Below are 144,179 nucleotides of genomic sequence, written 5' to 3' on the forward strand. Positions count from 1 at the left end.
TTGTTTTCTTCTCTTCATTTTGGCCTACATAAGACCATCTACTAGAGTTTCCACCAGGACCTCTTCCATCTTGTTTTCTTTCAAATTTTGTGTTCAATCGATATTCCACCCTTAAGGAACATGGTTATGCCTCTTAAATACTTGTCACTCTAACCAGTCTAAACTCCTCCTAAATACTTGACCTTAACCCATTAAGGTAACATGCAACTTTCTCCTTGTCAACTTTTGCATGACTTGTTCTAATGAGGGCCTAATAGAACTCCTTTGTATGCTCTTGAATAGATCTCTCTGTTGCTTTAACCCTTACATTTTCTTCAAAAAATCAAGTTCATAATTGACTAGAATAAATTATCTTTTCAGTTTCTCCACCATCCAATCTAATCTGGTGATTTTATATTTTCCTCTTCTATTTCACTCCAATTGAATCTCCTACTACCAAGATTTTTACATGATCCCTTAGTTTTGCATTCACAATTTTCTTCCTCTTGGGATCTTTGATATCTTCATACCCAAAATATTCTTCTAATACATTGATCAATTCAACCAGTTCCTCGATATTAAGATTTCCCCAAAATGTGAAGAATTTAATCTTAGGTCTTTTTCCAATCCTAAAAATGGCCCTGAAAATTTTATCCTTCTTAGAAGCTCTATATGCTTATGCTCCTTAATGTTTAACATGGTCTTGTTCTTCAATTTGTCATCACTTTTCTCTCTTTCTAAAATATTCATTCCTTTACAGATCTCCTCTTGCAATGTTTACACTTTTTTTTGGAGGGCTCTAAAACCCTCTTTTATCTCAACTCTAACTCTTCCACCATGGTTTCTTCATGGAGGTATTTTCACACTTTTACTCGAACTCACAACCACGTTTCTGGTGCAAACTCCCGCACCTTTGACAATTTCTCTACACACTAAGGAAATTCTACTCCAATACCATTTGATAAAGGATAAATCATCTTATTAACACCAACACACACAACATAATAGAGAAATAAAAGAAAATTGCAAGAATAGGCTCCAACAACTTTCAAAACTCAAAAGAAATTTTGATGAAAATTCATTTTATTTTTTTCTATTTTAGGTGGTGTAACTTCTAGAGACCATAACTCGTCACTAGTTGATTTGATTGACTATTATGACCCTATTCCAAAAATGTCATGAGTTGGCCTACAACACCTAACTTGTGTAATCTCTAATCAACCAAGGCTTGACCCCTTTTCAAAGTCTCCAAAGCCTTCATAATTGAGTTCAATTTTTTTGTACCATGCTCCCAATACTTTAAAAAAACAACATCTTCACAAGTATACTTGATCTTGCAATGAAACTTTACTGGCATGTTGATGTCTAAAATGAAAGCCCTAGGGAAGAAATCAAAACAATATGAGCTCGAATGTACTTCCCGAAATAACAACTCTACATAGAGATAGTTGTTATTGAAAAAGACAAAACAAAAATATTTTTGGGTGATCCATGATTTTCCTTACAACCAAGATGCTCCTACATCACTTTGTCTTTCTAGCTATTCATCAAGCTTTTTAGTATTCAATTTGAATCTACAGAGGGAGATTCTTTTGTTTGTTCAGGGAGTGTTTCTCTCTCTATGATTTCTTCAGCTACTATGATCAGAGATGCCTTGCACTATATCTTTGTGAGGCTACTATGCTCTGGGATAGTATGATTCGGACTCTACTTCTACACCCACCCCCATCTACTCAGCTCATTACTACCTTTTTTACACCTTTATCCCCCTTGCGTGGTGTGAAAAGGCCCTCTAGCTCTATTTGGCTTGATGAGCCTTCTAGACATGTCAGATCTCGTTTTGCTTATATGCACCAGCGACATTTTTCTAGGAATGGTCCAAGACAGTATAATATTTCTATGCATTGGCACATGTTTCATGTTGTGACTGATTTCTTTTTACCCATGAAAGCATCATACTGCTTTTTGTTGCTTCTCTTCGGACACCTTTGCGTGCTCCTGCTGGTTTCTGTCCTACTTTGTTGTAATCTTTCAGTCCCATAGACCTCTTTCTGGTCTTTTGTTGGACATTAATATTTTTATCTTATCTTATCTAGTTTTCAATTTATTTACTTCAACTAAGTCATTCCTTAAAACTTTATTCACTTTCTCAAGGTCTTGCTCATTATTCTTTCTTTCATCTAGATCAAGTTTCGTTTATCCAATCTAAGTGTTTAATTTGTGACATTTGTCTATTTTTATCTTTAGAGCCTTTTCAAAAAAAAATTGCATTTCATTCAATTTTTTAGTTAACCTAAGAGCTATGATCTCCATCTTGTTCTGTAATTCTTCTTCTTTTTTGATTACTTTCTCAAGTTTCTCTAATTAAGATTTTTCAACTTGTATAACAATGCTACCATCACATTTCATCTAATTAATAAGTTCCTTTGTCTCAAATTCTTGATTTGTTCACTAATCTTTGAGTGTCTTGATAAAACCATCAACTTCCTTAATATTTTCCTTCAACTCAATGTTTTCTATTTTTTGCTTGTCAACATTTTCAAGTGAGATCAAGAGTTCCTTTTGAATGCTCCTAGATCCCATTAGGATTCTCCTCAAGTTGTTATAATTCTTTTGAGGCACAAAGCTCTGATACTAATTGTTACAATTGAAGAATATTGAGAAGGGAGGCACAGGTGAGTTTGTATTATATCTCTTTTGATAACTTCAAACTAATTGTGCAAATACCATATTAAGCATGTCAAATGTAAACTAATACATAACACAAAAGTAATAAAAAAAACTCATAATACTATTTTTTTAAAGAAAACATGGTTAAGGGGAAAACCTAGGCAAGGATGGTACCCACTAAGATCTCATTATCATACTAATAAGTGCCCTAATAAATCCATAACTACGAAGTCAAAATTTAAAAATGCACACGCATTCTAAAACTCACTTGAAGTTCATTGTTCATATACAAAATAGATCTAACACCAATAATTGAATTATAAAACAAAATTAGACTTATTATCTTTTACTAAACTGACTGGTAGAATCCATTATTCTTAAATAGTTCTAATGAAGATCTGGAAAAAAAAAAAAAAAAAAACCTTTGAGCCAAATATAATTGTAAACCACACAATTCACATGCATGCATCATATCAATTAATCATTTATTCTATGTTACCTTTGCAATAAAAACTTGATCCCTGTAATATCCTCCCCTGATTTGAACTTTGACTTGCAGAAATTTAACTTAAGGAATATTGTCAAACACTTTGTATGCAAACTCATAAAGCTGATTTCCTCAATAAATTGCTTTCCAATGAGTAGATTTACGAACAACTATGAAGTGACATTAAAATGCATAATACACATCATAACATTTTCACAAACACTTGGCACACATTCAATAGTATATGAAAAATCTGGAAACTCTTTCAATCTACTAATAAAGGGTGATTTTTAAATGTAGATGTGCACTTACAGCTGCCTTAAAGGCTGCAACAACTATTCAGACTTGTATTCAACAATTATTATGCAAAATATCAAAATTTGACAGAAGAAACCTGGAATTAGTGGCCGTAGTATTTTGCAGATGTAGTCGGCCAGCCCTCCAAACTTCTAATCATAAAAAACAAGTAAACTTGATACCAACACTGTTCATGCCGTACTGTAGCAAAATACTGTTCATGCCGACTGTAACAAATACTGTTCATGCGGCACTATAGCAATAACTAACTTCAGATCTGCACCTCAAACCCTTGTAAATTTCTTTATGCAAACGCCCCAAATGAAACCCAGAGTGATTCCTGAAGTGAAAACACCCTTGATCCTCCTGACTGTGTCTTCCAACAATGAAGAGAATGCTAGCAAAGAGGGATTCTGTCCTCCAAGCTCGATAATCAGATATCCAGCAACATAACATTAATCTTCATCCAAGCATACAAAAAAAAGCTCTTCCATTTCTTTTATAGTGTTCTCACAAGAGCTCAATTCTTCGTTTTCTCAATGTGGGATAAAATAGAACTCCCTTTATGTACCTTATGTCTCCAATGTGTTATAAAAATAAAGGGAACTCTTTTAATTTAAATATTTCCCACAAAATATAGTCTATGCATTAATAAAGTTAAGTATTTAAATTTAACTTTATAAAATGGCTTTATCAATGCATAACAAATCTTATCAATGATAAATAAGTCTTCTTGTCGATTTTAAACAATTACCATCGACATACCACTGTGACTGAATGTCCAACCATGTCCAAGATGACTTACTATAAATAGTAAGTATGCCCAAAGTTGCCTTAGAACTCCTCAGAAAGACCTGCAACTGAAACTGTCTAGGCCAAATGGCCTCTAAGCCCCTTTAATGTCCTAGTTAGCCTACGGGACTGTGGGGAAATAGGCTAACGACAACATCATGCTATGAATGCTAGAAAGGGGACATTACAATCCCATATATGATCTCTAGCCTAAAACATAAGTCTTGTCAGCTTCCAAAATGAAATGTGTAGAATCCTTGACCAAATTAATAAAGAGATGCTAGCTAATCAAGAGTAAGTAATTTTGATATTAGCTCTACCAAAATATATCATTTACTGAGACTGATTTATAATCCAATAATCATACTAGTAACTCGTTACTGAATATTGCTATTCTTCACAAAACTATCAAATTGGTACTAACAAATGAATATCTTCATTATGCAATCACTTCAAGCCTTGCAAAAATCAGATTAAATAGAATCATATGTCTAATTTTATATAGTTCAATTGTATGATCTAACTCCTCATATTATGTTTCTACTAAACTAGTCTATGTGACTAACTAAACACTGCTTCTGGTAAATTGAAAGTTATCTAAGGACCAAAAACTTGAGATAGAGCATCTTATCTCTAAATTGGTCAAGATAAAAGAATAGTAGTTTCCACCAATGACAACATCTCATGCCTTATTGATCACTCTTGCCAACATATACATAGCACAAATACATTATATAGTCATTATTAAATCAAGAGAATTGTTCAGATTGGGAATTAAGGTTGTGGTAATGTTTGTAAGAGAATTAGGGCTACAATTAAAATTATTGCTATAATTATAATTAGGGTTTTTTTTTAACTCTGAACACTCCAATATCATTCATGCCAAACTAACACTAACACTAACTAATGTCAAAATCACTATTTTCTATTATTATATTATATTGACTATATTGTAATGACAAGTTCTTGCATACATGGAACTTGTTATTTCTCAAGTCATGAGTTCTATACAAGATAAAACTATGAGAAATGAAAAGTTGAATGTGATGAACAAAATTTGAAAGCACCACCTCACTTTATATAACTATATGATATTATATGGGAGAATAAAAGTTCATGTAGCTTAATTAATGTAAGAAAAGTATTTTTATAACTAATTACAAGTAAAAATGAGGAATCAAAATATATGTTTACAAAAATTAAGTGCAAAAAGATACTATATTTATCTTAAAGAATAATGATGAACAATATTGTCATATATAATACAATATTTGTTTATCAAAATAGGAAAAAATTGAGATAGTACTTGGCAATATCTTGGGTCTCAAAATAGATTTCAATGCTTTATGTCCATTTTATCAGTAGACATATTATGATCAATTTGCAAGATTAGGACTATTATTTATTTAATGATGTAAAAAATCCCTTATTAAGTCTCTAAGGAGACTCACTTTTGAGCTCCATTTTTACAACAAGGCAATGGCAAAAATTTTATGCAAATTCCCCTCTTAAAAGAATAATGAAATTAACCCCAAGGTTCCTATACATTATTTCTCAACCATCTGAATAACTCAATTGAAGATTGATGTGTTTGTTCACAAGAAGGCCTTTGTTGGTTCATAAGGTTTGTATGGTTGTAAGAAATAATAGTGATAACAATCATTTTTGTATTTTAATCATTTATGATGATATGTAAATTTATTAGTACAATTTAATCCATCTCTTAGAATGAATTCCTAATTTAACCAATATCAACCAAGTCACATAGTGATTAGGTTAATGAGAGCATGAGTAAATTGCAAAAAATTAAATCTTCTTAAATTGTCTTGCAAATTGAACTGCTAGGAACATGAGAGAAAACCCATGTAGCAAGGCACAATGCAACCAAAACTTTGCAGATGCAATTATTGAGAAAAAAATGTATAGATATATGATTCATCAAAATTCATCAAATCACAAGACTACCACATACATACCCACACATAAGACAAATTTATCTTTATAGTACCAGCTAAAAATATTCTCAATTGTTCATTGCAACAAGAAAATTACAGCTTTAGAAAAGTCTAGAAAATATAATATTTGTAAACATTAATCATAGAAAAAAAATTGGCTCTCTAAATCCATATACCAATAACAAATAATTTATATATTCTCAAAGATAGCAGAAATTGCTAAAAATAGGGAATACTGAGATCGAGTCAGGGGTGAATAATTGTTCCAATACTTTTTTCCCAATTAAGGATTTCAACAATAAACTATAAACGTGCATAAATAACAAAATTGAATAGAAATAAAGAACATCCCACAAAGAAACTCATAACACCATATTTTGTTAACTAGGGAAACCCTAGCCAAAGAAAACCCTTGCAGGAATGGTACCCACAAAATGATCCACAAATCAAAAGTACCTTGCAAAAGGTTTCAGTCCTATTAGGGGTCTATTACATGCATATAATGTATATGTCCTTGTTAGAGGACATGACCTTGTAAGAGGTCTCAACCCTGTTATGAGATGTAATATATAATGAGCTTACAAATCTTACAACAACATCTACCTATCACAAGTAGTATAGAGAAAGTACCAAAACTAATTATCTTCAATATCTCATTAGTCTTGCATTCCTTGCATCTAACCATGCCCTTATAAAACCTTTGTTATGCTCTGATCATCAAAACATAACTATTATACCATAAATAAAGTTTTCATAACATATTCAAAGCATAGTACAATCATGTATATCTTTACATACTAAAAAGGTTCTTCCTTTATACATTTTTCCTTAATTCTTTGTCTAGTTAGCTTGAATACCAAGGTCACACGTTACTAAATTTTGTTATCACAATATGCTAAGTAAGGGTTAACATCTAGGATTTTGTCCCTATATTCCTAAGTCTCCGAATTGACAAGTCAATTCAATTCCTTATAAAAATTATCTTATCTTTCCTGTGCACTCTACCTTTGTGATAAAAAATTATTTCTTGATTATTCAATCATAACTCATCCCAACTATCATAGTAACATAAGAAAACATAAATGTACCACATACATTCACTATTCTTACATATTCCAAAATTGTTGCCTTCCATTTTCTTTCAGTGAAGCTTGCTGATGCAAACTATATGACTCGTAACTAGTATCCAAAATATACTTAGTCAATTTATTCATATCATAAATACTCAATCTATATCTTTACCATGAGCAACCTTGACTAATGATATTGTTGGAATTAATGATAACATCCAACTATTTACCTTAGCCAACTTGCCAACAAAAGTGTCACACCATGAGTGAAGTGTTAATTGTATAATCTTTATTATAAAAATTGTCAACCTTAATTACATTATACAATCATTCTTTAATAACGCTTCAACTTCTAAACTAAGAAACTTGTATCTAGGGTTTATGCTATGCAAAAAATTGAAAATACAATTAATTGTATGTTCAACAAATGATAAACTAGTTAATAACTACTATGCATGGATTTTTATCCATCTTTATTGTGCATGTAGACATTTCATCTCAAGAAGTCTCAAAAAATTGGAGAGAATGAAGTGCAGGAAACATTGGTCTTCAACTTAGCTTTGATCTTCACTTCATCTTTATGGTTGAATTTGTGTCCATGGAAGTCTCTCATGATATGCAATTGATAGATGCTCCCAAGACATGCAATCTTATCCAAAAATTTGTATAGGAGCCCTCCAAATTTATAATTGACATAAAGAAAATGCAAAAATACATTGTCAACTGAAATCATTGGATCCTAACTCCAACTCTAAGATTCTGGGTGCAAAATTCATTAAATGTTTAACATTTTTTGGATTTGTTTAGTTTTCATAGTTGTTGAATGCTTGAAACTTGTGAAATTTTGAACTACAAAATTTGCTATGTTAGAAAAATTGGATTTTTGACTTCTATATTTCTAATCTCTTCAAGAGGATGCTTTGGTGGTTAGCATAGAATCTATCAATAATCTCAACAACTTCTAGGGCATTTGACATTGATAGATACTTGAGCCTCCTTTGTTGTTTCTTATGAAACTTCTTTATATGCAATTCAAACTCTTTGAGCTCGTCAATATCCTCCATAACCTCCTTGTTCTTAAAAAGTCATTGGAGATTCTCCTTAATGTTCACAACTTTAAATGTCCCCTTGAATTGCTAGATCATTGTCTCTGTTGAGTATAAATGAGTTTTCTAATCATCTTGGTATACTTCAAGACTAACTTCGTTAAAAAATTTACCTCCTACAATTATCCATTTCACTATCTCTTTTCTCACCTTTTCAATGTTGATGGACATCTGGAAAAGCTCAACTATTTTGATTTGTATGGCCGTAAGCCACCCATCAAACTTATGAGCTCAGTGCTTTGTATAAGTCAAATATCCTCTAGAAGCTTTGCTACCTTATTTTCCTTAGGTTGGATCTAGTCGGCTCCCAAGTATATGCTTGATTGATTATATTGTTCACTCCTACTATAGTGTCGAACATTTATTTATTCTATATAATTGAATGATGAAACTACAAAATTGTCCTAACACACTCTTCCCTTAAGGCTGTGAAATTGGTCTTCCTTTGTACACAAGTATTAACAAAAAGATATTTGGTTTAGCTCCATTTTCTATTGCAACCTATAATGTGGCCTTTACGTTATTAGGATCAATGGGATCCACCGTCTTTGCTACAAAATCTCTCTAGGCATCATTATACTTTCTTAACTCTTGTATTTAGGTTTCATCTTGGTCTACACATGTTAAAAGATGTTTTAAACCCATTGTTGTCAATGCCTTCTTGCCTTCTTGGGTTGGTTGCCCCAAGTCTATTTCTCCAATCATATAATTGACATACATACTTTCTTCAATGTTTGTTTGCACTGAAGGATTTTTTACTTGAGTTGTCCATTCACTAGCAGCATCCTATGTGACATAGGATATTATCTTTGTTTCTTTGTTGGACTCTCCCTATTGGAAGGACTTTCCTACCATAATCATGTCTACATCCTTGTCGACTATATGTCCTCTTCCTCAACTAGAGTGTCGTAGATGCCCAAACGAGCTTTGTGAATGTGGTCAGAGGCTCATAGGATATTAGTGAGTCCTTACTAGAAAAGGAATCTTCTCTTTGCTCTTTTTTTTCTGTAATCTCCATGTGTTCCTCTTCCTTTTGCTTGAGGGAAATTCTCATCTTGCCTTGGTAGAGATGGAAGAGCTTTGTCCATTGGAATCTCTTTAGAGCATGTTTCTCTTATGGTTGTTGTTGATTAGCTAATGCATCTTTCTTATTCTTATTCTTAAGTCTCACCCCTTCTAGTGCATATTTTGTAAAAACTATAACCATCATAGTAACCATTAGTGACTACACCTAAGACACCATAGTAAGAGTAATAAATTCTTAAGGATGATCCTCAAGTATCTGTTGGAAGTCGTCACCCCCAGGCTGTTATACTACTTGTTCATTACCTATCTCTCATTCTTCAAGAGCTTTACCTTTTTTTGTTTGTCTCTCTTCGGTGATGTCCTTCTCAAGTTCTTCTCCTTTTGTATTGATACCTTGAGAATTATCTACTGATATTTGTTCTTGGGTTATATGCAATGTTGACATTTCTTATGAAAGATTATCTCCCATTTTTTCTTGCACCAACTATCAAGTATCTTAAGTAGTCATCTCAGTGGTTCAAACAAAGTATGGGTTATGGATTACAGTCAATGGAAGAAGAAAATTAAAATCTGCAATGTCAAATACATTGAAACCTAGTTCCTTTCCAACCTCATTTTATCTCTTCATTGACTCATCCACCTCGATGGTCTCTCCTAACCTTTAAGGGGGAGTCATGGCCTTTTCCTTCTTCGTTTTAATGGCCTTTGTGATAGAAGTTCATAGGGCCCTCCTAACCAAATGGGACTACTAATTTAGCTTCTTCCTCATCTTCTTCTAGTAAAGTACCCTTGTGTGGAAAATGTGTCATACTAGATCTCTTATGTTTGTACACCTTGCATTTCTTCATCTCCTCAAGCTTGTGTACTTTAGTACCAATACCCGAGGTAGATGCAAATCCAAAAGTAAGAGTCCATATACACTTTACTATAGTAGATTTCTTTGGAGCTGCAAGAGCTTCCACTTCTTCTTGGTACACCTCTTTTTATGCGAGAGTCTTATGCTTCTTTCCATTTTCCTTCTTGTCATTGGTGCTAACCTCATAAGATACCAACCTCCTATACCAGTAACTATCTCTGTTCTCAAAGGAGTAGTAGGATTCCATTTATGGATGTTTATCTTTCTCCTATTAGCCTTTTCAATCTTTGATAGTGCTACTAGTTAGGGCCTCTTTGGCATTGGATTGAACTTGAAAGGTTTGGTGATCCGCCTGAGGGTAAGATATGAGACATGCCTTTCTCTATCATCTATTCCATAATTTTGAAACAAAAAAACCTTTGAATTATCCATTGCCTATTTGAAAACCTCATAATTTTTATACAAGGGATCAAGGACATTATCTAATTCCCTATCCTAGGAACATGCAAGAATGTCAATCTGCACAGAATGTTCTACCAACTCCTAATTCATGTGGCAACAGTCCCTAATGGAGACTTCATAATCATCCACATAATTTGTTCAAATAGCCTCTAGATGAGGCTCATGCATGTATCTCTTCCCTTAGATCTTTCTGAAAAATTCAAAAAGACCATGCATGGGGTAGATGAGTTTAAAGTCCTCCAACAAATATTAATCATATTCAACATTGAAAGTCCTCCGAGCCTTAATATCTATAATAGTGCATGCATCGATGGAGATGGGAAATTCCAAGAAATGTTTCTTCTTCTCCTTTATGCTATTGTATGCACTCTCAAACTATTGCCCAATCTCATGAAACACCAACTTGTCAGAAGGGTACCTTAGATACTTCTTAGGATATATAGTATATCTCAAGACCTTAATATACATAAAGTTGTGGAACTAAATATAATATGCTCTAATCTGAGGAACTTGCACAATAGCTTCCACTAATATCATTTTGTCATAGTCATCAATAATGTTACAGATAACTATAAAGATAAAAGCATCATTCACGATTCTAAACTTAGGGCTCCCTTCCTCTAATTTCTTCTTAACAAGTTGTGGGTATAATTAGAAGTTAGGAAAATAAAATGTTCATCATTGGAGTCCTTCCACCAAGTGGTAGTGCCTTTATTCCATAAGAGAGAAAAATCAATTGTTAAGTAGCCTATAGAGAAGCATTAATGGAAAAAAATGAGACACCCTTATAATTCATTTCTTGAGTCCATAGCCTGTCCCCCCACCATGAGAACCATATCTCTAAGGAGACATGTAGAGGTATCAATGTTGACCAAAATGTGTGCAAAGATAGCTAGATCCATAGCCATAGTCTCATCCACCTTAAAGAAATATTTTATAGAGTTGTCAATGGCCTCAAAGAAAGAGTTCTCTCAAAAAAGAAGAGGAAGATTTGGGAGACAAACTTACACTAGACACACACTAAGTGGTTCAACAAAAGGGTTGAAGGAGATTGTATAGAGTTTGGCTAAGAGAGGGTGAATCTCCTAAACCACAATCTTTCCTAACACAAAATCTCATTTTTAGATGTAAACAAAGCAATAAAAATTAAAAATTAAAAACTTTGCACAGGGGAAAAGCTCAATGTTACCAAGGACAAGTTGCAAAGAATCTAGCACTGAATGATGAAGATCCACAATAGAAGGCCAAAAACTAGAGAATCTACAACAAACCCACACCATTAGTATAAACTCATATTTTCCATCAAATCCTAATCACACACCATCATAAGAGATATCTTGGCACAAGCAAGAGGTCAACATTTATCTTTGAAGGAATAGAAATAGAAAATTTGGCTATACGAACAAAGCTTTATCCACCAAAAGTTGAGAAAGGTTATTTTCCTTTTTTATTTGTGAGGGGCTCCCCATTTACAACCATGGCATAACTGATATTAGACCTCTAAAAATGATGTCCAGTGAGCACGACTCTAGTAGGAGCCCTTGCAACAATAGCAATAAGAATATATGCGTCATACATAGAGACATGTAGAGTATCCAATACACCCAAAGAAGCAAATCAAGGTGAGAGAAACCCTTAGTACAATTATCTGCCCACAAGAAACCCTAGAACTAGATGTGGAACAATTGACTAGGGTAGAAGATGAAATAACCTAGACAGCGAAGGAGGCACCCAAATTTGTTGCACAGTGAGAAAGAGTAAGAATTCACTTCATTTTGAATGTTGCATTTTATTTCTAGTTATATGTTTTAGACACACCGAATGTGGACATGTTTTTCGTAGTTTCCTTTTACATTGAGATCTATATAAATATGAAGTGTAGAAGAAAAGAAATTAGGTGAAGCATTATTGAGAAAATTCATTATTTTATCACAATTATTTTCGAGTTGAAGACACCTACAAGGCCATAGACTCTCCATATTGTACATAAAAATTTCTAATAAATTGATTTTTACTTTCTTGTGGTGGATTTTTTTCTTGAAATGGTTTTCCCATGTATATCTAATGTTGTGATTTTATTTGTTTGAATATGATTTTGGATACATTTATCTAATTTGCAATATTTTGAGGATTTGTAAGAATGTTTTGCATCATCTCTCTTATTAGATTTAGTATTTGTTTATCTAATATGCAATATTTTGAAGTCTTCTAAGAAATTTTTGCATTATCTCTCCTATTAGACTTAACATTTGGGAGCATTATTCAACACTTTGGCTTCCTTTCAATTGATATCAAGGATTAGTCATCTTTATTGTTATTGTTGGTTTGACGGGTTTTTTTCTTCTTATACTTTGTATGGGAATTTTGCAAAGGAAGATATCATAACCTTGTTGCAAGATTAATATGGAAAACACATCTAGTAGAATAGATATGGCTAAATTTAATGGTAGCAATTATTAGTTACGAAAACTCAAAATAGAGGACATGCATGTAGATAGAGATCTATGGGTTGTGGTGTTTTTGGCAAAACACCAAACTACTACACATATGTATGGGACATTATGGATCAAAAAGCCAAGGGTTTGATAAGACTCTATCAAGCTAATTTAGTTAAATATGGCAAACGTTTCTAGTATAATAGATATGGATAAATTTAATGGCAGCAATTGTGAGTTTAGGAAACTCAAAATAGAGGACATGCATGTAGATACAAATCTATCGCTTGTGGTGTTTTTGAAAAAATATTAAACTACAAGAAGTATGGGACACAATGGATCAAAAAGCCAAGGGTTTGATAAGACTCTATCTTTTTTATTCAGTGCTCCTGGATGCCCATGAGGAGAATGTTGCATCTACACTTCAAAAATCTTGGTGATATGTATGAAGGGATAACCATGGTAAATAAGCTATTACTAAGAAAGAAAAATTATTCTTTAAAGATGGAGAAAGGGGGGCATGTACACTTTGAAAATCTTGGTGATATGTATGAAGGGATAACCATGGTAAATAAGCTATTACTAAGAAAGAAAAATTATTCTTTGAAGATGGAAAAAGGGGAGCATGTTGTAGACCACATGAATGCATTCAAAATGTTAATTGCTCAAAAGAATTTTGTCAATGAAAAGATTGTTAATCACAATAAATATATGCTTAACTTCATTGTCGGAATCCTTGCATAACCCTGAGATGGTCATTGCAAGCACAACAACCACTTCAATATTTGAGGATGTTTTTGGTGTGATTCTATTTTAGAAGAGATGTGAAGGAAATATTTAGAGATGGACAACAAGGCCCTAGTTTTTTATTAAATGAAAGCAAGTTTTGTAGGACCATAAAACCCTTTACAAAGAAAATATTCAAGGGATTGGCTACCCAAACAGTAGATATTCAACAAAGAACATATAGGTGGGACAAAACAAAGGAACAAAAAGGTAGGTCCCAAATGAACTCAACCAACTAAAAGGGATGTATGGAAGAACATGCAGAGCTAACAACAAAGGACTCACATATTTTTAGTAGATTTTCCTTTATAGGAACAAAGGGTTATGTCAAAATTGGCATGAGGGATTTTGATTTTTTCCTTCTAACCATGATCCACCCCTCTTCCATCTTAGCATCAAATTTTTGCCAAGATAAAGAATCCAACGAGGATGAGCACCCACTTTGAGACAAGAGAGAATTCAAGTAATGGATAGCTTGATCAACAGTAGGATTAACAAAATCCAAAGGGCAAGGAGTTGAATATGGATAACAAGAACAAGGATTCCAAAAAAAATCATTTTAATAGTTGTAGTAGATGAACAAATAGCATATCCTGCAATAGAAACAGAGGAAAGGGATGGCACCCGTATTGCTAGACTAATAGAAACAACAATCATGTCCCCACTAGGAGAGGATCAACCACTATCAACACCACAAGCAGTGGAAGTGGCCTTAAAAAGAATAGAGCCAGCAAGTATGCCTCGCCAGTCAAATCCAATAGTGGCTAAGACAACACTAGGTTGATGAGTAGAGCTAGCAAAAGAAAAATTTAACGCACCATCCTTACCACTCACCATGACTTCTTGTGTCACATTCAATCCAAGAACCCTTTTAGACCCAACAAATCCATCAAGAATTATGACACCCTCATTCATCTCCACCTCTTGAGATAGGTTTTTAAAAATATTGTCATGTTGCCTAGAGACCCCCTTCCACCAAGAGGGAACTTTCTTAGCCATAATTCTTTCATAGTTACATTTTTTTGCACTATGACTAGTTCTCAAACATTTTCTACATTTGAATGGAAGACCTTCATAATCTAGGGCTAAAGTCAAGACCCCTTTTGGGTACAAAGTTTAATCTCCATAGGAAGGCCTCTAGAAGCATCAATATCAATAAGGCTACGAGCATAGGTCAAATAAAATATATTAGAGGAGACTGAATCCACTAAAAAATCTCCTAACCCATCACTCGTAGACGTAAGAACTGAATCCACCCACAAATGAAGATTGAGATTGGGAAGACAAAACCCAATTAGGCATTTTACAAAAATATTTAGAAGGGTTAAAATCATTATGCAAAGGTTTAACCATCAACGACAATCGATTTTTCCAAGTAAAAAAGTGTTTGTAGAGGACAATCCTCCTATCCTCTGAATTGTCAAATCTCAGAATGAAAAAATCTTTGGCTTGACGAAAAATCTAAACATCATTTGAAATTAAGAGATTCCCAATGCTTAGTAATCCAATCGTGAAGCCCCCATAGAGTGGACCAAAAACTCCTAAATTGGAAAATTATCACATCCTCTGAGAGAGTCTAAGTATATTGTTCAAAATATTATATAGTTTCTTCATCTGGATCCATAGCAATGGAGTGACAAATAGGAAAGGGGAGGGTCTTTGCCTATTTTTTGGTGGACCCCCAACCATTGTCATTCGATAAAGTATGGACATAAGAAAACCCACCATTTTCCCCCACCTCAGTAGATTTCAAACCCTTTCGTAGATCAACACACGCCAAACCACCCTTGGTCACAAATGGCACCACAACTCCATTAGAAGGAGAGGCACGGGCTAGGCCAGAACTGCGAGGACTACCTGCAACCTGCAGTCACAAAGTATTGTAACTATGCACCATGCCAAGAGAAACATTGCTATTACAAGTTGATCTCAAACTGAGAGCGCCAACAACCACTAACTGGATCACATCAAGATCTAAGGAAGATGAACAGAGAGACAACCCAACAGAATAGACAAGTACAACCATCAACAACATTACCTCCCACGTCAAGACCCATTTGACTCAAGCTAAGGAGACCCTAATTTATAATGATAGAATAATGAAAAAATGCAAGAAGGACAAGAATTGTGAATCCAAGTCTCAAAGGTGACCAAGGTGCACTAGTAAAAAGCCCAACGCAAAAGTTGCAAAAGTCGGAACTGTGGCAAACTTAGTCATCTTCAAAATGAGTATGAGAATAAGAAAAAGAAAGGTAGAAAGGATTTCCCAAATTTTGGATCTACTAAATCCTTTAATGAAGTAGATGATGTTGTCATAGCCTTGGCAACACATACATTAGAAGATGGGTGGATAATGGATTTAGGTGCCTCTGTTTGCATAATCTCTCAAAGAGGGTTTTTCCAAAGTATAAAGAGTCTGATGGCAGGAAGGTGTATTTGGGTAATAATTCATACCTAAAGGTTATTACTCATGGAAAAGTCAAGATCCAATTCCTTAATGGAAGAATGACGGGGGTATTGCATATCCTTGATTTGGCACAAAACCTTTTTTCAATTCACAAGTTCGGTAATATGGGTGCACAGATTATTTTATCAATTAATAGATGCAAGATGACAAGAGGCTCTATGGTGCTTGTTAAGGGTCTTTTGACTAACACCTTTCCTAAGCTAGACGCATACATGGTAATGTACAATAGGGCTACTGTGAATTTAGAAAATAAGGTTTAGACTCTTCATACTCATCGTCACATGAAGTAGAGAAGAAGATTATTTCTGTTAACATGAATGCTGATGATACTACTTTGGGGGAGTATCCTAAGCATTGGAGAGTATTGACATGTTGTATTCATGACTATGTTTTTCATTGATGTCAACATTGTATGGTTTCTGTAAAGACTAGTTGAGTAGTAGAAAGAGGTCTCAATGGTACAGACAATGTTTTGATTATCTGTTAATGCACAATTGTGGACATGTTCTACATTGTGTCTTGATGACGTGGTCAAGTGCGCAAACTCTAAGTCGAAGACGTACAGAAGTTGTACTTGATTTACAGAGAGCAGTTACAGAGTATTGGGAAAGCAATTCCTGATGTTTGTTCACTATCTTACATCTAAGATACAATAAGAAGATGCACAATTAGGAAATGATAGAGGACTCTTTGTTGGTGATGTCAGCAAGTGCACAAGCCCTAGTATCACACGTGTGAAGTTTTGTATAGACTGTGACCCGACAGTGCTATTGTAATTGTAATTAATTAATTTTCTTATTATAATTAATTAAGAAAGCCTAAAGGCTAACTCAAAGAATTATTTTAAAGATATGGTATAAAGGAAAGATGTTTTCCTTGTTCGTAAAGTGTGGTGATCATTGTATGAAGTGCAAAGTGCGAAAAGGATTGGAGTGTTTAGTGAATGTGTGTAAGTGATCCAAGGGATTGTTGGATGCGAATTTTGTAATTTGGTTACAAGATTAGAAGGAGTAGAGGTCTGGTTGACAAGACAGAAGAAGAGGAAGGAAGTACATTTCATTTCTATTATTCTGCAAGGAATAATATAGAGATCATTTGGATAGTAGGTTCATTGGTCTTTCCCTTGAAGTTGTTTGGGCAGTGGGTCCAATTGTCTTCCACAACTCCTAACAGGTTTGGAATCTCCTAACAGGGATTCAAAGTCTCCTAACAGAAACTCATGTATACTGAATGTATTTATAGACTCCTAACAGGGTCCAACCTCTAACAAGGAATACTTATATTAGTGCATTATCTTGTGGGTACCATCCCCACCGAAGTTTTCCCTCTGATCAAGGGTTTTCGTAATTAATATATTTGGTGTTATTGTGTATGAGTATCTTGTGGTTTGTGATTATATTGTTCATATGGTTAGAGTTTAATAGGGTTGATAGTTGTTATATTAGTTGGATAATTGGTGGTGAATTTTGTTCAACGAAATTTGACAAGTTTTGTAAGGACCATGGGATTGAAAGAAACAAGACAACTTCATACACCACAAAACAAAATAGAGTTGCAATGAGGATGAACATAATGCTAATGGAGAGGGCTAATAATATATAAGGTGGTACTAGACTTAAAAAGGAGTTACAGGATAAAGTAATAGCCATTGCATGTTATTTAATCAATAGATCTACTTTAGCACATGTTGAGAAGATGCCCAATATGGAAATGTGGTCTACTAAGAAGCCCTCTTTGAGAAACCTAAGAATCTATGGTTGTGAGGCATATGCACATATTGAGAATCAGAAAAAGATCAAAATTTGAAAGAAAAGTGATTAAATGTATCTTCATAGGCTATGACGTTGATGTGAAAGGTCACAAGCTTTGGGATCTAGTTGTAATGGAGGTTCTTTGCAATAGAAATGTGATCTTTTGTGAGTTGAAACATTCCACTACTCATTTGCAACTAGAGGTAAGATAAGATAAGATAAATTTATTAATGTCCAACAAAAGACCACAACGTGGGTCTATGGGATTGGAAGCTTACAACAAGGAAAAACTAGACAAACGGAGCACCAAACGGTGTCCAAAAAAGAACAAGCACAACAAAAGAAGAAGAAAGCAGGAAACATCATGGAAAAGATTAGCTATCCGTCTTCATAGGGAAAAAGTCCAACTGTGACTGATCTGTGCGGCTACCAGAAGCCCTGTGATGAAGCTGAGTGCCACGAGAGGAGTGTTGCTGGCAAAAAGGTCCCCTGCGGGGTCTCATCGATCTGGAACAGCCCGTGTTAGGGAAACTGTACGGTCGCTTCACACCCCGAGCTGGAGTTAAGGGCAAGAAGAAGGTCGTAATAAGTTGTGTCTGGGTCTGACTCCTGGGAAATGAAAGCTGTAAAGTATGGTCATGAAGTTGTAAGGACCCACGAAGATAGAGTGCAATGCAACACTGATCGGTGTACTTGAAAAAATCCGAGAGGGATCTACAATCTCTAAACAAATAGTAAAATCTCCCTCTAATCTCGTAGTATATGGGGCATCTGAAAAGAAAATGAATCTCAGATTCTACCTCTGCTAAGGTGCAAAGTGTACACACCTGATCCTCTCTAGCACTATGGTGATCGACCCGAATCCAGAGTTTGTGTGAGCCCACCCTAAAGGAGCCAAGGGAGATACGCAGGGCGTGAGTCCAGTATCTATGTAAGTACTCCGAGCATACAATAATCCCATCTCGGATAACTGAGAAGTGCTCAGCGTAGAAAGCCGTCCTTGGACAAAGTCCCCCTTGAGGATCCACCCAGGTCTGTGTGATATACTTCCTGTAAATGTCAAGTTTGACATGCCCATTCAACTCCTGCCGAGAAGGGAGTAGATGAGCAGGGGCATCCAATGAGAACTGGTAGGGAGGAAGATGATCAATGTCGATCCCCACTGAACTCAGTAGGATAGTAGCCTGAGCATACCAACTGCGAGCTCTAGTGGCAGGATCGACGTCAACAATAGCAATTAAGGAGCAGTAGGCTAAATAAGGGTATCTGTGTTGGCCTTCCTCCGAGTCAGCAAAGCCATGAAGACGATGGAGAAACCAGATCAAGTCAAAAATGGCTGCAAGTCTAAATGGGTGAGCACCGAACTCAGCCAAAATAATACTGTGGGGGGTAGAACTGTGACATCTGATAATCTGATGGAGGAGCATAATCTGGGTACGCTCGATCATGGCCCAATTCGAGTCTAAAAGAGAAGGACCCCAAACCACCAAACCATAGAGCACTGTGGGTCTTACTAAGGAATCCAGGAGGGATAGCTTAGACGATGTATCCTGAAAGTGGTGTTTGAAGCACTATCTCTCGAGCATGGCAAGGGAACCCAACCCTTTACTGATCCGAGGCTGAATAGCTAATCTCAAGTTGAAACGAGATCCAAAAAACTTAACCCCAAGGTATGTGTAAGATGATGTAATCTCAACTTCCCGACCCTGGAAGTGAAAATGGAGATGTGAAGTTTTCAGACTGTTGAAGACCATAACCCAAGTCTTCTCAAGGTTCACAACCAGCTATCTCATATCACAAAAAGATGCAAGTCTATCTAAAAGCCTTTGAAGACCCTCAGGAGAGGAAGCAAGAAGAACCACATCATCAGCAAAGAGAAGGATGGATATCAATACCTGGTGTAGATGACAACCATCACTTGGAAGCGAGGAGTCACTAAGAAAAGCTTCGAGTTCATCAATGTAGATCCCGAACAAGGTGGGCAAGAGAGGGCAGCCCTGCTTCACCCCAATGGTGCTCTAGCTAGGATCAGAGAGGCCCTCTGTGGTCTTGAGTCTACCAATCACAGTCTCATATAACCTCATAATAGTCGTCAATAAGATCTCAAAAATACCAATATCTCTCAGTCTCTGAAAAAGGGCTGCTCTGGGGATGGAATCAAAAGCCTTACGAAAAATCCACAAAACAACGGTAGACTTTCTTCGAGTGATGTTGAGCCTCCTCGATAATAGCTCGTAGTGTAAAGATATGATCTATGGTCTGGTAGTCTATCCTGAATCTTGCTTGACCCTTAGCCCTGCAATTCCTCCTATCAAGCTCACTGGATAAAATAGTATTCAAAGTTGTAGCATAAAGTTTGGCAAATGTATGCCCAATCATGATGGTCCTATAGTTTCCGGGATCAAAGGTTAGCCCGGACTTATGGATCGGGTAAATAATGTGTCTCGACCAAGAGTTTGGAAAACCAAAACAAACCACTCTATTAAAGAGCGTAGAGAGATAAGGGCCCAAGATCGTGGTACCGAGTTTGAAGAGCTCTGCCTAAAAACCCTCCTCATCAGCCGCCCTACTGCATCTCATAAGTCTGATGGCCTCGTAAATGCTGGAGGTGGAGAATAAGTGACAATGGGGAGCGGGCTAGGAAGGGGGGCGAGCTGACCTAAGATGTCATACAACATGGAGATATGGGAAGCAAGGAGATGAAGGTCGGGGGTGGACTGGGGTTGGCTACGCCTGGGGAACATGATGCGCCAAAACAACTTGGGATACTAAATAAGCATGTCTCGGAGGGATCTGCCTTGTGAAGCAATAAATAATCGCTTCTTATGGCGAAGAAAGTGTTTGTAATAGAGCCGTAAATTGGTGAAAGCGAGGGAATGAGTATCAAAAGCTAAGCGCAAGGAGCGATGGAAATTTTTACAGTCATCATCAAACCACTGATTCATGGGACAAGTATTTTGTCAAGACGATCAGTGAGTGGTGGAAATGGAGCGGTGAGGGATAGAGAGGAGAGCCAACTCCCAAATCGCGGTAGCTAGTGAGTGAAACATGGTGGGCACCTGACTGTGATCCGTGAAGCTAGCTAGGTAGAGGAATCTTCTCAAATGGAAAATGAAGAAGTCTTGATCACTATCCTCGAAACAAAAATGAGTGTGGGGGCGGAACCGGGCAGGTTGAGTAGAGATGGGTGATAAAGGGTGGGAAGAAACACGAATCGAAAGGCTAAGAAGGGCATGATCAGCCAAGGGAAGACGGGAGATAGTAAAATTTTGGATGGAGGGGAGGAAGGAAGCAACAACGAGGATGTAATCCACCACACTCGCACCCCCACTATGAGGCCAACACGTAAAAAGCTCAGAACCCGGGAAACAAGAGAGGCCATTCAGAATCACCAAGTTGGAGGACTCACAGAGCTGGAGAAGGTGGCGACCATAACAAGTTAGAGGTCCACTGTGATCCTCGGATAAACGTTGAAGCCCCATACTAGTAAGATCCCTCTCAATAGTACAAATCAAATCGGACCCACGATCATATTGGGGGGTCTGGAGATCTTTAGTCCGTGCATTAAAATCTCCTAAGATGATGATGTTGCCCATAGCCCCAAACTTGGAGATGCTCTCGAATAGGTCTGAAAAAGGGTTCCCATCCTCAACACTATGAATGGCGTAAGGTGAGGTAGTCGGCGGGAAGTAACAAACAGCAATGAAGATATCTTTCTAATGGTGACTGGTATCTCCAACTCGGATCCACATAAATCTAGCATAAGTGTCAGAAAGAACCAATGTGGTATTATTGAACAGATCATCTCTAATCAAACAAGCAACTCCATCGAAACCACGCACACCACCCGAAGCTCGGACCTCCTCTCTGCAAACTGAAAGCCACTGATACCATGTGTAACCTGGAAGGGACCGAGCAGGACTCTCATGAGTCTCAGTAACAGCTAACAAATCAGCATCCCCAACTGCGTCATGAAGTAAGCCTGGCAAAGACCATAGGGAACCATTGCCATTCCAACAGTTGACAAGCAAAGAGCCAATGGAAGGTTTAGACTTGCCAAACTATTGGTGCTCAGACTGTCATTTGGCTTGGGTATGTCTCTCATCCCAACCCTTGGGAGGTGAGTCATGAATAATTGCCTTTAGATTCCTTATAACTGCTCATTTCCCGTTACTCCTTGCTTCTACCACAAGACTCCTAGAGTGCTTTAGTTCAGCTACCTGTGATTTTGTGAGGTCCTCGTCAAGAAATATCTTTGTGGGAAGAAGGAAGAGCTTCTTCTTTTCCTTGAGAGCTTGTAGTTGATCAGCCAATGAGAGAAACCTAAGAAAAAGGGTGCCATCATGTCCAAACCATGCTCTATCTAATGTAATATCTGAAACACCCAGTTGCTCGTTGAGAAATGAGTAGCTTGTGGGGAGAGGATCAATGGAGGACGAAGGAAGACCTCTAACCCAAAGGTTGAGTTCCCTGAAGCGCCTAACTCGGTCTTCTGCCAACTTCTCTTGGACAATTTTTTCAACCACTGGTAGAGGCGTAGTGTTGGAGTTTTTGCAAGTAGAGGCCCAAGTTTTAATTTGTTGCTCTGTTTCAGTCAAAAGAGATGATTGTTTTTTAACAAGCTCGGTCTGCTTATCCTTGAGGTTTCCAATGTCTCCGAAGTCTTCAATAATGGAGCTGATATCTTTTGTAATGCCTACCGTTTGTGTGGTAAAAGTTTCAGAAAGGTCCTAGATGCGTGAAGAATTAGCTACAACCTACTGGATCAAGTCATTTAATGATTGAGATAGGGAGTGAATAGTATCCTGGAGAGTTTGATTCACTGATTCAAACTTTTGGAGCTGCACTAAGAGACCTTGGGAAACTGCTGAGAGAGAAAGAGTTGTGACATTCAGAGCTGCATTATCCTTCTCTAATAATGCCAAGCGGTCAACTATCTGGTCCATGATTCAAAACAATATTAAACAATATATGAATAAACAATACTAAGTCGTAATTGAATAAAACAAAACAGAAACGGTACCGAACATTCTGTCAGACAAATCATGTACAAACTGTCTTGTGGGTCATAATCTGTCTTGTGGTGTAGGTACGGACTGATTACGACTTCTCCATACTTAACTTGCACGTTCACTGCAGGGGGATGATTACTTTATGTCAAAACGTATCCAATCTTGCACATGTCGTGAGACCCTGTCACTAGATTGAGACTTACCTGTCGTAACCTCCTTGCCTAACGTGAAGTTTAGACGCCCAAATACTGATGAAGACTAACTTCCGTGAGCTATGAAGTGACTTGCAACTTCTCAAAAGCAATCACAGATGGTTCCTGTGAATCCTAAAGTAACCTACGGCTCCAAAATTTCATACCAATCACTGGTCCAGACAAGGAGCTGAATGCAACCACAAGAAGTGCTAAAATCCACTTGTAATAACTTTTGAGCGACTATTATTGTTGTATCTCAAGTTTATTGCGATGGCGTATCTAAATTCCCACGCGACTTATCAGGGCACTGGAGAATTTCACTGTGGTACAATAATTTGATCAGTGTTCCAAAGACATTCAGAGCTCCTTGTTTAAGGTCCTTGCTACTTGCTCACAATCTTTCTCGTTGTAGATGAAACCCAGATGGAGAGGGAAGTCGTTGCAGATGAAACCATCGCCAGATGAAACCACCGCCAGTTGTATCTCAAGTTCATTACGATGGCGTATCTGAATTCCCACACGACTTATCAGGGCACGAGAGAATTTCACTATGGTACAACAATTTGATCAGCGTTCAAAAACTTGTACATGCTTGGCCTTGACATACGCAGTATCATCAACAGGTACAGAGCCTTCATTGCTGAGCTTTTATAGAGTCATCTTTGCACGCATGCTCTCGATCATTGTATCGGCTAGTCTCGATTCAATTTTTGCAAATACCATCTACTCCAATGAGAAGTAGACTACACACTCATATGGAACCTGATGACAAGGAGAACTCACACAACTCAATTTTTTGAAGAGCAAGCACTTCAATCTCAATGATTGAGGATGTCTAGTTATACTAGACAACAACTTGATAGATATTGTTCTTCACCACAAAGATTTGGATATTCTTTATTGAAATCTATTTGCATACTTTCTTTGATTGCTAATACTGGTCAACCTAGGACTATTAGAAAAGCTATGAGTACACATGATCCAGATTCCTAGATGAATGCCATAAATGAAGAGATGGTAGCATTGAAGAAGAATGCTTCATGGGATATAGTTACTCTTCCTCTAGCACATAAACTTGTTGGATGTAAATGGGTGTTAAAGAAGAAATTAAGTCTAGATGCTAGTATTGAGAAGCATAAGGCATAGTTGGCTGCAAAAGGGTATTTATATGTGTTTCGTATAGTGAGTAAAATTTTGACTGTGGGTTCTTCCACATCGGACTTTCAATGTAAATTTGGTGTCCATGTGTATATTCTTTTATTATGTGTTTTAATAATGATCAATTAGGTTGATAAAAAAATTAGGAATTGTGACAAAATTGTTATATATTTGTTTATGTTGATTCACACCCCTTCTCCCATTAGCATCCTAATGTGTTCAACATTTGGTATCTGACCAAGGTTCTTCTAGAAGAAACTTAACCATTTGATGCAAACCCAAGATGGTCAGTTAACATGTTACCAAGTTACCTAAGTTTATGGAACAAAGCATACTTTTTGGGAGGAAAGAATGGAATCATATTTGGACTCCATGCCATATGGTGTTCTTGATGCTATAAAGAAATATTATGTTCACCCTAAATTGGTGTTCGTATTACACCAAAGGAAGTCGAAGCACATTAGAATAATGTGAAAGCAATGAATACTTCCATCAATAAATTGGGGAACTTTCAATTGTTGAGAGTTGCAGGTTACAAAACTACAATTGATGTTTAGGAAAATCTTGGAAGCATTTATAGGGACAAAAGATCAAATAGATTTTTTGAATCTACAGCACAACTTTAAGACTTTAAAAATGTAAAAACATCGAGGGTTACATGTATCAACTAAATGAAGCAATCAACTCTATCATAATCTCTAGTTGAAATCTTGAAGAAATGATCTATTGCTAAAAGTAACAAGGACAGGGACTAAGACTTGCAAAACTCTTTTAATTGTTATTCAACAAAGTTATGATATGGAGAATCGTAGTTCTGGAGCAGCTCTATGGTGTTGATACTACATTCAAGTTGACTAAATTCGAGGAAAACCAATGTGAGAAAAAAAATACTATTTTCAAAGCAATTGATAATGTTGAAGACAAGATTAATCTGAAAGAACCAAATTTTGTCTAAAGATTAAAGAAAGCCTATAGCAAGTATAAAGGTAAGTTAACCTTTAAATGTTTTACTTGTGGAAGAGTGGGATAGTATATTGTTAAATATCCCTTTAGGGAAGATAGGAAAAAATCTAATGATGGTGAAAGGAAATAAAGTTACAAGAGATGCAATAGGAATATTAAGGCGGATACTAACACTAAGGGAAAGAAAAAAATTACACAATAGAGACTCATTCATGAGAATATGAAGAAGGAAATGATTCAATTGATGAAGTACTATTCTTAGCTATCAAGGAAGATGGCATTGGTAGAGGAAGATAATAATTGTTCAAATCATATAACAAGTGAAAGAAGAGTATTTGTGAATCTTTAAAGGTATAATGGAAGATCAATATATTTTTATTGGAGAATGCTCTACTCCTATTAGCAATAAAGGATCTATTACTATTGATGGAAAGCATAAGGCTAGTGGCATTTACTATGTTGAAGATTTCAAAGAATCACTTGAGTGTGAGTCAATTGTACACTAAAGGATTTAAGTTAGATTTCTTAAAGGAAAATGTGAGATCATAAAAAGGTTTTGGAAAACCTATTATAGACGGCGTTAAATGGTAATGTCTACTAATTGAAGAACGATGTTGGCACTTACTCCTTCAAACTAAAAGAGGAATATTGCTTGTGGCATAAAAGGCTGGGAAACATTAACTTCAACAACATGATGAAGATCAATTCCTCTAAAGTTGTAAGAGATCAGCTAAAGATTACTAGGCATATTAACATTGTATGCAAAGAATGTCGAATGGGAAAGCAAGCCATGAACATAATCAAGAAGAAAGAAAATTCGACCATAAGCCCCTAGGAGCTAATACACAAATTTATGCAAACCTACAAGAATAAGGGCACTCAATGGTGAAAGGTGTTGCATGTTACTTATTGAGGATTGCTCTACGATGACATTGGTGTTTTTCTTAATAGAGACTTTGAAGCTCTAGGTGGATTTTAGATTTTTAAGGATCAATGGATGCTAGAATTAAATGTTTGAGGTGTGATAGAGGAGGTTTACATCACGTGATTTTGAAAGTTTATGTAAAAAAGTGTGGAATCAGGAGACAATCATATGTTTTTAGTACTCCATAGTAGAATAGAGTAGTTGAAAGAGAATAAACTTCAATGGGATGACTAGAACAATGTTGAAAAATGTTAATTTGCCTAATGTATACTAGAGAGATGTTTGGCACATTGTTGGTTACTCACTTAACTAGGTACAAATCTTAATGGATAATACAGAGACTCCCTATGAATTGTGGTTTGAAAAAGAACCAAGTATCAAATATTTCAAAAAAATGGAAGAAAATGCTATATCAGAAGAGATTAAAGCAATCTTGAAACAATTGATGCAAGATAAGATAAAGGCATCTTCCTAGGATGTTCTATTACAAGCAAGATACAATAATGCTATAATATGTGATTAAACAAAGTGGTAAGAAGTGCACATGTCAAGGTTAATGAAGTAGGGGATCAGACTCTTCTGCAACCAAAGGTTGAATTAGAAATTCAATTCCTCCTCCAAAAGAAAGAAAAGATAATAAACAATCAAAGGAATAAGAGAAAGAGTCAAAACAAACTCCAAGACTATATATGTTCAAAGAGATCATTCAAAAGAACATATTATTGGAGACAAGATAAATGTGTTCAAACAAGAAAAAGACTTGTTATGACAGGTGAGTAATCAAACTATTGTCTACTATCTAAAATAGAACTAAAGATGAGAAAAGCATTTGTATCAATTATCTTTGTATTCATTTTTCTCAAAGCTTTTGAAATTAACAAATAAGTTCAATTGAATTTGTCTTTGTGTATTTCTATGATCTATGTTTTAGTTTTTGCATTTTTTCAAGCAAAAGATTAAAATTGCTACAAATAAAATATATAAGGGTTTGAGTGGAATGTTTTGTATCTCAAAGAGGAATTATAGGTAGACCACATATTGAGGGGATCATTGCAAGTTGGTGTTATTGTGAACAATACAATAAACAATCATGTTGCATAAGTATGTTGTATACTTTTAAATGTTAACTCTATAACCCTGCATAGGCATTTGCCAAATATATTGGCTCTAAATTTGAAAAGAATCACATATCAAGAGAAAATATCTATTTAACTTTTAGGCTTTCTTTTAATATAGATAGGTCATGTATTGTCAAGACAAATAAATGAGTTAATCCAACAATTTGAGCCACAATTTTCTTTTTATTGAAAGACTTAGAGCTAAAGAAGTGAATTGTGTGATTTACAATGCCTCATTGTGACGTGAATTGTGGTTTAGGTAAACCTAAAGAGCAAGGTAAATAATCCGTACATTATTCCAATTTGTTGGTCATTCCTAAAGCAATTAAGCATGTGAAGTTGGCAAATCGATTTTGGTAATCAATTGGAGGAACTAGCAAGGTAACACCTCTTACATTCCTTATACTGGCAATATGGATATAGACGGTAGAAATGAGGCAAAAGCTTATAACAAGGATCTCCATTTTACAACAAAATGTTTTATGCTGCAAATATAAAATACATTAAAGACTTGCAAATCACGATGCCCCACCATCCAACATAGTCACTCCATGCACCAACTATAGAAACTCCTTAAAGTAGTGTTTATCTATAAACACCAACAATTTCTCACTAAATAAATCCAACAACACTCAAAGTACTCAAATTCCAACTCTACTAATGCACTACTCACTAATATTCAGCAACCTCCAAGGAATTAAGGTGTCATTTCCTCGTCTCTGTGAAAAATCATTTTAAGTTCATTACTTTGCAATTAGCATCCATTGAAATCATTTATGTTTGTGTTGTATTTAAATCTATTCTTAGTTCCAATCTCTCCCAATATTATTTACCTATTATTTATGCTCTAAGGTGTTCTCTAATGCAGTTTTGACCAGGTCGTTAATTATAATTACATTGTCTAACAAGTAATTTCTCGTGATTGATCAAAACATATAATCATATTGGAATAATAGGCTTCAATAACGCTAAATCTCTAGGGAGCTAATAAATTTTTTGCAGTCTTCATTATTGCCCTTTTGTCACTTTTAGCCAAGATAATTGGTTGTCATCTTATCATTACATCTCAGTATTCTTGATGAAAAACAATTCCCCAAGATCTACCATGCACTAAAAATAATCTTATCATTAACTCCCTTGGTACACTTCCCAGTCAAATGCAAGATTTATCTTTGTAAGTTTTGGTACAATAGCTTCCTTCCTTACAAGCTATTTTTTCTACTTCAATTCTAAGAATATATTGTTAGACATAATGATGTTTTTAACTCAAGTATGCTCCAACCGAAAGACTCAAAAAACTTCAAAGTTCAATTTATTCTTATTCTATCACCCCCAACTTGATGCCATCTTTAAAATAAGTAACAAGTTTAAAAGGAACATTATATCTTTTCTCTTTCTTTTTCTTTTTTGGCATGTAATGCACACAAATAGTAGGCCTTCTTACAACTAATTATAACTTAGATTCTATGCAAAAATTGGCATATACCACCCACAAGCTAAAACACCTCATAAAATCTAACATATACTATAATATAATTATCCTCAAAGATGAAGAGAATATAAATGCAAAACATAAGAAAGATCGTACCTTTTAAGATGCAACTTGTTAAAACTAATCTTTCCTTAGTTTTTAGTGCCCTGGTTTTTAGCCCCCATAACCATAGGAAAAATATATTTACTTTTTCAATAAAACTTCAAACTTGTCTTTTTGTGTTTTTTGTATGTGAATTTTTATGACAATTCTAAATTTAGTCCATAACAAGGTTGGCTAGAATTATGCTTTGAAACATGAATTTTGGATTTAATTTCCCAAATCAATGAGTCCACAAATGAGGTGCCTCATCTCTATATTCAACACATCATCACCCAAGATTCACTTGAAACACACTAAAGCAATACCACAAGTCAATGCATCCATGGCTAGAATACAATTAATTCTCTACATTTTGCCAGAATTTTTAGGTTGGGGCAACAAATTTAAGAGAAATTGCATGATTTCTTTACATTCTTAAAATTCTCTGATAAATATCCATTTAGACAAATAATGATTTCACAGCCTAATCCATTGTATTTGCATAGATGAGAAATAAAAATTATATTGGCTCTTATTCAATGTACACCTATAATACTTCTAAGGTGGCTCACAAAGTGATGATTTTATGCAAAGTTGTACACTTTTTTCAAATATTGGAGGCCTTAGATCCAGAAAGAATATGAAGTTGTGCAGCACAGCCTCGTTTCTCATTGATCCAAATAGAAGCTAGCAGAGTTAAGAAACAGACTACTATATTACTGAGTTTACGATATTACTTTCATTCTTAGTTGAAGAACAATTCTGCTTTTGACTTGTGTATGTTACATTGTTACCCATTATTTTCTCACATTCTAGTAATCACTTGCTGCAACCAGCAATGAGCGTCATTGTGACAATTTGATTATCAAATACTAGACTACTTCTATTCTTACCTCCTAATCATCTTAAGATCTGTGCATCCTACATATTTGAATTCTAGAACTTATTTCAGAAAAGCTGTATTGTTAATTACCACATTTGCAAGTTATCTATTACCAAAGGATTTCAAAGTTCCTAAAAATATGGAATTACTGTGTGGATGAATCAAATTGCAGTTCCTGGTATCATATATTTTACACAAAAAAAGATGATGTTCACGTATGTCCTCCATCCATGAGTCTTTTTCTTGAAAAACAAACACAATTTTTTAACCAGATTTAGCCATAATTATAAATATAACTCAATTGCAGACTAGATCATAAAATGGCCAAAGAAACGAAATTTACTCAATAAATATTGAACTTGGGCAGATATATAACAGAAACCTTACAAGATTAAAAAAGGCTGATAGTGAAGAAATAGCTCCAAAATTGAATGAACAGTCATGGAAGGCATCTACAAGAATCGTAAGCATTCCACCAAACATCATAATTAACATTACATGTAACAGAAGCAGCAATAGACTGCAGTTAACAAACCTTACATTTATACAACCTTTCTATCATTCGCTTTCCCATCATCACTATTTTGCTTTGGAGAAATAGTTTCTGAAGAACTATCACCCAACCCTGAACTTTCTGCAGCTGCAAATTTGAACAAATTCATATAAGCATGAAACATTAGATTATGTCCGCCAAAAAAGTACAAATCATTAATAAAATCTATAATGCAGAAGTAAATTTTAATAATGCCAAGTATCATGCCACCATAACAATCTGGTTATAAAAGAAGCTGTACTGCCAAAGAAACTGTATACTTGAAACTTTCAATTTCTCCTCTGGATCTAGTGTTTTTATTTCATCTTCAGTAACTTTTAAATAGTCTTCAGTTGAGTATGCCTTTCTCCCAGGAGGCCCATCTGGATAATAAAATCAGGAAGTTATATAAATTCCCAGCTAAGGAGTAAATCAATACACCCAGCATGCACATCAGTAACCTAAAATTATTGACATATAAACATGAACTATTGATGGACTGGTATATACAAAAACATACACTTATCCAATAGGCAAGTTTATCATATTGCCTGAAAGAGTTCTTAAGATGTGCCAAACTCAGATTACAGATAGATAAACAGTTGCTGTTATTTGTTATTTGTTCTTTGAGGTATCAGTGTGAAACTGGACGAGCCTTACACTTGTCCATTATTGATGGACTGCAATATATGAAAAACATATGCTTATCCAATAGACAAGTTTATCATACTGCCTAAAAGATTTCTTGTGCTAAAATGAGATTACTGAATGATAAACAGTTCCCATTATTTGTCATTGTTTCTTTAAGGTCTCAGTGTGAAACTGGACAAACCTTGCACCAATGTAAATAAACTTCCAAGTTTTGAATAATGTGTTATAAACAGAAATGTCTAGCTAACTTTCCTACAGACACAGCCTGAAGAAACATCTCTCTTAATACCCACCAACGGCTAGTTCATTCTCATTCAAGTTTATTTGAAAGGAGAGGTAAACCAAGCTGACAAGAAGAAAAAACCTTTTGAAAATGCTTTATGATCTATCATCACCTCTGAAATATTCAAGGGCAGTAGGACCAGCAGTATGACGCTATGAGTCAAGTATGCCAATAAAGGATTTGGCAATTTTGACAATTTCTTTTAAAATGCTCCCCATTCAAATTTTGGTATATTTCCTGAAGTACAGCACAGCCTGAGTGATCTGTTCCCCGAGATTTGGGCCCAAATTCAAATGAGTGGCACATTGCAGTGTTTTATCAAGATATTATTAGAACCCGTGTCAGTCTCCTCTGCTTTTTGAATCCCAAAATGTTGTATGGTATAAAAGTGGCCTGTCTCTCCTCATTTGGACATTATCCACAAGGAAGAATTCAAGAACTAAGATCAAGATCTCATATGTGCTCTCACGAGTTGAGAGTGAATTCAAGATCTACCATTTTCCAAGCATCCAAGGCATCTTTGAAGGCAATCGTATCCGTTGTAGTGAGCTTCTCTCCCATGATGGCCAAGTAGAGGAGTTCTCAATCAAGCAAAAGATTCTTTGACCATCTACACACATTCTTCCTTTCATTATTAAAAGCAAGAGTCTATCAAGCATAATAACATTGACAGATCTATGAGAAGTACTCACAGATCTGTGCATTTGTGAAAACATCCTTAATTCTTCTCTACATTCCAAGTGTCAACAACTATAATTCAAGCGACATACAAGCATCTTCATATATATATGTGATCTCGATATCATTTATGTAAGGTATATACATTTGCAAGATAGATCTAACATTTACCTTTATATTTACATATTTTTGTTTTACGTGATTTCATTTCAATTTCAAGGTTGATTCCTATACTGAGGTTTGACTAGGGCAAACCCCTTCCCACAACATTTTCCCCATTTTTCTATGTGCAGAAACAGGTAGCAAATTAATTGTTGCAGATTTGGATATTACATGATCCAATAGACTATCCATGAAAGTTTCAGAAAAAAGTATAGGATATAGAGCAGGCAATCTGCACCCAAGAATAGCATGTCCAAGGCAATCTATACCCTGCAAATCAGCTTCAAAATGAGACTGCAGATCATTACTGTTATTAACTTATTTGATTATTGTTTCAAGTTATTGCAGGTTCCCATCTATTTCTGTAAGCTCAAACTTGTCATTCCTGCCTATTTAACCTTTTATCTTGCACTATCCTATCATATCCCCTCAAATCCAACTCACCCTAATCATTATCACCAAGGATCATTGCACTCACTTAGCACATAAGTCCTAATTGAGCCTATTGGGTCATCTTCCGTCCAATTGTGCATTATGAAAAGGTGGACTACTCATATCTATTTCATTGCACCCCTTTTTCCTTGCTGCACACAGATAACCAACAATCATCAAATTTTGTTAACTTGCTCGGCAAGGGTTTTGAAACAAGAGCTTTCCGTATACCCTAGACATAATGACAAATCTTAGATTTGCTTCAACATTGTTTCGAGCAAGAAATACTTGCTAACACCCAAAAAAAGAATTATATAATGGCAATGAGAACTAGCTTATGGGCAACCTTACTCCAAGGACCAATACCATGCAAGACTTTGGATGACTACTGAATCTTTGTCCAGAAAAAAGACTTCAAGTTACAAATAATCTTTTGGTAAGTTAATAGATTTCTAAGGGGCAGGACCCTGTCTATCGATTCTAAAAATATTACATCTTGTCACAAATGCTTGTCCAAAGAGCCCTAATGGCCCCCAAAATATAATATGAGATCCAACACCCACCCAAATCTAGGATACCGATCCATCTGGAAGGGGCTAGGCTTCTGCATCCAATGCAGACAGATTTTGGATGCATCTAGAAGCCCTACAGAAGCTGGACAGAAGCCATCCACACTGCAACTGGCTTCCAAATGCATCCAGGAGCCTAAGGCTGGCTTCCGGCCAGCTTCCGCAGGGGGACGCATCTGGGAGTATCCATGGGCCCAGCAGCCAAAAAGGCAAAAAAATATTAAAAAACACTTAAGTTGCCCATTCAACACATGTTCTAATTGCATTTTTTAGGTTTTTCTTTGCTATGAAACCCTAAAACGACCCTAAAGGTGAATATTGAAGCATTCACAATTCATTTTGGAACTTTGTTTACACCTATAGCCACTTCTCATTTGGTATCTAGTTTGCATTGTCATTGTGAAGCCAAGTTCAACATTTTCAACGAGGATTGATCAAAGGGGCAGAGATAGCTTTCTTGAGGGAGTTTAAATCATTCAAGGTAAGTGATCAATCCCATTCTTGAGTATTTTGATGAATTTTTTCAAGTTTTTTTCAATTTTTTTATTTTTTTAAAGATATGTAGAAGCAAGTTTGGGTATCTATTTTAGTAGTTTTTTCTCACTTCTTTCCACGTGTATTCATGATGTTCATAATTGTTAGGACCTAATTAAAATTTATTTATTTTCCTATAGAATAGGTTGCAAAAAACTAGGCAAGAATGGATACCGGCGGTAATGCTAGTCAAAGTTCAGTGGGGGACCAAGGAGGAGAAGGGACTGATAATTTCAAAACTGATATAGGTTCTCCTTTGTGGAGACATACAACATGGAAATCACTGGTTTCAAGGGGTGGCTCATACTATTGGAAGTGCAATTATTGTGAAAGTAACAAAGGAAAACCTTTCAATGGCTCATATTCCCGAGTGAAGCTTCATTTTATGGCCCCTGCTGGCAAAGGATTTGGCATGTGCAACGGCAAAAATGGTACTGGGATGACTAGTCCAGAAATACTTTCATTTGTAAGAGAACAAGAAGTTGTTGATGCATTGATCAATAGATCAAAAAAAAGCTACTATCAAGGTCCATCCTAAAAGAGTAATCTGCATGCAACCACTAAACCAATTGCATCCTCCCAACACCCATTCTTGCAAGTACCTATGCCAGGAGAGGATAAGGAAGAAGTGAGAATTTCAGCCCGCAAAAGAGGCCCATTGCACACCGCATTTTAAACGGAGGCAAGAGACCGCGCTAATGAAGCTATTGCATGTTGCCTCTATGCGAATGGGCTTCCTTTCAACTTGGTGAGACAGCCATATTGGAAGGAAATGGTGGCAGCAATCAAAGAATCACCAATTGACTACACAAGCTCGAGGTATGAAAAGGTGTGTACAACTCTATTGCAATAAGAGAAGACACATATAGAGAAAGACCAACCAATCAAAAAATCTTGGAAAACTTCAGGTCTAACTATTGTGTCAGATGGTTGGAAGGATACAAGAAACCAACCACTAATTAATGTGATTGTAGTTTCCCCCAAAGGGGCAATGTTTTTGAAGGCTATTGATTGTGAGGGGTGAGTGAAGGATTCTAAATTCATTTCTAGAATTCGCATCGAGGCCATTGAGATGGTGGGTAATGAAAATGTGATACAAGTGGTCACAGACAATGCCAAAAATTGCAGGGGTGTGGATGCTTTAGTTGAGAGTCAGTATGAGCATCTTTTTTGGACCCCATGCACTGTTCACTCCCTTAACTTGATCATGTAGAGGATTGGCACTCAAATAGATTGGGTGAATAAAATATACCAAGAGGGGAGGACATACAGATGTTTGTGACCAACCACCACATGTCACAATCCATTTTTAGAACATACTCCAAATTGGAGTTGCTTAAGGTAAATTGATTTTTTTAAATTACTAAGTTTTATGGATTTGTAATTTAGTTTAAAAAAATTATTTATTATTATATTGTCAATTGACATTGTTAACTTGCTTAGGTTGCTAAGACCCGTTTTGCATCTCATACAATTGTAATGAGACGACTCCTCAAGTTAAAAGTTGCATTGAGCCAAATGGTCATCGGTAATGAACGAGGCATATGGAAGATCTCAAATTCAGAAGAGCACAAAGGATCAAGGATCTGATCTTGAATGAGAGTTGGTGGGCTCATGTGGTATATGTATTAGATTTCACTGAGCCCATCATGGATATGCTTCATTTTGCTGATATAGATACACCTTGCTTGGGGGATGTGTATGATGGCATGGACACCATGGTTGAGAAGGTAAAACATTCTATACCAGCACATGAGAGTGATCCCACACAATGCGAAGCCTTATGCAAACAAGTGCAAGCAATTATCCACCATCGCTAGAATAAGATGACTACCCCATTGCACCTCCTTGCATATGCCTTATCTCCTACGTACTATAGTGAGGAGGTAGTTGGTATGCCAAGTAGAGTTGCACCATTTGTGGATGAAGAGGTTACTAAGGGGTGCCACAAAGCTCTTACAAGACTCTTCCCACTGGAAGCAATGCATGAAAAAGTGAGGGAAGAATTTGGGTTGTTTGCTTCGGGTTAAGGAATTCTCCATTTGTACTAAAGGACCAAAATAGAATGGGAGCTATCACATGGTGGTACATGTATAGTCAACCTTTCAAGCATCTTCAACCTCATGCAATCAAGGTCCTATCACAAGTAAGTTTTTTATTTTTTTTTGTAAATTTGTTTTAAACTTTAATGTTTACACTTGCATTCTAAAATTTAGTGTTTCACACATTCTTTAAAATTAATTTGCTTTTCATTTGTATGTTTTGTGACAACTATCTAGGTTGCTAGTTCTTCTGCTGCTGAAAGGAATTGGAGTACATAGTCCTTTATCCATTCAATGAAGTGCAACCAGTTGGGCTCCAAGAAAGTTGAGGACTTGGTCTTTGTCCACACTGACTTGCATCTTTTGTCACATAAGAATGATCATTACAAGGAAGGGGCAACAAAGCTTTGGGATGTAGCCTCTGAGTGTGCAGATTTGGATGCAACACTTCATGATCTTATTACAGTCGAAGACGGTGATGATGATAGAGTGGCACGTGGTGCATCTAGCATAAGTGGAACCATGTTTGGTTCAAATGATCTTTCAGTAGTTGGAGATGATGATGAGAATGTGGATTTTCTTGCGAATCCCTATGATTCAGAGTCAGACTCTGATGCAAGTTGATTGAATCTTCAACCATTAACTATGTTTTTATTTTGTTCGAATCTTGAACATAACCTATTTGAACTTATTGTCTAAGAAAAAACTCTAACGTTTGACAAGCACATATTGATATATCATATGAATTTTGATAAAGGGTTAAGTATCATAGATTCATAGTCATATTATCAAATGATTTGTTTTTGTATATTTCTATCATTTCTTTGCATATATATACATATACATATACATATATATATATATATATATATATATATATATATATATAATTTATTTTTTTTATAAATATATATACATTTCCTCCCGTATCCACATCGAAAAGTTTTTCCAAAGAATTATCAATGGCTTCAAATCATAAATGAAGCCAACACTACAAAGGAAGATCCAACAATCTTACCAAGATCGAAACTGTAAAAAAAGTTGTAATAGTTTTATCGAATGAAGGGTGCTAGGGTTTCAACTTTAGCAAATGCTCATCGCAATCCCAATGGCAGTCCCACAAAAGAGTGCACAGATCCTTGACTTTGTCAAAAAACACAAGAAGAATCCCCATGCATATAGGAAAATCTAAATATCACTAGTCAGAGTGGGATGGCAAGTTGTTGAATTCCATTGTTGTAAGTTGGCCAAACTCAGTCAATAACCTCTAATCTCCCAATCAATCCATGCTTGGCAGAAGAAAAAAAATGCCACATTTCATTCACCACTCACAATTCCTCCCCTAGCTCTATCTTTTGGACATTCTTAGCTGGTTGGGCCACAAAAATCGGAGACTGCGATTCTGGACTATGTTTGCCATAATTCTTCATAAGATCTGCAAGTTGTCGTCAAAAAATTTCCTTGAAAACCCCAATCAAAGTTGCAAGAGGTACTATCTTCTTTGAAGAGATTTCCAATTCTTAACTTGTTGTGCAAGAACCTAGTCCCTTCAACCCAAGGGTGTGTTGATACCCCAAAGTGGTTGTCCATCAATGAGGACCAGACTTGCAATTGTCAAGTTGGTGCTGACCTCCATCCAAGCCCTCCCCCTTCATAAATTTTTCCTACAAGGCATCCACAGTAAAGCCATCCAAGCTCGATTTAGGGAGAAAGCACAAGCCAGGAGCAGCAGAGAATGGATTAGTCTACCTGCACTACAATCCAGAATCTTTCATAGACTTCCAAGAAGAGATGAAGGACGCCTTAGCCACAGGAACTTCTTGCAGGGGTGACATCACACGGTAGTCGATAAGGTTACAAATTAAATTCTTAATACACAATTTGAATGCAATGAACAAATCTCATTTATTCCATTCATGAAGTGTGCACAACAAACACAATGAGGTTTCATTAATACAAAATAAGAGGAGATTAAGATGAAAGCTCACTCTCTAACATTAGAGAGATTATCCTAAGAAATACATTGACACTTTGCTCTCCAAAAAATTAAAGAATAACCACACCTAATTAAATGAATTGGCTACAAGCTTAGCATAAGGTATAAACAATGCTTAAATACGCCAACATGCAGTTTTGTTGAAAAAGTGACAAAAAGGGAAAGTTAAAAACTTGGGAACAAAGAGAAATCCTTTTGACTATTTTTTGCTTGTGATGACTAGCATCATGAGCTCCAATCAGCTAAGAGCATACAATTATCTTTGCAATATATGAGGCCAACCCAAGCACCACGCTTTGTTTGGACTATGGGATGAAAACTCCCTACCACCCTCATTCAACGTCCCCACTCAAGTACAAGCAATATGATTAGAAATCCAAGTGGATTACAAAAATTCAAAAACAACTTCATTGATGCCATTTTGATTTAACCCATCCTTATGGCCTACAATAATTCTAACTCATGTTTTATAGTGTGCCAAACTTTGGGTGGTATCTCCGTCAAATATCACAAATTTCCCTAGTGGGTGTAGATTGGACAGGGTGCCTAAAGCTTGCACCAAACCTTATGAATTGATCATCAGCGACTTGGTTGGGATACAAGACATCGATAGTCCAAACTGCAAAGGTCCACCTACAACACGTGGTACTGCTCATTGCCAAAAGTGTCAGCCTATGTCCAATGAAGGGCGGAGCCCTAGGATTCAACCATTAAATTTTGACGTCATTCAGCTCAACCATCAAAAGATGATATGTCACACAAAAGTGGACCCATTTCAGCTTCCTTGATGTTCTTTAGCCTTCGCAGATTCATAATAATATGTATACATCTGTATCATCAAATTTAATTAAATATGCATAATCATAGCTTAGGTGTAGCTAGCAGATGACTGCACATATTAATGAGCTTTGCCATTTCAATCCTAGCTCAGGTGTAGCTAGCAAATGAGAATACACATATTAATGAACTTTGTCTTTACATATTATGTATACATCAGTATCATCAAAATTAATTAAATATGTATAGTCATAGCTCAGGTGTAGCTAGTGATGAGAATGCAAATATTAATGAATTTTTCCATTCCGATCCTAAAATCTCACCTATGCATCTTTCTTCAATTCAGTTTAATCTCTAATTACTACTGCTTTCACACAAATAATAGATATAGAGTATTTTAATTTAATCAATTCTGTCAAATATCTCTTGGGATTTAGAACATTAAATCCACTTAGGCCATTTTTAACAATAAAATTGTATACACGGAAGAGTTGGATATGCAAATAAACCCAAGAATCTACACCTAGGTCAACAATAAATAATACTGTTAAATGTTTCACTGAAAAGTACTTGGGAGAGACACGTGTTCTTTTCCAAATGCAAGAAAGTTTTACTTGAATCATTGTGAAATTGATTTCATAGAACTTGGTTACAATTGTAGGATGTTTATATCAAACCTGTGTAATCAAATTTTCAATTTCAATCAGAAGGAATTTATAGGTGTAATATTGAGGGAAAAAAAAGATGAAGCGCATAGCATACATATGTTTCCAATATCTATTTTATCAAATTATGAACTAGAATATCATGGTCTTTACCATATCATCAGAAGTAATTAAATCAAAGTCATTAAAAAGATTTCATATTCATGAGAAAGAGAAGGCAAGAAGTGATTAAATTTACTATTTGTTATAAGTAAGAAATAAATATCCATTAGATTGTTTATCTTTTTTGGAAAAAGGTAATCTTTCAAGGTGAGAATTCATTAAAGTGATAAAGAGGTCGAGTAAAAATGTTCTTATAAAATACTGCAAATAGATACAAGCCGATTGTATTTACTCTGTTCCATTTTCTCACGTTCCATCTCTTGAGAAGCAGACATGGAGGGGTCAATACTAGGAGAGCGTAGCTCATCGAGTCCAATTTCTTGCTCTAGTGTGTTCTTGAATTCCCTTGATACTTCCTGAAAGAAAAATCCTCTAATGTAGTACTCATAAACATGCAGCACATAAAAATAAAGAACAGGGATAATAGAAATAAAAAGCACTCCTAACATGACCAATATCTTCTCTTTTTCCTAAAGAGTATTCAAAATTTCAAATAAAATTGACAGTTTTTGTTTCTTTCTAATTTTGCTGAAGCAATTAACTACAGAGCTATATTAGAATTGTGCATACAAATAAAGTTGCAATGCATTCACCAATAGCAAGTACTTACAAACCTGAAGCTCTCTTATTGTAGGTTGAAAAGCACGGAGAGATTTCCCCAATGTTCGAGCAACCTGCAAAATTCAGAACCACAATGAATAATATTAACAAAGAGGATATTATAACAAGCAATGTGATAACCGACATCTTTTCTTGCAGACGTTATTCACAGTGTTGTAATTCATTCTTTATTTTGGGGCTTCAGAAATTGCAGATGATCACATATGTCTCTGAATTGTTCTTGTTTTGGAAACTTCTAAGGCTTTGTTCTTGATCCTATGATATCATCCTTTGGGAGAGTTTTTAACTTTTTTCTTAAGTGCATAATTTTTTCTGTACTTTGCAGTGATGTGATCAGATTGATCTTTCTATGAAAAGTTGTAGTTTGAGCTTGTGACCAAATTTGCACTAGATTCAAAGTCTAGCTTGTTGATTTTATCCAAAACCTATAATTGCACTGAGCATTAAATGTCAGATCATATATTGCTAGGAAAATTCTTGATTGAGTAATTTAAGGGGCTATCTGTCTTTTTGCTGGTTGTTATCGTATCTTGTAATCCATGGAAAACTATGTGAGATTATTGTGGGAAGGAAAAGCATACAGTAGATGAATGCTTGCTGAAAAAACTTGATGATTTAAAACTCCTTAAACTGTACTTGAGGGAGTGTGTTGGTGCAAATAAGGTACCTAACTAGTTCACCTAATAGGTCCTATTTACATGTTAACTTGAGTCCTATGAGTCTTTCTAAAAATCTAAGTTGTCATAAGATATTATCTTTCACCATTTACTTCTTGTCTCCTGGGTATTTAATATTTGTTGTCTCATGTCAGAATCAAGATACCTATCATGATCTTGTATAATCCTATGTCTTGCCTTGGATATACCTTGTACAGTTCTGAACTTAGTTCTCTTTTACGCTTCATAACTTTTAATATATGTGTGTGTGATTTGTATATATTTTTGTACAGACATACCCAGCCCCTCCAAAATCTTGCCATACTGGCATATTGAATTCATGTACCCATGCGGACCATACCCATATCTGATTACAATTCAGCAACTTAGTTTAGAAGGAAATGAATATTGTTGACCCATTGGCAAAAGGCAAAATTGTAGTGAAGCCATATGTAATGTCCCATTCTCTGCACTAGGCCTTTCTAACGCCTTGTTGGTCTATCTTTCCATCCGGATAGGCCAATGGCATTAATCCAGAGGATGCCAGCCAGTCACAGGAATTTGTTTGGCTTTGTTTGGGGAAATATTTAAGTTGAAAAGATTTTCTATAGTTAAGTCACTTTATTTTATAAAGTAGATTTATAAAGTTACTTTATGACTTAAAGTCTTTTTTATAACAAAAGTAACTTAAGTGACTAAAAGACGAAGATGGCTTTATTCCCACATTGCCTAATTGTTTATACTTCCCCTCATATTGAGATTATAAAAGCAATGAGCTTCCTTGGGATTGACACCATGAAAAATAATATTATCCAAATTGACATTCGTTGCTTAAATGTGACAGGTTGCTCTTGAGGACAAAACCCCTTGAGGCAGTTTGAGGAGTTGGACATAGCCCTGGCAACTCATTGGAGACTATATTCATAACCAAGCGTGCAGTTTGTAGGAAGATCCATCATGGCCAAGAATCTGCACCCAGAAGTAGCCTAACGAGCATACACAAGGGGAAGTTCTCTGATTTTACCTAAAGGCTGCAAGATAAGGGATAGCAGTCATTACAAAGAACGACAAAATAGAAAGGCTATGTCATCAATGTGAGCCTTAGACACAGTATTTCCGAGTCAATAATGTGGTAGTTGGAGGTGCTGGGCATCCCATATGTATAATGGGCACCCCGGAATTCCCCAAAAAACTAAACCAACTGCTAAAAGGAATTATGTCAAACAGATTGCATTCAACTTCTTATTTCTCCGTTTAATTTTTAAAGTTTAAACCCCTTATAACTTTGGAAATCAAACGTTTATTTGTTTGTTGTGTTTTGTGCATGGAATAGGAATCATACAACATAAACAAGAAAGAAACTACAATAATATGCAAAGTGGACAATGAAATGTTGCCGATAAAATGTTATTTTCAGAATTTAATTAAATCAAATAGATGGCAGATTATCAACTCACTAATTACTCCAATATCATTGGCATAATACTCCAGCCCATGCTTTCGAACTTGCTGCTACAGTTACGTGAATAGTACCATGTGAATAGTGTCGCGTGAATAGTGCCGCATGAACAGTGTTGCTACAGTACTTTGTCTTTCAAACAGTCCACTACCTTCATAAAATCATTCCCTCAAAGCGGCATAAGTGTCAGACAAGTAGTGAAAAATATATGAGCAAAATATCAAATCCACCTGTAGTTGGAAATGCAACCAAACTGCTTGATAGCGAAGCTAATAGCAATGGATTCCAAAAGCCAAACCCCAAGGGAATGACGTCTAGAATGCCACAAGAGAGAATAGACGTTCTCTAATGCCAAGAATGGATCTGGAACTCACACCAATTTCTTCTCATATTCAACATGCTAAACAAGGGCCACAAGCTCTCCTTTTTATTTCTATTTCATAGGGACGACCCACTTTTCACATGCAATGTGGGATAAAGTGTTCTAAAATAAAATAACACCTTATGTCTCCCTTTTCCAACACACAACCCAACATGAAAAATATCAAAGTAACACTTTATTATTTTCGCATTTAATTTAAATGTTACTTTAATAAACTTCAAGCATTGAAATAAAATAGTAATTGGGCTCGAAATAATATGAGTGATAGCTCGTCAGAAAGCTCTCATCGAGGAGCATCAAAACCAATCACTAATTTTGACATCGCCCATGCCCTACTAACTTACTAAAAATAGTAAGTTTGCCCAATAACCATGTAAATCAACTTCGTTCTGGCCCAAACTAGAAATGACTAGGCCAAAACATCTCAGGATCCCACTGACCTCTTCGTTAGCCTCCAAGACCACACAAAAATAGGCTAAAGGTCGCACAACTGGATAACTGCTAAAGTGGGGAAATTACAGTTCGCCCCCCTTGAAATTGCTTGTCCTCAAGCAATCTCAATTCTGTTTACTGTAACACCTGCTCACTCTCCCAAGTAGCATCCTCTTCTGGCAAGTCTCTCCATCTGACTAAATATTCTTTAACCACCCTGTTTTGCAGAGTCCTCTCCCTAGTATCTGGAATAGCCTCAGGAATTAATACGAGCTTCCCCTCCTCATCCAATGGTGGCAAATTTGTAGAAGGCACAACTCTCTGACCAATGGCTTTCTTAAGCCTCGACACATGAAACACATTATGCACCCAACTGCCCTCTGGAAGCTCAATCTCGTAGGCAACCTCGCCCACCTTGCGAATTACTCTGTAAGGACCATAAAATCTAGGCTTCAACTTCTTTGCTCTGCCCTTCTTGAGTGATGATTGTGTGTATGGTTGTAGCCTAAGTAAACCATATCCCCAACCTCAAAGCTGCGCTCTATTCGATGCTGATCAGCATACAATTTCTGTTAATTCTGAGCCTGCTATATATTCTCCCTGAGCACCCTCAAAATATCGTGACTATCCTGCAAGAAGTCTTGGACTTTGGGCACTCTAATATCCCCCGAAATCAGATCCATGAAGCTAGGTGCTTCATAACCATACAGTGTCATGGATGGAGTCATCTTAATAGACATATGATAAGAGTTGTTATAACAGTACTCTCCCATATGTAGCCATTTGACCCAAGCTCTCTGTTGTGCAGTCACATAGTTCCTCAAATATCCTTCCACCCATTTATTCACAATCTCTGTCTACCCATCTGTTTGCTGATGATAACTAGTGCTAGGTGTAAGATCTGTGCCACACAACCCAAACAATTCCTGCCAAAAAGCACTCATAAATTTACTATCCCGATCACTGACAATGAAACTAGGTAGCCCATGTAACTTGAATATCTCTCTGAAGAAAAGATCGGCCACCTGTGTTGCTGTGTAGGTGGATGGAATAGCAAAGAAGTGAGCAAACTTCGTCAACCAGTCAACTACCACATAGATGCAATCTCTTCCCTGTACTCGTGGTAACCTGGTGATGAAGTCCATAGAAATACTTTCTCATTTCCTTTCTGAAATGGGCAAAGGTTGTAACAACCCTGTAGGATATGTGTGCTCTCCCTTATTCTGCTGACAAACTGCACACTCCCTGACATGCTTCTGAACATCATCCTTGAGCCCTTTCCATGTGAACCACTCATGGATCTACTTATAGGTCTTGAAGACCCCTGGATATCTAGTTGTAGGTGCATCATGAAATGCCTTCAGTATTACTTCCCTAAAATATGATGAAGGAATCAAATATATCCTACCCTAGAACTTGATCAATCCATCCATCACCACATAACGATCATCCTGTACGGTCCCTGCAATCACTCCAAAAACCCAAGTGTCCCTCGCATACTCTATTGCAATCTTATTTCTCCAATCTCTTGTAATCTCAGCTAGAGCACAAATATGAGGTCTCCTAGATAAAGCATCTGCCACCACATTCTTCTTACCTTTGACAAACTCAATGTCAAAGTCATAAGCCTACAACTTCGTAATCCACTTTTGTTGTCTATCATTCAAGTCACGCTGGCTCATGAAGTATTTAATGCTATTGTGATCAGTCTTGATAACAAACTTTCCCCCAACTAGGTAAGACCAAAACTTGGCCAGTGCATGCAAAATGGCAAACATCTCCCAGTCAGAGATGGAATAGCTCCTCTCCACTCCACGGAGCTTCCTACTCTCCAAAGCAATGGGATGCTTCTCCTGCATCAAGACTACCCCAATCCCACATCAAAATGAAGCTCAAATGGCTTCGTGAAGTCCGATAGAGCTAATACTTGACATGATGACATCACCTTCTTGAAATGATCGAAGCATCTTTGAGCTACCCCTATCCATACGAAGGCACCTTTCTTGGTAAGGTATGTCAAGAGTGCAGCAGTCTGTGAAAATCCCTTGACAAATCTCCTATAAAACTTGCAAAGACCAAAGAACCCCTTAAGTTGTGTGAAGTTTGTAGGAGTAGCACAATCAACAATAGCTTTAATCTTTTCAAGATCTACCCGAACTCATCTACGCTTGTGATATGCCCAAGGTATAGTAACTCAGTCAACCCAAACTCGCACTTAGATTCCTTGGCATATAGTGACTCTTTCTCCAAAATGGACAACACCATCTCAAGATGTTGTAAATGCTCCTCCCAAGTCTTACTGAAGACCAAAATGTCATCAAAGAAAATCAAGAAAAATCTCCTAAGTTGCCCCCTAAATACCTGATTCATGCAACTCTAGAACGTAGCAAGGGCATTGGTTAGCCCAAATAGCATAACCAAAACTCGAAGTGGCCATAGTAACACCGAAAGGTTGTATTATCAATATCCTCCATCCTCATCCTGATCTAATGATACCCTGATTGTAAATCAATCTTCGTAAAGAAGCATGCACCATGTAGCTCATCAATCAACTCATCTATTGAAATGTCCCTTTTCTGATTTTTCATGATATTTCCAACCTCTAATCAGATCTTTAAAATCAAACAGCTAATATCCCAAAGATCCACCAAATTCCTCAAGAAACCCCAAATCGGGTATGTTGAAAATAGTGCTAAAAGCTTCACAACTTCACAAATTATTAATGAATCTGAAAATGGAAATTTTTACAGAACTTTCAGCAGCATAACAGCCTACAAATTGACATTTCCAGATCCGTATAGCCTTTACACAACAGCTCGAAAATGTAGGACCAAAACTATGCTCATCGGGCTCCCGAAATAGCACAAAATATGCTCGGAAACACCACAAGAACACTAATAATCTATCTCAGAAGTTTAATCACGTCCCAATATATATATTCAGATCTATTTTAACAGCTTAAAGTATAAAATACAGCAGCAACCAAAACTGATACGAAATACTCAACCGGAAACACCAAACTCTTACAAAAATACACCCGGAAACTCACAAATCTGCACTGTTCAGCACAAAGGCAAACTCTGTATGAGCATGCACATGGAATGGCTTCAAACTCCCATCCTTAGCCTTCCTGGAAACCTGCAAACTCCCGTTCTTGGGTCTCCCTGGAAACCTGCAAACTCCCGTTCTTGGGTCTCCTTCTCCACAGGTTTGGCAGCCTCTGAAGAATAACAAAGAATGAGCAAAAATCAAGTTCTGGAATCCCCCCCAAAATGCCTCCAAACCTCTTTAAAAAGGGCATAACTGTAACTCACGTCCAAGAGAGGTTAATGAAACATATTTTAATAATAATTATCATTTATTAGTCCAACGGTTTCCAAAGATTAACTCCCTTTTTCCGAAACTTCACTTTCTTGGGCCTGCCTGTCTTAACAAAGATTATTATTTTTTAATTATTTGAAAAGGGGACATGACAAGTCCTCCCCTCCCAAACATTGCTTGTCCTCAAGCAATGGCTGAACAATAAACCAATCAATCCTCCTGGATCCCAAATGTAGTCATGAACTATACTACTACCAATTAACACAGACTCTTGCAAGATCCTCTGCAATATGACCAAGAGGAATCCATAATCAAACTAGAAATTATAGCTCAACCAAACTCCAAAATCACCATTACCACAGTCAAAAAGCCATGAGACACAAACTCTTAGAATATCAAAACCCAAGTAAAGTGGACTACCAACATAGTAAATACCATCAATGCATTCCACTGGCCTATATGGAATGTACAATCCAACTCTGCAACAATGGTGAATGCTCTCAAATGAAACTATACCAAGTATGGAGAATCCACACACTGTACAACTCCTGCAGTCAACACAACTCTGTAGATCATTGGCCACTGTCTCATAACCATAACTCCCATGCACCCCTGATGGTGAAAAGCCATCACAAGATAAACAAGAAATGGAACCCAAACCAAATTTTCCTGCCATCAACTCCTCAACATAAGGATCAATTGTTAACTGATGTACATACCCTGCAATATAATGTTGATTAAAAAACCCAACCTCAGTCAACAGCTCACCATGAACAAGTGATACAACCCACTGCAACTGATCACTAGCTAAGTCAGGAGATGTCATAGCCAAAGGAGTAGAATCAATAACAACACCTGCTGAAGCATCACTCTGAAACTCCTGCTCTAAGTCATGTATTATCAAGCTTTCAACTGTAGAACCTATTGCCATGTCATGCCCATCACAACTCTCATCTTGAGGCATCAAATTGTCCCATAACTGATGATAAGTACTAGGAACCAAAGTACATCTCTGTATCATTATCTCATCAACATGGTCATCAAAGGTAAATTGATGAGCATACCTCATAGTGTAATGCCGATAGAATGCGCCAATCTCAGTCAGTGGCTTACACCGTAATCCAGATGAAACTAACTGCAATTGATCATTAACCATGTTGGAACTAACTACTACCTCCAAAGATATCACCAAGGGAGTAGTATTACTAGCAGGAACCATGCCAACTGCCGACTCACCAACATCACACATGATCTTTGATACATCTCTAGTCTCTGTGCCTTCAGTACTAGATGCCACCACCATGTCAGGCATACAACAATCTGCTACAATACCCAACTCAACTAAACCTAACTCTAGTGGGAATGAACCTGATATTCCAATGTTAGTATCAAGAATGGATGCATCCCCATCTCCACTGTCTTTGACAATCTCGGCCATGGACATCCTCAGATCACCAAACACCACTGCTTGTGACTGTATAGAATCAGGTGAAGACTGTAGTCGCTCTAACTCCATGGTCACCTTAGCCAAATGAAATTGTGACTCCTTGAAAGCCAACTGAGTACTCTCAAGAATCTCAGAAGTCACCACAAGCTGCTCAGTAAGCTCACTCACCTCATCTTCCTTGGCCAACAATGCATCATATGCTGTACTGCCCCACTTCATAAGATAATCTCTGTCAACTACCAACTGCATATAATCCTGTCTCAGAATCTGGATAGCCTCCCATAAAGAGTGGATCTCTATCAAGGAAAGATAACTACCTTCCTGCTCATCACTAGTAGGAGAACCACATCCATAAACTGCTAACAACTGACGAGCAGCATCAAAATGCTGGCAAGCGATAACAATGTCTCGATCACTAACTCTTAACTAATTAGGCACATGATGGCACTGGCTTGACTGTCTCCTACAATCCTCCTCTGATGCACTGTCTAAAGGAGTATCCTCAAAGTCACTAGTCTCTAGAGTATTACAATCCATACCCTGTGAATTAAATCTAAAGCTCATATCAACATACGAAGTATCAAAAACATTAGCACTACTGTCCAACTCCTCTGTACCCAAGGAAACTAAGTCTTCAAAACTGCCCACTACATCCTCCTGGATGTCATCAATGCCAATATGATCCTGGGACTCATCTGTACACACTGCCAAATATGAAATATCATCAACACATTCCAGCAAGTATGGTCGACTAGATATATGAACAAAGCCCAACACCGGTGTATAAAAACTAATACAAACATCGGATAAGCTCCTGGCACAAGAAAAGACAACACCGTGCAATCTGCTAATCAAATCCATGGTAGCACCCAAACAATCACTGCTACCAAAAAGTGTTAATGATTTATAGTCAATTGAACCCCAAATGCCAATATAAGAATCTCGAGTCCATATCTGTAAACTAGAATTAGCTGGTAACTCAAGCAAAATCCTGACTTGAGTAATATGACCAATACCAACTAACTCAACATACCTGTCATGATGAGATAATGTAGTGACAATACTGTCTTCACACACCTTCAGCTGGCGGGATAAATCATGTGAAGTACTACTAGCCTCAACCTCATGTGACGAAGCATCTAACTGTGCCTGGTACTCTCTTTCATAAAAGTCATGAATGCTCAATGTCTGCTCATCTACACCAGGTATCTCACCATCATGCACAACAACACCCTCATAATCATCATCCTTGAGGTCAAATCTATCTATCACTCTTTGACTAAAATCATCAAATGTAGTTACCTGATCATGACCTTGAGTAGTCATTCCATGATACCACCAATCATAGGCTGCATCTTCCAAGTGTAGACTTGCAATTTGAACAAAATCACTCTCCTTCATGGGGTTAAGTGTGAAGAAGGTCTGTAATTTTTGTAGCCATGCTCTAGCTGAAATTTTATTTGTTCCATCAAAAGTAGGTGCTATAAACTTGCTTATTTTATTTTTGAGCTCTCTTCCACTTATGTCATGCTCCCTTCTATATTCTTTCTTGGGCATCAAAGTGTTCATCATATCCACATATTCTCTAAAAGGAACTGAACTACGAAAGTCATCATCTAAGCCATTATAAGTAGCTCTTAATGTAATCAAGTTACCTGTAACCTCTTCCATAGGATTAATGGTTGGATTTGGTACCGGTGGCTCATCTGCAGGCAAGAAAATAGTTTTGGTTGATTTAGATGGTGTGGATTTCAGATTTCTTGGCTCCTCTAAAGTGCTCCCTTTCTCATTAATAGATGCAACTCCTTGTAGTTTTTCTGTCAATATTCGCAAAGCCTCTCTAGTTTCTGCCAAACTATCCACTGTTTGCTTCTGAGTGTTTTGGATGTCTTGGAAGAATTTCTTTGCCATCTCATCTGGATCAGCCATACTTTTCCCTTCCTTGGATTTTGTACTTTTACTTTCAACTGGAGGTTTGATCAAAATTTCTTTATTCTTTTCTCGCTGCAAATATCTTTTTTCTCTTTCACTTAGTTGCATGCAACCATAAATTTTGACATGCAGCTGATTAGAAGCAACATGCAACCACCAAATTCACCAAGAACTAACATGAAAATGATTAGAAGTAGAATGTAACCATAAATTTTAACATTCATCTGATTAGAAGAAACATGCAACCATAAATTATGACATGCAAAATCTGGGTAGTTGTCAAAACTGACATGCAAGATCTGGGTAGTTGTCAAAACTGACCTGCAACTTCTACAAACCCTCAGGCTGGCAAGATCATGGCTCTGATACCACTGAAATGTCCCTTTTCTGATTTTTCATGATATTTCCAACCTCTAATCAGATCTTTAAAATCAAACAGCTAATATCCCAAAGATCCACCAAATTCCTCAAGAAACCCCAAATCGGGTATGTTGAAAATAGTGCTAAAAGCTTCACAACTTCACAAATTATTAATGAATCTGAAAATGGAAATTTTTACAGAACTTTCAGCAGCATAACAGCCTACAAATTGACATTTCTAGATCCGTATAGCCTTTACACAACAGCTCGAAAATGTAGGACCAAAACTATGCTCATCGGGCTCCCGAAATAGCACAAAATATGCCCGGAAACACCACAAGAACACTAATAATCTATCTCAGAAGTTTAATCACGTCCCAATATATATATTCAAATCTATTTTAACAGCTTAAAGTATAAAATACAGCAGCAACCAAAACTGATACGAAATACTCAACCGGAAACACCAAACTCTTACAAAAATACACCCGGAAACTCACAAATCTGCACTGTTCAGCACAAAGGCAAACTCTATATGAGCATGCACATGGAATGGCTTCAAACTCCCATCCTTAGCCTTCCTGGAAACCTGCAAACTCCCGTTCTTGGGTCTCCCTGGAAACCTGCAAACTCCCGTTCTTGGGTCTCTTTCTCCACAGGTTTGGCAGCCTCTGAAGAATAACAAAGAATGAGCAAAAATCAAGTTCTGGAATCCCCCCCAAAATGCCTCCAAACCTCTTTAAAAAGGGCATAACTGTAACTCACGTCCAAGAGAGGTTAATGAAACATATTTTAATAATAATTATCATTTATTAGTCCAACGGTTTCCAAAGATTAACTCCCTTTTTCCGAAACTTCACTTTCTTGGGCCTGCCTGTCTTAGCAAAGATTATTATTTTTTAATTATTTGAAAAGGGGACATGACATCTATCCACATGATGCGATATCTATTCTTAATGGTCTTCTTATTTAATGCCCTGTAATCGATGCACATGTGCATTGTCCCATCCTTCTTCTTTACCAATACTACAGTTGAAACAAAGGGGCTCTTACTAGGCCTGATATGCCCCATCTCCAACAAATCCTTAATCGCCTTCTCTATCTCATCCTTGTGTTTCTTAGGATGACGATAGGGAGTAATCATAACTAGTTTGGCTCCCTCCTCGAGCTCAATAACATGCTCTATCCCTCTATCAGGAGGAACCCCATGCAGAATCTCGCCAAAAACTTTAGCATGCCTATCAAGAATCTCCTAGATATCTAGTGGATGACTCTTCACCTGTGGCTCCTGTGAGGCTGGCATAATGAAACATTCAGTCGCCCACTCTACATCATCATGCCAAAATAGTCTCTACATTCTCCTCAAGGAGATTACTCTGCAGCTCCCATCTAAAAGTCCTCTAAGTACAACAGTTTTGCCCTCATGCTGGAACCTCATCTCCAATTTTGCTAGGTTGAGTGTGAACTCAACCAGCAAGGCCATCCATGTCATGTCGAGGATGACAACATAATCTCCCATGTCTACTACATAGAACTCATTGTCCAAATCATAGCCATCTCCAAACCTTATATGAAGGTTAGATATCTTCCGAGTGCATAATAATTTGTCACCGTTCGCCACCATGACTCTAAACCTAACATGCTCTTCGGTTTGTAAACCTCTCTTGGCTACCAATTATGCATTGACGAAATTATGTGTAGCCCCAATGTCAATGAGTGAGATCACTTTTTGCCCCTAGATAGTACCCCTGACCTTAAATGTGATTGCCTTTTGAGCCCCCATTAATCGTGCCAATGACTTCTCATCCTCAGTAATGTTGCTCTCCTCTGTAGTGCTACCCTTGTCTAAATCAAAGTGTTGATCCTCCCTCTTTGACTATGACTCCTTTGCTGAGAAATACTCTATTTGATTTGCCTTAGCCTTGAGAGCACACTTATAAGTCCCAAAACTCCCTGTAGTGAAAACATAGCTTCTTCCTCCTCAACTCATTCAAGGTGTCATTATCCAACTTATTATCCCTTTTTGACTAAGCATCCCAGTGAAAATGTTTTTTGTTCTTCTCCTTATCCTTCTTCATATGTGAATCACTAGGCTGAAATCTACTCCTAAAAGAAGAAGGTGCTAAGTCATGAGCCTTCTTAGTAGCCTCCTATAATGTACCTGGGTCATGCCCCTTGACCCAACCCCTCAAGGGATCTGAGAGTCTATCTATAAACAACACCACTAACTTCCTCTCTAATATATCTGTGACTAGCACAACTAACCTTTGAAATTCACTGATATACATCTCAACTAATCCCCACTGCTTGAGTTGTGCCAACTCCTTAAACTGTAACTTGGGATCCCTGGTATCCAATCTCTCTATGAGCCTCTTAGTGAACTCCTCGTTAGATGTGATCTAATTATGCCCCAAAGTTACCATGTCATGGTGCCACCACTCATGTGTTGGGCCATCCAAATGAATAGCCACATACTTTATAGCCTCCTCCTTAAGCATAGGATTCAACTGCAAGTATGTATCTACCTTCTGCACCCAAGCTTATGCAGTCATCTTCCCTGAGGCATCATAATAAGGTAGAGAAAGTTTTCCAACTTTCTTTCTCAACTCAAAGTTTTGATTCCTCCCTCCTGCTCTACGCATGTGTCTCATCCTCAAGTCCATATAATTTCTAAGGGAAATGTCCGCTTGAAACTCCGGTCCACTAGCCTCCCAGTTCCTCCTGAACTAATCCTGGAACTCGGTAATCTGCGGTTCATTTACTGGTTGAACCAGATCTCTGGGAGGGAAGGTGGGTAGAAGAGGTCTCGAGCTCACTGTTCGAGCTGGGCGTGCAACGTGTCTAAAGTTATCAGCCTCATTCTCATTGTTGCCATGTCTATTATTACCATTAATGTTATTCTCAAAACCGTTGTTGACTCAACCTCCATTCTTTTCATTGCCCCTATTGTTATCGTTTCCCCCATTGTTATTGTTTCCATTGTTGGCGTCACCTGGATTAATATTGATGCCCATCAGTTTAGCCATACGCTGCAACATCATGTCCATTCGCTTATTCTGCTCTTGTTGCATATGCCGCCCCTACTCTAATGTATCCAGTAACTGTTTGAACATTACCTCCCCCTGATCTGGACCAGTATTCTCGCCTTTGCCTAATCCTATATTCTTGTCATCTCGGTCACCCATATTGCTATCTTGATCAAATGTATCTCCTTTGTGTCTATATAATTGGATTGTACGTCCACCTGCACGGATGAACCAGATTGTTCGCTCTGCAAGTCTGAAATCCTATTTTGTCTTGCTTTCGTATTGCGAAAATTATAAGGCCCCTATCACATGCTCAAACATAAATGCTTAGCTTGTTTTTTAATTTCTGACTTTAGTGTTTTGACATTTTGTCAAGCACTTTTCCCTCTATCTGGCTGTTCCAAATTCTCTATAAGACCTCCACAAGATGGCAGGACTTATAGCTCTGATACCACCGTAATGGGCACCCCTGAATTCCCCAATAAACTAAACCAACTACTAAAAGGAATTATGTCAAAAAGTTTGCATTCAACTTCTTATTTCTCCATTTAATGTTTAAACCCCTTATAACTTTGGAAATCAAACGTTTATTGTTTGTTGTATTTTGTGCATGGAATAGGAATCATACAACATAAACAAGAAAGAAACTACAATAATATGCAAAGTGGACAATGAACTACTACCGATAAAATGTTATTTTCAGAATTTAATTAAATCAAATAGATGGCAGATTATCAACTCACTAATTACTCCAATATCATTGGCATAATACTCTAGCCCATGCTTTCGAACTTGTTGCTACAGTGACTACCGTGTGAATAGTGTCGCATGAATGTGTTTCGTGAATAGTGTCGCATGAACAGTGTTGCTACAGTACTTTGTCTTTCAAACAGTCCACTATCTTCATAAAATAATTCCCTCAAAGCAGCATAAGTGTCGGACAAGTAGTGAAGAAGATGAGCAAAATATCAAATCTGCCTGTAGCTAGAAATGCAACCAAACTACCTGATAGCGAAGCTGATAGCAATGGATTCCAAAGGCCAAACCCCAAGGGAATGACGTCTAAAATGTCACAAGAGAGAATAGACATCCTCGAATGCCAAGAACAGATCTGCAACTCACACACCAATTTCTTCTCATATTCAACATGCCGAACAAGGGCCACAAGCTCTCCTTTTTATTTCTACTTCATAGGGTCGACCCACCTTTCACAAGCAATGTGGGATATGTCTCCCTTTTCCAACACACAACCCAACATGAATAATATTAAAGTAAAACTTTATTATTTTCACATTTAATTTAATTGTTACTTTAATAAACTTCACGCATTAAAATAAAATAGTAATTGAGCTCAAAATAATATGAGTGATAGCACATCGGAAAGCTCTCATCAAGGAGCATCAAACCCAATCACTAATTCCGACATTGCCCATGCCCTGCTGACTTACTAAAAATAGGAAGTTTGACCAATCACCATGTAAATCAACTCCGTTCTGGCCCGAATTGGAAATGACTAGGCCAAAACATCTCAAGATACCACTAACCTCTTCGTTAGCCTCCGGGACCACACAAAAATAGGCTAATGGTCACATAACTGGACAACTGCTAAAGTGGGGACATTACAATATCCTCACCGCAAGGAGAGGTAAAGTTGTTAAGTCTGCCACGTGGGGGAACTCTGATATACAGAGGGTGCATTCTTGGTGTTGCGGGTGTGATTGGCAACAGTAGCAACCTGGTAAAATTGGCAGCAGACAGGAACGCTATTGCGCTATGGCCATGTGAACAAACACCCCATCCACGGCAGCATCAGGGCATCAGGAGTCTGGTCTGAACATTGGCAGCAAACAGGAACACTCTTCCATGCTATGGCCGAGTGAACAGTCATCCCATTTACGACAGCATTAGGTGCCATTGTTATTTTGTTCTGCATTTTGGTTTATAAAACTTTAAGATTGTTGTTCAGATCATGAATCTATGTGTGTGACATTTCTGAATTATTTGTTATCATAAAACATTTATGGGATGAAAACTCGAAGGAATCGAATATTTGGTTGAATGCATTTTTGGAGTATATCGTAATATCTGAGTTCCTTTTGAGTATTTGCATTTGTTATATGGTGATCTCTGCCATATTGCAAAAGAGTTAAAAAGCTGGGATAGAACTGCAGTCACCACTCTCGCTATATACATTAAGTTTGATTAGTTCAGGCTATTGTTGTCCGAGTTTGGTTTCTTACAGCGTATGGTTCACTTGGACCAACTTTCAATGTGGTAACAAAAAGAGTTCACTCAAGACTTGATGGATTCTATGTTGATATAACTTTCTGTGGTTTATGTCCTAAGTCCTAACATTGATTCTAGTGTGGTCTAAGTTCCTGCTGCCACACTTGTTAAAGAAAGAGTATCAGATTATTGATAGAGAATTTTTCTATTTTTTATTTTTTATATTACCTTGGTAAATGGTAACTGTAATATCTCTTGAATCTCCTTTATGCTGATGAGAATTCTCCTTGCAGATTTATGTAAGAGATGTGGGCTAATGAACTATAAGTATGAATGCTTGCATTGAATGGAAATGCACATGTATGTGTGTTAGTGACTGCTGCAACTTGTAATAACACTAATAATTTCTGTGCGCTTCAAGTGTTTGGGCAGATCTCAATATTTATATGAAGTGGTGAGGCATGCCTTATGTAGAGACATGTCTCTACATGTCTCTATGTAGGCACATGTCTCATGTAGGCACATGTCTCTATGTCAGACATGTCCTGCCAACATAGCTCTTAATAACAAAAACATTGCTTGTTTAAGATGCTGTTTCATGACATTGTTTATTGTGCCAATTAAGTATTATCAATGTTTATTGTGCCAATTCATCAAAGGCATTACAAACCTTGTATGAAGGTTGGCGATTAAATATAAAGTCTCCGTATATGGAGATAGATATTACTGATTTCTGATATACATATTACACTGCTGTTAATGTATATCAATACATTTAGATCAATAATAGAGACAATATGATTGATGATCATCAATTGTTATTATGGTTAATGTTTATTAGATGATATTCATCCATATGTTATATATATAATCTAAAAAACATTAATCAGTAATAACAATATTTATTGAATAAACACAATGATTTCAATAATCAATTTATGATTTATCTCATTGGTCAAACTTATTTGACTGAAGCTACAATATTAACAACACTTTCTAATCGTTACCCTATTGAGATGGAGTTCCATATAAATTCTAACCCAGTCAAGAAGCCTGAATTTAAAGGATTGTATAAGATTGATGTGAGGCCTAACCCCGACCCGTCATAGCATGGATATTTTACTTACATTTTGATATTCGAGACCTTGATATTTTGATAGGCTTAGATGGACAGTGGATTTGCCTTATCTATGGATTTTGATACTTTAGTAGTGTTTTACATTGTTATATGCACTAAGAAACTGTTATTGGGTAAGAAATGTTCGAACATATATGGATGCAGCTTTATGACATGATATTATCAGATTTTGATGCAATGCAAATGTTAACTTGATCTTGATGATTTCTGATTTATAGATAGATGTTAAATTGATGTTTTATGACATGCAAATGAATAGTTAGGATATGCAAATAGATGTTAATTTGATAATGATGACTTATGACATGCATATTTTGATATCTTAACATTTCAAATGGAATAATTGAAAGACTAGGAAAAGAAATCTAATTTGAATTATGTTAATGTGGATATTATTGTTATGTGCACTTATGTAATATATGTTTTATTGACCCCTTGGACTATTGATGCTCGAGTTTGCTGTGCAGGGAGAGGAACATGGATATCTAACAAGGAAACAAGGTATAGAGACATGTTTAAATGACTCTGCCAAGGTGAATCTTTGTAAGATTCGTAAACCTCGTTGTGATGTGTTTATTTTGTAAACATGTGATGTGTGTATAGTATGCATTTCATGAGTAGGTTTTGAACGTGTCGTGTGATGTATAGTGCATTTTGTGTGTGTGTCACTTGACACTTGTATTTGTTATGTGAAATGACATGTTCTCTGATGATGGATCATGTGGCCACCTTATTCCGACTAAAATGCCTTAATTGAGAAATTTGATTACTGCCAAAATTAGTAATGAGAGCAAGGTTATCACCATGGGAAAATTTGAAATTAAATTACCTAGCATTGGGAGGGCCATAAAGTAACTCTAAGGTGAATTTGTGACAAAAATAAACCCTACCCATGTTAGTACCTTAAGTTAGGGGGCTAATACTGACCTCTAGGGTGCCTAGTTGACCTAGGAGACCCCAAAAAAATTGCATTCTTTATTGAATCCGAAAATGAGAAGGATATATAGGGGTATGGCTAAATTGGAAACTCACTTGACCACTCTATATCTTTAAAGACAACTAGGGTTTGGAGAAAAAAGGAGCTCTACTACAACTATCCATTGCCATTTTCTTGGAGTGAGGTTGGTACCTTTGATCCATGGTGTTCATCATTTTGTATGTAGATTAGATGTGGTGTTCTTCATTTCATAGTGAATTTTTGATGTATTGTAGTTGTGTTTGTGGAAAAAGATCTTGCTGTAGTGTTGCATGTGAGAAGTTTTGTGTGAATCCTTCCTTGAATCTTGCTTGTCTTCATGTTATGTGTTTTGTGTAATGGGTGTGAAGCATCACTCACCCTTAGGAGGGAAGAGATGCTTAGGTGAAGGGGTTAGTTGGGCTCACACATGTAGTTGAGGGACTCTCCCATGTGTGGAGATGATTGTATATGTTCAATGGAACGTGTTCATCTTGCTTACTTGCATTTTGGGAGGTATAAGGAGATGTGGGTTTGAGGAACTCTCCCATGTGTGGAGATGACTGTATCTATTCAATGGAATGTGTTCATCTTGCTTACTTGCATTTTGGGAGGTATAAGGAGGTGTGTGTGGAGGGGAAGCTATTGTAAGCCCCGAAAGGGCATGTTAATAATGAGAAGAGGTGTATATTATGAATCACAGCTTGAAAATCCTCCTCATGGTGAGAGCCCACTTTCACCCTATATTTGATTCAATTGTTGAATCTTTGTGCAAAGCCTTGGGATGGGATGTGTTGTAATGTATTGTGTTAAAACTTGTCATATTGTTGTGAGTATGCATGGCATGTGAATGTGTAGTATGCAACTGTTTATGTCTTGTTTCCCCAAGCTCGGTGGGTGGCCTCCTTGAGGCCTAGGTTGGGAGGTGAGCCTCCATGGTTCCCATTTTGTCTCTCTTTTGCAAGTATTCACTTGATGAGCTTGGAAGTTTGATGTTCATGAAGTTTATTCTTTGCATAGGAGAAGACTCAATACTATTGTGTAGGAAATGGAGAGATAAAACTCCACTTGTTATGTGAAGAAATTGTATTGTAAGAGTGTAGTTAGTGTTTTTCAATTCATTGGTCCATAGAATAGAGTTTTGAATAATGTATGTATTCAAATGGTCCTTTCCATTGTGTATAGCTCGATATGGTCATTCCATCACCCTATTGTTTGCTTGATATTGTGTTGAATGCAAATTTTGGAAGGAACTTGAGGGAGAGATTTCATTGTGTTGATGTTGCCTTATCAAACATAATTTTAGAATGTGATGAAGAAAAGCGTTTGTATTATGTTATACCTTAGAAGAATGAATAGAACATTATTATCATTTGATATTCTTACCTCCTCAAAATTTCATAAGAATAATTTCATTGCATTGATGTTCAGTAATGGCTCTCATTTAGTTGTATAGTGGTAATCGATAGCTGAAAGATTTGTAGATAGTTTAATTATGAAATTTTATACCAATAATGCACATGAAATATTGATGTTGTGATATTAGTTTCAAGAAATTTGTTTAAGTTCATGCTGGTGTATCTTGCAATTAGCCTTTGATAGTAATATGATAATCGTTATCTAAAATTAGATTTGTTAAGCAAGATAATAATTGATGTATGATACAATGTTAACGACCATCAAACTCAAAACTATACAGCTTTGGAGATCATATGAAAATAACTAGACAGTGAGTAAAACTCGAACAAGACCTGTAGATGCACATTTCCATGTTCTAGAAAATGTATGGGATTCAAAAAAAAAAAACTCTCCCAATGATGCAGACAATAAAATAATATTACGAGAATATAATAATATATTTTCCTACCAATGACATATCAAAAGAAACCAAATTCATATCACATTTATTTTGCTCTATGCAAGTTAGCCAACAAAACCTAGTACCCTGACAGTCTACCCATGAACCTACCCAATATCCCAATGCCCAAACAAATAAATTAAATTAAAAAAAAATCATTTCCAAAGTTTAGTGGGTGGCCATCATCATTAATGGGACAAGATTGTCAAGAAGCAACAAGTAAATCATCACAAGTCAAAAAGGCATTAAATATTCTGACCTGGCCATAAAAAAAGAGACGATAGCCCATTGCCCACCCTTTCCTCGTGACCCCCACCACTCTAGGCGTCATGCAATTTGGGAAGCTGACTTGTTAAAAAGAGGGGCATTAAATGCAGGTTGACATGGCCATTATCTCCCTAGGCGCCTAACCTTGACGAGAGTGAAACCAATATATAAAAAAAGAAGCCATAATCATTCCTATCGCCTAGAAAGATTAGAGGAAGCTTTGGGTAACGTGGCAAGCAAGTTGGAGAGTTATTTTTATAATGTTGCATTTTGTACCCATGATGGGACTGATGTTAGTCCACTTAAATGTGGTTGGTGGGAAGGAAAATCATGAGAAATTTGCTTGGTAGAGCATGGTGACCTTTTTGTAAATAAGGGTAGACTAGGAATATTTTATTTGGAATGGTTTTGAGAATGTCAAGTGCACGTGGACTTAGGCTATCTGAGTTTTTATGAGGGTAGGATAACATGGTTAGGGAAGTGTGTAGATGTTATAGTTATGATAGATTGAACATGAGCAGTGAATGTATATATTAAATTTTAGTTATGTTGAGTATATTTGTCTATAATTTATTAATAATATTGTGGGTAATAGTTAGTATTATTATTATGATTGTGGTATATTTGAATAAATTGTAAATATTGTTATAGACTAATTGTTAAGGGTTGCTTAGGAAGATGGTTATTTAGGATAGACTTAAGTTTTGTGGTATTAATTGAGCACTATTGTATTATAGTAGTCTTAACATAATAATAATAATGATGTAGCATTCAAGTTAAAAGTTGTATATTAGGTATGGAAATTGAGGTGTTTTAAAAAGAATATATATAATTATAATAATAATTAAATAATCATGATAATAATAATAATATTAATATGAATAAAAAAAATTTAAAATAATAATAATAATAATACTAATATTGATGTAATGATAATTCAATATTAATGAAAATAAATGATTAATTGATAAACCAATTTCCTTTGCATCCTAGAATCTTTCTACTCAACCGCGACACAAAATGAGTTTGTACTTGTACATCAGAATGTTCCATTTTGGGTGTAGTAGATTTGAGCTCACAACCTTTACACCCCAAACGTAGTTTTGCTTTCAGTATCTAGCAAATCAAGTATCCTCCATCGGGGAAACTCAAAATCCAGTCCCGAGTAAACAAAACTTCATACCTTTATATCCTTTATCCTCTCCGGGTTTAGGGATTGATTAAGTTTTACCTTCAATTTGTGTAAAAAACAAAAAATTAGTTGTGTTTTTACCTCGTAGAATTATGGGCATGACAATTGATGTCTCCCACCTCAAGGATCAAACATGTTTTGATGGTCCGGCTTAGTAATAGATCTAATTATATGATTGTGAAGTAAAACATTGCAATTGAAGCTACACAATAAAATGATGTTGTAAGGTAGGAACCAAGAAAAAATCAGAATAGATTCCTATGGAAGAGATAAAGAGAATGTGGAACTAAACATGCAAAAATCCACGACGATCTTGCCCTGCAAGAAGTTATGCCCTTAAAACATCAAGTGAGAGGTCTTCAAAATTATTTAGGCAGGGGTCCAATCTTAGGTCAAGGATAATTTGGCTTAAGCTTGGTGACAAAGATTCCTATTTTTTCTTCAATTTCTTGTAAGGTGATCTTGTAAAGAAAAAGTTGGAGCTTTGAAGTGTTGTGGGGTGTTAGTTTATGAATGTGATTATTACAGAAGTAACTGGTAAATACTTGTTATTAACAAAGACCGAAAGGTCAATTTATATAAAAGAATAAAGCGATGTTTCCTTAGGAAACTATAAAAAAGAATAGAAATATTCTATTCTAACAAATAAAGCTAAAAAAGTGAAAGCTAACTAAATATTTACAACAGATAACCATTAACTAATAATAGACGACTTATTTATTATTGTAATACCCTCCCTTAATGGTTAATCTATCTAGAACACCAAGTTGTCCTCTAAATTTGACAAACCTATCAGGACCAAGAGGCTTAGTGAGAATGTCTGTAGTCTGATCTATAGTAGGAAAATACTGCAAATCTATAGTCTCGTCTTCAACCAGCTGTCGTATGTAATGACAGTGAACATCCACATGCTTGGTTTGTTCATGGAAAACTAGATTTTGTGCTAACTTGATAATGCCTTCATTCTCAACAAACAGAGTAGTCGATCTTGCTAGTTACATTTGCATATTCCCCAAGCATCCAACGAAGCCAAATAGCGTCACATCTTGCCTTAACAATCCCTCTGTATTCGGCCTCTATAGAGGAGAGAGAAACTACCTGCTGCTTCTTACTAGTCCATGTGACTGCACCGGATCCCAAACTGAACACATATCCAGAGGTTGACTTTTTATCATCAACAGACCCTGCCCAATCTGAATCTGTGAACCCACTGAGTTTAAGATTAGAACTTCAAGAGTATAGAAGTCCATAATCTGAAGTGCCCTTCACATAACGAAGCACACGCTTTGCTGCCATCCAATGATTAGCCTTAGGAGCTGTCATAAAATGTGAAATATAGCTGACTGTGAAGCTAATATTAGGCCTAATAGCAGAGAGGTAGATGAGGCTACCTACTAGCTGCCTCTATGTAGTATCATCAATGGAAAGAGAATCAAACTTTGTTGATAACTTGAGACCTTTCTCCATAGGTGTAGATGTAGATTTGCAATCCTGCATACAGAATTTGTCTAATAGGGCCCTGGCATATTTGAATTGAGAGATGATTATACTAGAAGACTGTTGCCAAACTTCAACACCTAGGCAATAATGCATGAGCCCAAGGTCAGTCATATCAAAAGACTAGCATAAATTCTATTTGATTCCCTGAATCAAAGATGTCGAACTGCCAGTGATGATCAGATCATCCACATAAATAACCAGAAGGATGATGTCATTGTTGATAGTCTTGATGTACAGATTTGAGTCTAAAGAACTCCTCTTGAAGCCTTGGTCACTGAGGTACTTATCAATTTTTATGTACCATACCTAAGGGGCCTCCTTCAAGCCATAGAGAGCTTTGTATTTATCCAAAGTACCATCTGATTTGTATTTGATTTTGTAGACCCATTTGCAACCACTAAACGAGCTGTAGACCCCTTCACCACTAAATGAGCTTTGTATTTATCCAAAGTACCATCCGATTTGTATTTGATTTTGTAGATCCATTTGCGACCAATGGGTTTCTTCCCTGGTGGAAGATCAGAAAGGACCCAAGTGTTGTTCTTCAGCAGGCTCTAGTGTTCAAATGTCATGGCCTGTTCCCACTCTAGAATTCCTTTAGCCTCTGAATATGTTTGATGTTCAAACACACTATGAATGTTGGCCATGAGAGCAAAGTTAACATAATCTATAGTTTTTCTCTTTTTCCAAGCAATTCTCCCATCAATGAGCTCATCATCACAAAGATCAGCATGTGTCTTAGCTCACCACTTAGGCCGGATAGGAGAATGACCAACATTAGTACTAGGAGATGCTTGATCAGCAGGATCCTTATCAGAAGAATCTGGATCAAACTCAGGTGAAGCATCTACAAAGCGAGGTGATCCTGCAGGAGAAGCCGAAGGTGTCTGTACAAGTATCATTGCTATAACTGGAGTTGCAGGAGCTACTGGAGCCCTCCCGTCAAGTAGACCTAATAGAAGCCGAACTCCCAAATCATGAGCTGCATAGGTTGGTCTACTAAATCAGGAACAAGAGAAACAGGCATAAAAGGTCCTCGCTGCTCATCAAAGACTACTATCTCAACATCGATCAAGCGATAGGCTTTGCGAAGACTACTATATCCAGCAAGCATGAGTTTCTGACTCTTGGCATCCATCTTGGTGCATGAAGCATCAGGGATCCAAACAAAAACAAGGGAGCCAAAAACCTTCAGGTGACTAATTCTAGGCTTGCAACTTGACCAGGCCTCTTTCGGAGTTTTACCTTTGACCGCCACTGTGGGTGACCGGTTCAATAGATAAACTACAGTGTTAATTGCTTCTGGCCAAAACTGCTTCGGAACATGTCTGTGTTTGAGCATGGATCGAGCCATCTCAATGATTGTCCTATTCCAACATTTAACTACATTATTCTGTTGTGGCGTGTAGGGTGTGGTTAGCTAGCGTTTGATGCCATGTGTATCCAAGAAGCTGGAGAAAACATTAGAACAAATTCCCCCCCCATTGTCTGATCTAAGAGTAATAATAGATTTCCCAAACTCTTTTTCAACTAAAGGTTTAAACTTCTGAAATATAGGAAATGCATTTGATTTCGTTTTAAGGAAATACACCCACATTTTTCTACTGAAATCATCAACAAACAACAGAAAATACTTGGACCCAAGAACAGAAGGAGTGGCCATAGGGTCATCGATATTGGCATGTACAAGCTGAAGTACCTAAGAAGCTCGCCATGAGTCACCATTGGTAAAAGGTGTGTGATGTTGCTTCCCAACCTGGTATGCATCACAAACTCCAAGCTGTTGAGTCAATCTCAAGCAATCCAAAAACAAGCTCATCTCAAGCAAGCTGTGAGAGATAATGCACATTTAAGTGTCCATATCGTTGACACCAAAGTGTGCTAACAGAAGACCGTCGAGCAGCCATAGCTAAGTCTTGAGAATGACTAGAATCAGTAAGTCTGAAAAGACCATGATCCTCAAGGACCACTGCAACAGTAGACTTAGTCGCCTGATCAGAGATGGTGCACTGATGTGTACTGAAGGTGACTACCAAGCGTGGAGAATGTCACAACAACTGACTGACCGAGAGTAGATTTAGTGCCATCCCTAGAATGTAGTACACATCAAGGAATATGTTGCCTTTACTGACTACTATGTACTCTTCTCCACCATCGAAAATCACAGAGTCTAAATAAGGCTGGTAGTCAATAAACCAGTCTCTGTTGTGAGTGAAATAAAGAGAGGCACCTGAATCAATGTACTAGGAAAATGACTTCACATGATCTGCAGGTCTTTTAGCCATGAAGGCGTAAAAGGCAGATTTCGCTTGCTCAGTGTGCTCTGCACTATTTGCTTTGGGCTGCTAACCTAATTGCTTAGACTGTGGAGCTAAGCATTTCCGACATTCAACCTTCATGTGTCCAAACTTGTGGCAGTAGTTGCATTGAATATTCTTCTTTCGAGAACCATCTGATGCTAGAGTAGAAGACTTCTGCTGAGACAACCCAATCGAACTCTCGAAAAACTCACCATGAATTTGAAATCAAAATATTTTTTCGAGCTCAAAAATAAAGGTTTTGATAAAATAAAGTCAACTGCCATGGAGGTAAAAAATGGCAGAAAAAAGGACGTTCTCGGGCAAAAAGATGCCCGATTTGTTCCAAAACAAAGGTGTTTTTGCAGGGACAACACAGACCAAAATGCCTATAAAAAAATAATGCCCAAGCAATCACTGATTTGCAAATTGCGATTTTCAAAAAAAATGCCCAAGAAAATGCGCCTTTTTTTTTCATTCGAATTCGCACATTTTTGTCTCTGAAACCCTAGCCGTGACTAGGTATTACGAAGCACGTTAAAGACTTCAAAGAGAATTTCAAAAAAAAAAAATTGGCGCAGATGAAATTATAAAAAATTCAAAAAAAATTGAAGTCTAGGTTCTGATGTCATATTACCGAAGTAATTGGTAAATACTTGTTATTAACAGAGACCAAAAGGTCAATTTATACAAAAGAATAAAGCGATGTTTCCTTAGGAAACTATAAAAAAGAATAAAAATATTCTATTCTAACAAATAAAGCTAAAAAAGAGAAAGCTAACTAAAGTTAACTAGATATTTATAATAGATAGCCATTAACTAATAATAGACGACTTATCTATTATCATAATAGTGATAAGCTCAAGAATGCTTTCCAATCATTTAAAAAGACCTTGTTTCTTCTGATAGTCTGAGTTATCAAGCCCTTGAGGCCAAGAAAATAGTGGCTTAAATTGTTTTCACGAAAATAGACTCCAAAATCTCTTATGTTTGGTTCAATAATAAATGTCAACAGGTACACTCCATCTATAGTTTATTTCCCTGCTAAGGCATATCAAGTTAATAAAGATTGGATCTTTCTCATATTCCTTGAAGTTAATAATGAAGGTATTCCATTTGGCACATTAATTAAACAAGAGATTCAATATAGGTATGATAAAGTTCATGCTAGAAGGAGATCCCACCTAAATCAAAAATTGGAGGACCATAAGTTTGCTCAATCAGTTTTATTAGATTCTTTTTGTCAAACCTAAATATTTCTTCCTCAAGTTATTGCTCTTACTCAAACTGGATTTCTAGACGAAAGTTGTATTCTAGGCAACCATATTGAGCAAAAAACACTGATTAGAATGCTTGTATAATTTTACTGGATTTAAACCCGTGGCAATTGCATGGTCATTTATTATGCAAGTTTTGAAGGCTATGATGATGTTTGGTCAGAAGTTTTGAAAGATTGTAGAATTTTTTTCAATGATGGTTGTGCTAGAGTTTGTGACAATGGCACCCTTATTTAGGTTTTTGAATTAGAATGGTTTATCAGGGAGAGACGTCCTCTTGCCCTTGCCTTGCTTGTTAATGTTGTTGATACCCAGCATGATCTTCTCAAAGACTACACTTTAAGTCCGCTTTTTAAAGGTTTACAACTTCTGGATCAAAAAAAGTATTGAACCTGCTTGCTGATAATATTGCCTTGTTCCCTACTGTCAGCTAGAGAATTTTATAAATTTGATGAAATGACTCAATAAGTACTACTTAGCTTTAAATTAAAAGCTGGCTTTGCATAAATCTATGGTGCTTGAGCGATGGGATGATCCACGTGATTGGATCAAAATTGAAGTTTGGTATGGTAAGGTAACAATGTACAAAGCTCTGATCCAATATGGAGCAATCAAGAGTTTATCTTTGGGGAGGATCTTAAGGAGGTTTATAGTCTTCTGGAAAGTACAAAAAATCATATCCTTTGATCTGATGTTCTTTTGGGGTTAATTCTGTTTTGAAACTAGGAGCTGGTAAAGGTGATCACTTTGTAAACATTAGTTTGAGAGGTGATATCAAACTATCAAGGGCTAATTCTATGTATTTATGTTGTCTTTTATCATTCACTAAAAAGGCATTATCAATGCTCAATATTGTTAGATAACAGGGGAGGTGAATCAGTTATGTTAGTTATCCTACAGTCCCTTCAAAAAATTTAAGTACCAAACAACATTCATAAACTTCATAAACAATCATTCAGTGTACTCAGTCAACTTCTTACTTAACTCTTTCAATCACTTTACTCCAAACTGTTCATTCATTGTTTTGTTATAACCGACCGACAATAATAAAACTTTGTTATTACTGACCATTAACTTAGTTGTTACCAAGTTGCCATAAAATGAAAATAACATGAAAATTAACTTGCAACATAGCAACATTCACACAATTTAATACCAAGATTTTTAACGTGGAAACCCTACAAAGGGAAAAACCACCTAGGACTAGCAACCCAAAATTTTCACTCTTCTAAAGTGAGCTCGGCCAAGAGCCAACCTTGTTACAGGTTACGAAAACATTGTTAATGTGACCTTGTTAGAGGATTTTAACCAAAAGATCATCTAGACTTTATCACTCCTTGATCCTGTCTAAAGAGTGGCCTACTCTAAAGGACTTGCAAACATCACAAATCAATGTTACCATATAGGGTTTTATAGATTTGCTAAGTCCACTTGGTCTACAAGATTTATTGCTACAATGATTAGAAAGTAACAGTATAAAATGATTTGTTTAGGTATAGCACTACCTTAGTTGTTCAGATCTCCTTTCTGATCTTTCACTAGCTGATTCAATCCTTCAATTCAATCTTCTCTCTTCTCTGTTCGGTTCACCTAGCACTTCAATCTCCTTTCAGCTTCAATAACTTCGCACTATTATCTTCTCCTTTTGATCACCTTTTCACAATCAACTCGCAACCTTCAATTAGCATTCAACTAGCATTCAAAAATTGTCTTGAACATCTGCTTAAATAGTTGTCTTAGTACTTCCAAATTCTTCCATTTATTGTCACTTAATCACATTCGTCGATCTTAGATACATTTAATTTAACCACATAAAAATAGAACTTTGTGCTCATCCTTATCCTTCTTCAATTTCCGTCATCAGATCTTCATTGAATTTTCTGGCATTGATCTTGTAACAAATTTTGACTTGTGCCTTTGACCATCTCGAACATTCCATATTTCCATCAAAAATTGGCCTCAGACTCCATCTTTACACTTTTGTTCTTCTTGTTGTTACTCGATGAATATAATATATCACTCGTGTAATATAGTACTCGGTCAATACTAGACTTGCTCGGGCAATACTGAGCTTCCAACTTAACTTTACCAACTGCTCGACTACCACTGTAGGCACCCGGTGAATACTATCTTCCTTCTTTAACCTTGCCACTCGGTTAAGCTTGTATAACTCAATACATTTTAATATTACATGATTATAAAATAATCAAACCAAGATTACATTATCATTGTCCAACTCATTCAAGCGCCCATTTAATACTATTGGTGTAAATAAGTATTTACTTATTACACTTACTTAAGTTTACTTAGGTTTATGCATTATTTAATTATTTTGCATTATTTTATTAGTGAGACACTTAGGAGTTTGTGCACTCTTGTGTGTTGTCATGATAACATCACAGGGGGTCTGCACCTCTTTTAAGCACATGGTGTCTACAACACAGGAATCTTCTACACACATGTGACACTTTGTCATTCTTATCCATTCATCTAGAATGTTTGATAAGGTGCTTAGTTGTCTTATCTTCTGGTTGTTTCTAGAGACATTCTAGGTGCTTTCTGAGAGGCCTTTATATACAGGCACTCCTAGTGTACTCTTAATTATGGCATATTGAATACATTGTCATTCTGATCATACTCTCTCTCTCTCTCTTTGGTCTACTGTGTGCTTGTGTTTGAGTTCTTAGTTCCTGGGTGAATTTTGCCCTTAGGCAAATTCTTACATGGTATCATAGCAACTTGGAGACTTTCTCATCACATAGCCGTTCGAGACCACGCTTGCTTCATCACCTCAGCCTAAATCTGAAGTACTGCAGAAATTGGGAGTGTCTAGCACCAAATCTGACCTTGCCATTGCATCCGGAACGCTGAACCGATGAAAATTGACTATAAACTCAGCTACCTGAGCCCAAAGTCGACCGTGAGGCAAAATTTTTTTGCAAATCGGAACCCGAAGGCCCCGATTTGCAAATTGGGTATGATCTATTTTGGATCTAATTGAATTGTTTTTCAGATCTGAACATTATTTATCTCTGCATTTTTTTGGGTATTTTTTGGATTTTTCAATTTTCAGAATAACAGCCCCTGCAAAGGAAAAAAAATTTGCCGAACCGGGTAGTGACACCCCAGCTCGGCTTTAGTATTTTTTGGAGGGTTTAATTATTTGGTCACAGGAGAGGTTAATTTTTATCTGCAGCGGCACTACATTTTCCCGGCCGCACATAGGGTCGGCTCAATTCAATACCAGCGATAACCCTCCTCAACCGGCGGCTAGACTAAACATTCTAGCGGGCTCAACATACCCAAAAAACACTTTAAACAACGGACCAACCGAGCCCTTCACAAGCCGGCAGCCTCATCTTTGCTAATTGATTGAGGCTTATTGTTTTTAAAGCGCTCACAGTGCATATCCCTATTAGATGTGGGATTAAATCCCAAACTGTCGGCGTCCTTTTTTTGAGCTTCCGGGCTCCTATTCAATTTCCCGACGTCCCATGCTGCAGAGTTCACAACAGTCCGACACGAATCACACTCCAGCAACCTGCATTGTCAATTTCCGACGCATCTTTGCGGATTCCGGCATCAAGCTCCAGTTCTCCAAGTTGACATCCGGCGTCGTATTCAAGATTCTAGCTGCAGCACTATTTCCGGCGACTGGCTTTGGTGGTCGCATTTTTTAAATACTCCGGCTGCATTCAAACCCTCCTGCCCTACCAGTGACATGCGGCACTCAAACATTTAACCACTGCCACATCAACCACAACACTCGGAACTGCCATGTCACCCGTGGAACCCGCTGATTCTTGCCACCTCAGCGTACAGAATATCGACACGTGTCCCTGTTGTACAGTACAGACAGAAAAGTCATCTGCCACGTCACCGAAGGGTGTGGATTTTTTTGTTGATGTCAGCGGAACATTATGTTAAAATTGACGACCGTTTGACCGTCATTTCCAGGTGTTCTACAACTGAATTGACAGTCGTTTGACCATCAAATTTAGACTCGCTGTTTTCCTTCCAAACCCCTCTCCAGATTGCTTTTCAGTTTGGCAGTCTGTCTTTGCGAGCCCATAACTTGGACATCCAGACTCCGATTCAGGTGCAATTTTTTTTGAAATTGGGTAGAATCTCCTAAATTTTCTAGTGGTGTTGTTGTTTTCTGGTTTTGGTGCATAGATTTTGCAGAAATTGCATTTTTTGGCGACTATACCTGCATAATCCTACGTTTTGCAACTTCAAAAGCTCTGTATAAGCACATCTAATCACTTTTTCAGGTTTCGTTTTTTTTGAAAGTGCGTATTTTTTCTACTTTCCAGATCTGAAGTCAAATTCTAGGGTTGTATGGACCAATTTCTCACTTTCAGAATTAGGCATTCTTTGGCATTGTAAAGCTTTGATTCTTTTTCAGAATTGTTGTAAATCTAAGTTACAGTGCTCAAGTGACAGATTTAAGCCTCATAAGGCAGTTGTAAAAGCAAAATTAGAAAGCCCACTTTGTTCATTTTGGCAAGTGGCCCATAGTAAACGCACTACTTATAGAGTGCCAACAGCATCTTTTTTGGGGGGGTCTTTTGATTGAGTGAAAGGGGGGTGGAGGGGGGTGTACTGTGTTTTTTGTGTCTCTCTATTGTGCTCTTATTCATTTCTGCATCATGGTTTTTAAATGTCCTCCTCTAACTTCACGCAACTATTCTACATGGAAAGATATTGCATGGAGTAGATTAATGGAAAAAGGATATAGCTTTTATGTTGATGGTACAATTACCAAACCTACTGATGCTAAAGAACTCATTGATTGGCAAATTCAAGACCAACAGGCTTTAGGAGTAATCAGGAGTTGTGTACATGGGGATCTTCTCTTTCACATTAAAAAATGTTCAAACTCTAAAGAAGCTTGGGATAAACTTGAATAGTTGTAAGGTAAAGTGGATGAAGAAAAGGGATTTCAGATTGAGGATGATCTACTTCTTTTGGATCCTAAGAATTATGACACAATTCAAGATTACATCATTAAAGTCAATGAGTATAGGGCACTTCTCAAAAATTGTGGAAATCCCATGAAGGATGACAAGTTGATTCATCACATCTTGAAGAGGCTACCTTCTAAGTATGCCAACTTTGTTTCGAGTTTTAATACTCACAGGTTGACCATGGGATCTGCTTACCAGAAGCCTTCCTTTGATGGATTTGTAGACATGTTGATTGTTGAACAATCTCACTTGGTGGATTTTGGACTTCTCAAGTCATCTAAGACCAAAGCCTTGGTGGCTAGTGATGATCACAAATCAAGTCAAGGAGGGAAAAGCAACAACAACAAGAAGCAGTGGAAGCAGAAAACACAATCTGAGACACAATAATCCTCCTCTCAACAAGGCGGTTCTTCTTCAAACAAGAAGGGAAGTAATGAAAAGGACAAACTCTTTTGTGCATACTGCAAAAAGCCAAATCATGATGAGCATCATTGCAAGACAAAAAGAATCAATGAGTTAGAAAATCTACTCAAGAAGAACAAGATTCAAGTGCCAGGTACTTCCAAGGATTCAACTCCAACCTCTTCAAAAGGTAAAGGTCAAGCACTTATGGCAAACACAAGTTCTTCGGAATGGATACTTGACTCAGGTGCCTCCTATCATATGGGTTCTTCAAAGGATGACTTTTCTTCATTAAAGTAGTCAAAGGTACCACACATCTTCATGGGAGATGATACTAAAATGGAAGTTGAAGGGAAATGACATGTAGAAATGGAAAATGGGGAATTCAAAGATGTTCTCTACATTCCAAATCTAAGTTCCAATCTCCTATCAGTTTACCAAATCACTCACCTTGGAGATGGTCATAAGGTTGAGTTCCTTCCAGATTCAATGATGGTGCGAAGTCTTAGAGATGATTCATTGGTTGCAGTGGGGAAAGTCAATGATGACAAGAGGTTATACTCCTTCTCCCACTTTGTGCCTAAGAGTCCTTCTCAAGCCTTGTTGACTCACTCTACTTCAAACATCAACTTATGGCATGAGCAGTTTGGTCACCTTGACTTCCGCTCTCTTCAGCAACTTTGCTCTAAACATATGGTCAAAGGTCTACCTAATATCAGCTTTTCTAAGGGAGAATGTTCATCTTGTTCAGTGGATATGAATCTCAAGGAGAAGTATGATAAAGGGAAGTCTTCTCGAGCTCCAGTTGTTCTTCAGCTAGTTCACATGGTATTAGCAGGACCCTTTGCAGTGACTTCAGTCAGTCAAGGCCACTACATACTTACATTTGTTGATGACTTTTCGAGATTCACTTGGGTCTTCTTCCTTCATCATAAGAATGAATTGGTTCATAAGCTTCAAAACTTCAAGACTCATGTTGAACACAAGTCAAGGAAAGCCATCAAAGTACTAAGGGTGGACAATGAGAATAGATATGTAGACAGAAGACTTAAGAACTTTTGCAGAATTGAGGGAATTGATCTTCAGAACTCACCAACATTCAGTCTGCACAAGACAGATGTTGCAGCTATGAGGATTAGGACTCTCAAGACAATGGCAAGTTGCATGATAAAGGCCAAGTCTCTCGATCCTACACTTTTAGTTGAAGCCATGAGCAGTGCTACTCACATACTTAACAGGTCTCCTCATCCAGCCTTAGATGGCAAGACTCCTTTTGAGGCATGGTACAGCAGAAAACCAATTGTGAGTCACCTTAGAGTCTTCTCCAGCATGGGCTAACCTATCTTCCAGGAGTTGCAAGGCACCGACACCTAGGCCTTGTACCTTCATCGGTTATGAAGACAATGTGAAGGCTTACAAATTGATGGATCCAAAGACTCATGAGATCTTTGTGGAGAAGGATGTTCACTTTGAGGAAAGTTCACCAAGCTTGTCCTCTACTCCTCTCCACACATCATACACAGTGGAAACTAATAGTGACACCAACGATAGTGCTTCAAAAGGTTCAGACATGTGGGGTTCTATCGACAATTGCAGTGAGAGGTCACATCAGTCCAATCCACATGCTTACATTGCCCCAATGAAAGGTCCAACACATCATGGTACATCTCGTCTTCCAGCTCCAGCTTCAATTGACTTGGGAGACAGACTTGAGGACTTACATCTTCTCATTGATGATGATCCTTCTACAGTTGTTGCGAGGGCTCACTCTGACCCTCATGTCCATTCTCTACATGATCAATCTTCACAGGTTGGCGTGATTGTGGATCCTTATGAACAGCAATTAGTGGAGGTCTCTTTGTCAGTTGAGGAGACAGATGGTTCAATGGAACAGGTTCAACAAACATCCTTGCCAGATCTGCATTCATTCTTTTCAGCACAGTTTTTGGGGTGAACATCAGCATCAGTACAGGGATGCTTGAGCAGGTTTTAGGGCCAGCATACATCTTCTGGAGTGTACCTTTGCCATTGTTTCTTCCTAAGGGGAGGAACACCATTTTGCATTCATGGAGCAGCTTCTTCATCGGAGCGGCTTTCACTCGTTGGCGTTCTTCTTTTTGGGGGGGGAGCCTATTCTGTCTCTCTTCCTTCTCTCATTCTCTTATGTATATACTAGATATATGTCGTAATGGGGGGGTCTTGATTACTCCATCCATCGATGCGTCCTTATTTATCTCTCTTTTTGGGAGAGGGTTTTTCCCATGAGATTTTCCCTTTTTCCCCGCTTTATGAGAGATTTGCATCTTGATTATGTACATGGGTACCTAATATGGCCTAGTAGCCGGGACCCATTATGTATCTTCATCCTAGTTTTCGTAAGCTTAAGGGCATTCCCCTAAGTTGCACTTAAGGGAGGGTGTTAGTGTAAATAAGTATTTACTTATTACACTTAAGTTTACAGAGGTTTATGCATTATTTAATTATTTTGCATTATTTTATTAGTGAGACACTTGGGAGTTTGCGGACTCTTGTGTGTTGTCATGATGACATCACAGGGAGTCCATACCTCTTTTAAGCACATGGTGTCTACAACACAGGAATCTTCTACACACATGTGACACTTTGTCATTCTTATCCATTCATCTAGAATGTTGGATAAGGTGCTTAGTTGTCTTATCTTCTGGTTGTTTCTAGAGACATTCTAGGTGCTTCTTGAGAGGCCTTTATATACAGGCACTCCTAGTGTACTCTTAATTATGGCATATTGAATACATTGTCATTCTGATCATACTCTCTCTCTCTCTCTTTGGTCTATTGTGTGCTTGTGTTTGAGTTCTTAGTTCCTGGGTGAATTTTGCCCTTAGGCAAATTCTTACAAATAACATACTTATCAACTCTGTCTTCAAAGTACTTTCTTCAAATCCTCTTCATCAATCAAATTCTCTTCACCAATCTAATGATATAGCACTCTAATAAATTAGCATAATGTCTAGCCAACTAAGACTTGACATCAATGACAACATAACAACTAATATGACTCTTTTACATACATTCATAGCATTACCAATTACATTATCAAGTGGGGCTAACAATTTCGCCCTTTGGATTGATGGCAACACATAACATATGATTTTACACTACAAAACATTACATAAGATAATCAAATGAATGCATTGTCAACAATATAACTTTGCAATTATTTATCTTCATCAACAGGTCCATTGTAACTCAACTTGTATCTTTAGCAGCAGCAACAATATTCTTCAACATTTCTCCCCCTTAGAATATGATCTCATTCTAATCGTCACTTCATTCTCTTCTTTTAACTTACATCTCTTTTACTCATTGTCTCCTAGGTAGTCTCCATTTGGTAATCTTCTCTTCTAGGTAGTCTTCTCCCCTTTTGACAGCAATGTCAAAGGTCATTATAAATTTCAATATGAAACTTATAAAACCTTGTAGTTATCCTTGTACCTTGCATGTACAATATACATCAGTTTCATCACAGTCTTCTTCACAGAAATGTTCCTAAAGTGTGAGCTATTGCATCAAATCCACAAAGATATTACAATTCATCCATGAATTGATGTAGCATGCATCTCACTTAGTAAATTTTAGATAAGGGCAAGACCCCCAATTTACCTCTTTAGATACTCAAAAGCATCCTTAGGTAATGGCTTAGTAAATATGTATGTAATTTTCTCTTTAGACTTCACATATTCAAGCCCCACTTGTTTCTCTTGTACTTGCTCTCTCAAATAATGATACTTGATGATATGTGCTTTGTTTCTGCATGCGGCACCAGATTTTTTGAAATATTTTTTGCACTAGTGTTATTACAATAAATAACAACAAGCTCGGTTATCTCTTCTTGCATCCATCCGAACAGTTGCTTAATATATACAATATTTGAACAATTGATTGTAGCAGCAACATATTCAGCTTCAACCGTAGATTATGAAATACAACTTTGTTTCTTGCTTATCCACGTTATCAATCTTTCTCCTAGAAAGAAAGCTCCTCCACTTGTGCTTTTTCTATCATCAACATTATCGACCCAATCAACATTTGTGTAGATTTTAAGATTAAAGTCATAATCTTGTTTATACCATAGGCCATAATCTTCAATTCCTTTAAGATATCTAGATTCTGAATATCCTCTTCACAGCAGTCATGTGTGACTCTTTTGGACTAGATGAAAACCTTGCAACTATACCAACAGCATGTGCAAAATCTGGTCTACTATGTACAATTTATTGTAACTTACTAATCATAGATTTATATTGTGTCTCATTTACCTCTTCAATAGTGTCTTCCATTGATAATTCCACTCCAGTCACCATAGGCGTACCGACTAGCTTAGACTCATCCATCCCAAATGTCATCAAGATTTATTTCACGTACTTAGATTGAGTCACATATATACCTCTCCTTGTTTGGTAAACTTGTAATCCAATGAAAATATTTTTTTCACCAAACATTGACATTTCAAATACTGTACTCATTTGATCAGCAAATGTCTTACATAACATGTCATTTCCTCCAAAAATTACATCATCCACAAATATTTCAGCAATCAACACCATAATTTCAAATTCACAATTCAAATATAGATTACTATTGTCACTTGTTATAGCAAATCCAATCTTAATCAAATAAGAATGTAACCTTTCATACCATGCTCTCGGTGTTTGTTTCAATCCATACAATGCCTTGTTCAAGTTACAAACCATGTTCCTATGATCAGGTCCAATGAATCCTTCAGGTTGTTCAATATATAGTTCCTCTTCAAGTATTCCATTCAAAAAAGCAGATTTGACATTCATTTGATAGACTTTGAACTTCTTGTATGTAGCATAAGCCAACAATGGTCTTACACCTTCCAATCTTGCCACCAGTGCAAAAGTCTCTCTGTAGTCTATTCCTCCTTGTGCATAACCTTTGCAAATCCGTCCTGCCTTGTTTCTTACCATTCCTCCATTTTCATTCAGATTGTTTCTAAAAATCCATTTAGTTCCTATCATTTTGTCCGCAAGTCTCGATACTAGTGTCCAAGTATCGTTCTTCTCGATTTGATCAATCTCCTATTTCATAGCATTTATCCAATCTTCATTATCCAATGCAGCTTTAACTGTTCTTGGTTCAAAATCAGCAATCAAATAGGTACTATCTCTTAGCTTTACTTCTTGCCTATACTCCAGCACTTTTGTCACCAATAATATATTCAGGAGAATGATTCTTTCTAACGTATTTTGCAAATACAAGTTCAGTTCTTTGATTGTTAGCATTTTCTCCACTCGGTAGGGATTGAACTTCTTCATTGGTTTGAACTATCTGATGCTCGGAAAAATCATTCTATAACTCGAGTGATATTGTCTGATGCTTGGGGGATCTTTGATGTAACTCGGGCAGTATATCAAGTGCTTCTTCATACACATATACAAACTTATTGTAATCTTCAGGTTCCTTCTTGCTTTCCACATCGTTCTTCTTTACAAACTCATCAAACCTTACATTTGCACTTTCAATCATTTTGTTAGTAGCTTTGTTTAAACATTTATAAGTTTTGTTCTTAGATGAATAATCAAGGAATATACCATCATCTCCTTTAAAACCAAATTTACCATTCCTTGCATCTTTGTAAATATAAGACCTACTTTCAAAGATTTTGAAATAACTTACATTTGGTGTATGACCATACCAAAGTTCATAAGGTGTCTTGTTTGTTCATTTCCTCAACTGACCTCGGTTGAGAGTATAAACAACAATATTAATTGCTTCTCTCAAAAATATCTGAGCAACCTCTTTTTCAATCATCATTGTCCTGGCACAATCCACAATTGACCTATTTCTCCTTTCAGCAATCTCATTTTGTTGTAGTGTCCTCGATGCAGATAATTGTCTCTTAATACCATTCTCAGCACAAAAGTTAATGAATTCAATACACATAAGCTCACCAACTCTATCAAATCTTAAAACGTTTCAATGATTTGCCAGTTTCTTTCTCAATTATAGCTTTATACCATTTGAATATATCAAGATCATGTGATTTCACCTTCATGAACATAATAGTCATCATTCTAGAATAGTCATCAACAAACAATATGAAGAATATGTCACCATACTAACTGTGAACACCTATTGGACCACATAAATCAGTATGCACCAATTCCAAGATATCATTTAAAGTGTGTGTTTTGCTTGAAAAACAAGATTTTGTCATCTTACTGAGCTGACATTCTTTATACAGAATTCTTTAGTTTTTGCAGATTCAGTAAGCCTCTTACTCTTTTCTTTCTACTGATTTTCACCATGTTCTCAAAGTTTACATGACACAACCTTTTATGCCATAACCATACATCCTCAAAATTAACAAATAAGCATGTATTAACAGTAAGAACAAGATCAAATAAGTTACCTCTTGTTTGCATTCCAGTTCCAATCAAATTACCTTCATCATCAAAGATTTTGACTTTTCTATTCTAAAATGTCAGCTTGTGACCTAACTTATTCAACTGAGCAACACTCAAAAGATTATACTTCAGTCCTTGTACCCAGTAAGCATCATCACATCTGATCCTATCATTCAACATTAGTGATCCTCTACTTTTCACTAAATATGGAACATCATTTCCTAGCTCAACAGTTACAGCATCATTAATTTCTTCAAATTTATCAAACTTAATTAGATCACCAGTCATGTGATGTGAGCATCTACTATCTATAATCCATGAATCATTCTTTCAAACATGTGAAATAAGGGCAATCTCACTTTCATACCTTTCTCCATTGGGATCTTCTTTAATTGCAACATATACCATCTCAACTACTTCCTTGACATCATCAAAATTGGACTTGGTATGCTCTTCTTCAGCAATGTAGCATGATTTCTTTCCTTGGTCTTTGTAATATCTATTCTTTCTATACTTGAAATCTTTCTTGTCATTTCTGTCACTCTTACTTCTATTAGGACATTTAGCAGCAAAATGACCAACCATGTTATATTTGAAACAAATTAGGGGTAGTTTACCTTTGTATTTACCTTTACCTCTTGATAACCTTCTTGCAAACAATGCTTCAAGTTCATCCAGATCATCCTCAGATTCAGATTCACTTTCTTCTTTATTTTTATTTTCCTTCTTGGAACTTCCAATAGTTAGTGAAGATATAAAAGCATTTCCAATCATAACCATACTAAACTATCAAGTGTCACACATTACCAGGTATAGCTCTCACTTCTTGAATTGCAAAAGCTTTGATAGCATAACTTGAGAACTTTACTTACAATTTCAGAGTCACTAATAGCACCTCCAGCAGCTTTGATTGCGCTAACGACTCCTTTGATTTGGTTTACATTATGTGCAACATTCTCACCTTTCATCCTCATGTCATCATACTTTCCTCTAAGACTTTCAGCTTTGGCTCTCCTTACATTATCACCTCCTTCGTGTACAAGTGTCAATTTATCCCACATCTGTTTGGCAGTAGTGCAATCCTTGATATCATCAAACTCGGCATCATTGAGTGCAAATGCAATCTCAATCATCAGGCCATTGTGATTTCTCTTCTCATTCATTTGCTCCATAGTTAGAGAACAAGCAAGGGTAGTCTATTCATGTTCCAACCAATGTGTGACATTATCTCAAATTTCAAATAAATTCAGCTTCATTTTGTCTTTCCATGATGAGAAATTCCATTAGTTCAATCTTGGTACCTCTCTCTTATAGATCTTTGATCTTTTGTAATAACCCCAACTAGTTACAACTTCATCAAACACCAAATTCTCTTATAATTCAGTTCTTTGACATTTCGTCAAACACTTTGCAAGCAAGCTTTGGTACTACTGTAATGAGCCTTGCTGGTTCTCAAACAATTTGTGATGAAGAATTGACTCCTTTTTTGTTTTTGATGTTTTGCAATTTTTGATACAACAATATAGCAGCAAAATAGAAGATATTGCAATAATAATTTGAACTCAAATATTTGGAAATTACATAGGGAATATACAGCTGAAAATTCTAGATTTTAATACCAATTTAGATACTGGGTATTTTCACAAAATATCAACAACCCAGTTGATAGAATATCCCCTATTATCTAAATCAACAATACCCAAAAAATTTAGAAGTTACAATCCATGAACTTACATTTATACATGCTTTGAAAACTCTCTGAAATGAAGACTAGCAACAACAAAGGAATTCTCCAACAAACAAATGCAACTGCAGCTATGTTGTTCCCAAAGTGCATATAGAAAATAATGCCTGGCAACAGATTCAAACAATGCCCAACTAGCTCCAAATTAACTAGCATACAATTTGATATAAGAATTCTAGCGGATGCGTTCACAAATTCCAAAACAATCTCCAGCAGCAGGAAAAATTAAACTTCTCCTCAACAACAGTTAATATAGGAGAAAAAGGCAATTGTATACCTCAACACAATTGCAAATACAATCCTCAGAATGAAAACTCAAAATTGAATCTACAATACTTCAGCGGTAGATTCCAAACCCTTTTACTTCAACAAGGGCACAAAAATTTCAGAACTTCAGAAGTGTCACAAAGACAACAATAGAAAAGTAATATTCAATCGGATGCTTTACTCATCAAATGGGCTCATATTTATAATCTCCAAATGGCGCAAAGTTTCCCAAATGAACTTCACATAAGAAGCTTCCCACCTACAACATTAAAATATAATAAAGTGTCATTATTAACTAATTTATTAATTGTTTTGGCTCCAAAAATGACCTTTTCCACCATAACTTAAAATCCTGACACGTGAGGCCACTATTTCTTGCTCCCATGATTTAAAACTTTTTGTCCCAATTCCAACGAGCTATGATACTGAGGTGACCAACAAAAATAGCAACCTCAACATATTTAGATGAATAATAATAATAATTCACCTGTCTTGCAAAAACAGCTAAAGAAGCATCAGAATCGAAATCTGACAACATCAAAGTGATCCTGATGATGAAAGGCAATGAATGAACCTGACGAGGTGACTTACTATAAATAGACGCTCCCTCCAAGATTTTTGGAGCTCATATCGGAAGCCCAATATAAAAAATGAGAGCATCCTCCAACTCCTCTAACTCAATTGAGCTCATTGGAACCAACTAATTGACTTACTATAAATAGTAAGTCCCTCAAACGGAACCAAACACACAATAGGCTACTGGAAAGCCTATAACCACACAACTAAGACCCTTAAATCCTACTATCAACTCACGAGGGTCGCGATGGTGAACTGACTTGGCTAGCTGCAGGAACCTGCTAAAAATGGGGACATTACATCTTTAGCTCAAGTTCGTTTAAACTTCTTCCTTCAAGCACTGTGCTCTTATACCAATTGATAGATAACTAAGAGGGGGGGTGAATCAATTATCCTATAGTCCCTTCAAACAATTTCAGTACCATACAATATTCATACACTTCATAAACAATCACTCGATGTACTCTTTCAATCACTTTACTCCAAACTATTCATTCCCTGTTTTGTTATAACCAATTGGCAGTAATAAAACTTAGTTATTACCGACTATTAACTTAGTTGTTACCAAGTTGCAATAAACTAAAAGTAATATGAAAATTAACTTGCAACATAACAACATTCACACAATTTAACACCAAGATTTTTAACATGGAAACCCTATAAAGGGAAAAGCCACATGGGACTGGCAAACCAAAATTTTCACTCTTTTGAAGTGAGCTCGGCTAAGAGCCAACCTTGTTGTGGGTTAAAAGCACATTGTTAATGTCACCTTGTTAGAGGATTATAACGAAAAGATCATCTAGACCTTATCACTCCTTAATCCTATCTAAAAAATGGCCTCCTCTAAAGGACTTACAAACATCACTAATCAATGTTACCATATAGGATTTCACAAACTTGTTAGGTCCACTCGATCTATGAGATTTTTTGCTACAAAATTAGAAAGTAACAGTATAACATGACCTGTTTAGGTATAGCACTACCTTGCTTGTTCAATTCAAACTTCTCTCTTTTCTACTCAGTTCACCTGGCACTTCATTCTCCTTTCAGCTTCAATAACTTCGCACTATTATCTTCTCATTTTGATCACCTTTTCACAATCAACTCGCAACCTTTAATCAACATTCAAAAATTGTCATGAACATCTTCTTAAGTAGTCGTCTTTGTGCTTCCATATTTTTTCATTTATAACCCCTTAATCTCAATCGTCGATCTCAGATACATTTGATTTAACCACATAAAAGATAGAACTTTGTGCTCATCCTTATCCTTCTTCAATTTCCATCATCAAATCTTCATCGAATTTTCTCAGTCGTTGATCTTGTAACAAACTTTGACTCGTGCCTTTGCCAATCTCAAACATTTCATATTTCCGTCAAAAGTTGGCCTCAAATTCCAGCTTTACACTTTGTTGAGCTTGAAGAACTGAGAATTCTTCATAGTTTTCAGCACTTTGACTTGGTGTAATATTCAGTGAGTTTTGCATATGGCGATGGCTTTATTTAGAGGCCATGATTGATGTTATTGGTGAAGAAATATCAAGTTTGTGCATATATTTGATACGTATTCATTGTAGACATGTGGTTTATCATTGGCAGCCATTATTAATCAGGTTTCAAACGTTTATGAGCAAATTTGTGAAGTTTATTCAAGGGTTTCAAGAATATTATTGGCAAATTGAAAGATACTAGGGTTTAACTGCAGATTTCCAAGGGTATTTCCAGAATCAATTGTGGCAGCCATTGTAATTACTACCAGCATTGAATATTTATTATCAGTTGTTATCTACAATTTCATACATAGCTGCCATACATTTCCAGATTTTATAATAAAAGATTGATGACCTACGATTATGAAAAGCATTGTAAATATGGAATTCATGTGAGTCTTTTCTTCTTCACACAAATCAAAAAGCATAAGCAACATAATGAAAAAGAACTCATGTGAGTCTTTCATAACTTTTATGGGATAACTCACACTTTTCCAGAGAATGTGGGATAAATAGATATACTTTTTTTCTTTTAATAATTCATTTATTCCAATACTTTAATTAATACCTTGGCTTAAACTCCCATGAACTAAAAGAACTCATTTGAGTCTTTCATAACTTTTGTGGGATAACTCACACTTTTCCAGACAATGTGGGATAAATAGATATACTTTTTTTCTTTTAATAATTCATTTACTCCAATACTTTAATTAATACCTTGGCTTAAACTCCCATGAACTAATTGAATAAATAACCTCTTTCAATGATGAATCAACCCTCAACTTAAGTGAAATTATAAACTCAAATTAACTTTATAATAAGCCATTTAATGCCTTAATAATAATTTGGCCACTAAAATAATAACTCCCAAAATACCTATCATTTAAATATGATGTCTAAAATAAGAGTCATGCCTTTTATTTCCCCATGTGACCAAATGCACTTTCCAAAAATAGAAAGGGTTTGTCTCAATCATTACCAAACTTGTCATTAATAGTAGGTACATGAAACTAAGCCCAAACAAAATTCAATCTAAGCCAAATGAAGACCAAACTAGAACATACCTGAATTGTGGAGAAGACAAGACCCTCCCACCCTCTATCCACAATAATTAGCCTACGAGGGACACAATAATAGGCTAACAACTCGTCCTCTGACACTAGCTAAAAAGGGGACATTACAAAAGTGGAAGCATCCAAGTCCGCCAGCTCTACATTTACATCCCACCTCTTCATCTCCCCTTGTTTGTATTCTTTACTCTTGTGTGAGATGAGATGCAAGTTATAATGCACAAATACCTAGTTCTCCACTCTCTTTGATTGCAACCTATTGTGCTTTACTAAGTGGATGAAAGAATATGTGCTCTAATTTCTTTCCAATGTAGATGGACTAGCAACCTATGAAGACAAGACAAAAAAACAATTAAAACAATTTATTAATCTTATAAAATAAAAATTACTAGCAATTTATTAAAATATAGTACACCAATTTTTTTAAATAAAACTTACTTCGTATATAACCTTGATTGCAAGGGGTTGAAACATTTGGAATCTTTGGCCACGAAGGTACCACCAACTATGAGCATCCTTCCTAAACCAATAACAATGAGCATCATTACTTAGACCTCTTGCATTCTAAGTTACCAGATACTCTCCTAGACCTAGGATTTCCTGCTTCAATTCTCTCAAAAGTCTGGTCCTTATCAGATTATGTCAAAAGTCTGCTATAGAGACTAAATTTTGCTAAGAATTCTCTGAGAGGAACCCTGGCAGAATTCAACCAACTTTTGGGTGACTTTGGTTTCCAGCAGAGGAACCCAGACAAAATTTCAGATAGTTGAGAGAATTTGGTCGAAAAACACCATCTTGTTTACTTTTTCTAAAGGTCCTTTTTACCAAATTGGACTCGAGAGCATGATTAGACTCAAATTACTAATCATATTTAATTCGAATTAAATGCTACTTGAGAAGAGGAATTGAGATGTATAAAAATGACATGCATCTATTATGGAATGTATGAAATACACCATATATCATGCATATAGCCTAACATGTATAGAAAACTATGAATTGAACAAAATCTAAAGAGATCTTTACTGTGAATAATTTTGGATCCAACGCCTACTTTCTTGGCGTCATCTAGTCTGATCCAAAGCTTCTTTGTTTGAATCATCTAGTATAATAGTTAATGTGTGAAGCTTATGGAAAGAATCACAACCTTGGCCTTACATAGGCCTATAGCATTAAATTTTGTGCTTCTACTTTGCAACAGCAGAATGATGATGATTTGTTTCATGGTTTTTTATGATATTTGATCAATAGTGGTTGATTATTAGTGTTAACATTATTGTTTTTAAACTGAAACATTTATGTGGTAGTGTATTTTGCCATGTTTCTTTAATATTAGCATAGTGGTGTAAGAGTTTATTTGCTGCTACATCTATGTACATATATATACATATATTTAAAAACATATATTAATGTATTGACGAACCCAAAACAAATCCGAACCCAACCCAAAAAACATTTGAACGAATTTTGAACCCGAATTAGTACCAGAGTCTAAACCGTCAACTTAGTTTGCATTTGCAAACTCTATGAACTCATCTAAAATCAAATATCATATATCATCATTAGGAACGAGTCTTCCAATGTTGTCTTGTATCCATCGAACACTTTTAAATCTCTATAGGGTGGTATCCTTCCTGGTAGATTAGTATATTGGGTGCTATAGTATTTGGGCATCAATGCATGGCCTAGCAAATGTAGAGTGGTCATTTTGTTCGATCATTCTACAACAATTGCTTGCAATTGTTTTAAGGTCTCTTCGGGATATTGCTCTTTTTCATTTACAATTTGCTTGATCTTCTCAAGTATTGCATCTATGCCATCATAGATCTCTCCAAGGCAAGGCCTATCCATGTGAATATATCAGAGTGCTCATAATGGGCTCGGCAAGCTTAATGAGATATTCTACATGTTTCCACCATAAGTCAGCCAATATCCTTTGCTTTACTATCGTTTTGCCTCCATATAGCCCAGTTGTTGTTGATAACCATATTGGAAAGTGCTTCTATCACTTGCATAAGTCATCTCAAGACTATTAGATCTGATGCAAAACAAGTCTCGACAACATTTATGGAGGATCACATTCCCTTTGCTTTTGTTTACTTTTATTGTCAGTGTCATCGATGGTATTTTACCTACATTCTTCTCTCTCTCTTTTGTTGCCTCATGCTCTTGAATATATTTTAATACTATTGAATTTGGTACAAGTGTTTTTTTCATTTCTTGACTACTCTTCCAAGGTATCTACACAAATGACCTACCACACGAAAATATGAACTATTCCTTTCTACATTGCAACCCCGACATTTCCAACAAAATGCACCACCTCTTGGAAGGGGTCTTACAATATCCACATACTTCCACTAAGAAGAATTGGATTGGGGTTCTACTCTTTATTTGGTATTGCCTACTGAGGAAGAGGTAGATGCCATTGTAGTTCATTTTCGTATGGCAAGAAATTGTACACATTCAATATAAAACTTAAAGGAAAGAGAATGGATTTTTTTGGAAAACAATGGCTAGATCTTATGGTCAATGAAGGATAAATGAAAAAATAAAAAGCTTAAAGTAAAACAAAAAGAAAATAGAGCAAGAACTTAACTCTTTCACTCATTGTAAGCTTGCAAAGGTGTATGCTCAACCACCTATTTGCTCTTGCTCAAGACAAAATAACCAACTTGCACACTACAAATGAGCATTAGAAGCCAACATAAGCATTTCATTTCCACCTTTTAGGGTTAAGGATGTCAAAACAATATAAAATTGCAAAAAACTCACCTAAATGACGTCCGCATGTCTTAGTTTGTCAAAGTCCATGCTTGGTTCGTCTTGTTTGGGCATGGTTTGCCTGGGTCCATTCTAACAGTCAGCAAGTTCAAACTGGATCCTTGATTTTTGAGCCCTGCCTAGACCAGCAGGCGAACTAGACAAGGACCAGGTACCAGTTCACACCCAGCCTGGTCCAGCAGGGTCTAGAGGTGAACCAAGGTAACTTGGTAAAAAAATTAATAAAATAAATAATAACAGTTGTTCAAAGAGTGAGGCTAACCCGATTACGAAGGACGGGAATCATTAATATTGCTAGTTTGCAGCTTCCTTTGAGTAATATTAAGGCCCTAGCAGTGGCTAGTTATGCTAACAAAAAAACAACAACCTTAAAGGGCAGTGGGTAGAATCAAAAGGGCAGAAGTTGCAAAAGAAAGGGTGGCATCTCTTCAGCAACTAATTTGCACCATGAGGAGGATATTTCAGGAAGACTCGTTGGAAGAAGGGAAAAAAGGGGAAGGGGGATTCTTAATATAATCGAGAGAAAATGAAAAGGCAGAACAGAAGATGGGCTGAGTTAGAGAAGAAATGCAGGGGAAGAAGGCAGGTCTGATTTGGAAATCAAGGAAAACAGAAGAGTAAGAGATTAATCATAAAACATCAATGGAATGAGCAGCGATCAGAAAATCGGAATATAAGACAAGAGAGCAGAACCTGATCAAACAATCAGGGAAAACAATTGAGTTGGGATCAAATCATTAATTATCAATCAATCCAGGAAGAACAGAGGATTTCTCATACACATATATCAGAATATAATCAGCGGATCAGATTACTACAAGGCAAACAGAAAACTTATGCATTATTCATAGGCCTTTATTCTAATGCGAGAAATCCTTTAATTATATCTCTTGAATTAAACAGATCATATCCATAATAATTACCCTATAATCAATCATATGTGAGTTGAAGGACGTAAGCTAGAGAGACGCAGTCTACTGGCTCCCGCAAGCTATGTAGACCATCCCAATGGATGGAACTGGTCATAGTTGGACATTCCTCCCCCTTGTGGACTGAGAGATGAATGGATTAAGTCAGTGGATGGAACTGGTCATAGTTGGATGTTTCTGCCACTTGCAGGATAAGAGGTGAACTTCCATGATTGGATTATTACACACTCTCGGGCTTAATTGGGTTGGGCAGTTTACTAGTGCCCTTCCAAGTTTCCTACTGAACCATCTTATGATTAGTTGAAGGATAACTAGTTGGTCATAATGCCTATCACGGCATACTTGTTCACTAATCTATGTACTTGTATATTACCTCTTAAATTATTGATGGTTAAATGAGTTTCCATTAGTAGTTTATTTTTAAAGAATAAATTATATTGTCGGAATTGTTAATTTTGGGAACAAATAGGTTAATTTCAATTTGGGGACATTAAAAATAGTATCAGAGCAATAATACCATCAGCCTACAAGACAAACCTACTTTAACTATTGTCTAATTAACTATTCATTCTTCTTAATTAGGTTAAAATAAAATCAAGTGAGCCAACATTTAATCATTAGCATCCTCAAAATTCAAACGGCTGTCCCCTATGAGATTTTATTGGCGGAAACAAGCACATTCCCTTTGGAGGCTTCAGTTATTAAGCTATCTAAAGAAAAGTTAAAACTCAAGGTATGGAAAAACATTATTGGCCTAAATTTATCATAGAAAAAAGACTTGACAGGAGAAAGAACACATGGATGAAGAAAAATGTCAAATGGATGAAAAATTAGAATGTTAAAACGTATAAAAGTTCGAATAACAATGATAGAACCAAAAAGTTTGAGAAGGAAAAATTTAGAAGTCTCATATCATTAAAACAAAATGGACGCAAAGAAGACTTTATATCAAAGAATTGAACCCCATGGGAGATCATGAGGAGAAAGCATACGTAGGAGCAAATATAAAATGGAGAGCTGAAACGAACATAGCACAGCTTAGGACAAGTTATCATCATGTAAGATGTGAAACAGGTAGATGGATGATACCTAAGAAAGAATGGGAGGAGAGAAAATGTTTATTTGGCAGCATAAGAGTAGTAGTGATAGAGCGACATTTTATCATGGAGTGCCCAGCATACAACGACATCTGCTCTAGTTATGAGGAGATTTTAGAAGCAAGCAGTTTTGGTCATCTTTTTGAAGAAACAGAGCTAGACGGGGTAGTGAACTTAGTAATTAAAAAACATTGTTGAAGAACTAACTTAAAGAAGGATTTTCAAAGGGCCTAATGTTTTGGCACCCTATTCTTGGGTGTTTGCTTTTCCTAGGGAGTCCCATAGGCTGCTTTGGCCTTGTGGACGTTATTAAAATCTTCCGCTCTTTTATTCAACATTCCATTCATATATATATGTGCCTTTAACTACTTTGTGTCTAATATAAGTATGCTTACTCCATGTGTATTTCATATGCACACTCTTCACATGTATGCCTCGTATTTGCTTCACACCTATTGAATTTCAGCATGTTTACTCCAGGGGAACATTTATCGAGTATGCTATGTGCTCTTTATGTATTGCTCCATGCCTTACATGTCTAACGTGTAGTCGTGTGTATTCAAGCCTTGTCTAATATTCATGCCTTATGTATATTCATGTGCATGATTCACATCTTACGTGTATTCCTATTTATGATTCATAATTCATACCCAACATGTATTCATGTGTATTCTTCATGCTGCATGTGTATACTTCATATCTTACATGCATTTGTCTGAATTACATGCCTTACATGGATGCTTCATGGCTTAAGTGTATACTACATGCATAACAGATATTTATGTCTACACTTTGCATCTTCTATAAACTCATATGTTTGCTACATGTTTGAGGTGCTTTCAGAATGATTACTTCATAGGTGTGCATGCCTTAAGTTTGTTGTGTTTCCAGCAAGTTATTCCATGCATGAGTACTTATAATTGTTTCTAGATCCATATTTCCTTCACTCAAATAAGAAATGAGGCATACATGCTCCATTCTTAATTCACACAATATTCTAGATGTGTTTCATGCTTCTAGATCTCATCTTAATACAGAAGAAGCTCATCCTTTGCTTTGACTCAAAGAGATGTTGGGTCAACCAAATCGGCTTTTTGCAAACACAAGCAATCAATTGTCAGCATTGATTGTTTTCTTTCCTAATAACTCATGGACCTTGCCAATTTCTAATTCACATGGTCCCTGGAAACTCCTCTGCCCCTCCTTGGGCACATGCATCCTTGTATCCATATCGAATACAGATACAATACGGCATGGATATATATCGGATTCCCTACCCCACACGTGCCCAAAAATCCTTAACTTTTTGACTATGCCAAATACTATGACATTTGATTTTATAATAAATTGACATAAATCTTCCTTAATTTATAACTAACTTCAATCATGCAACTTCTTTTAGTTGGTATAAACAGAAACCTATTCCAAATGAGGAAGACCATATATTTTTCTATTTCTACTAGCTATTTTTTCTTCCAAATCAGCTCTACCATTTTTAAAATAGTGTTAACATTTAAACCAGCTTATCATTATGTATGTAGCAATCATATGTGTATATTTATTTTTAAGTACTGGAAATATCTTCTCATAACTTAGAAAATTGTGTTAAACATATGTGTCCATATTGGGGGTCTTTAAAAAGGTTGTATCTGCATCTGATATTGTATACATTTTTGTATCCGTATCCGTATGCATCCAACTTTGCTAAATCTTGCTCTTTCTGTTGAGTTGACAAAATACACCCTAATTCCAATTTGTTACCTGGGATTTATATTGAAGGGGTGCAGCGGAAGTGAATTTTGAAATATATCCTTTGAAAGCGAAAATTGCATAAAGTGGGATCATTTTGAACATTCACTCTATGATCATTCCACCCTAAAATTACTTGAGGACAAGCAATCTTAGGAAGAGTGGACTGTCATACCCCCACCAGACTCAAGTTAGCAGCCCTTAAAGTAATACAAATCACAGGTTTCATAAGTAAAATAAATTATAATTTTAGGCACTAAGATTTAATAAAAACAGATGACTACGATAAAATATAAAATATTTCCTAAGTAACAAATTACAAGGGAAGCTGAGGAACCAACCTTATAAATGAGTCTAGACAAAATAATAAAAGAAATAACAGTTGTTTGAAGAGAGAGCTCAACCCAATTACAAAGGACGTGAAAAATTAATAGTGCCAGTCATCAGCTTCCCTTAAGTAATATTAATGCCCTGGTAGCAGCTAGTTATGCTAATAAAAAGACATTGACCTTAAAGGACAGTGTTTGCAAAGGAAAGGGTGGCATCTCTTCAACAACTAAGGGCCCTTCACAACTTGAGGGGTGATATTTGAGGAAGCCTCATTGGAAGAGGGGAAAAAGGGGAAGAGGAATCTGAATATAATCAAGAAAAAATAAAAAGGCAGCACAGATGAAGGGCTGAGTTGGAGCAGAAATGTAGGGGAAGAAGGAAAGGCTAAGTTGGGAATCAAAGAAAACAGCAGAGTGAGGAATTAATCATATAACATAGATGAAATAAGCAGTGATCAGCAAATCAGAATATAAGACAAATAAAAGCAGAACCTGATCAAATAATCAGGGGAAATAATTGAATTGGGACAAGTGCTCATAAAGAGAAAATCAGTCATAAGTTATCAATTGATCCAGGAAGAAGAGAAGAAATTTCAGAAACATATATATCTGAATACAAGCAGCAGATCCGATTGCTATACAGTATAAACAGACTTGTGCATTATTCGTAGGTCTTGTTTCTAATATGAGTATTCCTTTAATTATATTTCATTATGTAAATAGATTGCCTATATATTCATGTATAATTAGTAATTACCCTGTAATCAATCAAATGTTAGTTAGAGGACATAAGTTAGGGAGACACAGTTTACCAGCTCCCCCGAACTATATAGACCACCCCGATGGATAAGACTAGTCATAGTTAGATGTTCCTGCCCATTGTGGACCAAAAGGCAGGTGGATTACCCCAAGGGATGGAACTGGTCATAGTTATACATTGCTGCTGGTTGTGGGATAAGAAGTGAGTTACCATGATTGGATAATTGCATGCTCTTGGGCTTAGTTGGGTTGGGCAGTTAACTGGCATCCTTTCAAGTTTCCTACTGAACTGAGCTACAATTTGCTATGCGATAGTTAAGTATAATGTGTATTATGGCATAATTGTTTGCTAATATATAGACTTGTTTATTATCTCTTAAATTATTGACAGTTAAACAAGTTTAGTAAGTTATTGTTAAAGAAAAACTGTATTGCGGAATTGTCGATTTTGGGCAGAAACAGGTTAATTTCAATTTGAGGGCAGTACAATGGCACAGAATTCATGCCATGTAGGAACCTGGATAACATGGTACAGTTCGATGAGTCCTCAATTGCATAGTTTTACTGGCAGAATTCACTATAATCTTCTTTGCTAATCAGTAATCAGGGGTTAATTTATTTCTTTCTTTCGTTTTTATATAAATTTATCCTCCTGATACACAATACTTGAAATGTCAAACATCTTTTTTGAGCAACTTGATGAACTGCAATAAAGCATAAAGTATAACAGAAATGCCATGTTCTTGAGCTAGACTTAACATGGAGTCCAGATATTACAAAAAAGAATGCTTACTTAAGAACCCTCAATTGAGGATTACTGAGTACCTCAGCGAGACCCTTAGGTCCAAAAACAAGCAGAGCCACAACTCCAATGACCAAAGCTTCAGGTGCACCTACACCAAACAATGAGGCCTTCACAAGTTTCCGTCTTCCCTGCCTCCGAAAACCTGCAATCCAGGGAAAAAGAATTATATCATTTTATTCAAAACAATATAAACAAAAAACTCTTCTTGCATTACCATCAGTGTGAAAAGAAGAAAGAGAGAAATTTTATCAATATTCAAAATTACAAAGATTGGTTAATGGCATTTGAAACTACAACCAATTGAAATAATATTGTGAGAAAAGAAACTCCAAAGATGCCACAAACTTAAGTTAGACTGTAAAGTACGAAAATAAGAGAGTAGTTAGAAAGAGGGGTTGAACTCAAGGCAGGCAAAGGCTCAAAATGTCTAAGACAATAATGGCTTGTCTCACAAACATTACAAATAACCATGAGGAGGAAAAATCCATCACCAGAAAACCCAATGCAAAGAAAGGACCAATGATGGAGAAAGGCCCTGTGCAAAAATAAGGCCCCTGCAAGACATTATATAAAGTTATAAAACGACTCCCGTGGGCCTCTCCTTCTATTTTGGAATAGAGATAATATCATCCGAGGCCCCGTGACAGACCCACATAAGCATAGATGCACAGGAGATTTGCACTACAAGTATGGGTGCAAGCATATCTTAAGTCCAAATAGAAGGATGACTGATAGGCTGTTTGGCTAAGTGGAATTGACAGAATGAAACACAAATATATAGCTAAACCCGAGCATTTAGGAATGAATGAAAGAATTTTAACGACGTCATGAGAAGACCAATTAATCTGTGTGCTGTAATTTATCCCTGTTAACCCTTGTTTTGTTGTGAATCTGCATTAAGAAAGTTGTCGTTTGTATAATCTTGCCTCTTCAAAAAGTAATTCAGATTCAGACTGTTCACCTATAAGTTGTCCTCATATTTGACCATGAATATCTTTATAAGCTGCGCACTCCTCGATTAAATGTCACTATTGAAGTATACCTACATCTTCATCCTTTACTACACCAGGTCATAAAATACCTAACTCCGTGCCCAAGGATTGTTGTTTAGACGGTCTTAAGGAAACTAGAAATTATGACGGGTATAAACATAGACGATAAATATTTTCTAAAAATCTATCTGACGGTGCAGAAGAAAGCCTCTGCTTGATATATAATTTCCGGTAACCTTCGCAACCGACTATGAACAAATACAACATAACAGAAGTGACAGAAGTGATCTTCAAGCATATGAAGGATTTTAATACGATTTTGACAGAATACAAAGGATTAAAAGTGAAGGTTTCCTGGATAAAACATAGTGTTTTTAAAGAAAATTAAAATTTTCAACTAAATTTGCAAAGCTCTATAAATGAAATACGGATTTTTTTGTCTTTTTTTCTGAAATTATGAAATTCGGACTGCTTAACAAGTTCAGAAGTTCATTTATATCAAATTTAAGCGACCAAATTTTTGAATAAGATATGCTGTATTGCTTACCTTTGTAAGCTGCATTGAACAGCAATGGCTGACCCAAATAAAATTTAGAATGCAAGCATATGTACAAAGAATGCCCACTTCTGTAAAATGGTTTCTTTGCATGTTTGCGATCTCTGGAGAATGAAAGAGAAGGTGCCCACTTTCGGGTTGACTGAGGGTGAGGCAATAAAGAATACACGCCATTGCAAGCGGAAGAAGGCTTGCAAAGTGAGAGTGCGGATGGCCCTCCGACGGCAGCTGTAGCCATTCTTCTCAGTCTGTCGAAAGAGTAACCATAGCCACTAGAAATTTGGGATGATAGTTGTCATTTTTTTTTATATTCCTTCCGGATGTTCGATTTGAAAGCTATATGAGATACGATGTCGAGAACTTCAACTTGCCCGATTGAGGGATTTAAACATACTTTGATGGGAGAGTTTGGATTTGGTCTCACGGGGGCTCGTTGATTTAATGACCATCACACTTTATTATAAATAATAAATTAATTAAATCATTATAAAAAATCGTTAAAGGTTAATTAGTTTTAAAAAAAAGTTAATTAGTACGCAAAGGTTTAGAAGGTGTGTATAATGGTGTACGAGGAAATAAACTTAATGAAAAAAAAAATTTGAATAGATACTATTTGTTTCTAAAATTTGTGACAAATTTTATTGTATGTTACATTAGAATTATTAAATGGTCAAATTTATGATCACCATGCTTTTAGCACTTGTATCTTGATGCATGATTTGGTAAGTCATCATCTTTATCATGTAAATTATAAGTTCTTCAATAGGACATATCTTCAAAAAGCAAAGGCCTCATATTTTTTGTTTGAGGTTCCAATAGTTGTTAGTGGGATAAAATATTTTCCCTACTAGTTTAGGGGTTTTTAATCCATGAAGCAACTTTAGAAAGCATGTTAATTTTCTATTTTCTTGCTAATATATTTTGGGATAAATCTTTTGGCAAGTGAGTATTGAGTGAGTGTTCAAAGGTTGTCATTGATGGCAACATACCTCATTTGCATGTTTGCTTGATGTAACAATTAGTTTTGTTAAGGTTTGGATGTGAAGAATACCTAAGTCTAGAAAAGGATTAGAGGATACAGTGAACCGGTTTTGGTCAAAGAAGACAGCAAAGTTATCAGACATGGCTATAACTTTGGGAACACAGTATATATTATGTATGAGCTTATGGTATGATCGCTAGTATTTATATGGGTAAGTAGTATGTGTTTTGGTAATGTGAAGTAGATTAGGTACAACATGGCAGAGTTACAGAACAATTTGTGAGATCAGATAATTTGGCTTAGGTAATCGAATTGTTGCTTAGCAATGGAGGGATGAAATCCAAGGACTTTGCTCTTGGATAACATGATCCAATTTTGTATATTGGTATTTGAGTGGACATGTTTTGTGAAGTGTTATGTAAGTCAGCTGAGTTAATTATTCTCAAGAGCATAAAGGAAAGATTTATTCGATATGTGAGCATAGAGTATGTGATGTGTCAACTATATGATGTTATGTATGAGCCTTGATGCTAGATAAGAGCAAATGTGAGGTACAATGGGGCTAATTAAACATTAAGATGTCATGTACAATTCACTTTTGCTATAATATTTTCCTTGTATTCGGATGATGAAACCAGAATGTGGATTCAACCTTCACTCTCGAGCAAGTGTGCTCCCTTTTTATTCTCATCTTTTTAATAGGGTTGCAAACCTCTAATAAGGTCATGTCCTTTAACAAAGATCAATGTACTAAATGTTATGTAATGACTTCTAATAGGATCATATCTCCTAGCATAGATATTTCATATTAGTGCATCATTGTGTGGGTTCAATCCCCACGAGAGTTTTCCTTTGACCAAAGTTTCCTTGAGAAAAAATCATAGTGTTATAAGTTCTCTTTTGATGTGTGTTTTACTTTTATGCATTGTGGTTTATGGATGCTTATGGTCAGGTTATAAAGTGTTGCATTGGTTTAAAATTGTTGTAATACTAACTCACTCCCCCTTTTAGAGTAGATGGTTATTTTCTATTTCACTCTTCTATTAAGTTTACTTAGGTCAACTCATAAATTAGGAGGAATTATGTATTTTGGATATTATTATTAGGAGGATATTGTCGAGTCATCCCTTTGACTCCAACTACTCTTAAAATGTCACATGTGGTTAATTCCAATTTGGAAACCACCTTTCTAGATTGAGGGTGCATGGTAGGTGGTTGATTTCATCAAGGCTCCACTTCCTCCAAGTTGAAACACTTGTCTCAATCTTGTCCAAGTTTCCTCCCAGCTCATGCCTATATAAACATGCTAGCTCTTTGTAGTTCATATATTTGATACATATAAAACATAGCATGTAACACATTAGGAAATATTGATATTATTATGCCTTTGAGCATTTACATCATAAATTGGTCTCATATAATTATTATTCAATTTCATTTCTTATTGTTTGATCTCTTTCATTAGATTATGGTTTATACATATATTTTCACAAATTCTAACACACACACACACACACACACACACACCCAAGTGTTGATTGATCCTAATAGTTGGTATCATAGTTTGGTGTCTTTGAAGAAGTCTGATAGCTTGAGGAAGATCTAGATGGATACATGTAGCTTATAGAGTAATTTAGATGCAACGCTTGAGGATTTGGACAAAAGAAATGCAGATAAAGAAATGTTGAAGTTGAAGCCTAGAGATGCTCAAGATTGCATCATAAAATTCAAGAAACAAAATGATATTTCAAGAGTGTTTAGAGGAACTTGTTGAATGCATCAATGAGCCTGAGATAGATGAAATAAAACTAGATCTAATCGAGAGACATTAGAAGGACAAACAAGCACCTTACCATAAATTCAAAATTACTACTCTTTATATGACCAAAGAGATTGAAGATGGGAAAGAGTAGAAGGAAAAACTTGAAAAAAATACAAAGAGGAAAACAAATTAATGTTGTGATTTGAATACACATCTTGGACAAGTGAAATTGGAACTTGAAGATTCAAGGTCTAATTATCAACTTGAAAAGTACACAAATATTGTCAAGATAATACTTGTGGAGGCAAAGTTACATCTTGAGAAACTCAATTGAAGTAGTGAAAAACTTGATGAGCAACTGCAACAACAGAAACCTAAGGGTGACATGATTGAAATTAGTTACTATGCTGCTAAAAGTTATAAGGCAGATGAGGAGAAACCAATGCAAGATCTTACTTAGACACCTATTCATGTCGATGTTCACCTAAAGAGAATAACAAGAAGATAAAATGCATATGGTATGCATGCAATAATTATGGATACATGAAGAAATATTGTGAAGGTAATATTGATGTTAAGCCTTTTACTAGTCATTTATTTCAATTGTTGGATTTATGGACATAAGTAACATGAATGCAAAGCTAGATCCAATTAGAGGATAAATGAGGGGTCTAATAATATATCTAATGTTATAAGACTTATTAGAAAAAATAATATCATATCTTCTAGAGTTATATGTTATAAACGCAATAACTTTGGATATATTGCAAGAGATTGCAAATTGCAAGTGAATCAAGGTGGACCAAGGTATTGAAATTCGTTTGTTGCATGTTAATGTTGATGATACTACTTTGGGGGAGTATCCTAAGCATTGGAGAATATTGACATGTTGCATTCATGATTGTGTTTTCCATTGATGTCAACATAGCAGTAAGACTATGAAGTGTGCCAGAGTAGCTGATAGAGATCTTATTGGTATGAACAATGGTTCAATTTTATAGTGATGTGCAGATAAGGACATGTGGAAGAGTATGTCCTGATGACATGGTTGAGTGCAAAGAGACTAAGTCATAAGCATATGGAAGTTGTACCTACTTTACTGAGAGCAGTATAGAAACAAAGTATTGGAGAACATTGTTTTGATGTCTGTTTTCTATCTTACATCTAAGATGCAATGAAAAAATATGCAGTCAACTAGTGATAGAAGACAATCAAGTGGTGATGTCAGTGAGTATGCAAGCCCCAATATTTCATGTATGAAGAGTTGTATAGATTGTGAGGCGAAAATACTATTGTAATTATAATTTAATTAATTATCTTATTATAATTAATTGGAAAAGCCTCAAGGCCAACTCATGGAATTATTTTGAAGATATGGTATAAAGGAAAGATGTTTTCCTTATTTGTAAAATGTATCAAGTATTGTATTAAGTGCAAAGTGTGAAAAGGAGTAGAGTGTTTATTGAATGTGTGTAAGCGATCCAAGGGATTATTGGATGTGAGTTTTGTGATCTGGTTACAAGATTTGACGGAGAAGAAGTCTGGTTGACAGGACATAGATAGAGGAAGGAAGGTCAATTCATTTCTATTATTCTGTAAGGAATAATACAGAGATTATTTGGATAGTGAGTTCATTGATCTTAACCTTGAAGTTGTTTGGGCAGTGCATCCAGTTATCTTCCACAACTCCTAATAGGGTTGGAATCTCCTAATAGAGATTCAAAAGAATTCAACATCAAATGCATGAATCATTTCCTTAGCTCTATCCTTTGGGTCAAGGTCTGATAATCTCACTTCCAATGTACCTTGCAACTTTTTAGTTATATCCATAAGAGACTTTTGTAAACTCTTCACCTATTTATTCTTATTGATTATATTATTTAAAGATGACATCAACTCTACCTAATCATCATCATCTAAGCCTATTAGAGCTACAAGGGTAAGACATGTTCTTTGTTCAGTTGTCTTCTTATCCTCCTCTTCTTTCTTCTTCTTTTCCTCCTCTTCTTTCCTTTTCTTTTCTTCATCTTTTTTCTCTTCTTCTTCTTTCTTATTTTTCTCTTCTTCTTCCTCCTCCTTCTTCTCATCCTCTTCCTTCTTCTTCTCATCCTCCTTTTTCTTTTCTTCTTCCTCTTTCTTTCTCCTCTCTTCTACCTCTTTCTTTTTCTTTTCTTCCTCTTCTTTCTTTTGCATCTCTTCCTCCTCTTTCTTTTTCTCATCTTCTTCTTCTTTCTTTTTCTTCTCTTCTTCTAATTTCTTCTTCCTATGTTATTCCTTCTTCCTTTTCTCTTCTTCTTGCTTCCTTTTCTCTTCTTCCTTATCTACTTCTTCTTTAAAGCTAGAATCACTAGACTAGAGATATTGCCAACAATGTTTGGCCAAAGATCCTTAAAATGATCTTCTACAATGTTAACTGTAACCTTAGTGCCACCAATTTGCATGGTGTTATTTCTAATTGTGATATGGCGGGGGGGGGGGGGGGGGGGGGGCGGGGGTTGTTATTACTGCTTCTTTATTTAGTTCTCCCATCATTTGCACAATTTCCTTTTCAGTTTCTTCACTGACTTCCTGATAATTACCTCTCATTATCAATATGGCCCTTTTCTTATTTCTAACATAAGGTTCTAAAAATTTCATTAAGTTTTCCATATGTTCCTCGCTCCACTTGGCAAAGTTTTCTAATATGGTTTTGCCTGATATTTACGTCTTCTTCTACAACTCTTTTCATTTTATTTGTTAGCCTTTCATAGAGGTCTTTTGGAATATCATCCTTTACATCCTCAATTTTTTATTAGACAAAATGATGTGTCTAATAAAAACATTATCTAACTCTAATCTGTTAATTCCAATATATAAGTGATAAAACTTATTCAATTGTACAAAGTTGCCCTCATTAATAATGACATTGTTTACCTTTTCAATTTTGGGCTTCCAGGCCATCCTCCTATTTGTGTAGTCTCAGGTTGCTTCTTTGTAGTCTTTTGAGGCTCTACTTGACCTCGCATCTTCTTGCTCGATAATCTTGGCATAATTTCCTTCTGTCTCTTTCCAAGTCATGTTGTCATTGCCTTCATTCTCTTTTTCCTTGGAGAATTAGGTGGATCTTGCTTCACCTCCATAACTTTGACTGATTTTCTCTTCACCTCAACTACTTTAACTTCCTTTTCTTTTAGTTCCATGGTCAATGGTATACCATGTGTGATGGGTGCCTACTAATGAGATATTGTTGCATATGGGGCAATAGGTGTTGCAGTAGAAGGTGTGGCTACGTTCACTCCATTTATTGGTCCTATAGATGCCAAGGGACAAATGTATACGATCCCTTATTAACCAATTTTCTTCATCCCAGTGATAGTTTGTTTCATTGCACTAGCTTCTTTAGTTGACATTCCAGCTTGCTCCATATAATTCTTTATTACTACTTCCACTTTCTTCTTTGCAAATTTCTCTAACTATACTTAACTTGGTGGCTATATTTGCTCCTCATAAGTTCCAAACCTATCAAAATCTTCATCTCCATCTTCTTCAAGGATAGCTTGGGCATATTTTTCTATTTCTTCTTCTATGATTTCATATCCGAAGGGTTCAACATACAACATCCTTGGTTCGATTGCCTCAATATAAGTAAATTATGTATCCACCATAAAAACAAATATCCTCTTTGCACTTATATATCATGGAAGGTGAGATTCTGAATCTTTCCTTCATCTTTGTCTAATAGGTCTTCTTGATCAAATATGCACTATCATTAACCTTCTTAATAAGATATTTGTTATACACTTTAGAAATATTCTCCATAGTGCTTCTATCACTGCTCACAATTATTGATGTTTTCATAAAAGGAAATTTTTTAATCAAATGAAAGAACATATGTGTGATCAAAGACTAGAATCCAAATTGACTATACTTAACCTTCTCTATCTTCTCTAGGTTCTCTATTGATTGCAATAAATTGACCTTTTCCTTTTCAACACAGATCTTCTAAGCTGCTTATATAAAGCCATCTACCATATCATCATCTCTAGACCTATAACACATTCTTTCTGCTATGATTCTGCTCAAGAATCTAACATCATGTTTCTTGATCTTACTTATGACAATGCCTCTACCATTGTAAATTGACTTGGTATTGTCTAGCACCTACTTCTTGACATTCTTTTCATTAACATGTCTCATTGCATAGTCCAATGACCTCATGAACAAGGTTAGCAAAGATTTCAAACTTTCCATCATGATTTTTTCTTAGAATTATCCTTGTTCATTCCTCATTATCATACTCATAGTAGAAAAGAAACTTTACTAGGTCATTATCTTTCAGATACTCAAAACCTTGTTTATAGCTCATGTCTTGATTATAAATGTTATCGAATTCCTTTGAAATATGATCATCAACTACATTCTCAAATTTACTTATCAAATAACTACCCACATCTTCTAAGTGAATAACGTTTTATGGTGTTCTTGATAATGCAGAACTAGGGTCAAAATGACATCTGCATTAATTGCTCAACTACTCAATCGGCAAAAAGTTATCTTTGTTAATGAGTAAACTTGTTTCCACCCATACACCTTCATGTGATCTCCAAATGACATGTGCTCTTGACCAGAGCTTCTACATAGTATGTTATGCCTCCTACTAAATTTGCAACTTCCAACTCTATCTTTATCTTTTGCTTCATCTTTCTAGTGCTCTGTCTCCAATGGGAAAGTTCTTAATTCAAATAAGATGAATCACACACAATGGATGACTGCATACTCTCATCAGGTGCATCAAAATACTATTCTTCTAATACCACATGAGAGCTTGATGGATCTCTTTCCTCCACAAATACCTCCTTGAATTCTTCAACATGTTCTTTGAGTGCATCTTTTTGACTATTATTGCTACTGTCATTCCTTCTATCATTTCTATTATTGTTCCTTCTAAAGTCTGGGCTCCTATTGATTTTCCTATATACATTCTAAAAAATCTTGCAATGTGACCAAAGTTATTGCATAACTGACATACATGTGTACTCCTTCCCTAATTAGGTCCATTCTGATTGATTGGTGCTCTACAATTCCTCACAATGTGTCTAAAGTTGTTACATTTGTAACACACAATATTTCTCCTTGTTTCATTAGCTCCTTCTCCTTCATTAGATCTACTTGAGTATCTCCTTCTTTCATTACCTATAGGGTTAGTATCCCTAAACATTAGACTAGTATCATTATTACTATCAAACTTAGGTTTCCTACAATCAACTGCTTTATCAGAAAAACCATGACAAGTATAACAATAGAAATTAGTAATAGGTTTGAAAGAATTTCCTGTACAATCTCTCTTCATATGACCAACTTCATTACATATAAAGCATCTACCTTTAAATCCATATCTTACTTCTTTAGGTGGTTCAACTTGCTCTATTTGTTTATGTTCATCACATTTCTCAGGTTGACTTTGTTGCTCAACTTATCTAAGTACTTCATCAGATTTACTTGACTCAATTTCACTCTGATCATTATTCTTAGGTTCAGGGGTTTCAACATCTAGATCTGATTCTTTTTTAGCTTCAAATTTCTTTTCTAATTTTTCTCCAAAGAGATATCCAAGACCTGTCTTATCATAAGAAGATCTTTGATAAAATAGTTGTTCATCAGTTTTATCACTACTAGAATATAGCTTCTCTAATTCTTCCTTACCTTGGGTCAATTCCTTTTTCATAATAATATTATACTTCTTAAGTTTTGCATGCTCTAATTTGATAGAATCAAGTTCAGATGTCACTTTTGTAAGATGGGGATGTCACTTTTGTAAGATGGGATCTTAGATCTGCATTCTTAGATTTTAGATCTAATTCAGTTTTGTTATCATCCTTGTTCAGAATTGGTTTTAGTTCAACAATTTTCAACTCATGTTTCAAAATCTCATTTCCTTTCTTTAAGGATGCTACCTCATTACTATCATTTGTCTGCTCTCTAGGTTCTTTTCTAGATTTGAGATGATCAATCTTATATTTAGGTTTCCCAATGTAATGTTTTGTAGCTTCATACCTTTCTTTCAAATTGTCTCTTTCTTCAGTATGAAGATCAATTTGCTCAAGGGCTTCTTCAATATTCCTCTTTGAGTGTTCCATATTCATAGGGATCTTACTCAAGTTGTTAAGCCTATTCTGAGTTACTGAGCTTTGATACCAATTGTTAGAAATAGGTAATACTGAGAGGGGGAGAGGGGGCTAAATTAGTATTCTACAATATTTTGCCCACAAACAAATATTGTTAATTACTTTATAACATGTATATGAAAGTTAACCAATAACATTGAGTAAATATAACCAAACACAAGAAGAAATCATAACACCATACTTTGTTAACTAGGGAAACCCTGGCCAAGGGAAAACCCTAGTGGGGATGGTACCCATAAAATGATCCACTAAACAAAAGAATCTGGTTAAGGATATTGACCCTATTAGGAGTCTATGAAGTACATATAATGTCTTGGTCCTAGTTAGAGGACTAGGCCCTGTTAAAATCCTCAACCCTGTTAGGAGTTGGTATTACAAATATAAAATGTATGCAAGAAGATCTCATTGCCCAAACATGCAATTATATAATGTAGTTTCTATATACAAAAAAAGATAGATACAAAAACCTCTTACTATTGTCTACTATACTTTGCAATATTTTGATCATATATCAAATTTCACATCATATAGTTTTCATAACACTTCACATATCACCTATCACACATCTACACAACTTTGCATATCTTGATCTTCTACTTATATCTTTTCCTTTTACAAAACTTGCCCTGTCAACCTTCACGCATTCACACACTTGACATAATACAAAAATAACTCTTTCCCTTGTAGGGTCGACGTCTAGGATATCATCCCTAATTATTCAAGCAATTATTTTGTAACCAAAATAATTCCTTAACATGTAATTTATCTTTTATTGTTATGCTTTGTTCTATTGTTTTTACTACCTTTATTGGTGTTTACTGCATAACTTCTTTCGTACAGTCAATATAGAATTGTGCACTTAGCCATGCCATCATGACACTTCACACTACTTGTCTTTAATTATGTATGTGCCAAATATTACTCCGTTATCTCTACTCAACAAAACTATTCCTATGTTGCTAATGAAACTTTCTGATATTAGACAATTTTCTACATTTAACTATGAGACCTTTATTTGTACATTGTGTCTTCTCATCCTAATATATATTTTTTCATAAATGACAAATCTAACTTTTCTTACTTAGCCATATTGCCAATATTATTGACAGATCAAGATACTAAGAGCATTGATAGCCATTTTTTAGCAAGCGTTGCCATAAATGCCAAAGGGGGAAATTTTTTGCAAGTGATTGTTGGGTGAGCATTTAGATGTTTTCATTGATGACAATATACCTAATTTTCATGGTCACTTGATGTAATAATTATTTTTGTTAAGGTTTGAATGAAAAAAATTCCTAAGTCTAGAGAAGGACTATAGGATACAATTAGACAGTTTTGGTCAATAATCATAAGAGAGTTATCAAATATGGAAATAACATTGGGAACATGGTATATATAGTACTTATGATCTTTTGGTATGATTTCTAGTGTTTATATGATGAATAATATATGTTTTGGTAATGTGAAGTAGAACAAGTCTAGTAGGGAAGAGTTATAAGAGAATTTATGAGATTGGATAATTTAGCTTAGCTAATTGAATTATTTTGACAATTAAATTTTATATCAATGGAGGGATGACATCCAAGGACTTAACCCTTGTATAACATGGCGCAATTTTGTATATTGGTGTATGAGTGGACACATTTTGTGAAGTGTCATGTAAGTTTATTGAATCAATTATTCTCAAAAGTATGAAGGAAATATGTATTTGGTGTGTGAGCATGGATATGTGATGTACGAGTTGTATGATGCTATATGCAAGCCTTGATGCTAGATTAGAGAAGATGAAAGCTATAATGGGACTAATTAGACATTGTGATGTCATGTTTATTTCACTTTGGATAGTGAGTCTAGAAGATCGATTTAACCTTCACCCTCAAGAAAGTGTGCTCCCTTTTTTACCCAACTCCTACTAGAGTTGCATACCTCTAACAAGGTTTTGTATTTTAATAGGAACTAATGTACTAAATACTATGTAATGAATCCTAGCACAATAAAATATTCTAATAGATATATTTTCATATTAGTGTATTTTCTTGTGGGTTCAATCCTCATTAGGGTTTTCCCCTAGCTAGGATTTCCACGAGAACAAATTATGGTGTAATGAGTTCTCTTTTGATGTATGCTTTATTGTTATGCATTGTGATTTATGTATGTTTATGGTTAGTTTGTGATGCAAGAGCATCCTAGGTGTAAGGGCAATCTTGCATCACCCAAAAATATTTTTATTTCCAATTTTGTGTTTTCAATAAGGACTATCTCAATGCAAAGTTTCTATTTGTGGAAGCTTACTATTTTTAGTAAGTTAGTTTTATGACCTTAGATTATTCTAATTTCATGTGTGAAGATTTTTCTTAGATATATCAGCCTATTAGCATGAGTTTCATTGCCATATCATATGTATTAGTGCAGTTATTACATATTTTTAGTATGAATTTTAGCTATCCAAACTTCAGGCTTAGTGATGAAGGCCTAAATGACTCTAAAACAAGGTCAAACCTTGGTTGGTGGATGCTTACATAATTTGCAGTTGTAGAAAAAAAGTTGTCATTTTTAAAAAGGGGTTATAATAGCCAATTGGGTCAATGGATTGTTAGTTATGATTTCCAGAAGTTGGTCATCCAAAAATATAATTTATAAATTATCTTGAGTTGATTCTATGTAATAAAGTATAATAAAATAATATAATATAAGTTTGGCTAGCCTCAATATTTAGGGCTTAGTGTCTAAAACTTCCTAAGCAGTGAAAAATGCCTATGTAAGGAAGGTTGATAGGTTGTTTAGGGAAGTTCTAGGTGATAGTCACAACTCTATCTAAGGAAGGTATCCATGTGGGTTTGCATATTGTAATTCTAAATTATGTAATTCTATACTTGTGGAGATATAAGAAGTTCATATTTTATTCTCTCAATTTGTTTGTTGTTTCTATAGTCCTATTGTGTATTTGTGGTTGATGGACATTTAAATTTTTGCAAATTTAAAGGTCCAAATCATGCCAAGGAAGTAATTTTTTCATGATTAAGCATATTCCTCTCTCATATGTCAAGTTAGACCCATGCAAAGATAGTCAATCTACATGTATGTATACATTTCCAAAATTCAAAATTACCTCTGGTATGCTCTTTTGATCTAAATTTTACTACATTATGGTATTTCTCATACATGTTGAAATATATTCATTACTTATGTATTTATATTTGAAAGTTGATATGACTACCTATTTCTATTTTATAATGAAGACATACAATTTTTTTTAAGAGTAAGCATTTGGTAATCTTAATTTTGTTAAATTCAAGAATATATTAATATTAAGATCTCAAGATTTCTCTTATTACAATCATGTTATTCTGATATTGAGAATAGGGATTTAAGTATGTTATTCAATGCATTTGTGAACTTAAATTTAATATCATTTATAATGTGTTAAAAAATTTGTACTAGAGATATAGATAATTGAGCCATAAGAGATTGGAAATTAAAATAAAATTATATTCTTCCCTCAATTATGTTCTTAAATTTTTGGATGTAAATGCCATTTTAATTTTCAAACTAAATGAAAAAGAATTTATTTATTCAAATAGTTTGACAAAACTTACAAGAGGGAGTTTTATTCAAAAGTTTGGTTTGGTGATATATGTAGATGATATGATATGAATATTATTCTATCATTGTTTTTATATATTGCAATCTAGGAACAAGAAGACAATTGTGAAATAACGATGATTGACCTAAAAAAAAATTCTACTTGAATCATTGACTTATTTTTGTTATGCACAAGGATATTTTTTTCAAATGTTTTACTCTGAAATACTTTGGTCACAGGTTTGAGCAACATCAAGTATTATTTCTTTTGATTGGAGTTTCATTCTCTATGGTAAACTTCAATGAATTATTCTTCGCGCATCGTGATTACTTTTCTAAATACCACTCCAACTCTAAGCATTGCCTTGAGGAGTATCATATCTAACCAAGTGCTTTGCCAAAATCATACATTGATCATATGGGGCACGAAATCATCATGCTAGTAGTTCAATATCAAATAAATTTGAATGAATGAATTGCTTATTATCTTTTTAAAGTATTTAGTTGTGAGTATAGAGAGGAATAATGATCTTGATTTTGGAAAGGGTCAATGAAGTTGGGGCTTTGCAACAAATTGAAAAGCAAATAAGAAAGCAAAATTTTAAAATTATTGTTCAAAGAGAAAAATCATGTTTTTGTGTTTTAGCCTCACATTTGAAGCTATTTTTGAGCAGTAAATGATGTTTTTATCTCCAAATTATTTCTCACAATTGGATAGTAAATTTTCATCATTTTTATGCATTCTTGTGAAGCCAACAACCTAAAAATGTCCTAGCATTTCCAAAAATGACCCAAATTATAATAATTGTGAGTGTAGGTTCAAGATTTCAATGGTGAGCATATAAATTGCTTAAACCATGAGCATTCATCAATGGGAGCTCAACTGCATTGTCATGACTTCTCAAAACAATATTGTGTCAAAACAATATTGTGTTAATATTTGAAGTTTCTAGTTGGATTGACTACGAACCTCAAGAATATTTATGTGCACTAATATAGAATAGCAGAGACAATGAGCATACACACTTGTTCATTTGAACCATGATAGACATTGATGGAGTATGCATTAGAGATGAAGTATTCTTCACCAATTGAGATTGCGCAGCTAGTGCATTAGCATTTCATGTTATAGGAAACACACAAAGGAAGAATGTTGATGACAACATCATTATTCATTACTCTCTCTCTTACCTTTGAAGTTTTGGCTTACATATTTCATCACAGGTAAAACCTAAACATAAAATCTATTTTTGAGAAATTGGGAGGCATGTACAAGAGGATGTGTGAAGATCCGAAATTTCTCCATTTTAGAATGGTAAATATTCTCACCACCTAAGATCGTGAAAGAGGTAAGGAAAGTCAAACTTCAAATATCAATTTGACATCTTCTTATACTATAAAAAATAATTCCAAATTAAGTGATGCATTTGATCTAGTGATGAATTGTTGGAAATGGAAAGGAGTAAGAGGGGAGGGGTGAATCAGTTACTACAAAAGCAAGTCCAAAGTCCCTTTTTTAGAGGTCAGCACAATATAAAACCAAATCCTATTGTAACTTGGTTAACACTAAATATACTACCATCACTTGGTTAGCACAAAGATCTTAAGATATTTATGTGATTAGCCTTTATTAACTTCGTTGAAGAAACATAATGGAAATAACATGAACACAAGAGACACCAAGATTTAATGTGGAAACCCAATTTGGAAAAACCACCAATTGCAACTTGTTACTATTTTTCACTCTTCTAAAGTGAGCCCTGTTAGGAGACAACCTTGTTAAAGGTTACAAAAATACATTGTTAGGTGTGACCCTGTTAGAGGATTTAATTCACCTTGTTAGGAGTTGCCTTGCTAGAGTTATTCAAAAACTTCAATCTAAAAATGCCACCTTGTTAGAGGATTTGTTGATTAATGTTAAGCTAACTCTATTAAGAGATTTCATTCACTACTACAATTATTAGAAAGTAATAATGGCTTGAATCGATTGCTAATGCAATTGGCTTTGTTTATTCAGATCTCATTTCTAGCTTGATTACTTGATCCTCCTTGATCAAAATGTTCTTTGCAGCTCGACCAACTCGGATGCTCTGCCCTTTACATATATCCTTCATATTTTCTTCCTTAATTCATCTTCTTCAATTCCATACTTCAACCCTCAACTTGACCTTTCATATATATGATTCACCTTGTCAAGTCGGTTTGAATAATATTTTAATTAATCAAATATTATATCCCTTAAGTTAGCTTGTATTAACCAATAAATTTATCAGAATTAATATGTTGGCAGTTAGCTAATACATAATTGAGTACTTGGTCAACACAAAGAATCCCTTCATTAACCGACCCAAGTCGGTTAGAATAGGAGTTCTGACATAAACCAACCCAACTCAGTCAATACTGAATTCATGATAACTTCCCTTTGGTAACCAAGTGAACTTGGTTAATACATGATCTGCTTCATTAACCAATTGAGCCTAGTCAATACTATCTTTGAACTTGGTCATCACTAAACGCTCGACATACACAAGAAAATATATTTGATGCCCGAGTAAGCTCGATTATCACTGATTGCTTAGTAAAGACTTGACATTTTGTGTAACATCAAAGACAAAATACAATTGAATAATTGTTTGAACACCAATCTCCCCTTTTGGCATTGATGGAAACACAACATGTCATAATATATATAAAATTTAGAGCAAAACAAAAGTAAGGATGATATCCTTAGTTTCATTCTAATTCTCATCCATGAGAACTCTCTCTATTAGTTTCATTCTAATTCTCATCCATGAAAACTCTCTCTATTAATGAGAACTCCCTCATACATATATATATATATATATATATATATATATGAAAATGATTTTAAAAAAAAAGATAAATGAAACAAAGCAAATATCAAACAAGCCCTTTTTTTTTAACCTAGTTATTTATCAACAAAGGAGTATTATTTTTATTTTATTTTAGTTTTCCTATTTTCCTAATTACGAAGAGTATATTCAATGTAAATGTACCTCTACAACTTGGAAATAAAGCAATACAAAAATATAGTGTTTTATGTCAAAAAACTTCCCTTATGTGCTTCAAACGCAATGATGGGCTTTATGGCTTAATTAGAGGCTCTTCGTAGGATTTGATCTTCAAGTGCTTCTTCAACCTACAAGCTTAAATGCTTACAAAACACTCAAAAACACATTAGATGGTTAGTTCAAACCCATAAATGGGTCCCATTGGGTGTGCCAAAATGTATTGCATAAAAATGTAATAAACGGAATAAACACTAAGCAACTAACATCTATTCCTACATGATCATGCAAACCTCAAATATGAAACACAACATGCAAACAATATAGACATGGAATCAAAATAGCTTAATCTACTCAAAATGACACTAATGCAAACCTCACAAAATCATCAAGTGGAGATGATTTCATTGTTGTGGGATGTGGTTGCTCACAAATCCTACAACATAACAATGAGGTAGATAGTAGATGATGAAGATGAGGAGAGGGCTCTCCTTTTATAGGAAATGAGATGAAATAGATGGTTGAGATTCAATGCAAGATGGAGGGATAGGATGTCTCAACATCAATGAGGTGTCAATGAGGTGTAGGCCAAGTAGACTCCATGTGGATAAGGGTTTTTGACCATTCAAAGGGTGAAATATGCTCACACATGTGTGAGCAACCTTTGATGGTGACATGATCAATGACAAGTGTAAGAGGTGTGAGAAGCATGGTCTCTCACAAATGTGTGAGACACCTTGACTCTCATGCAAGAGGACAAGTGTGCAAGAGGCATGGAAGACATCTTGGATATGATATGTAGATAATGAAAGGTAAGGCTGGAAGTATAATGAAAGGTAGATGGAAGTATGGAAGATATGTATGTAAGTTTGGTATGGCCGGAGCTTGCCCCTAGTGTGGAGTGCAACTGGAAGAGGAAAAGTGAATGGATAGATAAGTGGAATTGGAAGGAAATGAATGCATGATAGGAAAATGAAGGGAGGACTCAAGCATCTAGATATATGGATGGTATCTCTTGGTATTTCTCTTTCTATTTTTTTTCAAGGATTTTTTACTATTTTCTCATAGATGTTGGTAAGATAGTGAATGGAGGACAATGACTTATGAAAAAGTTTGGATTAAGGGGGTGGAGTGGGTGGGAGGAAGATACGGTTGATGAATGCTAGGTTGGAAGACTTGTGAATGAGTGGATGAAGGAGACAGAAAGATCATCATTGGCACACACCTTGAAGGGTGATGGAAAGGTGGCAATTTTGGGATATAAGGACCCAAAATGGATTAGGAAAATGGAATTTGGGATGATTTATGAATGAGGGAAGCCTTTGGATTAGCAGAATTGGATGTCATTTGGAATCTTTCTTTGAGATTCATTGCTACATTAAGTAGCTTTGGGATCGACAAAATTTTTGCATTTTTTATTTTCAGTCGTTGTGGCCTTTTGATTTTTCTTTGGATCATATTTTTCCTTTCTTGGACATGTCTTTTACAGGGAACATGTTGATCCTTGGGCTTTTGTGGATGTTTGGCTTTATTCACTTTTTCTTTAGCATCCAATTCACTTCCATTGGCTATGGAATGGGTGCATGAAGATAAATGGGGTGGAGAGCACATGGTCTTTACTAGGAGATGAAGTGGAAAATATGGATATGGTGAATGGATGTATGTAAGGACCCAAAATGGAAGGAAGGGATGAAGGATTTGGTTGTGGAACATAAGGACCCAAAATGGATGGAAGTGAGGAAGGCATGGAAATATGGATATAAGGGCCCAAAATGGATTTAGAATATGGATGATAGGAACATTTAGGTTTGGATGGAGGAATCTTAGGTTTGGAAGGAGTAGAAGGTGTACCAACATCTTGAGACATTATTTCTTCAATGGGATACTTATTATTTTCAACACAAGATGCAAGTCCATGTATATGGGCTTCATGAGTGGATTGGATAGGTGTGATAAGATCATGTGGAGGATTAGGCTCACAAGGGGGATTATGAGGGATAATAGGATTTGGAGATGGGGTGGGATCATGAAAGGAAAATGAAGGGGTGCTTTGATCTTGACTTAAAAGAGGATCATGTAGCGGAATGAGTGGATTATGAGATGGAATAGGATCATGAGATGGAGTGGAGAGAATAGAACCATGAGATGGAGTGATTTGATCTTGACATGGATGATTATTAGTGGATCTAGTGGAAGGAATCTCTTCATGAAGTGGAGGATCTACAGATGCTAACTCTTGAGATGGAGAAGAATTAGTAATGTGTGCGGTACATGAAATGCCTTGATCTTGATCAAGAAGGGGATCATGAGATGGAGTAAGAGGGATAAATGGATCTTGAGAGATAAGGCAATGATGGGATGGAGAAATGCTCGGATCTAGAGGAGAAGAGGAATTTATAATGTCATGCTTTAGAGGAAGATCTTTAGATGGAATTGGGGGTATGACTTTGGGTGATTGGCTCACTTTATCTTGTTCTTTACACTTAGCCAAGAATGAAGAGAAATATCCCTTATGAGGTGGGGATGATGTGGATTTTGGAGGATTAGGATTGTGTGAAGGTGGAAGTATGGGTAGGGGATTAGGATGATGGTTTTTAATAGTAGGCTCAAAGTATGGGGAATTGCATGGAGGATTGGGGTTAGATGGCACATGAGGAATATGATCTTCGAAACATGGGGGAAGAGGACACATGGCATGGAAGGTGGACTTTTTCTGTTGACTAGCTAAGATTTAATTCTTTAGTTGCTCCATTTCCTTAGCAAGGGAATTTGTGTTTGTGGAATTGTGTGGGCTATGAATGGAATCATATGGAGTTGAAGGATAATGAGATGGATTTCCCTTGTCAAAGGTAGAAGAATAATGAACATGAGATGGATTAGAGTTGGATATGAAGTGTTGAGGATGAATTTGATATGCAGGTTGAACAGAAGGTATAACTCAATATTGTTGTGCAAGATCGTCAACCAGTTGATTAAGCCAATTCTGATCCATAGATGTTAGACAAAGAGTGATGAAAGATTTGATGATGGATGGAATATGAACTTGGGACTAGGAGCAATTTTGGACTTTGTGTTGACTTGATTTGAATTGGATTTCACTTCATATTGATTGGATTTGATTTGATTTGATGTGATATTGGATGAAGGTTTGATATAACCTTGATAAGATTTGGGTCATTCAAGATAACTAGGATTAAAGTCCAAGGATGATGATGGCGCTCCTAAGTCCAAAGTAGAAGATTTTATGAAAAATTGAATTAGAAGAAGATTTGGATAAATGAAGAAAGATTGATTGATTTTGAATGAAGATGTAAATTGATTAAATTAGGAATTCATTAGAAAAGAATGAATTTTGACAAGGGATTGGATTAAGAATCATGAGGATGAATCATTGAATGAGGGAATTGGATCTTGATGTGGATTATGAACCATGATTAGGACGAAGATTATGGATTTGATTAAATGATTAAGAAAATGAGGAAATGATTTAGATGAATAGAGATGATAATGATTTTGAGGAATGATTTGAATGATGAAGACAAGAGATGTATGAGGGTGATGAATTTGATGGAAAGAAGTGATGTGGACAACTTGACCAAGAGGACTTGAACCAAGACTTGTTTTGTTGTTTTTGAAAATTTTTGATTTATTTTTTATTTTTGGACTTTTACGATTTTTTTTGGATTTATATGTTATATGATGTTTTTGGTTTTTTTTCAAATTTGAGATGCAAAATCAAACAATGAAATATATACAAGGCAAGTGTAGCTGATGTGTCCCCTTCAAATGGGGAGGTTTTTGAACACTCAAGCATGTAGAACACACCAACAATCCTATAAGGTTTCAACTAGGATGTACAAGGATCAACTAGAGGGTGTCCTCGATATACACAAGGTACGTGAGGCCCAAATTTGTAGATGAAAGAAAATAATGCCACATAGCCCGAGGGAGATGATAACCCAAATCTCCTTCTTCACTTCCCAAAGGTATAAAGTTCTTTGGGGCTTAGCCAAGAGTGACAAGATTTTACTTCCAAGAGAGGTGTCTTTTGATTCACCTCCCAATTTTTATACTCCGCTAGAACACTAGAGTTGAGGTTGTCCCAAGGGGTGATGAAATCCCCAAGCAGACCTCCTAAAAAAAAGAAAAACAAGACCACTTATTTCTTGTGCACCCAAGATCACTCGAAGGCACGAGGGGAGAGAATATGTAAGTGGCCTCGGGGTTCAAAAGACACACGTTCTTTCCCAATGAAACTTTAGGTTTTTTAATCTACTTTGAAGACACACGTGTTTATATCATACAATGTTCTTTCCAACTTGACAATGTCATAAAAATTGAGAGTTTGCCAACATAAGTAAAGAAAGTGTCGTCAACACAAGAAAATCAGATAAGGAAAGAATCAAATCCGTTATGCATTCAAGATTGATTTCTTATTCATTTTAAGCACCAAAATGAAATGTGCATTGCAATAGTCATTGATCCTTAGACATGCAAGATTGTGCTATTATTCATTCCAAAGCAAAAGTGTTCAATTTCCTTATAGCATGCAAGATTGAATTTGATTGTTTTAGCATTTAACCATGCATTCAAAGACGAGTGTTTAAGCATACAAGTTCATTCCAGAACAAAATTAAAGTAAAAACCTACAAGCAATATGGTTAGTGAGAAAATATCCCTGCAAAATCACAAGTTAGGGCAACGAAAATGTAGGACAAACGTGAAACAACCCTACAATGAAAGTGTTAACACAAAGTTTGGTTTTTGTAGGTAGAAAAAATAGGGATCTAGACAGCATCAAAATCTCATGAAACCAACACCATCATGACGAGCTTAGAATTAGGTTTTTGACGATATTTTATTTTTCAAAAACAGAGTCTGTATGCTTAAGTTATGAGCAAAAAGCCAAAAGCTTCTCCTTATGACCTAGAAGGGCATGTGGAATGCTGATGTATTGATGACATCAGCGACCTGCGAGGTTAAAATTGATGGTTAGAGGCACGTCAAGCAATTTTATTTTATTTTTTGCATTTTTTCTATAAAAAAAAGTTGATATCTAAATGTTTTATTAAAATATTAAATAAAATTTATTATTTTAAAAATAAAGTTGAACAAAAAAAAAAAACTTATATTTTAATCTAAATATCAAAACAATTTAAAGTGGGTGAAGGGTTTTTAGGCAAGGCAGAGGAGTTGGTTGTGGATGCTGGCAGAGGGGAAGTGATGGTGTGAGGGTTTGTTGCAGCGGTGGGGTGAAGCGGTGGGAAAGCGGGGCCGAGTGGCGGTGGTAAAGGGGGTGTAGGTAAGTAGATTTTGTAGGCAGTCGTGGACGGGAGCAGTGGTGATGCAGCGATCGAGAAGCAGTGCATGGTTTTGGGCGGCGGAGAGGGAGGTGCAACATTCACAGGGAGGAGTGGTGGAGAGGAAGGGTTTGTAGGCAGAGGGAGGAAGGGATTTTGGCATGGGCGAAGGCTGGTGCATGGAGGTGGACGAGCAGGAGTGGAGGGTTCATGTGGCTAGAGAGGAGATTGCAACAGGGGTTACGGTGGGTGATTGAGTGGCGGTGGGGGACGACAGGTTTCTGTAGGTGTTGGTGCAGGACGAGAGGGAGTTGTAGGGTGCCGAAGGAGGGAAGTGGGGATGCAGTAGCGAGTAGAAACACCGATGGTGGGAGAGGGGAGCTGTTAGGGGTTGAGGTGCAGGTGGTCATGGCCAAGGGAGAAGCAAGGGCAGCGTTCGTAGGCACCGCCGCTGGTGGCGCCTACGGGTGGCCGCTCTTGCACCAAGAAAAAAAAAAGTTAAATTTTTTTATTTTTATTTTTGTGTTTTGTTTTTTATTTTCTTTTCTTCTACTTGACTAAAATGATACTATTAAAAAAAAAACACTATATATATATGATTAATACATATATGAAAATTATTTAAAAAAAAGATAAATGAAACAAAGCAAATATCAAACAAGCCCTTTTTTTACCTAGTTATTTATCAACAAAGAAGGAGTATTATTTTTATTTTTATTTTTAGTTTTCCTATTTTCCTAATTATGAAGAGTATATTCAATGTAAATGTACCTCTACAACTTGGAAATAAAGCAATAAGAAAATATAGTGTTTTATGTCAAAAAACTTCCCTTATGTGCTCCAAATGCGATGATGGGATTTATGGCTCAATTAGAGGCTCTTCGTAGGATTTGATCTTCAAGTGCTTCTTCAACCTACAAGCTCAAAAAATTCACAAAACACTCAAAAATACATTAGATGGTTAGTTTGAACCCATAAGTGGGTCCCACCGAGTGTGCCAAAATGTATTGCATAAAAATGTTATAAATGGAATAAACACTAAGCAATTAACATCTATTCCTACATGATTATGCAAACCTCAAATATGAAAGACAAAATGAAAACAATGAAGACATGAAATCAAAATAGCTTAATCTACTCAAAATAACACTAATGCAAACCTCACTAAATCATCAAGTGGAGATGATTTCGTTGTTGTGGGATGTGGTTGCTCACAAATCTTGCAGCATAACAATGAGGTAGATAGTAGATGATGAAGATGAGGAGAGGGCTCTCCTTTTATAGGAAATGAGATGAAACAGATAGTTGAGATTAATGCAATATGGAGGGCTAGGATCTCTCAGGATCAATGAGGTGTCAATGAGGTAGGGGCCAAGTAGACTCCATGTGGATTAGGGCTTTTGACCATTCAAAGGGGTAAATATGCTCACACATGTGTGAGCAACTTTTAATGGTGACATGATCAATGACAAGTGTAAGAGGTGTGAGAAGCATGGTCTCTCACATGTGTAAGACACCTTGTCTCTCATGCAAGAGGACAAGTGTGCAAGAGGCATAGAAGACATGAGGGGTGTGGGAAGTGTGAGCATTCCTCACACATGTGTGAGCACACACTTAGGATTAAGAAGTGATTAGCTAGGTGATTAGGAAAAGTAGTGTGATTAGGTAGTGGGTAGGCTTAGAATGATGGGTTAGGTTAGCAAAGTGAGGTTGGGTAAGGGTTAAAGTTAGGAGTCATGTGCTCAAATAGGATTAAATTTAATATTTAATTCCAAGTGCGATTAGCAAAGGATTAATTAAGTAAATGAAGTACTTTACTTAATTAAAGGGAATGGGTTAGGATGCACGTGGAAATGCTAGGACTTAAATAAACTTTAGTTTATTTAAATTAAGGAAAGGCAAATGTAATTAAATACATGTAAATTTATTTAATTAAAGGTAAGGTAATTAAATAAATAATAAATATGTATTTAATTGGCTAGGAAATTGGTATTTGGACAATTTTAGGTGTCTATTGATGCATCACTAAACATTGTTTAGTGAGCTTCAAATAGGGGAATTACCCCTAGCTTACCCCTTAGATACAAGAATGCATCCTTAGGTAATGGCTTGGTGAATATGTCTACAATTTGTTCCTTTGTATTTACATATTCCAATCTAACCTCTTCGTCTTGCACTAATTCTCTCAGAAAATGATATTTTATTGTAATGTGCTTTGTCTTGGTATGCATAAATGGATTCTTGGATATGTTAATTACATTGGTGTTATCACAAAAGATAACTATTGGATCTTTGATTTCTTTCTTCATACCTGACAACAATTGTTTGAACCAAAAGATGTTGGAACAATTAATTGCTGCTACAACATATTCTGCTTATGTTGTAGAGTGAGATATGCAATTCTATTTCTTTCTTGTCCAAGAAACTAGCCTCTTTCCAAGAAAGAATACTTCACCACGAGTGCTTTTCTTGTCATCAATACTTCCTTCCCATTCAACATCAGTGAAGGCTTTCAATTCAAAGTCGCCTCCTTTCTTATACAACAAACCATAATCTTTAGTACCTTTTAGATACTTCATAATTCTTTTAATTTCCATCATATGATTTTCCTTCAGATTAGTAGAAAATCTTGCCACCATACCAACTGCTAATGTAATATCAGGTCTTGTGTGTACCACATATTGAAGTTTTCCAATCATTGATCTATATGTAGTTTGATCTACCTCTTTGGAATCATCATTTTTGGAAAGCTTATGTCTAGTAGACATAAGTGTTCCAACTAATCTAGAATCCTCCATTCCAAATTTCTTCAATATCTCCTTGATGTACTTTTATTGAGTAATGTAGATACCATATTTTTGCAATTGAATTTACAAGCCAACAAATAATTCAATCTCTCCAAACATTGACATTTTAAATTCTTTACTAATTTCCTCATAAAAAGATTTGTATAAATCATCATGTCCAGTGAATGATGTATCATCTACAAAGATTCTGCTAGCACTATCTTCTTATATAGGCCTTCCTTGATGTATAGACTATTTTTGTCATTTGTCCTTTGAAAATCAATATTCACCAGATAATTGTGCAATCTTGCATACTAGGCTCTAGGGGCTTGTTTGATACCATATAAAGCTTTGTGTAATCTGCAAACCATATCCCTTTTGTTAGGATCTATGAAACCTTTAGGTTGCTCAATGTATACTTCTTCTTCTAGGATTCCATTCAAGAAAGTTGACTTTACATCCATCTGATATAATTTGAATCCTTTATATGCAACATAAGCATAGTGTTCTAACACCTTCTATTCTTGCAACATGAGCAAAAGTTTCTCTATAATCAATACCTTCTTCTTGAGCATAACCTTTGCATACTAACCTTGCCTTATTTCTTGAAACTTCTCCATTTTCGTTCAACTTATTTCTAAATACCCATTTTGTGCCAATTACATTTTTATCCTTGGATCTAGGAACAAAAGTCCAAGTTTTGTTCCTCTCAATTTGTTCAGTCTCTACATTCATAGCCTCAATCCAACTTTCATTGTCTAATGCGTCTTTCACTGTTCTAGGTTCAAACACAATAAGAAAATATATACCTTTTAGTTTATTCCTTGTCATTGTGACTTTTGATTGATCTCCAATTATTTTCTCAAGTGCATGATGTCTTCTAACATATCTACAAAGTACAAGTACCTTCTCTTTGGATTTAGAACTTGTTTCACTTTGTTCACCATGCTCAAAGTGATCTTCTGAATCATGCTCGGGTCCCACTATTTGTAACTCAAGTTATTCTAACTGTGACTTGGTTTCCACTGGCTGAAACTCAGGTCCTTCTGACTATGAACCAGGTTCCTTCATAATGTGACTTGGGTTCCACTGGCTTCAACTCAGGTTGAACTGGAGATTTAGGGGACTCGGGTGGTGAAGGCTATTGATTTCCAATTGTATATGCTTGAATCTCAGTTATAGTATTAGGTTCAAAGTAAACAAAGCTTTTGTAGTTTTTAGGTTCTTTTCTACTTTTTTCTTCACTCTTTTCTACAAACTCATCAATTTTTACATGTGTACTTTCTATGACTTTGTGAGTAGTAATATTCAGACATTTATATTCTTTTGTCTTGTTGGAGTATCCTAAGAATATGCCTTCATCACTTTTCATATCAAATTTTCCTTTCCTTGTTTCTTTCAAGATACAACATTTGCTTCCAAATACTTTGAAATAACAAACATTAGGTTTATAGCCATACCATAGTTCATAAGGAGTTTGATCTATATCCTTCTTCAACTGGACTCAGTTTAAGGTATGAATTGTTGTACTGATTACTTCCTTCTAGTATTTGATTGCAACATTTTTCTCTATCATCAATATTCTTGCATAATCCATAATTAATCTATTTCTTCTTTCTATTATGCCATTTTGTTGAGGTGCACTAGGTGTAGATACTTATCTTTTGATTCTTCTTTCATTGTAGAATTCATTGAATTCATTTGAGATGAATTCTCCTCCTCTATCTAACCTTAGACATTTTAGTCTGTTCCCTATTTCTTTCTCCACTCTAGCCAGATACCACTTGAATTTTTGAAATGCTTCAGATCTGTCTTTTAGGTACATCATTGTCATCATCCTAGAATAATCATCAACAAATAAAATGAAATACCTATCTCCATAATAGCATCCTATGCCAAAGGGTCCACAAAGATCTATATAAACTAGCTCTAGAACTTATTCAGAATGATAGTTCTTACTTTTGAAACTTGTCTTTCCCATCTTTCCAATTTGCCAATTTTTTCACACGTCCATATTAGGTTTCTTTAGACTGGGAATGCCTCTCACTCTTTTATTCTTGCTTATGTGGACTAGGTTATCAAAATTCACATGACACAACCTTGTATGCCATAACCAACTTTTCTCTACTTGAGATAGGAAACATGAACTTTCAATTAAGTCTAGATAGAATAGATTACCTTTTGTTTGATTTCTAGTCCCAACTAGATTTCCTTTCCCATCTAGTAGCTTGGCCTTTCCATTCATGAATTCTACCTTGAATCCAATGTTGTTCAACTGTGCCACATTAAGTAGATTGTGTTTCAGTCCTTCAACCTAGTAAACATTGTCACATTTGAATTCACTAGTCAATGCAATGCAACCTTTTCCTTTTACATAACAAGGTTCATCATTTCCAAATATGGCACTCCCACCATCATAGTGTTCCAAGTGCTCAAACTTTGATTTATCACTAGTCATGTGGTGAGAACAACTACTATCAATAATCCATGTGTCATTCTTGCTAATATGAGAAATGAGGGCCATCTTATCATTTGATTCATCTTTAATAGCAATGTAAACTATTTCATCTTCATCACTACTATCAGAGTCTTTATCCATGTAACAAGATTACTTACCTTTATCCTTGTAGTCTCTGTAGCTTTTGAAATATTTCTTTCCTTTTTAATTGTCATGCTTTTTTTCTTCTTTGCCTTCTTTGTTTGGACACCTTGCAACAATGTGACCAATTTATTCACAAGATAAACATATTAGAGCTATTTTACCTTTGTAATTTATTTTCCCTTTTGAGAATCTTCTTGCAAGTAAAGCTTCAATGACTTTAAGGTCATCATCAGAATTATCTTCATCTTCACTATCAGACCTTTTTCTTTTAGATTTTTGAAATGCAGGCTCAATGCTACCAGAGTTAGGAACATAGTTATCAAAGTTATCTAACTCAAATATTGTGAACCTCTCCACTAGTGCATTCAAAGTTATATCATTTTTGGGATCACATCTCATTTCTTGAATAGCTAAAACTTTAATTGCATAAATAGGAAGAAGAGTTCTGATTACTTTGGTGACCACTGTCATATCATCTATTTTTCCTCTCGAGGCTTTGATTGCACTCAGACTTGCTTTGGTTCTTTCATTGTATTGTGGAATATTTTCATCTTCTCTCGTCTTCATCTGATCAAATTGACCTCTTAGACTTTATGCCTTAGCTCTCCTCACATTGTCATCTCCTTCATATATATCTTTCATCTTGTTCCACATTTCATGAGTAGTAGGACAATCTTTGACTTCATCAAATTCAACATACTTGAGATTAGACGCAATGCTAATCATCATTATGTTGTGATTCTTCTTTTCCACAATTTGATCCATAGAAAAGGGTCCAATAGGTGCCACATATTTGTTCTCCAAATATTAAGGCTGGTGTCTCCAATGGTTGCCAAATGTAGCTTCATGAGTTCCTGCTATGCTTGGAAGTTATCTATGTTCAGCTTAGGAATCTCCCTTCTGTAAGACATCTTTATCTCTATCTTAGGTCCTTGAGACCTTATCTGCAAGCACCAATGGATATGATACCAATTGTTGGAAATTGAAAGGAGTAACTAAGAGGGGAGGGGTGAATCAATGACTAAAAAAACAAGTCCAAAGTCCCTTCTTTAGATGTCAACACAATATAAAACCAAATCCTATTGTAACTCAGTTAACACCAAATATTCAATTGTAACTTGATCAACATTGAATATACTACTATCATTCGGTTAGCACAGAAATCTTAAGATAATTATGTGATTAGCCTTTATTAACTTAGTTGAAGAAACATAAAGAAAACAACATGAACATCAGAGACACCAAGATTTAACGTGGAAACCTGATTTGGGAAAACCACCAATTACAACTAGTTACTATTTTTCACTTTTATGAAGTGAGCCCTGTTAGGAGCCAACACTATTAAAGGTTACAAAAATACATTGTTAGGTGTGACCCTTTTAGAGGATTTAATTCACCCTATTAGAGTGGCCTTGTTAGAGGTCTTCTGACACTTCAATCTAGAAATGCCAACTTGTTAGAGGATTTGTTGAATAGTTATTAAGCTAACTCTATTAAGATATTTGATTGACTGCTACAATTATTAGAAAGTAATAATGACTTGACCTGATTGTTGATGCAGCTAACTTTGCTAATGTAGATCTCATTTCCAGCTTGATTACTTGATCCTCCTTGATTAGAATGTTCTTTGCAAATTGGTCAACTTGGATGCTCTACCCTTTACATATATCCTTCAAATTTGCTTCCTTAATTCATCATCTTCAATTCCATACTTCAATCCTCAACTTGACCTTTCATATATATGATTTACCTTGTCAAGTTGCCTTGAATACTCTTTTAATCAATCAAATATTATCCCTTAAGTTGGCTTATATTAATCAATAAATTTATCTAACTCAATATGCTGACAGTTGGCTAATACATAATTGAGTACTCGGTCAACACAGAGAATCCCTTTGTTAACCAACCCAACATGGTTAGAATAGGAGTTCTAACATTAACCAACCCAACTTGATCAATATTGACTTCATGCTAACTTCCCTTTGGTAACCGAGTGAATTCGGTTAATACATGATCTGCGTCATTAACCAACTGAGCTTGGACAATACTATCTCTGAACTTGGTCATCTCTGAACACTCGACATACACAGGAAATCATCTTTGATGCCTGAGTAAGCTTGGCTATCATTGATTGCTCGATAAAGACTTGACATTTTGTGTAACATCAAAGACAACATATAATTGAATATTTATGTGCATTGAGATAGATTAGCAGCAACAATGAGCATACACACTTGTTCGTCTAAACCATGTTGGCCATCGATGGAGTATGCATTAGAGATGAAGTATTCTTCACCAATGGAGATTGTTCAACTAGTGCATTAGCATTTCATGTTGTAGGAAACACACAAAGGAAGAATGTTGATGACAACATTGTTATTCATTACTCTCTCTTTCCTTTAAAGTTTTGGCTTACATATTATATTTCATCACAAGTAAAACCTAAACCTAAAATCTATTTTTGAGAAATTGGGAGGCATGTACAAGAGGATGTGCAAAGATATGAAACTTCTCCATTTCGAAATGGTAAATATTCTCACCACCCAAGATTGCGAAAGAGGTAAGGAACGTAAGTGAAATATTACTTTGACATCTTCTTATATTATAAAACAATATTCCAAATATAAGTGATGCATTTGATCTAGGGATGAATATTTTATTTTAAACATTCATATGTTTTCCTATTTATCTATTGTGAAATCAGAAAACTTATGCGAAAAGTCTTCCAAAATTGTGAAATTTAGTCATTTCACATGGTAAGTACAAGGTAAGTTTTGATTTTATTTCATTTTGTCATAAATATTTTAGATATATTTATTTTAAAAGTAACAAAATGTTATTTTTTCTCAAAGTATTTTAAATATTTTTAAAAAGGCACTCATGAAAATATTTTGATTTTTATCAGAACACAATATTAAAATATTTTGAGAAAGATGATTAGTTGTAAGGGAAAGTGCATTTTTAATATTAAAAGGGAAATATAACAAAATTTTCATATAGCCAAGCCTTATACTTTTCAATTAAAATTTTGAGATTATCCTTTTATCATTTAAAGAAATATGATCTTAACTTAAATAAAAGCTTTATATGCAAAATGAAATATTTTTGGGAAAATGACTTATTAAAATTATAATGTCTCAAAAATATTTCTAAAGTCTCATTTTTAGGGATAATTATGAAGATAAATATTTCCCTAAAAGATTCGTATTTATATATATCATTCATGACAAACCCTAATGTGTAATGTCTAAGCTTGTGTCGAGTATTAGCAAAATTTTGCAAAGCTTCCAACAAAATGAGGTGAAGTTATATTTCTTTTGATTATCAGGTAATCTAATTAAATTATTTGTGTGCATGACTTATGATTCACACAAAGTAGCACAAATGCACAAAGTTAATTAAATTATTAATGAGACATCCAAAAGCACTTTAACAAATGGAATAATAGGAATATCAAAGAAATATTACAAAGATCGTTAATGATTTAATCATTTCTCAAAAGGTGTGATCTTTCAAGAAGTGGTGATGTTTGATTTTGGAATACTTATTGTATTAAAGATTTTGTATTATAATAAATAAAATGTGTTCAATTGCATTTTAGTCATTTAGAAAATGACGTGATGATCTAAAGCTTGTATGCATCCTTTGGATTTCTATAGTAGGATACCAGGATCATTCGCAATAGAGAGAGGCATATATAGTGAATAAATTTTATAATTTAGGAGATACTACCTAGATGATTATTGCATTTTGATTAGGTAATGCAACACTGCTACATTTGAGGTCAATTTTTTACCATTAATTTTGACAAGGCCTTTTTTGGGCTTGTTTAATTTTATTTTTTTTGGTTTATGCACCCGATTTGGTCAAAATTTTGACCAAATCGAGCTCATAAAAAAAAGAAAAAAAGAGGAGTGCACAATATTTATTTCACAATTTTAGCATTTTGAGCCAGAGCTAATTTGGAGGTCTACATTCTAGGGAATTGAACTTGGAGATAGAGGAGGGCTTTTGATTCTTGGGGGGGGGGGGGGTTGTTGGAGGGTGAGTTTTCGGTGCTTGCCAAAAGTTTGTTTGTTAATTTTTTATTATGTCTTAGAGGTATTGGAGCTGAGGATTGCGGGAGCTAAATAATCATATCTCATGGGATCTTCTATTTTAAGGATTTTGGTGAGGGGTCCAGTGCCTGCAACAAGCCCAAGTGCCAACAACTAATTTTAGAGGTATGATATATCAATTGTTTTTTAGTAGGGATAGGTTTTTCAAAATTATTTCTTAAACAAGGTCAATCTTTTAAAATACTGGGCTTCCCCTTAATGGGCGAAACAATTACTACTTTGGTTTATATCATAGTTTATATTATAAAAGAAAATACTTTAACTACCTAACCTTATTTGTATTCAATAATTAATCTTATTTCTAGATTTTATTGTGTTATTTAGGAGATTAGATGAGGCAAAGTATAGTTTTCATGATTGTATCCAGGTTGGACCAGTGAAAGGTTTATTACAAACCCACATGTTGTTCTTTACCAAATATTGGTTTGTATCAATAGAGTATAACAAGATTAGATGCAATGCTTTTGTTTAGAGAAAGATATGCTTTTAGTAATCCTTCTAGAGTATAACTATCATACGCTTTTTTTTCTTCCTTCAAATTATTAATCAAGTCTTGAATGCTAGCATATTGTCATTTTCTTCAATGGTACATTTGGTAATCACCATGTTGGTGCACCTTGGGCAAAATGGTATGGCCAAGAATTTATAATGTCCATAATGACACATGAAAGTTGTTATGTGCATATCCTCATGTTTCACCTTGGCTTTATGATACCCCAATTGCAAATTGATTTGTAGAAAAATATTACACTCATCTATCAACTCATTGAATTGATTTTGTAGAAGTATATTACTTGAGTGCAATTATTGATTTTCTTTTTGTTGAGGGTTGTGCTTCTGTTTGAGGCTTTACATGTTTTTGCTCTTTTCCATTATTATTATATTTCTTTGAATAACTTAGCTAAGGTTTCAATTCAAGTACTTAGCTTAGATCAAAAGAAACACTTGTTACTTGGAGCATGAGATACTCTATTCAATTTTACTTCTTAGCTTTCTTTCCAATGAGGTTGACTTAGACTGTCATGTCTTGTTTTCTTCTCACCCTATCTTATCATTTTATGCCAATTCTTGTTTAGGATCTACATTTCAACATGAGAAGTATCCTTTGTGTTAAGCAACAAGCTCTTGCACTCTCCAATCAAAGTAGTGTCGATCAATAACTTAGATTCTTTTTTGATACATAACATACATAGACATCATACCTCCTACTTCACTACTTTGAATGTTCACTTTGAGGTTGTTGAACAATTCTAGAAAAAAGAGAGCTTGAGATCAATATAACTACTGTGAGGTTGTTGAACAGTTATGGAAAAACAGAGCTTGGGATCAAATAAAACTACTATGAGAGCAAGTCAAAAAACCAATCTCACTAATAGACAGTAATATCTAAGGCTCATTTTCTTGATAGAAATTTTGAAAGACCCAAATGTAAATTTTCAAAAATCATTATACACAAGATAATATGTTACTCTCTCTCTCTCTCTCTCTCTCACACACACACACACACACACACACACACACACACACACACACACACACACACATTTTGTTCAACAATAGGATTTCAAAAAACCCCAAATCTACATATCACTGACATTAAACATTCAACATAGAGGCATTTCATGAGGTTAAACACAACCAAGCTTAATATTCTCCTATTTCCATAGCCTGATTTCTATTCTGGATTCCATTATTCATAATGTTTGTTCTAGAAACTTTATTTCCAAACCCTTTGGAGAAAGTAATTAAAATTAGGCTATATAAATCATATCTAAAGCTAAGTCCAATCCAGTAACCCAATTACAAGTTATGATCTCTGTATCAAGACCCAATTTTACTATAAAAAACTAGAAGTAAAACTAGAAACCCTTCCTAGGGAATTTGATATCTTTCTCAAAACAAATCAAGTGAAACCAAATAAATTTAAAATCGACCAATTATGAGTCTAGTTTCCAAAAATATAAGCCATTAATTTTTCCAATGCATAAATCATTTTACAAGAACAAATCTTTGACTGTAACTTCAATGGATATCTTTAAAAGACATTTTTCACCAAACTTGTCATAACTTTCACAAATTATCATCCAAACAACTCAAACAAATGAGAAATGAAAGATAGTTTGCATATATTTCCATTGAGTATAATTATATTTTTTGATTCATCCAAATGTGTTTGTACCAAACATTTCAATATGATTGTAGTTGGATATCCTTAGATCTGCAAATAACAACTTTTACCAAAATGCTCATAACTTATTCATTTCTCCATGAATCAAACCCAAACCAAAGCCAAAATAAATTTTATTCACTAAAATATTAAAATCTATATATTATACATGGTTTCCAAGCTATACATGACCATTAAAGACCTAGAACCACCACAAAAACTGAAACACAAATCAAAATAGTAACTTAGAATCACTCCAAATTCGTTTCAAATATTACTATATCCTTCCATTCTTTCTTTGGTTCAACCATACATCAGTTGTTATAGTTTTTTTTGGTTGGTTATAAATTCCAAACCACCTTTTAGACCATCTTCTTACATTCTTTTAACCATTATGCATTTTTTATAACATTTTATGCACTTTATGCATTTATGCATTTTTGCATTACAACTTTTGCAAGTTTAATTCTAAAATTGAAAAATCTCTGAATGTACACACACTATAATCACCCTAAAATGGACTTAAATGGACATTTTACATCAATCTTATCCTTTATAAGATATTGTTTCATATTTTGACATTTTTGACTACTTTAAGATCTCCATGCACAATTTTGACAACTTATTACAAATGGCTTCTCTAGCCTTTACATTTCAACTTATGGACTCAAACGCATTATAAATGTCTTAAATAAATATTAATATATGATATAAGACTTTTAACCTCCTTGTGCTCTTGTACTTTAGGTGTTCCTACACCATACTCATGACTCTGAAAAATTTACATGTCCTATGGAAATGCCTTTGTGAATAATTTGCAAACAAGCTTTGTCCCATGATTCTGCTATGCACTCTATCTTGCAACTAATTCTCATGAATAGAGTTCAAATGGATGATAAAAAAAGGTTCCAAAAATCCACCAATCCTCTTGCTACTATTCAAGTACACACACACTACCATCTTACCCATACAAGACTCTGAAAGATGCACTACCACTCTTTCTTAGGGGTTTCTCTCTTTGCACCTTCTACCCAGATTCATCTTCATGGAGATAATATCAAGACCCCTACTTAGGTCTTCCACACACACACACACACTTTCTCTCTATAGTTTTGATGGATGGAAACTATAATGCCCCGCCAAGGGATCCAAAAGAATTAACCTAAAATTTTACTAAGTTTACTAAACATTTTTTTTAAAAAGTAAGAAAGTATAACATGCACATCAAACACATAGTAGCAGAAACAATAACATGTAATCATCAACAAACATACATAATAGGTTACATTCCTTAAGGATCCCAAGACGTTGAGTCACATTTAAATTTAATCTAAAACTAAGTCTAACAACTACCACATCCACATGAAAGAATAATCGGAAAGTCCAATGTCCATATAATATACATTTGTTCTGAATGCCTCTTGGCAAATTAATTCGGAATGCTCAATCATCCACTGTACATGTCATAGGGTATGAAAGGCTTAAAAGAATATACATATGTAAAAATAGAAGTGCATCAACCTCCATGAATCCATGATACAAAGTACAGTAAAATAAATGAAACTAATAACATACATGATACATCCCTCCATCATAAAAGATATAAAAATCTAACATACTAGAATAAAGCATAAGTAAACAACACCATCTAAATATGATAAACAAGCATACCAAGAAGCTCCAACCACAGTGACTACGAATGGATCTCAATGGTAAGAGTAAAAAACACTACCACCCGACTGCGTGGAACCTAAATGGTCCACTCCCACCATGCTGAGGAGATAGTCTCAAGTCCCAAATAGAATACCAAAACACAAAACACAAGTACTCTCTAAGTCTAGAAAATCCTAAAAGTACACCAACTCTAAGGTTCCAACATAGATAGAAATCTGGACCCAGAGGCACACAAAGACATGTAGGAAACCTACTATGCAAGCGGGAAAGTATCATCGCAAAAGTCATGTAGAAGATACCCGAGCAATCCCTTAGGAATCCCAGGTCCCTAGTGATCCCTACGGCCACTAGTATCCTCTCAAACTGACGATGCATACTACAGAGTGCAAGGTCGCAACCAAGCGTTCTCTCTACCCCATCCTAGTCTGTACTAGCACTCAAGGCATGGGAGAGAACATGCAATTATCTTGTTAGGTTCATTTTTCTCTCATTTAGTGTAAATGTTTTCACTTATTAAAACAACTTACAATGGGTTTACATTAGTAGCCTCTTAGGGCCCCGACCCCCATTGCAAGCCACTTGTCGACACTACACATAGATAACCTACCCTAGGCTCATGAAATCACAAATCAAAGAATCATAATAAAATCAACTCAGCCCTATACAAGTGACTGGAAAGCATCAAATGTTAATCATAATAATCACAACAGTTCTCTATTAGCAACTGAAGACATCAATGATCAATCACAATATCCAATGGTTCTCCAATGAGAAACTAACAAGTATCCCAATAATAGATCACAATATTGATCGAAGACTCCAAAAAGGTCAAGTCAAACATGTCACAACATGACATCATTAAGAGCATAACAAAACACTTTAGTCCCATCAAGATGACTGGAAAGCAACCCAAGTATAACTGATTGATGACTCAAAAATGGTTAAGTCAGGTAACTCAAATACATACACCTCAGCTTCACACAAGGAAACTGTAAAGCAGTAATAAATAGTAAAAACATCCATCATAGAGCATTATCAAAACATCACCATGGTTGGGTTAAGAAAGATCGAGAACAAATCATCATAACATCACAATCGCATAACCCCCAAGCCTCTGATAACAACCTAAATTGGTCAACATCTAAAACAACCCCAAAACATAGATACATAAACAAAATAGTATAGTTCATAGTTTGGGTTGATTTCAAAATACATAATAGGGTTAACAGTAAAGTTTCGGTTTGCATTTCAATGTATGTTCCAAGTGTAGGAGATTCTTCACTTAATTTACAAGTCAACCCATTAATTTATTGGCTCAAAAATATATATAAAGTTACCCTTATTATTAAATTTAACATCCTAAAAATAGTCTAGGAATAATCCTTTAATTATTTAAGTTATAAAATTAACAATTATTAATTTTAATCAAATAATTACAATTTTAGTAAAATCAATATTATTTATGATTAACAACAATAACTAAATTTACAACTTCGTTAAATACTTTCGTTATTAGTAATCCTTAATTAAATCAAATTTATTTAAATTAACTAATAATTTATTTAACTACAATTCATTAATTAATAATTTATTTAATTATTAATTATTAATATAACTTAATAATAAAATGTGATTTAATAATAATATAGATTTATTAATACTATTATTAATAATCAATATTGCCAATAGTGGCATGTTGTGATGGTTAAGTTGTTGCGTTGTTATCCTTGCCATCAAGGTTCAAATCTCATGGGGATGAGATCCCCGTTTGTGGCCTCACTGGTTCATAGCTCCAGGTCAAAGCATTTACCCCTCTTTAAAAAATTTTTTTTTTAAAAAAAAATTAATATTATAAATTTAATATTATTTAAAATTCAATAAAATGAATGAGATTTATAAAAAAAATGTCTTAAAGAAAAACAATTAAAAAAAAAAAAAAACCTTTTAAAGGTTGTCGGCCTCTGTGCTGTAGTACCTGTTGTCGTAGGGCCTGCGGCGGCCTGGTACAAAGTACCCTGCCATCGTAGTACCTGCAATGCAGTGTACTGGTCGCAGAGCAGTGACAGGGGGTGGGGCATGGGGTAATTCCCTCCCCCCCCCATAATTATATATGCATTTTAAAAAAAAAAATGTTTCTCCCATTTTTTTTAATAATAACAATTATCACATTTTTTTTTAATAACATTTATAAATTATAATTTATAAATATATATATTTTTAACATTGACTGTATATATATATATATATATATATATATATATATATATATATATATATATATATATAAAATCTTTTTTTCAATAACGTTATATATATATATAATTTAAATTTCCAACACTATCAATAAATACAATATGGATCTATAAAATTCCTCCATTTAAATTCAACCATCTAAATTTATAGTTTTAGTCTTAGATTCAACCCTTCCTATTTAAATCCTATGTATACAGAAGTTAATTGACAAGTATATGATAAATTCCAATATTGAAATGTTTTAAACATTCATCATAGAGAATTCAGGTATACAATTCATAGACATGAAGAAGACAGGAAAGGATAATTGCGTAAATAATCAACGATCAAAACACAAGATCCTACCTGATCCTGATGCTAATACAAAATCCTCGAAAACTGTAAGAGAACTCGCTCCTCTTCAGTAACTTTCTTCTGAAAATCTTTCCTAGAATTTTCCTTCTAAAATTTGCTTACAAAAGTTCTCCCCAAAATTCCTGTCTCCAAAATTCTCTCAAATTCGCCATTCCTCAAAAATGAACCCCCAAGTTGTGATAAGGAGTTTTCTCCTTAAATCAGGGCACTAATTGTGCGTTCACCTGAGAGGACTCCTTGCTCACAAGACTCCAACTCAAAATTAACTTCCCTTAATCTTTCTTTATCTTGCATTCATCTTTTCATGCATATTAAATTGAATTATTAAATAACTTTATTTAATTTCCACTTGTCTTCTATTTTTAATTATTTTATTACTTTTAATCCCATGTGCACTTTATGAAATTAACATAACATTATTATTTTCACTTATTTTATCTTTTTAAATTAATTTCTTTTATTTAATCTCATGCACGCATCATGCGATGTTACAACTTTTTAATAATTAATATCTTTTCACTTTTTAATTTATTTTAGAAACTTAATTGATAGAATATTTAATTAACTTAAATAACAATAATATTTATCATTTATTTAAAAAAAAACTCTAAATATATTATTATTAAATTAAATAAATATTATCATACTCTAAATTTATCCTTAAACTTTTATCTCCAAATTTAATTCTTTTATTTAATTAATTAAATACTAAAAATATCATATTAATTTTCCATTAAATTAAATCATTAATTAATCTTTTTAATTAGACTTAATTAATAGAAAATACACCAAGGACTCATAAAACAACATACGAAAACCCATCATAGAAAAACACATACTAAATTAAACAAAGGGTTATAATCATGAATTAATGTCATCCGATGCATTCGAAGGGTACTCAACTTGGATACTTGTCCTAATTATCAATTAGGACAAATGGTTAAAGGGTTTAGAATTTGGACTTAAGATTTATCTCCCCTCTCTTACCATTGAGATAATGTGATAGGGTACGCTCATCCTAGCGATTCAGGGAAGTTGATACCTGGTACCTGCAACCTACATAAAATCCACGCATGTACAGACACAATATTCTAAGCTAAACAAGAAATGGCAGGAAGTGGTGCATCGTGTAGATCCCGACTAATAGGTGACTACGACTCCCTTCCTTAACCACATCAGAAATGCCATACATAAAGAAAATAAACACGCGCACCATACACATGCAGTATGGGGTAAATATCCATAAGAAAACACATGTGATAATAAACCATCTAACTAATCATCATCGATAACTAAAAACACTGAATAATCATCATACATACATGGAATATAGAGTACCAATTAATCTCATCATATAATAAACTGAATGTAAAATAATATCTAATAATCTCTAAAATAATAGTACTAATCATTAAACATAAGACTGGCCTAAAAGAGTTTGGCAATGAAAGCAAAATTCGAACTAGGGGCAGGCATTACAGAAACCCTGCAACCATAATAATAACTATCTACAATACAACTTTACCAACTCAAATCTTTTGTTGGGCTCTGATACCAATTTGATGTAAATAGGATTTCAAAAAAACCCAAATCCACATATCACTGACATTAAACATTCAACATAGAGACATTTCATGAGGTTAAACACAACCAAGCTTAATATTCTCCTATTCCCATAGCCTAGTTTCTATTCCAGATTCTATTATTCATAATGTTTATTCCATAAACTTTCTTGCCAAACCATTTGGATGAAGTATTTAAAATTAGTTCTTCTAAATCATATTCAAACCTGAGCCAAATCAAACAACCCAATGATAAGTTATGATCTTTGTATTGAGACCCAATTTTACTATAAAAAGCTAGAAGTAAAACTAGAAACCCTACCTAGGGAATCTGATGTGTCTCAAAAAAAAATCCAAATGACCAAAATAATTTCAAATTGACCATTTCCAAGTCTAGTTTCCAAATTTGTAAGCCATTAATTTTTCCAATGCATAAATCATTCTACAAAAACAAATATTTGATTGCAACTTCAATGAATATCTTTAAAAGACATTTTTCACCAAACTTGTCATAACTTTCACAAATTTTCATCAAAATGACTTAAACCAATAGGAAAAATAAATAGTTCACATATATTTCCATTGAGTATAATTAGATGTTCTAATTCATCCCAATGTGGCTATATCAAACATTTCAATATGATTGTAGTTGGATATCCTCAGATCTGCAAATAACAACTTTTACCAAAATGCTCATAACTTATTCATTGTCCCCAAACCAAAGCCAAAATAAAGGTTATTCACTAAAATATCAAAATCTATAGATTATACATGGTTTCAAAGCTGTACATGGTTGTACAAGACCTAGACCCACCACAAAAATCGAAACATTAATCAAAATAACAACTTAGAATCACTCCAGATTTGTTTCAAATGTAACTATTTCCTTCCATTCTTTCTTTGGTTCAACCATACATCAATTTTTATAGTTTTTGTGGTTGGTTATAACTTCCAAACCATCTTCTTACATTCTTTTAACCATTATGTATTTTTGACAATATTTTATGCACTTTATGCATTTTTTCATTACAACTTTTGCAAGTTTAATTCTAAAATTGACAAATCTTTGCATGGATGCTACAATCACCCTAAAATTGACTTAAATGGACATTTTACATCAATTTTAGCCTTTAAAAGACATTATTTCATATCTTGACATTCTTGACCACTTTAAGACCGCCATGCACTATTTTGACAACTTATTACAAATGGCTTCTGTAGCCTTTACATTTCAACTTATGGACTCAAACATATCGTAAATGTCTTAAAGAAATTTTAATATTTGATATAAGGACTTTTAACCTCCTTGTGCTCTTGTACTTTAGGTGCTCCTGAACCATATTCATAGGATTTTATGGATCCTATTTTATAGGGAACAACTCTCTAAATATGAGTTGTTTTGACAACTCTTACTACAGTTCAAACTATAATTGCTTCCAATTATAGGATTTTTGGGATTTTATTTTATAGGTTAGAAATTATGCTATGGCTTACTAGAATTGGCTCCACTGGGTGCATAAAACTGATCTATTGGTTTAGTAACCTCCTACAAACCAAGAATGAACTATTCCATCCAGAAAATCTGACCCATAATCTTCCTTTGTTGATTGCTTGCTCAAACAATGCATTCTAAGGCTAAATACATAGTCGTATTTAGCCTAGGGCATCAAGTTTGAAGTGGCTAATGGAATTTTCCTATCCTAGGCCTTTGAAGTTTCAAAATGCATCCTATCTACTTGTAGCTCACCGAAGGGCATCAATTTCCAATGGTGAAATATCAAGTTATGGCCATGTCTTGGCTTCAAACCCTTGAAATGAGGGTTTAATACCCAAAGTCAGAAAATTTGCTATAACTACCTCAAAACTCAATCAAATTCAACCAAATCAATTGAAAATAAAAGGTAACATAGGAATCCAACTTCACAAGTGCATCATCTGTCTATATTAATCTGTATAGAGCCATACAAAACAAACTTGCTCTAGAAAATAGTTTCTTCCCTTCATAAATGTTGATTCTTCTGTACAACTTGATGATCAGTTATGAAATGGACACAATGAGTCTTATATACCTTCATCCAATCTATTCAAACTAAATTTTGATGTTTATGAAATGTTGGGAGGCCAAAATGATGTTTTTGACAACTTTTCCAAAATTGTATTTTTGCATATTTGCAATTTCTTGTCAAATGTGACAAATTTTTGCATTTTTGATCCTAATGGATGCCAATTGATCCCAAACCTTTAGGAATGGTAGGAAATGCATTTCTAAGGGGAAACAAACATTTTTCCCATTATTAAACACCAAAACACTAAAAAAACCAAGAATTAGGTGTTTTAGTGATGAAGTTCATAAACTAGTGAAATAAAACAAATTTAAGAATTTACATCTTCAAGAAGAATTAAGAATGAAGTGACACAAAGGAGGATATTAAAAGAGCATTGTAAGTAGACAAATTTTCATTGATTACAATATGGATAAATTTGAGCGAAGTGACCAAATTTTTCTTTTAAAACCATATGTGAAGATATATACATTAAGTACAAAATGTCCAATATTTTTGTAGATATACACATTAATTAGAACAAATTATTCTTTCAAAAACATGTCCAATATATTTGCAGGTATACACATTAATTACAACAAATTTTTCTTTCAAAACCATATGTGCAGATATAAACATTAAGTATAACATGTCTAATAATTTTGCAGATATATTTTTCTATGAAGAAATACCACGCCTGACAATATGAACCCAAAACAAAATAATGAGAAAATTTCTAGATTGTGGTCTTAGTTTCAAAGAAAAGTTGATATATGTAATCATCCTTACAAAAAGTGTAAGGGCTTAAAGAATCAAAGAATTCTATTCACAACAAACTAGAGTCATTGTAGGCAACATGGTCACATTGAAGGGGGACACAATTTTTGTCGATTTGTGAATGTGGATTTCCAACTAGAGGAACATGGAGGTGTGAATATACAAGCTAAGGTAACAATCCCATGGAAGAAGATGATAATGTACCAAAGGACATGATTGAAGAAGATGGTATTGGCACAATTGATGAAGATGTTCACGATGATGGTACTAGTGCATCTGATAATGATGATGAAGATGGTCTTGATATACCTATACTTGAGAAGGCATACAAGCCCCTATACCAAGGCTCCCAAATAACTCTTCTCTTTGCTATAGTTTTGTTGGTGAACTTGAAGGTTATGAATGGTTTATCCAATGTAGCAATGTCATGTATGCTAAGGTATGCCATTTTTGTCATCTTTAATGCTAGCATACCATTACTATTCATTATATTAAAAATTCATATTTGCTATTTTAGGTTGATAGGTAAGTTTTTGTTACCACCATCAAACATTCTACCTCATTTGTACTGAGAATTATCTACCATTATGAGTCAAATTGGGATGCAGTATCAGACAATACATGCATGTACCAATGATTACATTCTATATCATAAATAACATGAATTTGCAATAGAATGCCCTGATTTTTATATTAGCAGATATATGTTAGATCAAATAACAAAAAATGTGCCTTACAAGGTTCTTCAATCCATTCTCATTATTCCACATCTTGAATGATTATTTAGGTGAACTAGCTTAGCACAATTTATGGATTACCATGCACGGAATATAAGTCAAGATGACATTATGTGAATGCTTATGGATGGTTCTAAATTTAAAGAGATAGAAAAAATATTGCCACACTTTAAAGAAGAACCTCGTAATCTCAAGCTGCATTAGCAACGAACACTATCAATGCATTTGGAGATATGAGATTTGTTTATTCAGTGTGGCCTGTTTTTGTTATTAACAATAACATTCCTCCTTAAATGTCCCTAAAGAGGGAGCACATGATGTTGTCAATGATTTTACCAGATACTTTTTGATTTAATAGTTATCTAAATTAATTTATAAATAATGCATCAAAATGGTCATAATAATTATGTAATGTTTTTGTTTACTCAATTACTAGGTAAGTACCAAGTTAAAGATATGAACGTGTATATTGAGCCCCTTATTGATGAGTTGTTGAAGTTATAGAATGGGGTCACTATATATGGCATCTCTAGACCAATAGGACAAAAAAATTTCAATTCCATGCAATGCTTGTATAGGCAATACATGATGCCCCTAGGCTAACTCAATTTTGTGGTATGTTATATTATTAAGGTCACATATTTTTGGTCTGTTATAGTGCTTACACATTATTTATGTATATTTAATTTGTGCATGATAATTTTACATGATCTTTTAGGTCTTTAGACAAAGGAAAAATTTGCATGTCCAGTTTGTGGTCTAAAGATGAAATCTTGTCATTCAAGAAGTTTAGGAAAGCAGGTGTTCGATGAGTTTAGGCACTTTCTCCAAAATAATCATAAGTATCGAGTTATTGAAAAAACATATTTTTAATGGGAAAGAAGAGACAACATCAAGGCTATGAAGAATGACACCTCATTTATGGGAGTTGAAATATGATCGACTAAATCGCCAAGGTAAGTCCAGTTTGTGGTCCAAAATTTAAAATTTATATTTTGATATTGGCTTTTATTTAGTAATGATGTAATTGATGCTCATGACGGTCGTCAAGAAATCAATGACCAACTTCTTAGAGGAATAAAAAGTTATCCTACTCAATTTAGTAGGTTATCATACTACAAGGATCTCTTAATCATGGATTTGTTTGATGATATGCATATTGGAAAGAATGTAATAGAGACACTATGGAAAATATTGGATGGAAGGCATGATAGAGGAAAAAAATATCAAAATTTGTAATGACATTCATGAATCCAATCATTCATTGAAAATTTTATTGAATCAAATAGTGATGGAGACTGCATAAATATGAGTGCCCTTCCTTGGTTGTTAATAGAGCAACAAAGTGATGCATTAAAAGAAGTCATAAAAAACAATTTTCACAAGATTTGCATAGTCACATAGATTGATACGTATAAGTCAATAGACCCTATAGATACATTTTTTTAATCTGCACATCTTCTCTTTACCATCAACATCAACTTTAGTCCTAGTATGTCTATCATTTTATTGTTTTTTGTTATCACCAAATAGGTATTTGTCTAATTTGTCTTCCCTAAGTGAGGAAAATGCGAGAATATTGACTCCAATATACAATCTACTATTTTATTTTTATTTTTTTGGTAAGTCTATTACTTTCATTTCATTGCTGATTGCTAAGAATTACTAGTATTTTTCATTGTGACATGGATACACCACAAGGCACAGGCAAGAATATACCAGCTCACGCACCTTCTTCAACAAAGGTAAACCTTAATTAGTATAATTGTATAAATTATATTGAAACAAATGTCATATTATTATGTTCTTTTCTTTATGGCTTTGGAGTTATTTTGATGGAATTTTATTGATATTGATGTCACAACTTGATACTTATTGATAGGGAAAAACAAAAAATGATAGCAGATCAAATGCACTCTAAACCATAGGAATCATTTGTAGATGACATCATGTGTAGCAATGATTCTGTATTCATGACCCATAAACTCATAACAAAATATAGGGATGAAATTCTTAACCTTGTCCTCGAGAGAAACATAACTGAGGAGATAGAGACATTGAAAGAAGAATTGATACTTAGAGTCAATTCTTTGAAGGTAAGCAATAATTAATCTTAAGCAATAATAAAAGTTCAATGGATGTTTATTGTTGGAAATATTCAAGTCTAAACTAAGTTATTGAGAGGGGAGGGTGAATCAGTAACTTCTAAAACTTCAACAATTTCAACTCTTAATCCAACAATCCAATGAGCATATAATCTGATCTAATTGCATATATAAGAGACTGAAAATATGAAAGCATTCATAACACTATGACACAAAGATTTGGTGACCCAGAAACCTTTCAAATAGAAAGTAAAACTGGGGTGGGGATAATACCCACAACTTTAGTATTGCAGTATAAAGTAAGCCTGTTAAAGCTTACAATGATCACTTCTAATGATCTTCTTTGTTAGGAGCAATAAGGACTGCTAGGTCCACCTTGTGAAATGATTTACAAGCATACAATTAAGTATGCACTTGGTGAAGAGATTTACAAAAAATTGTTAGGTCTACCTTATGAAAAGATTTGACTGATCCACCTATTAGGATGAAATAGTAGATGATCTCTAATCTGCAACTTGGTTTGTTGAATGAGATTCCTTTAAGTACTAATCACCTTACTGTGATAGATATGACTTTGTTGCTCCTTATACTATTGTAGCCTTTGCAATTCATTTTTTACCGATCTTCTGTGGTTAATTCCTCACATTCACATCTTCACATACTCATACACTTTGGATATGAAACAATACATTACATATATATCAATCCAATTATATAAATTACAAAGTCGGCCACAATACAAGTTAACACAAATATTACAAAGTTAGCCACATGAAGACATTTAGATTCTAAAGACTGACTCAATGAGGTTTTGATACTTGGCATCCACTATGAATACTCGACATCATCATGCACTTGGTAGATGTAGAAGCTCGGTCCATACTGATCACTTCCAAGTAGTCTTGAACTCAGTTTGTATTGGTGACTTGATAGATATTGTGAGACTTGATTACTATGACATGACTCAGAAAACACTATCACCTCAAGCTTAGTATAAATAGGGTCACTTGATTAACACTGGGAAGCTTGGTTAACACTGGACTCACATCACATACACTGTGAACTCAGTGCACACGGCACAACTCAACTTGCACTGGTAAACTCGACATACACTAAGATGCACGATTTACACTGCTGATCTTCACTATAACTATGACTGCTCGGTAACCACTGAGGTTTGTCCAAAGGACTTGGTAGCAATTGTAGAACTTGGTGACAACTGAAATACTTCGTAAACATTGTGAACTGTACAATGAGCTCGATAGCTATATACAATTTGAATAAGTGTGTGTCACTAATAACAAACTTGATTGATATGTCAACAATTTATATTTTATAGTATCTTATAGATTATGATCTAAAATATTATGTGTTCTTCTTATAGGATTTTGTGACACTTACGAGACCACGTGGCCAATATGGTGAGGGTTGTAGCGCACAACCTTCATGTAAGTAACACTTTCTCTTTACAACATTATAACACTTAACTTTGATCTTTATCCATTGTAAATGAAAACAAACAATGTTGCAAATGTATTTTCTAACAATGTGGCTTTCTCCTTTGGACATCCTTGGAAATCATTATTTGATTTATGCTCCAAAGTCCATAAAACAACTCCTATGAGAAGAAAGAATGCAACAGTTGTACACCACATTCCTGAATCAAATTTCTGCACTACTATAGTTATACAAAGATAAACCTAGTATACATATGCAAATGAACTCTAGTGCATGAAAAAATGCAATGTGAGAATTATATCTTTCTAGCCATAGAAGCCAATCACAACTACAACTTCTATCATTCCATACATATCATCTGTATATGCAACCACAATGAGAAGCTATCCATTTCTCCCATAGAAACCAATCATTCCATATAGATATGATGAGAGAATTGGTTCTGTTGCTCCAAATGAAAGAATTGATAAATGAAGTTCACTAGCTACATGTGAAATATGAGCAATAACAGAAGGTTGTGGCCCTACTAGTGCAACATTGTTTGTTTTCATCAACATTATAACACTTGACTTTTATTTTTGGATGCTTCTAGCTAGTATCCCATTTGATATTTATCCATTGGAAATGTCTTTGCCAACAATGTATTTTTCAGCTCATGATGAAGTATGAACACCTTCTTCATTCATCACTTTGATATTTTCAACTACATTGTCAACAACAAGGAGCTTACATATATCTTTGACTATGCCAAGAACAATTGGTAAACCTTGTTTTGTTATATTTTGTAATGTGCTAATCATGCATTGTTTTTTTTGGGTGGATTTTATACTCATGGACCTATTTTGTGCACTAATAGATACACCATCAGTTGATAGAACAACACAAACTAGTAATACTAAAGTTGAACCATTTCTTGGAGGAGCCCATGTGACTAGTATTGGTTCATTTGTGAGGACATTATTGCTAGACAAGAAAACTATGTTTCTGTTAAAATTACCAAATCTTCCAGGTGCTTTAAAATTAGAGATATCAGATTTCCAAAATCCATTAGAATTGTTAGTTATTTCTTTTGGATTAGATTGTGTTGGAATTTTTACCATCAATGTTTCGAATCACACTATGTGATTCATCATCAGGATGAGAGAGCAAGAGCTGATAAAAAGTTATTATTTACAGTGTAAGAGAAAGAACTATGTGATTCATCATCAAGTTGAGAAAGCAAGAGCAAGAGCAAGAGCTTTAAAATTGTTATTATTTACAGTGTAATTGTAGTTTACTTATACATAACTCATTTTGGACTGATAATCCCATGATGGTTTTGTAGGAAATGATGTTTTCTAAATGACATTGAAGTTGTTTGGACCCACCATACGTAAAAGGTATGCAGTTTCATACCATTTCTACAATATTTTTCTTTTCTTCCATTTATTTTACTATATCAAAGTTATTAATCTAACAAATTTTTTTTTAAAGGTGGAATGAACAAGGTCTTCAAAAAAAATCAGCTCATTACATATTTTGAGGACCTTTTTGGAAAAAAACATTTTTTACAGCGCCCTACTTCTCAAAAGAGCATCCAAACATATAAAGACTGTGAGGGACCAATATAGAAGGGGTCTAAAAGATAATCCAAAGTATGAGTGCACTCCTATGATTCCACTGATGGAGTGGAATGAAATAATAGAAGATGAAAAAGAGAAAAGGCTACGTGGTAAAGGAAATGAACCAGAAAAAGGCAAAAAAAGGTATGCCATGATAGTATTAAGTAGAATGTAATCATGCACTAATTTGTTACCTTTGTAAATATATAATCTAACATGTTTCAAACTTTTCATAGGCTGTAGGACACATCAAAAGCTATAGAAGCGAGACTACAAAATGTTGGCCAACACAAACTTGGCTTTGGTGGCTATATGAATCTTCACTCTTAGCTTGTAAGTAGTAGCAATGGAATTTTATATATTATATATATATAATGTTGTAAAATAATTTTTTTAATCAAATCATACATGAAAAATGGAGGATATTAAGCAAAAAATATAGGGCACAAAATTCAATGTAGAGCCCACAGATGAAAATTAAAAATTTCCTTGATAGAAGGCTATAAAGTCATGGTTGCATGCCTATGCTAAGAATATGAAAGCCATACCGAAGAATCTAGTGCACCCAATGAGACATAGGTAAATTGGCCAAATGAAAAGTAAATCAAATTGAATAGTTGAGAAATTTCCTTTTTGGTGTTAGTTTCCAACATAAATTAACTACATAGAAATGCACATAACATTTCACTGTAGTCTTCCAATCCTATCATAGAACTTGCGTGTGATGAAGGTCATAATGTGCATCATAGTGGTGGAGGTATTAATTTGTTATTGGAAATTAATTATACAATTATGAAGACAATTTAACATCTTCAATTGTAATTCGACGTGCAACCTTTTTAAAAATATTTTAGAGTATGTTGAACATCATGGTGAAGGAGTGGAGCATGTTTGAAGTGTTCAACATATTGAGGTGGTGGCGGATCAAAATATTATTGTACATGATGTGGCATTGTTAGAAAATAAAAATGCATGTTATGTTCTACTAGTTAATGAAATACTTGTAATAGAAAAAAAAGAGTATGCCAATTTAACCCATTTACTTGCTATTGCAACAAAGCCTCCTTTAGTGGAACAATCTCGTGCTCCTCAAAATAGGAGGAGGCATCATAATTTGACATTACATGTGCCACAAGAGGAGGAGAATGAGGAAGATAGTGATGCTCCTATCAACCTTTTCATTAAGAAAGCTAAGAAAAACAAAAAGAAGAAATGATTTTAAAAAAATGTTCTTTGATAAACTTTGTTGGATAATGAAAGAACGTTGCTTTAAGTAATTATCTATGAATTTTGTGTATTAATATTGATTTTTATGTCATGTTAATGAATATGGTTATGTGTTAATTAAGCCTTGATTAGTATTGCATATTAATGAATTTTATGTGATTGTATTGATTGAATGTTATAGTTCATAAATGGATGAATGAATGAATGAATGAAGTATGTAATCAGATGATAATGAGAATTTAGATTGATGTTAGGGGGAGGGTGGGTGAGGCGAGATGAGCTTCCACCTTCTTGTGGTTGGCCTCATTAAGTAGGGAATATTAAAGTACTCTTGAAACCAAGTGAAACTCAAACTAACATACCTTCATTAATTAATCAATTTCATTCATTGTAGGTCTAGAATGATAGGGATAAAAATCTTTGAAAAGAATGAACTTTTTTAAATTTGAGCTATTCTTAATTGATAGCTTCTATTTAGTTTCTTGCTAATGATGAATAACTTGAAGTAGTTTATCTATTTGAATGTGGTTATCATAAATATTGAAGCATGTAGCTTCGATTTTTGAGTGCCATGCACCTAAAGTTGGATGTAGCATCTTCAAGGGACTCCACCTGAGTTTGTCAAAACCTGAAATGTTCTATGCCTATATCTCTTCCATTTGATAAGGTTGAATTGCCAATATTTTATCAAAGGTGATACCTCTTTTCTAGTCTTTCATGATTAATCATAGTTGAAAGGTTGCATGTGCATTAATTTTGTTGGTTTATTCTATAACCAAAGTAGAAACCCCATATTTGGATGGTTATAATTTTGCCTTCTTTTGATTTTTTTGGGTTTAATTTCCATTTTGTCATGCAAATTTTGAAAATGGTTAATCTTGTGGCTGCCAAGGTTGAAGGAGATGTTGATTCACCAATATCTGTATTGGAAGATGAGGTGAAGATTTTGTCTTTTTAATTTAATTTTATTTATTTTAGAAGAAGTGTCATAGTTCTTGCATACTAGTCTTCTAATTCTATCATGGAAAAATAGGGCTCAAATGAGAAGGATGATACAAAAGTTTCCCAGCTTGAGGTAAGAGGTCTTGGTAGGGGTTGCAAGAGAAGAGAGAGTGCTAATGAGAAGAATGATGCAAAAGATTGCAAACTAGCGAATGGTGGTAGAGGCCAAAAGAAGGCAATTATGTCCAAAGTAGTAAGTTCCTAAATGTTTTCTGTTTATTAAAGTTTACAATAGTATGTACATGATTCTTGATGAAGGCGTATATGGTCTTGTAGAGAAACTAGGTGGGTAACTTGACATGCCATTAATAAAATTCACTTATCTAATAGCAAGTTGTCTTGTCTCCATAAAATTTACAAGATGATCTTCCTCTTTTGTGGAAGTTGTCTAAGGGAAGTGATATAACATATTGGTTTTTTAATTTCTCAATGACCATGGAGGAGCCATTTGGGGCCAATTGTTATAACACCAAATTGTTTGATTATTGGATTAAAACTATTTTGCATACACATCTTGAAGATAGTTAACACACTTGAAGCCAATTAGCTATTTCTCATAACAAAATACCTCAATCAATAGAGGATGCCATTCACTTAGCATCTATGATTGCTGTCATACTTTATGTTAATTATGCATAATCCATTTGGTACTTGAGAGAACTACATATGATTGTCAAAAGTGGAGCACCCATAATACCAATATTTTATGGAGTTGAGCCTTGGCAACTTCAAATGAGAGATGAAAATGAGGTATTTTCTCAAGCCTTCCAAATGCATTAGCACATTAGAAATTTTGAGCCACAAACACTAGAGGAATGGAGGAAGGATCTCTACCATGTTTCATATATAAAAAGACTTATTTTATAGGGTAACACATTTTTTCTTATTTTTTTCTATTTGTGTTTATTTGATGATCTATTACTGTTCTCATGGCTTACTAAAGTTTATTATTTCTCAAAGTATAGATATGGAAGTATACATTTATATTTTCCATTTAGCTATATATATATAATATTATTTCTACCATTCTTTTTTGTCAAAATTATTTAGTATAACAAATATCTTTATACTTAATTTATGAATTAAATACTATAAATTGCATGCAGTGATCAGGGCAAGCTGTTGGAGAAAAATGCAAGAAATGTGGCAGAACATATTGATAAGCTACAATTTCAACCAAAAGCAATGACTGAAGACTTGAAAGGACAAAGTTGTTCCAAACAAAATGTTGAAGATGTTTGGAACAACCGTGGAGCTACTAGATTCAAAGAGTTATTGAAGATCTTAAACTATTCATAAGAGTCATAATTATTTGATACTATTATACTGCTAGTTCTATATTTAATACCTTAATTTTGAAAATGCAACTTGCAATATGTTTTGTTGCATTCTCTATACAAGATAAATTGATATAAAAGTTCAATTAGATTATAGTGAGCATACAACTGGAACTTATCTAATCTTTTTCTTTAATTCACTCATAATAAATCACTCTATTTTTTCATGGTATTATTATTATCATAAATGTGTAGACAGTTCTAGCCAAAATCCAAAGTAGACAATAGAATTGACTTTTCTCTATATAACTATAACAATAATGTCTTGACAGTAATTCTATATGACATGATATCCTATTCTAAATCTGACCCTTATAATTATAGGCCTCAGATTGGTTACATAGTGAAAGGGTATGTCCCTTTGTTTACAAAATTTACAACTAATCGACTCCTTAACAATTAATTGTGTGCATGTAAAACAAGTTTATAGAAGAAAGACTTATGCTATCGATTCTGATGATGATTATTCAATAAAATCATTGCATAGCCTAATGTGTTCTACATATTTGACATCTCCTAGTAAATCTACATCGCTAATTACTTCTCTTGCCTTGATCTCAATTTTGAACATCTATTCCATCTGCATGCTGCCCTTTGACATCTCCAGTTCATAATTCTATGCAGCTTCTAGGGCTCGTTCCTACATCGCATAACACATATCCATCATTTAAATTCTCGTGAATATGTAGTATGATCCTAAATGCACCTTTCTACTTTTTGAATATCTTCATCTTCTTTAAGGGTATTCTTTTCTTTGACTGAGCTATTATATATCTCATTATGTCTCAAAGCTAGGGGTTTATAAGTATTGTAAATATCCCAAACTTGACCTA

At 35.1% G+C, this 144,179-nt stretch overlaps 1 protein-coding gene across 5 annotated transcripts; it reads right to left on the reverse strand.

Moving 5' to 3' along the window:
* Positions 1–29,587: 29,587 nt before the first annotated feature.
* HCF106 (Bacterial sec-independent translocation protein mttA/Hcf106) lies at positions 29,588–93,105 on the reverse strand. Of its 5 annotated transcripts, none has more exons than XM_089795433.1 (8): positions 92,717–93,105; positions 91,198–91,319; positions 40,063–40,122; positions 39,681–39,804; positions 30,779–30,880; positions 30,517–30,605; positions 30,353–30,417; positions 29,588–30,207 (listed from the first exon to the last, which is right to left on the reverse strand). In XM_089795433.1, the coding sequence occupies exons 1-8, from the start codon at positions 92,961–92,963 to the stop codon at positions 30,177–30,179; spliced, it is 840 nt and encodes a 279-aa protein (XP_089651559.1). In that variant the 5' UTR covers positions 92,964–93,105; the 3' UTR covers positions 29,588–30,176. The 5 variants fall into 5 exon arrangements, 4 of the variants coding, with proteins under 4 accessions (XP_089651559.1, XP_089651560.1, XP_089651561.1 ...); XM_089795434.1 differs by having other exon boundaries at positions 29,887–29,908; XR_016355074.1 differs by lacking the exon at positions 29,588–30,207 and having other exon boundaries at positions 30,287–30,417; positions 30,760–30,880.
* Positions 93,106–144,179: the final 51,074 nt, after the last annotated feature.

The sequence above is a fragment of the Cupressus sempervirens genome, chromosome 8 (assembly GCF_028749045.1).
Source record: "Cupressus sempervirens isolate cs-2001-9-10 chromosome 8, ASM2874904v1, whole genome shotgun sequence".
Classification (NCBI taxonomy): Eukaryota; Viridiplantae; Streptophyta; class Pinopsida; order Cupressales; family Cupressaceae; genus Cupressus; species Cupressus sempervirens.

What these genes read in the sequence shown, in the direction of transcription:
- HCF106 (XM_089795433.1), bottom strand. Translation starts at nt 92,963, where the DNA reads ATGGCTACAGCTGCCGTCGGAGGGCCATCCGCACTCTCACTTTGCAAG. An exon ending in GACCTAAGGGTCTCGCTGAG is followed by an intron (nt 40,123 to 91,197) that starts GTACTCAGTAAT and finishes TGAATTTTGCAG; the next exon opens with GTTGCTCGAACATTGGGGAA. An exon ending in ACGTGAGAAAATGGAACAGA is followed by an intron (nt 30,881 to 39,680) that starts GTAAATACAATC and finishes TTTATTATCCAG; the next exon opens with ATGGGCCTCCTGGGAGAAAG.